Source organism: Pelecanus crispus, chromosome 13 (genome assembly GCF_030463565.1).
Source record: "Pelecanus crispus isolate bPelCri1 chromosome 13, bPelCri1.pri, whole genome shotgun sequence".
Lineage (NCBI taxonomy): Eukaryota > Metazoa > Chordata > Aves > Pelecaniformes > Pelecanidae > Pelecanus > Pelecanus crispus.
The window spans coordinates 12,442,649-12,586,380 of record NC_134655.1 but is presented as its reverse complement, the minus strand read 5'-3'; the positions used below and the strand labels follow the sequence as shown (position 1 = coordinate 12,586,380).

General features: G+C 48.7%; 1 protein-coding gene across 2 annotated transcripts; it reads right to left on the bottom strand.

Annotated features, from left to right (window-relative positions):
- Window positions 1-35,994: 35,994 nt before the first annotated feature.
- Window positions 35,995-107,994, bottom strand: LOC104038998 (gamma-aminobutyric acid receptor subunit alpha-3-like). Of its 2 annotated transcripts, XM_075720348.1 has the most exons (11): window positions 107,917-107,994; window positions 107,836-107,885; window positions 98,203-98,331; window positions 92,878-92,999; window positions 67,251-67,318; window positions 63,181-63,401; window positions 53,321-53,403; window positions 49,083-49,226; window positions 46,922-47,074; window positions 44,099-44,310; window positions 35,995-36,324 (listed from the first exon to the last, which is right to left on the bottom strand). In XM_075720348.1, the coding sequence occupies exons 3-11, from the start codon at window positions 98,289-98,291 to the stop codon at window positions 35,995-35,997; spliced, it is 1,422 nt and encodes a 473-aa protein (XP_075576463.1). In that variant the 5' UTR covers window positions 98,292-98,331; window positions 107,836-107,885; window positions 107,917-107,994. The 2 variants fall into 2 exon arrangements, with proteins under 2 accessions (XP_075576463.1, XP_075576462.1); XM_075720347.1 differs by lacking the exons at window positions 107,836-107,885; window positions 107,917-107,994 and having other exon boundaries at window positions 98,203-98,291.
- Window positions 107,995-143,732: the final 35,738 nt, after the last annotated feature.

The following is a 143,732-nucleotide window of genomic DNA, read 5'->3' as shown; positions in this document are numbered from 1 at the left end:
CTTTTTCAGGCTCACCAGGCAGGCTGGGCACAGCAGCCGATGCTGTATCTGGGCCCACACGACATCAGTAACAACTCCAGCTGGGCTCTGGCTTCCCACCAATATGGACAGCGATGATATATGAAGCAGACAGGACACAGTTTGGTTTTTAGGTGCTGGAGTGAACTTGCAGTGCTGACAGATAAAAAAATGTGTTTGGAGCCTGAACAAATGTGACATGAACGTTTTCCAAGGAGAACGAAGGGTGTGGGAAGACAGCCCAGTCCATAGCAAGAGCTAGTGCAAACTGTCCCAGAGGGTGACAAGAGCGTTGATGGGAGCGAGAACTTTACTTTCATCCTCTGCTGCTACGTCAGGCCAGGCCTGAAGGAGTCTCCGCATCCTTTCCACTGTGGACAGTTCCTCTTCAAAATTAGTTGCTTAGTGGGAAGAGATCAACAAACTGATAGGTGATCTGATCCTGGATGTCAGAACAGTTCTCGCTGTCATCCTGGGCATGGGAAAGATGCCATTTCCCGCACTTTTATGGTAATGCTTTTCTGGTGCTCTCCCCAGCTCAGGGCTTAACATGCTACATTCCTCCTAGGGATCAATACATGAAAAGAGAAAACGTACATGGGAAAGGGTGGGGAGAGGAAGAGAATTGGCAGCATTTGACAAAAAAGGGAAAAATCTCAGCAAACTGAGCACCAGGTGTTTCAATACTTTTTCAAATGGAATTCACAGCTATGCCATCCGTACATCTGATGTTGTACATCCAGTACAGGACCATGAGCTGGTAGTTTGGTGTGTCACCCCCACAATAACTCCCAGGCATTACATCTGTATTTTAAATACTGTGCAACTGCTCACACAAACATTGGGGACATGCAGCTGCAGGAACAGGAGCAGCTGCTTCTCTTCACTGTAGAAATGTGGCTGCCTCTGGATAGAGACACACTAGCTCCTTGTCAACCCATGCCACAGTAGTTCAGGGTAGGGGAAAAGGAGATAGGAAGGCCATGGAGGCAACAAAAACTGTCATTGGGATGCAAACTGTATTTCACACAGTGATTCCTCCCAGGATTGCTCAGTAGCTGGGAAAAACCTGGGCTTGGGGTTCTCCAGAGGACACACCGGGATTCAGAGCAGAGCCTACACATGCAGAAGATGGTGCTCACGACCAAAACCCCATGGATGGACCTGGCCAGCAGTAACCCTGCCTGACCCTTTCTGTACTGCAGTTCTGAACGCACAGCTGAGGGCACATCATCGATCCACGTACATCCCTGGCAGGATTTAAGAGTGAGAGAGGGAGACACAGTTGCCTTTTATTGTTAATACCCTTAGGCGTTCCTGTCCAGAGATGTGGGGTTTTCAGTGACTTCTCCCTACGCTGGCTTGGGAATGTTTATACACCAGTAAATAATGTTAACTGCTTATCTGTGGCTGAGTTCAGCTGTTGCAATTACAGTTGTTTCCAGCAGCTGGTCTGGGTCCTCACTCTGCTTTGTCTCTTGCCCCAGCCTGTGGTTTCCCTGGCAGTTTGACATTTTGTCAGCCTGAGGATAATGCAGGGCAGTTGGCAAGTGGGGAAACCAGTGAAAGAAGCTTTCCTTCCGGAGCTGAGGTAGAATGCAGTGTACCCTGTGGCAGGTATCAGGTGATCTGGGATCACACGAGCTGTGTTGCTTTGCTGTCTGTTATGGGACTAATTCTGGGGCCCTGGAGCAGATGCCTGCAGCAAACCCATATTATCACACCTCTTTCCTTCTTGGGAGCTACTTTCAGGACTTCTTTATTTTCCTCCCCTGTTAAGCTCTGGTGTGTCCCCCAGCAAGAGGGTAATTCCCTTCCCACTGAAGTGCCTGAACTCAAGGGATGCATTTTGCAGCGGCCGTTTTTTGTTGTGTCTCAGGGAGGCAGTGCTTGGGACTGTGGTCCATGGTACCACCCCAACAGGACTGCATTATCAAAAGCTCACCAGGGAGGTGACCAACTGGGAATGGGCTTGGCACACCTCGATGCACTTTGCCCCTCTGGCATGTGGGCTCCCCAGCACACGCCTGCTCAGGGCAGGGGCAGCGGCAGTACCTGCTCCTCGCCTGGAGCAGCTTGGCAGCCCCTCTTCCACCCCTGGCCCAAAGCATCATTCATTCAGGGGGAAGAGAGCATCCTTTGTGCTGCTATTACCCACTCCCAGATGCAGGGTAGCAATGGGACTTCCTCTCCTTCTATCTCCTCTTGGTCCAGGTGGGACATAGCAGGACAATTGGCCCCCATGGCAGCCCTGACAGTCCCCCATGGTCATGCCACCAGGGTTCCCCCCAAGTCCATGGCAGAGCAGGGCCGCTCTCCCAGTCCAGACTCCATCCAGTGGCCAGCTGGTCTCCACTGCCAGCACTGCCATTTGCACCCTTTCCACCTCCACACCCTTGTGAGCATCTGTGATGCTGTCAGCCTGTGCCCGCAAGAGTACATGGGGAAATGCCTGCACTGCTCTCTTCCTCAGCTCCAGGATCTCCTGTGAAACACGACCTAGATGAACTCTGTTCTGTGCATGAGCTTGGGCTATGCTGCCATGGCTGTCAGGCACAGTGAGCTCCACTCACGTACCCCCCTTCTTTGCAATTTTACTTTCCAACCAGATAGTCCCTACACCTCATCAGGTGGAAATCCAGACCCCATCCGGCCATTGCAGCCAGTGCCACAGTACCCAGCATCCATAGTACCCCTCACCCTTGGTTTTCTCCCCCTCTACCCAGCCCCTCTGGTTGCTGAAAGCAATCAAGTGCAAAGAAGTCAACACTGTGAGCCGCAGCTTTCGCACTCAGTGCCCTCCAGCTTCTGTGCTCCCAAATTCATTGGAGCAGAAATGCCTGCACGCACAACACCTCTCCAAAAGAGAGATGCTGGCACTAGGATCTGGTAATTGCCAGCACGTCAGAAATGAGAGATCTCCTAATATTCACTAAGCTCCAATCTTAATCTTGTTCATCGCTGTTTAAGTCTCAGAGAAATCGGGCCAATGCGTTGGAAGGAGGTAAAATAAAAAGATTCAAGAGGAGGCTGAAGTCTCTTCAGAAAACCGAAGAGAAATAATCTTCAAAGGTTCCCATGAGCCTGCTCGCCCCGGTCTGGAAAAGCAGAACAGGTAAACACTGAGAACAGCAGTGGGAGCCTTGCTGGAGTTGTTTTTCAGTCTGGCATTTTGTGGGAGAAGACAGAAGAGTTAAGGCTGGCACATCAGAAAGCAGTTACAGGATCTCAGCACCCAGGGCTTGACCCCTTCTCCTGGGACCCCATCCCTGGGGTCACTGCTGCCTGGCAGGCTCAGGTCCCCGAGGCAAAGCGCAGTTCCCATTTCCCCACCAGGCTGGGCACCAGCCAGAGCAGCGGCACATTAGGGGCTGGATGATTTTCCCTGGGTGAGACACCCCAGGCTGCTCTGCGGTCCCTTCCCGCTGCCCCACCTGCGAGCAGGATCCAGCCAGGTGGAAAGAGGGGCAAAGAAACAACCTATTCTGGGGGGGTGGAGGAAGTCACCTTGGGCAGAGGCCTGGGCGGGCACAGGAGTAATGGTGGCCACCCCCGCTCCCACAAAAGGCAGCCCCGGGGAGGCTGCGGCCAGGACCACTGCAAGCAGGGCATGGCACGGCAGCCAGGGCATGGTGTGGCATGGCGTGGCATGGCGTGGCGTGGCACGGCAGTTTGTGTGGGAGGGCACGCAGGGAGGGCACCGCTTTGAAGGAGGGGCATTCCACTGGCTGAGTGGGAGACTTGAAGTACACATAACCCAGCAACTGGGCACCGTTCTGTGACCATCTGCACAGGTCAAGGGCACTCATCCTACCTGACCCTCAAGGCAGAACGGTGGCCACTTCTCTGAGAGCAAAGGCCGCAGCTTCGGCTGGGGCACCTGCACCATTTACCCCAGTTTTGGCCGATACCCCCACTCAGACGGAGCTGCTGAAGGAAAAGGCTGCAGTGCTGATGTCAGACTGAAGGAAATGCCTAGACCTTTCTCCTGGGGCAGGGACAGGCTGTAGACCTACCTTCAAAAGGTGTGCCCAGGTGGAGGACCTCCTGCAGCAAGTGGCTGAGCTGTAGGAGGCAGTGAAAAGGCTGGGTAACATCAGGGAGGCTGAGAAGGAGTTAGATAGCTGGTTCCAAGCGCAGTCTGCAGTGGACCCACAGCCCACAGCCAAACAGCCGAAAACTCCCCCACCAGCACACGCAGAAGGGAGAGGGTGCAACAATGCAGAAGAATGGATGGTTGCAACGGCAAGGACCAGCAGGAGGAAGAGACTTCCCCTGAAGCCTGAGGTGCCCTTGCAGAACCGCTTCACCGCTCTGCAGGCTGAAGAGGAAAGACCCATCACACCAGGAGAGACACTGGAGCTGGTAAGGCAGCCCAATCTGCTCCCTCTATAACAACCAGTGCAACTAAGAAAAGGCAAAGGGTGATAGCAGTAGGCAACTCCCTTCTGAGAGGTACGGAGGCACCCATTTGCTGACCTGACGCACTGTCTAGAGAGGTGTGCTGCTTACTGGGGGCTCATATCAGGGATGTCACTGTTGTTTCACGTGGTGACCAGTGATACAGCCAGGAGCAATCTGAGGAGTACCAAGAAGGACTACAGAGCCCTGGGAGTGCTGGTAAGGGACTCTGGAGCACAAGTAGATTTTTCATCAATCCTCCTGGTCAAAGGGAAAGGGTTTGAAAGGGCCAGTTGAATCTGGCGAATCAACAAATTCAGGTTACAGGACTGGTGCCACAGCCAGGGGTTCAGCTACTTAGACCATGGGACTTGCTTTGAGAAACCTGGTCTGCTACGAGCTGATGGGGTCCATCTGTCAGAGAAGGGGAAAAGCATCTTCGGTCATAGGCTTGCTAAGCTGCTGAAGGGGGCTTTAAACTAAAGTGGCCAGGGAACCTCAATCCATCCCACTCCTACCAGTTTGATGCCAGTGCCAGCAATAGATGCCCAGAGCCTGGGGAAGGATCACAGGTCAGCAGGAGAGCACCTGAAAAGCAGCACAAAGGAATTGCAGCCACTCCAGCCAGTAAGTCAGCTTCATCAGGGGCCCAACTTAAATGCCTCTATGCAAATGCATGTAGCATGGGGAATAAACAAGAGGAGTTAGAGACGTGCGCACGCCTGCAGGGCTATGATCTTATTGGCATCACGGAGACGTGGTGGGGTGGCTCCTATGACTGGAGTGTTGGAATGGAAGGATACAGGCTCTTTAGGAAGGACAGGCAGGGGAGACGAGGAGGGGATGTCATCCTCTATATCAATGGCCAGCTGGAGTGCATGGAGCTTCACCTGGGGATGGATGAGGAGCTGAGAGTTTATGGGTCAGGAGATTAAAAGGAGGGCAGGGATGGGTGACATTATAGTGGGGATCTGCTACAGGCCACCCAACCAGGAAGACCAAGCCGATGAGGCCCTCTGTAGACAGATAGGAGCAGCCTCACATTCACAAGCCCTGGTCCTCAGGGGGGACTTCAACTACTCTGGGGGGACTTCAACCCTCTGTTGGAGGGACAACACAGCAGGGCATAAGCAATCTGTGAGGTTCCTGGAATGCACTGATGATAAATTCCTTCTCCAAGTGATAGAGGACCCAATGAGGAAAGGCGCTATGCTGGACCTTGTTCTCACCAACAAGGAGGAGCTGGTGGGGATTGTGAAGCTCAAGGGCAGCCTTGGCTGCAGCGACCATGAAATGGTGGAGTTCAAGATCCTTAAGGTGCTGAGGAGGGCGCACAGCAAGCTCACTGCCCTGGACTTCAGGAGAGCAGACTTTGGCCTCTTCAGGGATCTGCTTGGTAGAGCGCCATGGGATAAAGCCCTGGAGGGAAGAGGGTCCCAAGAAAGCTGGTTAATATTCAAGGATCACCTCCTCCAAGCTCAGGAATGAATCAGCACAACAAAGACGAAGTCAGGCAAAAACACCAGGAGGCCTGCATGGATGAACAAGGAGGTCCTGGACAAATGCAAACACAAAAAGGAAGCCTACAGAGGGTGGAAGCATGGACAGGTAGCCTGGTAGGAATACAGAGAAATTGTCCAAGCAGCTAGGGATCAGGTTAGGAAATGTAAAGCCCTGACAGAACTAAATCTGGCCAGGGATGTCAAGGGCAACAAGAAAAGCTTCTATAGGTACGTCAGTGATAAAAGGAAGACTAGGGAAAATGTGGGCCCTCTCCAGAAGGAAACGGGAGACCTTGTTACCCAGGATATGGAGAAGACTGAGGTACTCAATGACTTTTTTGCCTCAGTCTTCACCAGCAAGTGCCCAAGCCACACTACCCAAGTTGCAGAAGGTAAAGGCAGGGACTGGGAGAATGAAGAGCTGCGCACTGTAGAGATCAGGTTCGAGACCATCTAAGGAAGCTGAAGGTGCACAAGTCCATGGGACCTGATGAGGTGCATCCACAGTTCCTGAGAGAACTGGCAGATGAAGTTACTAAGCCACTATCCATAATTTTTGAGAAGCCATGGCAGTCCAGTGAAGTTTCCTGACTTCACTGACTGGAAAAGGGGAAACATAACCCCCATTATTAAAAAGGGAAAAAGGAAAACCCAGGCCAGTCAGTCTCACCTCTGTGCCCAGCAAGATCATGGAGAAGATCATCCTGGAAACTATGCTAAGGCACATGGAAAATAAGGAGGTGATTGGTGATAACCAACATGGCTTCACTAAGGGCAAATTGTGCCTGACAAATTTGGTGGCCTTCTATGATGGAGTTACAGCGTTGGTGGATAAGGGAAGAGCAATTGATGTCATCTACCTGGACTTGTGCAAAGCATTTGACACTGTCCTGCACAACACCCTTGTCTCTAAATTGGAGAGACATGGATTTGACAGACGGACCACTCAGTGGATAAGGAATTGGCTGGATGATCGCACTCAAAAGAGTTGCGGTCAATGGCTCGATGTCCCAGGTGGAGACCGGTGATGAGTGGCGTTCCTTGGGGGTCTGTATTGGGACTGGCACTGTTTAACATCTTTGCTGGTGACAGGGACAGTGGGATTGAGTGCACCCTCAGCAAGTTTGCTGATGACACCAAGCTATTTGGTGCGGTCGATATGCTGGAGGGAAAGGATGCCATCCAGAACGACGTTGACAGGCTTGAGAGGCGGGCCTGTGAGAACCTCATGAAGTACAACAAGGACAAGTGCAGGGTCCTACACATGGGTCAGGGCAATCCCAAGCAAAAATACAGGCTGGGCAGAGAATGGATCAAGAGCAGCCCTGAGGAGAAGGACTTGGGGGTGTTGGTTGAGGAGAAGCTCAACATGACCTGGCAATGTACACTTGCAGCCCAGAAAGCCAACTGTATCCTGGGCTGCATCAAAAGAAGCGTGGTCAGCAGGTCAAGGAAGGTGATTCTGCCCCTCTACTCCGCTCTGGTGAGACCTCACCTGGAGCACTGTGTTTAGCTCTAGGGCCCCCAGCATAAGAAGGACATGGACCACTTCGGTCACAACAACCCCATGCAACGCTACAGGCTTGGGGAAGAGTGACTGGAAAGCTGCCTGGCTGAAAAGGACCTGGGGGTGCTGGTTGACAGCCGGCTGAACATGAGCCAGCAGTGTGCCCAGGTGGCCAAGAAGGCCAACAGCATCCTGGCTTGTGTCAGGAATAGCATGGCCAGCAGGAGCAGGGAAGTGATCGTCCCCCTGTACTTGGCACTGGTGAGGCTCCACCTGGAATACTGTGTCCAGTTTTGGGCCCCTCACTACAAGAAAGACATTGAGGTGCTGGAGCATGTTCAGAGAAGGGCAACAAAGCTGGTGAAGGGTCTGGAGCACAGGCCTTATGAGGAGCGGCTGAGGGAACTGGGATTGTTTAGTCTGGAGAAGAGGAGGCTGAGGGGAGACCTTATCGCTCTCTACAGCTACCTGAAAGGAGGTTGTGGCGAGGTGGGTGTTGGTCTCTTCTCCCAAGTAGATAACAATAGGACGAGAGGAAATGGGCTCAAGCTGCACCAGGGGAGGTTTAGATTGGATATTAGGAGAAATTTCTTCACAGAAGGAGTGGTCAAGCATTAGAACAGGCTGCCCAGAGAGGTGGTGGAGTCACCATCCCTGGAAGTGTTCAAAAAATGGGTAGACGTGGCACTTTGGGACATAGTTTAGTGAGCATGGTGGTGTTGGGTTGATGATTGGAATGGTGATCTTAGAGGTCCTTTCCAATCTTAATGATTCCTAGTTCTAACTTTCATTATAAATGATCCAGCCACCAAGCCAGGAGGCATGGGGTTGCTACTCTACCCTTAAATGGTTTAGTGGTGGACTTGGTAGTGTTAGGTTACTAGTTGGACTGGATGATCTTAAAGGTCTTTTCCAACCTAAACGATTCTATGATTCTATGATTCTATGACCTCCAGAGGAGGGCCACGAAGATGACCAGAGGGCTGGAGCACCTCTCCTATGAAGATAGGCTGAGAGAGTTGGGATTGTTCAGCCTGCAGAAGAGAAGGCTCTGGGGAGACCTTGTAGCAGCCTTCCAGTACCTGAAGGGGGCCTACAAGAAACCCAGAGAGGGACTTTTACAAGGGCATGTAGTGATGGGACAAGGGGTAATGGCTTTAAACTGAAAGAGGGTAGATTTATATCAGATATTAGGAAGAAATTCTTTACTGTGAGGGTGGTGGAACAGGAACTGGAACAGGTTGCCCAGAGAAGCTGTGGATGTCCCATCCCTGGAAGTGTTCAAGGTCAGGTTGGATGGGGCCTTAAGTAATGTGGTCTAGTGGAAGGTGTCCCTAACCATGGCAGGGGGGTTGGAACTAGACCTAAAAATGTCCCTTCCAGCATAAACGATTCTATGAATCTATGACTTGTCACTGCATACCAAGCTGCTGCTGAATCCCTTCCTCAGCTCACAGGGAGTTTTAGCCTCCCTGACAGCCCCAGGCAACATGTGTTGCCATTAAATAAGGCCCTGCTATGAAAGGTGCTGCCCTTTCCCCTTGCAAAAAGTGCATGTGTGTGTGGAAGAGACCAGGGATCATCCTTGGCGTACTTCAAATGCACCCCAATGCAGCATGCTGAGCACGCACACCTTTGTCCCATACACTGCAGAGGGACGTGCCCAGCCCTTGGGTGTTCACAGAGGGGGTGCAGAGATGTAGATAAGCTGAACCAGATCATGTCTGTGCAAGCAGGGTGGGGTCTAATGAGGGTGCCAAAAAGTGGGGGCAGCCTGTCTGCTGGCTCTTGGCCTGTGGTGGGGAGGGAAAGCACTGACCCTCCAGGCAGCTCTGCCAGCTTCAGGCTTTGCAGCAAATTTTCAAATTTTGTCTTTGTCATTGCCCATGTGTTTGGTGGACAGGGGAATCCTGTCTTATAGGAGGCTGTTAGAAAATGCCTTTCAACAGCAGTCAAATCCATCCACTCCCCCCCTCCCCAAAAAAAAAGAGCAAGCCATAATTACACCCACACAGCTCTCCACACTGTGCTAAGCTTCACCCCCCTGTCAGAAATGTACCCGCACCAATAGAGTGGATATGTTGATTAAAAGTCCCCCAAAATGAATAGATCAAGAGAAATCTGCCATACCCCTGCAGCAAGGGTGAAGTGCTTTTTAATTAAGGACAAAGAGATGCAAATGTCCTGAATCATCACAAGCAAATAGCAAAATAGCACCTGTCAGAATATTAAAAAACAAGCACTCAGCGTTCCCTTGTGATCAGCTCAAAGAAGGCCTTGAGTTTTAAAAAAAAATTCCACTGAGAGTTGAAAAATGTGATAGACTGAGAGCAAGTGAAGAAAATGGCTTGATAGAAACAAGCGGGTATTACTTGCTGGTGATTTTGGTGCAGGAACGTGTCACCGCCGCTGACAGAAGTGTCTGGAGCATCCCTGGCCCCAGCACAGCCAGCACTGGACCTGCTCCGAGGCTGGCACGAACGCCTGCCCTTGGGGATGGCACCAGGCACTGTTGACCTGCCCAGCCTGCCTGCAGGCTCCTTCCCATCAGCGGTAAAGCGACGCTCCTCCCAGGTGCGAGATCCCTGCCGCGACCCTACAAAGCCTGTAATCACGAGCACTCAAATAACCCCAGTCAGCTGGGAAAAAACAACTTAATGCACACTGAAGTGCTTTGCTGGAGGATCAGCCTCGGGGTCTGCTCCATGCCGATCCCCTCACCCATGTCAGACCTACCCATGCCGAAGGAGAGGGGATTTAAATCTTTCTGGGTAATGAGGGCGACAGGGTTGCATTTCAGAGCCATGTGACAAAACCCTGTAAACCATTCTCCTCCTTGCTGTGCATTTGTTTGTGAGGCAGCCTGGGAATGTGCAGGAAGGGTCCTGCACATGTCCAGAGCTTTTATTATTAGGATTGATTACAGGGGAAACTGGCTGGAAAAGGAAGCCTGGATGCTCATGCTGCTGGGGAGAACAGGCAGGCAGTCTCAGGCTGATTAGGGCAGACAATTATTTTCCCAAGGGTTAAATGGGGAGGTTTGGGGAATTCTTTTGTATTTTGGATGTTTTCATTGCTATCATTGCTTGCTTTGCCCTAAACCCATTTGTGTTCAGGTTAAAAACCCAGACATGGGAGGACATGGAAGAGGAGTGTGCCATGCATGCAGCCTCTCCTCTGGCCTCCAGCTGCTGGGCTGCACCCCAAAACAGTAGCCTTGATCACCCCCCAGCTTAATGACATGGCTGAGGCCACTGCTGTCCCCACCGCTGTACCAGAGCCAGGGGTGGGTGAGAACTACGAAAGGCAATGAAAGGAGCAAGTGTTGGGAAGCATGGCAAGAGCCAGTGCAGCCCAGAAGCAGCAACAAAGGGCCAGGACTGTGAAAGGAAGGCAGAGCGAAAGAGAAATGCCTGGAATAATAAGTGATGGACGGATGCCTTTGAAGGGGACTCGGATATCTTGGGTCTCCTGCCTGACCTACTTAAAACTGGCGTAATCTGATGAAGGAGCATCCTCCGGCTCTAAATATAAACTTCGCTCCTCTTTATTTAAATTCCTTCCCTCAGCCACCCAGAGGTAGGACTGTGGTTGACAGCTGGGTGCAAGGCACTGTATGTATTCCATAGGTCCCAGAGGCCTGCAGAAGGGCCCCCCCGCCGCCCCCCTCCCCGCCCCCCCGGGAGGCTGCTGGGCTTTTTCCCATGAGAATGGGCTGTGCAGCAGCAGAGGCACTAGCACAGAGCCTAGAGGGACAGCACTGGCATCGCACCGTTTTCTAGCAGCCTATTTAAGAAAAGGAGCAAAACTGCACTCCACAGGGCATTGCCTATAGGGGAATTACAGGATGCACTGCTGTCAGGTAGCCGTTCCCAGGCAAGCTGTAGAAAACGGCACAGCAGGACCCAAAAGTCAGGGGTCTCCCATTAGCTCCTTGTATATGTGTGATTTGCAGTCCAAGATTTTTCATTTTAAATGAACCACAAATCTGGTGCACAAGAGAGTCCTGAGGCATCTAAACAACTGGCAAATTTAGGCAGAATTTGGCAATTAGTTTAAGCAAGAACAAAACCAAACAAAACTACAATCCAAGAAAAACCAGCTGCAATCCAAGCACTTTTTTCAAGCTGTTTTGAAATAAAATGTTTTGCTTGAGAATGCCAAAATGTTTCATCGATCCATTTTCTAAATTAAATGCTTCAAGTTTTTCCACTTCAGCACACCATTGTTCATTTAAAACTCAACTTTCTTTAAATAAAAAGGATAGAAAAAGAACCACTGCTTTGGTTTGAACAACATACTGAGATGACAAGATGAATTTTTTTCATTTTTCCCGATTCACCGGAAAGCCATATTAAAAAAAAAAAAAAAAAAAAAAAGCGCTTTGATTCAATCTGAACCAAATTTAATCCATTCCTCACTCGGCTCCAGAGCAATTTCCATATCCGCAACGTGTATTCCCTGGAGAGCTGCTCTCGCTGCAGCCCCAGCCCCATGCGCACTCTCAGCGTGCACAGCTGGAGCTGGCACAGCTGCAGCTGGCACAAAGGGGATGTTCAAGCAACATTGGGCCAGTTTTGTTCAAGCAACTCAGCAGCGATCAGGTATCTGGCATGGGGCCAGCTTTGTGAGTGAAATAGTGACCACCAGTGGTAAAACTCCAGCAGAAATTAAGAGCCCTAAGCAGTGAGATGATGGAGGGCAGAACTGGGGGGGGGGGGGGGAGGGGCAGAAAGCCTGGCCCCGCTCCCGTGGGAAGCCCAAAAGCAGCGCGTCCCTGGCTGAGATGGGGACACTGTGCTGTCCCCAATGTCCCCAAGCAAGAACGTCTGCCACCTCGCTGGACTATTGGGCTATATCCAGGGATGCTGCATCTCTGGTCTGGTATTTCCTGCAAGAACTACAAAGCCAGGATGTGCCAGGGGCTTCTGGAGCTCCAGGTCTTCCCATTGCCACGTAGGGAGCAAGATGGGTTTGGTGAGTATTCCCAGCAGATCAGAGTAAGACTCATAATACTATTTTATCATGGGCTTTTGTCAAGCCATGACAGCTCCTTAAGGATATAAAATTTCCAGCTCATAGACTCTGGGACTGTATGAGCTATTTAGGAACCTTCATATGCTTTATTCAACTTCCTTGCTTTGGTGGTAAAAATGTATGTGGGATTAGAAAAGAAAAACAATTAAATTAAAAACCCAAGTCATTACAGAAAGCTAGCAAGCTGCACGTCTCTTAGTACCACCATCAGAATTAGATGAGTTTCCTCCCTTTGTGGAGATAGGCCCCGTTAATTTTCTTGGCAGGATCTCCCATGTTAAAGCAACAAAGCAATGTTTGCTTTGACTTTTCGACAGTGTTTGTGAACCCTTGGAATCTTGGGGGGGAAAAAAAAAAAAAGATAAATTATTTTAATCTGAAATGCTATAGATGTTAATTGTTGCAAAGCTCCAATTTAGGGTCAAATTCGAACTGACAGAGTCTCCTTGAAGGAGGATGAGGGGCAGAAGGTAATATTTGGTAAAGAGAAGAGAAAGATCAGGCAGGCAAAGTGTTTTTTTTTTAAGCTTGCAGGGAGATACTAAGCTCAATAATCAGACAAGAAAGGCAATGAGCAGCTATCAAAGTAGCAGCCGTTTTAAGAGCTGTGCTCATCTGAAAGCGACTTTTAGTTCTTGTGAAAACTGCCGCCTTAACAGCTGTCCCAATTAGAGCCAGCCGGAAATTTCCCAATAAACCAACATTTTTGTCAGAAAATAATTCGCTGAGTCTGAAATGCTCCAAGTTGGCTGAACTTTTGTTGAATCGAAAAGCAGGGCTCCAACTGGGTCCGGCGCTCAGCTGCCAGGTTTGCGCTACGAGTGGCAGCGCTGACGAAAAAGTCAATTTTGCTGAGCAGCTGCAGGCGCCAGGAAGCGCCTGGTTCCCATAATTTATGTTTGGGATTTGGTTTGAGTTGAAAAAAAAGATAAAAAGGCAACTGACTTCCTTATAAACTTGAACTTCAGCCAGGCGAATTTGCTCATGCCATGATCCCATATGCCTGACCCGTTTTAGGATCTGGCGGCTGGATCTGTGAGAAAAAAAAACAACCCTAAAGTGCTGTGGAGAGACCAATGCTGGAAGTGGCTCCTGCCAGGAGAGACAGCTCATGGCTGTGCCCATGTCTGCATGACCCCGAGGCCAGCAGGTCTCCTGGGATCTCTCCTTCCCTGGGGTGGTTCTAGCAGAAACATCCTGATGCCATCTTCCTTCTCTTTTCTTTTTTTTTTTTTTTTTTTTTAAGTATAGAGAAAGCAATTACTACAGTAGTTAGTTTTTTTCAGCTACATCTTTGAATACTCATGTGTTACCACTGGACGTATCCCTGGATTTGTTCCAGCTGCCTCAATGCATCAGAAACTTATTAAAAGAAGGAAAAAGTCAACAAGACTTAGTCTAGGAGACCCTTCACATAAGCATGGAGGGATTTTAGCTAGCTGTATTAAAATTATATTTTTTTACCAAAAAAGTCATGAGGCAGGACAACCCAGACTCCCCCAACCACCTTCCAAGGGTCTGCCAGGCTCCAAGGCAGCTGCTGGGGAACGGAGGAGTTGCTGGGCCAAACTGGAGCTGTGTTTGCAGGGAAAAAAAGGTGCTAATGCTCCGTGCAACTCCTGACCAGCAGGGAAAAGCCTTTCTGTGAGTGGTGATGACTAATTACTAACGATAATTAACCTACAACAACAGTGGCACTCAGAAACTAAAGCAGAGGCACATATCCCATCATGTGCAGCTCTGAATGGAAACAGAGCCCCTGCCCCAAAGGGATTTCTTTTTAAAAATGCCTAGAGATGATGACTGACAGAACTGGAGCTTTTCCCCATGTGAGCGCTTCCCAGAAGTGGTTCACAGGGTGCAGAGCCTGCTTGCATGTAGCAGTCTCCCTTCCCACATTGCCGGCTGTTGCTCGTGGAGGGGCTCTGCTGCTTCGCCAGGTGGTTCCGAGGGCATCCGTGCAGGTCTCTGGTGCACCAAGCCTCCCTGTGCTCCAGGGAGAGGTGCTTCATCAGAGCCTGCTGCCTCCCCATCACCAGTCCCATCTGGTGTCCATCACTCGCTGGCCCCATCGCTGTGCAGGTACGGTACCAATGCTGTCCAAAGTGCTGCCACTTACACCAACAGAAATGTAGGGCTATGGGGCTGGGGCTTGAGATCATCCCCCTTTGGTCCATTAAAGCAATGCTAAGGGCTTCTTGCTAAGGGTCCTCTGAAGCTAGGGAAAAAAAAGCATCTGCCACATTCTCCGTTTCACCTTGCAAGCTGCGAGATCCCACCCCTCTCACTGCCTATCCCTGCTGACAGCCATGCTTCCTACAGAGCAAATGGGCTTGAAACTCTGTCATCAAAGTAATTTACATTGATTTCCATGGCCTGATTTCTGTGCCTGGATTCTTCCCGTCCCTGTAGCCACCCTGACCCTTCAGAGAGGAAGCACCAGTGTCTTGCCTATATGGGATTTTGCTGTATCCCTAATTCCTTTCCAGAGGAAGAATACAAAATATCGGTGCCGGATGCCAGCGTTTACCTGCAGGTTTAGCAGTACATGCACCGACTTGCTTTTGTTTGACCCAGTCTCAAGGTGGAGGTGGATGTTTCCTCACACACCGTTTCCCAGCCAGCTTTCCCATCTCTGCCCCCTTGCAGGTCACATCAGCAGCTCGCCTGTCCCTGGGCTCTGTTTCCTACCAGACCGGCCCGCTCGGCAGCCCCCGTTCATGGCCCCTAACCAGCCTGCTTCCTCAAAACCTCTCAGACAAAGAGCTCAGCCCCCAATGGGCTTTGCTGTAGGGCCAGTTGGCCGGTTGGGTGCAGTCAGTGTCCCCAGCCCAGTCACTGCTGAAGGGGCTGCTTCTGCTTTCTGTCCTGCTCAGAAAAGGACCATAACAGCATCTCTCACTCTGGGAGAAAAGAGGGTCTCCATGGCAGCTAGGAACAGCACTAGTATGACAGTAAGACTGTGCAAGAAACTTGATATTTCTTTTCTTAGAGAAAATGCTTCTATTTTTGACAAAAGGCCTTTTTGAGGTATGAAACCTCTTATGAAACTTCTCCCATATCAGTGCTTTACATAAACTATTTTGCTGTAGTTGTGTTATTCATTGCACACATTTTACACCAGCATGAACTAGTTTATCTCCGGAGAATGGAAACCAGAGCCTGGCTGTGGGGCAGGGCATCCTGCAAGGCCCATCCTCTGCAGGTCATCTTGTCCAAGCCATGCCTATCACAAACAACAATTCAGCCTGGTGTGACTCCTCTGAACAGGGCAGAGCTGCACTACAGAGCGAGAAAATGTCTCACCAGCACGAACACCTTTAGCCGTGCAGGAGGAGAGTGTAAATGGGCCAGGAAACATCACACAGGTGCACCCTGAGTCACAGCCTCTACCTGTGGGAGCTGCAAAGGTAAACAGCATTACACTGACATGCTCCTGGAAAGCCTGTGGCCATAGAACACATGGGGAAGATGGCCAGCTACATCCTCATAAGGATTAACAGGGTGAAGAGTCCATTCATTGCATTAGGATCACACACAGCCTTATTTTTTTTTCTCTGAGCCTGAGATGTCAGGGCTGATAGCAGATAGTTTGTTTCACTTTCGTATAGTGATAGGTCAGGGCAACAAGCGAAAACGCCACCTTTGAAGGGAATTAGATCATTAATATGTCACAGTAGTACCTTGGGAAGCCAACCAGAGATTGCAGCTGCAGTTTCTTGCTCCCTCTGCTAGGAAAAATAAATAACAGCTACCAAGCAAGACCAGGCCTTTCTTTTCTAAAGAGATCACTATTTTTTAATAACACCATTGTTTCACACCACTCTGCCAGCAAGAGAGTCATGATCTCATTTTCCGTTGCCATGAAGTCTGATTTTGGGGGAATACAGGCTTTCCTCCAAGCCTGGACTGAAGGGTAAAGGGAGTCCTCTGGGGACAGTAGCCCAGAAGGGAAATCTATACAGCACCCCACCTCCCATCACATCTGATGAACATTAAATTAATGGTAGTGCTATGCTAAGGTTATTCCCTTTTCTAGCTTTTCACCCTCAGTGCCTTTTTTTCCAGCAGCGGTTTGACTCTGTGGGTCTTTGTTTCTGCTCCCCCACCCACAATGCTATTGCTCTCTATCTAAGTGCCCTAGAGATTGCCAGACCCTCCTCCCATCATGTGAAGAAGCATCATCCATTGAAAAATATCATGGTCTAGGGCTGTTTGCAGCTCTGAAGCTGTCTTGGTTGGAGCCTGCAGGGGATTTCTTGGTGCTCAGCTCCCCAGCTGTGTAATGGAAGAAATAATCCTTATCTTTAGCATGTGCCCTTAGCACTGATGAACACTGCACTACTATCATCAACCACTGTCCTTGTTAGGAATTTTCTTTCCAAGTACATATGGAAGGAGATCTGAAGAGTAGTAGCACATTTTAGAAGAGGCCACAGTAGGTAAAGCCAAGTCCTCACTGTGCCTCTTGTCCCATCTCCCAGTGGCTGCCCAGAGGAGATGGGGAAAGAGACAGGTATACAGACTGTTCCTCCCTTTCCAGAAGGATCCTCCATGTTTCAGCAAGTCATCTCTCACAAGCTGCCATTGTCCTGCTCTCTCCTTGCTTTCCCAGGCTCTCGCTCCCCCCTCTCCCTTGGCAGGGCTGGGAATTTCTTCCCACACTAGCTCAGGATGGAGAAGCAGAGACAAAAAAGACTTTGACTGCTGTCAGGCTACCTTATCTAGGTAGCCAGTCACAGGACAGGCGATGGCAGCAGTTGCCACCACTCCTGGCTTTTCTCTGCATTTCTTTCCTTGTGCTTTCCCTCCAGAGGACCAGCTCCACAGCCAGCCCAAACCTTCCTTTGGTCAGAGCACTCAAGCCCTCAAAGTGGTGACCCCTTTGCTCTACCCCCCTGCACCATGTCTCAGTGCCTAATTGTTCTAATAGTTTTTCAAAGACTTCATTCATCTTCTGCCATAATTCAAGCCTTCGTTCCATGCCACGGTGCAGAAGGAATAAAGCAGGATGAGGACAACGAAACACCAGACACCAAGGGACGGATGACTCTTTCCCTTTGACTGTGCACACAAGGAAAATCAAAGCTACCTGGGTTTTTGTTTGTCAACACCAATCTGGTCCAGGCGAGATAATAACCACAAATGCACAGGGCTGGGGTGCAAAGAATGGGAAGGGAGCACACTATTGTGGCTGGCTGAGTGGTTCAACTGCTGGCAAAGCAAAGCCTTTTGTCCACTGATTTTTTTTTTTCCTTGCAGATTACTTTATTGGTTATCTTTTGTGTTTCCCCTCTCTCTTCACAAGCATCTTATTATTCCACTTGGAGAACATTTCCAGAAGTTTAGGCGTTGCCAGAAAAGCGTAATTCAAAGCAAGGGCTTCACTGATCTGAACCCACACTTCTAAAGGGGACATGAACTCTGCACTGGAGTCTGGCTGCATCAGTTGAATTCACCCTGGCAAATTTTTAACTCTTTGCCTGGTACTTTTGACAAGCCATTTTTAGCCATCAGGCGCAGATTAACCATTGGGTTCATCTGTCTGCAAGGTGATGTCTGTGCTGCAGCGTCAGCCAGCGAAGCCCCAGTTAGTCTTTTCCTGGTTTTGATTGGATGATGGCATGATTTTTTAATCAGAAGAATCACAGATGGCAAATAAATGAAAAGTTTTGAAAAAAACAAATTAATATTTATATATGCTAAAATTTACTGTCCATTTTGTTTGCCAGATATCCATGCATCAGGGGGATTGTGATTGTTTTAAACTTCTCTGACCAGCTCTAGCCTTGAGCACAGGCTGGGAAGATTTGGAGTCATGCCGCACAAACAGGTTCAAGGCAGGGAGACACCTAAGAACCAGAATATATTCACAACTGAGGCTTTGATTCTCCATCCTCCTGGTGTTTACAAGGAGGGGGAGAGAGTGTTTGTTTAACTTTGAAACTCCAGAATGGCCTTGGTGTCCACAAAGGTTTTAGAGAGTGCTTGCAACACAGCAGGAGCCAGGGATTAAGCTCTAAATCCATGTTTTGTCCCTGAAAAGCTGTCCTGAGCACTAATAAAGTGAACTCCGTGCTCTCAAGAAATATTTATCTACATCATTAAAACTCCCTGCTATTGTTGGGCATGACTGGCAGTCAGCAGCTGGGAGCAAAACCGTAGAAGCCCTTCAGCATGAGCTTGAAGTGCCCCTGCTGAGCAGAGCAAGGGCAAAGAGAGGGTCAGAATAGCTAGTGGGTGCCAATGGGGATGGAGGTGCCTCGTCAGAGCTGTGACAGCATCATTAGCAGCCCGAGCCAGAATAGTGGGCAAGCTGGGGTCAAGGCAGAAGGCCACCACCAGCACTGCATAGGGAGGCTCAGAGACAGCACCTCCATGCACAGCCACTGCCCCCACATAGCTCTCATCTGTCCCCCATTTACGTAAACTTCATTTACCTCAAATGCTGCAGAGGAAAGAGCTGCAGTGTGACAATACTCATTCAATCAGCTCCTGCAAAACAAGTTCTGCTCTTCTGTAGATCCTTCCAGGAGGTGGGGAGCCCTCACGTGCAACAGGTTGTGACTCTGCAGCCTGTTAGACCAAGGGGAGAGGTGACCACTCCCCAGAGCAGAGGGCTGCAGTCAAGTCCAGCTACTGAAATTTTGGCTGGGAAGCCACTTTGCATAACCAGTGTGAATACCACAACCTGAGCAAGACTGTTGGAGAGCTGCAGTCCTTTGAGGCAGTGGGGAAGCAATGGAGTAAGGGACTGAGCCTGTATGCCACATGAGAAGTTCTAGCATGCTCCGGGGTTTGCCAGGCTGATGTGAACCCATTTTTTTGAAATGCTGTCCCAGAAACCATCCTCTGGTGTGCTGCTGCCGGAGCACTGCACATCCCACTGGCCACAGGGAGATCCTGGCACATAAGTGCAGGAACCTGGGGGCTCTGCTTGGAGGAAACATCACCAAAGGCACGCCCAAAACCCCTGAATCAGACACTGAGCAGCAATCACACAGATGAATACCACTGGACCAGTATCACGTTAACCCTGCCTCTTTGGGCGCTGGCCACACATACACCATGCTGCAGCTCCCCAGCACTCAGCTGTTGCTCAGGAGCTGCTGTACTCAGAGGCACAGGCAGAAGGAAACACACTGTGCTTTCATCCACCACAGTCAGCACAGCTTATCCCAGTCAGATCACTGGCTATGCACACCGCTTGGCTCTCTCAACCCCCAGAGCCATGACTGAGATACTTAAGATGGGATATAGTGCATAAAGTTCAAGTGTATAATTGTGTGAGGCAGGCAGAGGATGGATGGGGATGATCAAGGGTTTGCCTTCTTCTCTAATGCAAGCACACAAGGAGACATCAAATGGAAGGGGAAAGTCATAGCCCCCAAACCTAAATGAAGTGGTTCTTTTTACCACAATGAAAACAGGAAACTCCTTTCTGCAGGATGTTGTGGACACAGTTGATATGAGTTCAAGGAGCAGCTGGACAAACTCACAGAACAACAACAACAATCCATCAAGAGTTATCAGAATAGAATATTTTTCAGTTGGAAGGGACCTACAATGATCTTCTAGCCCAACTGCCTGACCAGTTCGGGGCTGACCAAAAGGTAAAGCATATTGTTAAGGGTGTTGTCCAAATGCCTCTTAAACACTGACAGGCATGGGGCATTGACCACCTCTCTAGGAAGCCCATTCCAGTGTTTGACCTCCCTTTCAGTAAAGAAATGCTTCCCAATGTCCACTGTAAACCTCCCCAGCACAGCTTTGAACCAAAATGCTTCTATTTCAGGCATTTTCATATACACCAGGGATAGGCTCCTTGTGAGCCCAAGAAGCACAGACCCAATTTGCTGCTATCCCCTGCGGTTACATCCCCCCAGAGCTCCCTCCTCACCACCATGCTCCATCCTGCTGCGGGACCCTGCTCTCACCCTGCCAGGGCTGGTGCAATTCACAGGAGCTGCTTTGAACATCTGTTGGGCTGGAGCAGGACCCTGAACAGGCACAAGACAATTCCAGCTCTGCCACAGTCCCTGCACTGGCTGCAGTCTGCTCCAGCTTGTGCTCCAGGCCCTAGAGACCCCTTTGCTTAAGCCATGTTCTAAATAGTCTCCACATGGTGCCTCTGCTTCCTGCAGCAGTTGTGGGGCTCAACAAACTGGCACCTGGGTAGCTGATTGCTACAGGTCCACCTGGGTTTCATCTCATTATCCCCCTCCCTCCCCAAACCACCAGTTGCAGCTGAGCTGAAACAGCTTCATTCCTCACATGCCTTGAAGAAAATGACATTTTCTGTGCAAGAGTTAAAGTGCCAAGGGATTCTTTTAGCTTTGGAGGAAAGTTCCCCCTAAATTGCCACCCTATTCCAGGCAAAGGAAGAGACACAGCATTTCAGGGGGTTACAAGTTATGCCAAAGAGGGTTTGGATAAATGCTGCAACCCAGATGCTGGTAACAGCAATGCACCAGGGTCTCCTTTCACACTATGGTCTGGCTAAACAACTTCACTTGCAGATCCTTGGATGTCCCCTTGGAGAATACTTAGGGGGCTACAGAATCAAAGACTCCGGACCAAAGCGTTGGCTGGATCCAGATGCCAAATGTTGACTATTGCCTTTTGTGGCATGCCTTTGCATTCAGACTGATTTTCACTTTGAAAGGAAGCCAGCACTATGGAGCTTTTGCTGACTTTACACAGCATCTCCAAACTGGGAATCTCTCTTCAGAAGCCCAGGGCTTTCCAGCTGGAAATGTCTCCCTACAATCCCAGTTCAGACTTAACTCATATCCAGAGGGGCTAAAATCATCCCAGTTTGATTTTCAGAGAAGCCACAAGTATTCATAATCAGATCTCCAAATAAGTGTGTAGATATCTAGTTCTGAGTGAATATCTTGGCTTCCAGAGTATTTTGACTAATGTAGTATACATTGACCCAAATTTTGGGAACAGAGACACTCATTGATTCAGACTGGGTAAAACACAGCACACTTGTGGAGGATGCATTTGAAACTAATTAAAGATTGCTCCCATCAGACCTGCTTCTGTCCCTCTTCATACCCCCCCCCCCCAGCACATAGGTCTCCTTACTGGGCCAGACCTGAGGGCCATTGGACTATCTCCCCTCACAGGGAAAGGATCTCTTCTCTGCAGGGCTGAGTTTTGGGAAACAAAGCAGCACATCCTGATTGTGTTTAACTCCTGTTATTTTGTGGAGGCCTTCATGAAACCTTAGTTTTTCTAAAAGTGTTTTTGTCAGCTAGATTCCACCCCATTTTCTTCAGGCAATAAATGAATTTTGTTTACAAAGTACTTCAGCAAGACTTGAAATTTCATTTATGGAAAATGGGCCTCAGACTTCTGAGGCATTTGAAACCATGCTGAAATATGGCAATTTCAAGCACTTGCCTGTCTCCTTCCCGCAAGTCTCCGAATCAAAGGTTACCATGACAACGAAGCCCACTCTCAGTCCAGTAGAATGAATTGTTTTTACGTGACGTCATTATTAGCCAGGACCCAACAAAATTACGCAAATGAGATCCCCAGACAGCAGGACTGCAAAAAGCCCAAACAAGTAGCATAACAATTACACTCTAAACTTAGAAAAGGAAGGAAAATGTCACCCTACTCCCCAGCAATAATTCTTTAAAAAATACCAAATAGGTATTTTTTTAGATTAAAAAAATAAAATTACCAAAAGGATTGACCTCCTCCCAGCACCTCTACAGGGCTACAGAAGCAGACCAGCTCTGTCCTGTTACAAGCTGGACTTGATTTCCACCCTGGTAGGTGGCACAGTTGCCTGCACATCCCAGCAGAGAGCCACTAGTGCTCTCAATGGGGATGCTGACTCCCAGCAGGCTCCCAGGAAGCTGGTTTGCATTATGCTGTCTACATGGAAAACCAAAGAGGGAGAGGAGTTGCTGCCTTGGGTGAAATGCAGCTTCAGGAATAGCGTGGCCAGCAGAAGCAGGGAAGTGATCGTCCACCTGTACTCAGCACTGATGAGGCCACACCTCAAATAATGTGTTCAGTTTTGGGCCCCTCACTACAAGAAGGACATTGAGTTGCTGGAGCATGTCCAGAGAAGCACAATGAAGCTGGTGAAGGGCCTGGAGAACAAGTCTTATGAGGAACGGCTGAGGGAACTGGGATTGTTTAGTCTGGAGAAGAGGAGGCTGAGGGGAGACCTTATCGCTCTCTACAACTGCCTGAAAGGAGGTTGTAGTGAGGTGGCTGTTGGTCTCTTCTCCCAAGTAACTAGTGATAGGATGAGAGGAAATGGGCTCAAGCTGCACCAGGGGAGGTTTAGATCGGATATTAGGAGAAATTTCTTTACTGAAGGAGTGGTCAAGCATTAGAACAGGCTGCCCAGAGAGGTGGTGGAGTCACCATCCCTGGAAGCGTTCAAAAAACAGGTAGATGTGGTACTTTGGGACATGGTTTAGTGGGCATGGTGGTGTTGGGTTGACAGTTGGACTGATGATCTTAGTGGTCCTTTCCAACTTTAAAGATTCCTAGTTTTACTTTCGTTAAAAAATAATCCAGCCACCAAACCGGGAAACATGAAATTAATTATTACTGTACCATTGACTGGTTTAGTGGTGGGCTTGGTAGTGTTAGGCTAATGGTTGGACTGGATGATCTTAAAGATCTTTTCCAACCTAAATGATTCTATGATTCTCAGCACCTTCAGCTCCCCATGGCCATCACATGATGCATCCAGGGCTCCTTCCCCACAGCACCTGGAACATCCTTACCTCAAGATAAGGAACTCTGCACATCTCTGCTCCTTACCTAAGAGATCACAAGACCACCCTCTGATGACAGACCTGACCTCAGGGCTTCCCCTGCCCAGGACCACCTGCAGATCAACTTCCACATCTCCTCTGGGCCAGGGACCTCACAAACTGGTTGCTTGGAGATGCTTCCTTTTATAACCATTGTCAGGTGAAACAATCCTCTCCTACCAATGAGGATGTGAATGAGGCCTTCTGACCCTAGTTGATTGAGGGTTCTCACTTGAAAATGAGTGTAATCTAGCAGTAGCTGTTCTCCAGAGGAGGAAGAGGGAGTCACTCAGCAATGAGTTGCTATAGATGGTCATTGAAGCATAATAAATCCTCCTTATCAACCCTGTCTCTCTACCCCTCATAATTTAAGCTGGGTGTAATAAGGCAGTATGAAGGCAAAGGCTAGCTTTACAGTCAAACTGGGGATTACTGTCTGGCACAGATATTTAAAGATTCACAACAGCAAAGAGAAATTGTAAGAGGAGCCTAAACAGCTTCCCTCAAATGCCGGGAGATGGGCTGATAAGTTATGGTCATTTCCAGCACAGGTCTGGGCTGATGTATAGCTGAGCTGGGGTCAGTCCGGAGACTTACTGCTCCCAGGCTTCTTGAGCAAGTCTAAAATCTGCGTGTGCTGAAAAAAATTGTGCATTGACTTTAGAGAAGGTTTCTGTCTGTATTATACGCAATTTTATCTCTCTTTTTTTTTAAAAAATCCAGATCACTGTATGGTTTTCTTTCTTTCTCTGAATAAAGTCAGCAATACTATTTTGTCTCCTATTCTCCCCCATTCTTCACAAAGCCCAAGAAGTACCTTTCCTCTTATAAACAACTTGCCACTCTGTATAGGAGCCAGGAGCCTTTGCTTTCTGATTGCCTCATTAATGAAGCTAGTCCAGACCAGTCCTTCCCAGGCCTAAGCCTGAAGTTTATGGCACCACATCTGAAGGAGAGTTTGTAGGTCTGAAAGCTTGGCTTCTTTTCCCCAGCTGTGCTATTTGTGTAATAAAAAAGTACTGCTTTTTCCTACCAGCCTTGCCTCGCTTATGTGCTTAGACTATCACAGCTGCAATACTACCTCTGCTGAAACCACTGCTGTCAGTTCCTCGATTGCTATTTATCAGGGATCCCAAAGTGCTTTTATAAAATGCCTAATGCTCAGCTAGCTCCTACACCTCTCCCCTTCTGAAGAAAATCACCAGGTGCTGTTTTTCAGAGACATTTTGTCTCTGCTAGCCAAAAGGTTGGCTGTGGGGATGGGGGTGGCACAGCCCTGTTCAGCCCAGGGTCCCTGCTGTCCCCAGGCTGGCTGACTCCCCTGTCCCACCTGAGTGCCCTACAGCTGTGTCTTACACACACACCCCACTGCAAAATACCCATCGTAGCCATGGGGTGGGGTGTAGGGGGAGACCTGAATCCCACCTGTGGTACTCCTCCCCTGGAGCAGGGACCATGGCAGTACACAGGGTAGACACCTGCTTTGTTGGTAATGCTGCAGGGTTGTCCAAAAATGAGACCCAAGGAGCCCTGCAGTTCCCACACCAGAGATGTATCCCCTGCCCTGGGGTCAGAGCAGGGCTGGAGCAGGCTCCTTCTCCTGCTTCCCCTGACCGGGAGACTCAGGGAGGCATTCCCTGCTGCTGTGGGGTAAAGGAACTTTGCTGTGGTTGACACCCACACCCACCGCTCCAGGCACATTGCCCGGTCCCCTCTACAGCTCATTGCTTGCTGCCTGCTTAGGGGTGGAGGAGAAGAGGACATCTTCATCCCCATGAAGGACACTGAGGATCCACAAAAGGAGCTGAGTGCATATGTGCTGGGAAACAGCCCCCCTTGCTGCTCTGGCTGCTGTTAACATCACCCATCCGCCAAGTGTGAAAAGGGAAGGTTTTGGGGGCAGGACGAAACGCACAGCCACTTTTTCCCACCTCTGATCGCAGTGAGCACGTGCTTGTGGTGGCGAAGCCTGGGATCCCCCACCAGACCCCTGCAGCCCGCAGCCTGCCAACGCATGAAAGTGTAAGGGAGAATGAATCCCAGCAAGCCACAAATCTGCCAAACGAGGGTGTTCTCTGTGGAGTGGAGTGACTGCAAAGTCTCAAACTATGTCCCTGCTGACAAGCTGCTGATGGATGAGTTCAGTCAGGAGGAATCACACTTTGCAGAAGAAAGCACTGTTTGCTTACAAGGCAGCCAGCACGGTGATGGTCCTGGGAAGAGCCCTGTAAATGGGAGTCGTACAGCGTTGGACCTACTTGTCTTACAGGGTGAAGGAACCAGAGAAGAGAGTTTCTTCTGCAGAGGGAACCCTACTTGGATGCTGGGGTTTCTGATCATACCACCCAAATGCATGAAGGCTAGTTTAGGGCTGGCTTTGGGGCACTCATCCCACCTCATGAGGAGGTGGTTCACAGAAGACGTTTCTGGAACAGCCACCCTTCAAAGGCAGAAGATGACCACTGCGCCCCAGGGGACTCCTTCCTTCATGGGGCTGTGGGGCTGAGCCATCCCTGCTGGCCACGTTACAGCCACCAGAGACACATTTATCTGCTCCCCAACATCTAGCACCTCAGGACCCACACATTAATGGTGTCCCCCGCCTCAAGCACTGCTGTAGTACAAGCATCTAATAATAAAACCCAGTTATTGTGTTCCTAAGACATCTGTCAGCCTGAGCACTAGGTGCCAGGGTAATAAATACTTGCTCAGCTATGCCTCTTCTCAACCAGTTCTCCTGGCTCTGCCTGTTTTCATCTCTTTTCTGTGGACACTGCAATTACACCCTGTTCCTCTTCAGGGCCCTTGTTCCAGGTTCAAACAGAGAAGTGAAGGGAAGCTTTTCACATCACTGTTTATTTTTGTCTTCTGAGTCAGGAAGATCTTTTCAGGCTGGGATCAACCCTGTGCGGTTCTGACTGAGGAAGGACTCAGGCAGGGGGGTGGCAGGGAAAGGGGTGAAAACTTTAGGTGCCAGCTTTTATGGTTTAAAACAGTGGTGGGCTCCTTCCTTGCCTGCTCTTGCCGAGGTCACAAGCTATGCTCCTTCCTTGGGAAGACATAAGTATGCAGTCTGTACTGCTAACACCCATGGTAACTATCCATCTGCCACAGCAGCTGCGAGCCCCGGCGTGCCTCTTCTGTCATCCGAATCTCTGAGCAAGACGGAGGATTCAGCTGAATGCAGCAAATTCAAATGCGTAACTTTTTTGTTCAAGGTTGCAATATGTTTGGAGATATTGTCCCGCAAGCAAGTCCCTGGTGCAGCATCCAGATGGTGCTCAGGGAATCCGGGGAAGCGGGGAGGGTGTTTCGTTCCTTCTTCAGGCATGGAAAACAACTGATGATGTCACTGGAGTTATTTGCTTCTCCTGTTATTTCCCAGTGGTAATTGAGGGGGGAAAAAAGTCCTCATTGAATATGTGGGATTTAGGTAAATCTTCAATATTTTTAGGTAAAAAGTAGCCAAAAATGCAGAAAAAAATCACAGGGGAACATAGGATGTTTCAAACTTAGTGCAATAGGAAGAACTTCAGCATTTCTTGCAGCTGATTTTTCTTCTGCTTTTGCATTTGAAGAGATTTGCTTCATTTCAGATATTCCTACCCAGTGAGAAAAATCCTTCTTTCTATTAGTTGCTAAATATAACTTCTTGTGCATCCATGGAGATGCAATGAAGTGTCCAAATGAAGCCCCTACACCTTGAACTTCCTTGCCAGCAGAGCACATGGTCACCAGGACACGTCACACTGCCCAAGTGACATGGCATGGCCAGCTATGTGCTATTAAATCTCCAAAAACAGGGCAGCCACAATCAAAACTCCCTGCAGCAAAGGTCTCTGGACCATGGCAAATCCCAGGTCATGCCTGGAAGCTGTTTGGGTGGACCAAAGTGACAGTGGAGGTCATTGTAACAGCTGAACAGCACAGCAGGATGGGTTGAACTGCCCACATTTCTTTGGCACACATTCGATTTACCACACGGCCAAAGACATTTTGACTAAGGGCCTCCATGTCCTTCTCCCCAACAGGGTCTCTTTAAGGTATGATTCAGCTGGAGAAGTGTATGTGGTGGGTTGGATAAACCAGCATCTTGGCCAAGGCCTCTTCTGGTTGCCCCTAGAGCAGCAGAAAGCTTGATTCATGTTGTACATAGAGAAATGCCAAAGACCTCTACTGGAAAAGCAAAGTCTAACCATGGGCCACACACTGTGGGGAAAGAGCACACCTCAAGGTCTCTTTCTTGCCCACTCATCACACCACCACCATCCAGTCTTTGAGTTGGTTCCCAAACTCCCCAGCCAATCTGTCTTGAACATATCTTGTGCCCTCCATTCCCCTGCCATTGGAATGGAAAGTATTTTAAACATGACAAGATGGGACGCATGGAATATTTTCAAGCTCTATTATTTTCCTCCAGTATATTTATTTTTTCATGGGTAGCTTGTCTGCTTGTTACTGGGGCAAACTCGCCAGATGTGCAGGTAGCCTGAAGCCCAGAGGACTGGCTGCCTGGGATCCCCATCCCTTTGTATGTCAACATCATCTGGCTTTGAGAAACAGACCATGGAAAAAAAGAATGACACAGATTTTTTAAAACATGAGTTTTTATTTGTTTTGATCGGAGTTCGAGAGAGTGGGTAGAGTGGAAAAGCAGAGTGATTTAATTCAGTGAAGAGGTCTAGTCCCACCTTGTGTGTTAGATCAGGAGGTTAGTACATGGTCAGAAGAGTCCTCCTCTCCACTCAGCTTGCTGATCTTATTTGTGTAGTTCTTGTTTTGGATGTTTTCTATTCTCTCTTCAGAACTTCACTGTAATTTTTGAGACATTTTTCTGTTGCTTTAACATACTGAAAAAGCTAAAAGCTGAAAAAAATTGCAGGACTCAAAATCCTGCCAATTAGAATGGGCTTTTTTTTTTTCCCCGGCAAAGGTTGAAAAATACGATTCAAAAATACAAACAGGCATTGAACATTGCACCAAAAGCATTTGAAACACAAATCTCAGAGAGAGAGAAATAGAGAGAAGAAAGGTCACAGTTTCCATGAGAAATCCCTTAAGAAAGTGGCTACCAGCTAGTCAACAGAGAAAATAAAGTCAACAAAAACTTTTAAAAATGCATTTTTTCTAGTTGTTAATTATTTACAGCTGTAATAACAGGATTGTCATGCGTTAAACTGCTGCCAGCTAGATTCTTTCTCATAGTGGAGTAAAGAGAGTCTCACAAGATGGAAAACAAAGCAGAAGACATACTGGGGCACAGATTGAACCTGAGGCAGTGAAAATGAGCATATTCTCTGGCAATTTGTTGTAGTGTGCTCTTTCCCATGATGGGCTGCCCTAGCGTGATGCAACTTTGCCTACCCTGGGCACCAGGGCTGCAGCTAAAGAAGTAGCAGGTGCCCTCACCTTCAGATAGGACACTTGCTTGTGGTTATCCCCAAGTCAGTCGACAGTGAAAATCTAGTTGATGAAAGAATACTTGTGGCCACCTGACTAGATTTGGTGGGCTGAGAAACTCCCTTGTGACAATCGAGAGGACCCTTCAACTCTAAATACAGCCTGGCAAAGGCAATGTGGTTATGACTCAGGTTTCCCAACTCTGCCCCTACTTTTTTGTGGTTGCAAAAATCCAATTGTTCAATGTATGATTGCCGTTAAGTTTGCTGTGTGCCCTGCAAAAACACAGGAGAAATTGTCAGACTTTTCAGGGGAATCAGTGCTGCTAGCAGTGCAACATGAGCCCATGGACTTGTCAAGTTGACAGAACCTTCAAGCAACAGTGAAGAGCAAAGAGCCTTTGAAGACTGTGGGAGCATCCTGGCTCACATAGGGACCAGGCTGGGACCAGGCTTTCTCTCTAGGCAGATGGGATCATTAAAGCTGTGTACAGAAGAGATCTGCACTGGTGAGGACTGGGACAGTGGGGAATAGGAAAGAGTAGCTAGAACATCGTATTTTGTCCTAGAGCTTCATGAGCAAAAACCGGCATAACCCTTGTTATGGTTGTGGTGTTAACACTTGTGGTGAAGGATGACAGGTCAAATGTTAGGACTAATCCAAGCCTAAGGCTCTCTGCTATTTAAAACAGCACATATTCCTGTGGTGGGAGGCAGGAATAGACCCAGAAAGAGAACCGGCTTTGTTTGCTTATGGGTGGTGACATCTTTCATTCTCATGGCTGGGACACCACAAGGCACATGCGGCGATTGCCGCTGACCACGAGAGCCTTTCTCCAGCAGCAGAGAAGGGAATATAGGAGCTACAAGTGCAGCTGCAGGATCACTGCCTAAACATTTCTCCTAAGACAGGAGGAGACAAAGGGGTGACATTAAGGGAGCTGACACGGGGTACCATTGCTAGGGGCTGCACACCACTCACTCACTGCGGCCCCACCGCTCACGGGCTGCCCAGCATTTGTCTTTGGTCCTGCTTGTGCTGAGGTGAGATCAGGTGCGGGTCCAGGACATAGCAGCAGCAAAGGCCTAAGCTTTTGCTGACCCTTCCCACAATTAGCACATAGTCATGCATCAGCAAGTCCCACCTGGATGAGCAGCAAGCAGTGGCCAAGTGCCAGCACTTCCCTTTGCTTTGCAGAAGAGTCCAAGCTGAAGCGCAGCCCCTACCTGCGGTGTTCCTCTGGCCAGGGACAGGTGGAATGGATCCCACCAGGCTTCGTGCTCCCTCCTGAAGCAGGCTCAGGATGGACACCTCACACCCCTTTGCAATGCTCAGCTACACATTCCCTGGTTGTGCTATGGGGTGAGGATTAATTGCTTATGGCATTCAGCTGTTGAAAAGCCATGCTGCCTTCTTGGGAACATCCTAGAGTCTGGGGTAGGACAAGGGCTGTGTTGGAGAAGTTGTGACATCCGGGACTAAGTTTTCCTGAAAGGTGCTGGGCAGAGCTGCCAGCAGTGACCTTGGTCTGGACAGCAAGCCTGCACCAAGACCCCAGCATGGAGAGAGGCTCTTCTCCCTTGCTCCCTTTGTTCCCTGTGCCTCCCAAAGCCATCTGAGGACCAACGGAGAGGGATGCATCTCCTTCCAGAAGACTTAGCAAACAGAATGAGAAGGAAGTAAAATAATTGAAAGTGGCCATTTTCTCTTTTGAAGAGAAAGAGGTTTGACTTTTAGATATAAAGAGTTTGTGAGCATAAATATACACACGCACACACGCATATATATATATGTGTAAAAACCTTTGGCTGACTGAATAATAACAAGGTCAAACAGTAAATATTTATACCTGGAAGACATCAATCTCATCTGTGCTGTGGCCTCTTGCCAAAAATGCCTTCAGGAGTAGTTTAGCTTGACATGGAGAGAGGACTGGTGAATTGTTTGTTTTTTCTTCTCCCTACTTTGACATTAATAGAGCATTTATGTTTTCGTGAATGTGCTCCTTGTCCTGGCTAAGCCCTCCTCACTCCCAAGAGCCATGAAGAAGGCAGGGGAATGTTTCTCTCCAGTCTGCAAAATCCACAGATATTTGACCAGGTGGGTTAAAATATGGCCCCAGAGAGGCATAAAATTTGGGGAAGAGGGCCTGGAGCCAAGGGCTGCGTGCTGCAACAGTTCAGTCCCACAGCCCCACACCGGCTCTCCACCACCCCCAGGACCAAGCACATGGAAGGGGGGCACTAGCACATCCCTGCCAAACCATTCCCCAAGTGAGCCCATTGGGAGCTGCCTGGTCCTCTCCTGCTCATGGCATGCCCTGGCAAGCTGGGAGAGCGCAGTACCTGTCCTCAATAGCCACTTGCCTTTGACTGTGATCCCTCCTTTAATAGCAGTGTGTATTCATCTGCTCTGTTCCTCCAGCAGCTGCAAAGAGCACTGCAAAGGGCACTGCAAAGAGGCCATTTCTACAGCACCCTCCAGGAGAGGCAACAGCTCCAGGTTTCTGAAGGTCTTAGAGAGTTTCTTAGCAGAACAGAGGGTCTTCCCATGTGAGGTGATCTAGAGCAAGACAAGCCCCTTCCTGGTATGTGATGCAGCCCTATAATCCTCCCCAAGGGATGGCTGAAAGGAATTCAAGATATGGAGAGAAGAAATCAAAGCCGCAGATGAGAAATGAATGCACCTTGTGTCCATAGGATAGGCTTGCAGAAACAGTCTGGTTGTGACCTTGTTTGCATGCATGGCTCGTGTCTGGGAACAACATGCATGGGGTCTGCTTGCACAGGGGATGTCCTACAGCAAACAAACTAGGACCCTGCCAGTGCCATCAGGCTGGTGGGCATCAGGATGGGTGTGAGCTGTGTTGGCTGCAGCACTTGTCTGTAAAACCTAGGGAGTCGCAAAGCCAGCTTTGCTTGTGTTGAGCTCGGTGCACGGAGAACTGGGAAGCTCTGTCTCGGGTGTCACAGTCCTGCTTGGTGATGTTGAAGAAGCTTTCGAGGTGTTGTATGGGGGTAATTCCATCAGCCCTTTAGAAGAACGGGTGGCACTAAGGGACCACTTCTCCCCCATCCCTCTCATGTCAACCCGCAGAAATGTCACAGCACTAACACAGTGCTTGCAGCCACCACGCACTGCCTCCCCTGCCTGCTTGGAGGACCTCAGCCAAACTGTACCCCACCTCCCCGGGGTGTGGAGCTCCCAAAAGCCGCACTGCTTTTGCCCACGTGCAGTCTCAGAGGAGAGAAGAGGCAAGCTGCCAGTGCCTAAATATCCCTCTGACATTTTCAGGAGGAATGCTCGGACTGCAGGCTTGGACTGCTCTGTGTGTGTCCCAGGTGGTGCAAGCTACAAAACAGGAGCGCAGACTGAACAGATCATTTTTATCACCCTCAAAGACTTCTAATTCCTGCCTGGGAGACTCTCATCAAGTCAGGGAGGCTTTGGGCCTTGCCAGAAGAAAAGAAATATTGGAGTATTGAGGTTTACAGCTTATTGAAGTGCCCACTCTGTGCACAACTGTGGATTAGACTATCAATGGCCATATACAGATCTATTCCTATACAAGACCAATTATAAAAATGGACCCCTTAGATACTATCACGGCAAGCAGTAAACCCCAGTAACTGATGCTAGGCTAGCTCTGGCCCAGTGTGCCCCCAGATGGGGGCTCAGAAGAAGCCCCCATCAGCCCCCTTGTGTTAGCTGGGAAGGAAACGTCCCAATTTGAGCTGCTGACAGATTAAAAAAAAAAAAGAACATTATCTTCTCTGTGATGTCTGCTGGCAGGAGATGTTAAACCACTTATTTATAACTATCTTCCCAAAATGCTTCCCTGCTTGGAAGCCAAACTGCAAATCCTGTTTGGTTTGTTTTCTTTAACCAAAGGATGCCGGTATTTCTGCTTCCAGCTGGCAAAAAGACTCGGAGCCAGTGCCAGGCTTTGGTGGGAATAGACTTGGCTTTCAAGGCATGCTAACGCAGATCCAGGAAGGCAGCCTTTTATAAGGCAGAGAACAAAGTTTTTGGAGTAAGGAAGAGCAAAGATGAGCCAGCAGACGGGTGTCACTGGCAAGCCAGATCAGTGGGCTGTGTCCTGGGGAGGGACAAGAGTCTTGGCATTGCAGGGAGGGAAGGACTGAGGGAAGAGACAGGCAGGAGATTCACCCCAACAGTTTGCCGAGACAGATCAGATAACCCGCACGAAGGGAGAAGGCTCAGATGCTGCCCCAGTGCTGTGCCTGGCACTGCAGAGAGGTCCAGCCCCGGCACCTTGAGCATCACCCTGCTGCACTGAGCTTGTGTGGCCCCAGGTGGGCAGCAAAGGCAGTGCCTGTGGGTGCTCGGGCTGCTGAGAAGCTGACAGTAAGACCTGACAGTTTACGGAGAGCTATACGAAGCGGGCACCAACAGACACAGGAACATGCAGTGAGGTGATGCACAGTAGGACGTGGCCCTCAGGGTAGAGGGGATTTTGGGGAATGCCCAGGCTAGCAGAGGAGACCACCTCTGTGCCAGGGCCAACTCAAGTCAGCTAAGTCACTGGATCCCATATTTAAACTTGCCTTTGATGTAATTCTGTTAGTAAACACAATATACTTTGTTACCATTTTATTGTGTTTGTTTTGCTTTTTATAGGGTTTCTATTCCATTCACTTAGGCCTGAGTATTACAGTGACATGAATGTTTTATGAGATACACTTCATCTAGCTTATTTAAGAAAATGACATCCAAGTAGTTTCCAAAACAAACAGCCTCATGGCTGGTTAGCATAGCACTTCCTGCTCAAAAGCCTGGGGAGCAGAAGGCCAGCAGCAATGGCACTCACTGCTGGAGGGGATGGTGCTGGCGTGGAAGGAGAACAGGGGGTCTTGGTGGTGAGGGGTACAGGGCGGCAGCACTGGGGTGGCCGGGCTGGTGGGTGCAAAGGGGGACAGCTCCTGGGCTTTCCCCTCCTCACCACCCAGCGGGGAGCCCTCAGTGATGAAAGACACCGTGGAAATGTCATGGGCGGTTTGGGTATGGATGCTGGGGGAGAGGATGGGGAGAGAGCTGGTTTCCTTAGCATCGGCTTGGGTGGGGGGGGTTGCCACCTCTTGCCCGATGCTGCCTGCTGGTGTGGATGCACTCATGGACTGAATGCACTGGGGGCAAAGCTAAATGCCTCCGAGCTTCTCTCCTCACCACAGCTGTAGGCATGGCGAGCGACTGCACTGCTGCTGAGCCAGCAAGATTGGTGATGGACAGGCAGGACATGCACCAATGCCACCACGCGGCAGGACAAAGTGCCGTGGCCCTCCCTGCTCTGTCCTGCCGTCCCCATGGATATTCCAGGTGGGGCAAATCCTGTGCCTTGTGCTCAGCCCCACTCCTGTGTGGGCAGGGGGGAAACTGAGCTTGGCACAGCAGCTCAAAGCAATGCTGAAGATACCACCTTGGGGATGCTGGGGCCTTGGCCTGGCTGCATGCAGCTGAAACATGCTGGGGGCAGCTCAGGCGAAACAGCTGGAGGGTCAGAGGGAGACCCAGAAAAGAGGGGGTGCATCCCACCCAAGGAGCAGGGCTGCTGGCAGGATCAGTGCCGCCCATGGGCTGGGGACGAGAACTCACCAGGCACAGAATGTCCTTCCTTGTAACAGGACGGTGTGTCCATGGATCTGGGTACCAGCGAGGTGGGACAGATGGCTTGGATGCCACCATCTTGTGCTGCTGCTCAGAGGAAGACAACCGTTGGTTTGTGTCTTTGACTGTGGTGGCCAGGAAGGGAGAAAAAGCCTCTCTCCAAGGCACTGGAGGGCTTTCCTTGGAAGAGTGTGTTAGAGCTGGGTCTTATCTCAATGGCTTTGTGGGATGGCATCTGGCTCACATGGCTTTCTGGGACCGCAGTATCACCCTGCTGTTTCAAAGAGCCCCTTCTGCTGTTCCTCTGTGGTGCTGAGGATGCTCAGTTGCATCTGTTCACCAGGGGCAGGGAGGTACTTGGGGACCAACTGTCCCCTGACTCACCCCCACAGGTGGCAGAGTAGCTCCCGGTGTGTCCCATAGGAAACACCTTGTACCTGAGCTGGCCTGAACCAACATCGCTGCTGCTCTGGTGCACTGGAGCAGGGATGTGCCATAAGCTGGACTTCCCTGGGCTGTGCTCTTCCCTGTCAGTGTGGCTTACCTGAGAGGTAGGGACTTCTCTGCCTAAATCCACCCACGAGCAGTGAGATACTACTGAGGGCTGCTGAGTAGCCAAAGGAAGATGAATGGGAAGCTGGAAGAAGAAGGGACTGGGACAGAGAGGAGATGCCAAGAAGGATAAGTGGATGCAGCCAAGAGAAAGTGATAAACCATCCATCTGAACACAAATTCTATGGCTTCCAGTCCTGATCCTGAATGCATGTGGCCTCACAGCTACTATCTCCTCCAAGGCATTATAAAACTCCTGTCTTGACTTCCTGACTGACCCTGAGAAAAATTATTTCTCTGGTAGGAACCACCCCACCCTCTAACATGAATTGCCCCAAGAGCGCAAGATGGCAGACAGACAAGACCTTTCTCATCTGTTCTTGTCTGGGGAGAGACATGGAGGAAACCAGCAGCTGGGTTTGGGGAAGACAGAGAGGAAGAAGCCCTGTAGATACCTACAAGGGGCTGCCACCCTGTTCCACTCCTGGAATGGCTCCACTGACCACAGCAGTGGTGGGTTTGCCCCCAGCAGGCATTGGGCTACAAGCTGGCCCATGACACACTGCTCTCTCCACTGACCAGCTCATTTCCATCCACAGCGTGGGGAGTACCACCTAGCACAAAGTGCCAGGCACTGAAGAGCAGCCTGGCTGAGTGACTGACTGTGGAGGCCTCCACATCCTTGAGTCCAGGCCACCAGCAGCATCCACCATGCTAGGGCAGTCCATCGCAGAAGAGGGGAAGGGGGATGGACTGCAGCAGCAGACCTCAGCAGAGCGGAGCGTGGAATGGCAGTCGCATGCAGACCATGGGAACAGCAGGAGACGGAGGAGTAGAGATGGAAGCACAGGGTGACTTGCACAGATGGGGGATATCAGACTCACGATGTTAGAGGCACAACTTGTTATGATCCTTTTTTTTCCTTTCATCAGAGACAAAGTAAAACAAAACTAAAGTATACGGAATTAAATTAAAACCACAGTTTTGTTTACATTATAAAAGAATGATCTAATAGTAGTAGTAGTAATAATAATAATAATAATAATAATAATAATAATATCAAATGAACAATAATAATTAAACAAAACAGGAAAGAAGAAAGCCCTGGAGAATTCCTGCCTGGATGGTGCTCACTGATGGAAGGTTTGTGTGACCGGTTTTATTGTTTGGGGATCATTCCCTTGATAGCTGACTCCCGGTTTACGTATGTAGCCCAGTAGACTAAGTTGAAAATGGCAAAGAGGACTGGAAAGACGATGCGGGACATCTTGTCTACCTTGCTGACGCTGTTGTATGTCTTCTTACTCTCTGGGAGCTTCTCCTCTATACGGGGCATCTTGGGGGGTACGTTCGTGGCAGTAGCAGTGGCAGCAGCACTCTTGGAGATGGTGGGCAGGCCGGGGTCCTTGGCAATGTTGAGGGCATATGTGGTGCCAACAATGTTGTAGGTGTTGTTGGTTTTCTTCGCTAGTGCCACTGGCTCTTTTTTCTAGGGAAGGTGGAAGAAAAAAACATAATAGAGATGAAGTGACTGTAGAATTGCATGGAGAACATTTTGTCCTCTGAGTTTACCTGCTTGCCTGGATGAGAAGATGGAAAAGGGTGTGAAGAACAAGAGACCAAGAAGGCGGCATTGTGGAAGGGAAGGAAGATGTGTTGAGAAGATGGCCAGAACCCACGACATCTGCCACTTGAGGGCTGGACTAGGGTGGATCAGCCACTTCATGTAAGCCTGGTATGCAGCATGTAGAACAAAGAGGTCCTGGCCTGGCACCTAGGTTCTGCTGCAAGTCAAACTGAAGCCACATAGCTGGGTTTCTAGCCTCCTTGCAGCCCCTTAGATCAAATGTGTGGTATAAAAAGGTGTGTGCAGCTGCACTCACTCAGTAGCTGCCCCAGATGGATGACTCCTTGATTGGTCCAGTGCAGCCAGGTCTATGTTGTGTATTGCCAGGCCAGTATAAGTGAATGCAGGCTCAAACTATATAGACTCCTTGTTTTCTCTCTCAACTGGGCAGTGTTATCTGTTGCATGTAAGGTTCAGCCGTGGAGGCATGATGCAGAAATGTTGTCTTTAGAAAAGAATGACACCTTGTGTGGTCATCCTGGGAGAAGAACTTGATTTTCTGCTTTGCTGGCCTGCTTCCTGGGTCAGGTGAGACAAGAAGACATCACAGACAGTTATAGTTCTATTTTTTTTTTTTTTTGTAGCAGAAAGCCAGTGACTTTAAGAATGTGGGTGACAGCATCACAATATTTTTCCACCATATTACAAGGCCAGATCATACACTGCTTCAGTTCCCCGAATACCTCACAGGAATACCTCACAATCATGATGTCCAAAATGCCTCTGGGATCCTTTAGAGCACCTCATGACCTACCTAGGCAAGATACAGAACAGATGGAAGGCATTTGCACTAGCCCTGAATTTCAGGATTGCTCAGCATGGCACTATAGGGCAGAGGGAAGCCTTTCATCTTGCCTTCGTAGCTATGTGTTGCTGCAAATCAAGGGAGATAAGTGCACCCTCCCCCCCCCCAAGACTCAAAGGACAGCCTTGCTGTCCAGGCTGAAGGGAGGAGCTTACATAGCAAATGGAAGAAGAGGCACTTATGTGTCAGACATGATGTACTGAAGGATGATAGAAGATGCTGAAGACAGACAGTTCAGATATTAATGAAGATGAGTGGGCAGGAAGATGGAGCTAGGAAGTCATGATAGGTGTTGCCCCCACTCTGGGGTTCTTCCTGTTGCTGTCAGGGGCCTGACACCAGCTGCACCGTAGACCATATTGTATAAAGCAATCCAGGTCTACCAGGAGAAACCCACTGAATGAAATCTATTCATATGCAGACATCAGGCACCCTACACATCCTAGCACTCGTACTTCACGCAATGTCCACTGTAATTACACCAAGAGCCAGCATTAGACACAGCAATGACTCATGGTGGGAAACTAATATCTAAACTCAGAACAAGGTGTGACTTTGGATCTCATTTTCTCTTCAAAAGCTACTAAAACACAAGGTAAGGCTCATCCAGGCATTTTCCAGGGGTGCTTGGCATGGTCTTGCATGTACATGCGAAGGAACCACGTACAAAGTGACCATCAGGAGAAGGGGAGAGTGTGCAGCCAGCAGGACCTGTTCATCTCCCCACCCTACCCTGGAAACTGGTAGCAGGCAGCATTGCTGGGTAGCACTGGGAACTGGAAAAGGCCAGATTCGCCCACTCTGCTCTGCAGAGATACTCCAAGGGCTTTAGCTTTCATGCTGTACTTCCATTTTAAATGTGTCCACAATCACCATGGATATTTCTGGTTACCTTAGGAAATGAATTTTCCACAGTGATTTTCAGAGGGACACTAAAAGCAGGCTTCTATGCAATCTTTAAACCCCTCTCCAATAACATCACAGCCAGGCCTGCAGCCTTGTAATAATGCCAGCAATTACAGAAATTAACTTGCTGTTAGAAGGAGGTCTAAATGTCTTCAGACTCCAGATCAGACTAAACCACTGATCAGACCATATTCATAGACTTTTATGGGAGAGACTGTTATGATCTTTAATGATTAACTGAGCGACTGATTTCTGCAATCATTAGAGCCATGTTAACTTGTACCCCCTGCATAGGAGGTGAACCTTTCCTGCTAAAGAGCTGACAAGAAGCAAATAAAGGACTAAAGATGTTTCACCTTCTAAAACATTTAAATATGCTTAAGTATGATTACTTATTAGCACAGCTACAGGAGGTAATAAAATAACTAATAATCAGTAATGAATGAAAAACAGATTGTTGTTTGCAGAATGTAATTTGAAGTGCACTGTGATTATTTTAGTATTAATCAGCCATGTTATTTGTTACAGAAATAAGATGACTACAAGTGACATGACACTTTCAACCTGGCTAGCTTTTCTGCCCCAGAACTTGGAAAGTGGATCCATCTTGCCTGGCCGAAGGCATGTGAAAACAGCAGGCTGAAACCAAGGATAATCAGGCAAATATGAAGGCTGTGGGTGGTGATAGCAAGCTACTGCTCCTATTAGTGTTATCCAGAGCCCCCAGGCATCAACCTGGGCTTCTCGGGACCTCAGATCAGGCTGTTCAGGTAGTGCAGACGCTTGGGAGCCTACAGCCAGGGTCTTTTTCCAGTTGCCTATGGACTCTTCTGCCCTGGTCAGAGCTGGGACCCTGGGTAGCCTTTGGGAAGCATCCAGAGCACACACTGCCTACACCGAGGCACATGTGTGTGCTCTGTATGTGCTCTGCTCCTGAGATGTCAGAAAAATGGTTCAGCCTGAAGTTTACCAGGCTGTGCTTTATAAATAAGTGTTTCAGGCAAGATTTTGACAATCAAACAAAGCAAAATGTGCTTATTGCTGTCAGCTGCAAAGTAGCCCCCAGCCCTCCCCCTGCACCTTTACCTATGAGGAGTTCCACATCCTACTGAAACAGGAGGAAAGAGTGGAAAAACAGGATGAAGCCCCACATTTGCTTTGAAAACTTGTCCTATTTAAAACATCTATGTTGCAAAGCAATTCCTGTGTTTACGGCCCAGTTTGGGCACAGGGAGACTGAACCACTGCACAAAGTTGTCCCTGCACTGCTCTCCTGAGGGAAAAGCTGTGAAAGTTGGCCTAGAGATAAATGTGTTCCCTGGATATTGTAGCGTGACAAGTTCTTCCACAACACACATACTGGAAAATAATAGCATTTTTGTTAAATATTCTTGTCTTCAAGCCTCCCTGTTGAGGAGCTAACAGTTGAACCTCTAAATTAGAGGAACTACTGTTTCTGCCTGTGATCTGCTGGAGATTTAGTTCTCTGCACCTGCTCCTTGGCTAGAAATTTGGGTTGGAAGCACTATCCCTCTGACAGGCCTCTCTGAAGGTCACCATCAGTAATATCTACACTACTTGAGAAATGCAAGGTGTCTGCCACTTGCCATTCTTGAGAAAAGTCACTTTAATGACCTCCAAGCAGGTCTAGTCTCTGCCATATTCGTATCCTATAATTCCAAGCACAGCAACTGCAATTGCTGTTCCAGCAAACATGCCATTCCTTCCTCATGCCAGCCAAAGTTCCCCTCTGCAGTGTGCCAGAGACTTGATCCTATCAGAACAGCAGCAAAGTGTTTTACACTGAGACACCTGTACTCCGAGCAGAGCCAAAGGCTCTGAACAATGCATTCCTGCATTTACAAGCAGGCTACTTCAATGCCAGGTTACTGTCAGGTGCTGGTGTGACCTTTGGCATCACTCATCCTTCCCATCTCTTCATTCAGATTATGTGAGACTGAATCCAATGATCTTATGCTCCCTGGATCACCAGACAAAGACTCAGAGGTTGGATGGAGTCAATAATCAGCCCAACACACCACACAGACAATGTTGAGAGAAAGAGGGTGAAATGTTGTCGAAGAATGATACATGGGACTCTAGTGAAGATGCTGAGAACATAAATCACTTGCAGTGCTATGGAGAGCTACAGGTGATTGCAAGTGCAGCAGGACAAAGGACAAATGAGCTGCAGAGCATGGTCAACAAGGGAAAGTCCCAACAAAAACATATTTCCCATAGTGAGGCAGAAAAAAAAGAGATGGGTCTGAACCATCCCATGAGGCTGTAAGACTTTGAACTGGTTGAAAATGGTGGCCTGTCAAGGTTGGTTCTAGTTCCTCTCTGTTGGTAAGGCAGGGATTGAAACAAAGATGTCACAAATGGAAAGAAACAAAGGAGAAAAAAGAATGAGTGACCTGGATCAAGGGGCAAACTTCAGAATTGCTGAAGAGTAGGCTGGACAAGTCAGTGGAAAAGGCACCTAGTGCAAATATTGAGCATGACCGTCTCTTCCAGAATACAAGAAAGAAAACCATAATGATCATATCAACAGAGAGGTTTGAAGGATGCTGTTTGGTGACTTTCTCAGTGAAAAGACATGTGAAAAGTACATAGAAAGCCTGGACCTAACCTTCTCACCATGCACTACAGGATTATTGTCTTAAGGATGAGAAAAGATAAAGATTCAGGACTATTCCTCCATCCAAAGTGTGTTCTTCCTTGTTCTCATGTGTCTGACTGCAGCTACTTGTATTATTTTTGTTGCTTCTTGCCACCCAGGATTTCAGGGCAATGTCATACAAGCACAGACACAGAGCTAAATCAGATTTTATGCATAGACATTGTATTGCAGGTGGAAGTGGGTTTAAGTAAGCATCTTCCAAAGATCCAAAGCATCTTCCATAGATCCAAAGCATCTTCCATCCTGAGGAACAGACAACACTTTTTTGCAGGGAACTCCCTGGTATATGTCATCCTTGCAGACTTCATCAGTTTCCCAGTGGCGAAGTCACCATTAATGGTTGTCTCTCTGGATCCTTACTGTAACAGCTGCTCAGGAATGGGCTCCAGAGATGGCCATCCCTATAGCTGGGGTGGATGGGATGCAATGGATCTCACTGTTCAGACACAGCCCTTCTGTCCTGAAGTGGATCCTTTTAACAAGATATTTTGAGAACACTGGAGATAGGGAGCTTTGCTGGCTATTGAAACCACTCATCGCTCAATCTCTTTGGCCTCTCACTCCTCCCTAACTACTCCATCTCCTACCTTCCTCCTGATAATGTGTTTTTAAAAATCATCTTTACTAACAAGTTTTCCACATTGGATCCAGATACCTCTCTCCAGTTCTATCTGCACCTCTAGGCTGGTTACAGCCACTCTGCCATACAAAAAGAGAGGAAATCCTTCATCCACAATTAGCAATTACTGGTGGCAGGCAGGAAAGGTTTGGAAAATCTTTGGGTCCAAGAAGCATTAGTCAAATCTTATCAGAGTGCGCAGTAAAGGGAGTTTTTGGTGACATCTGTGGTGATACCTGCCTGCCTTTCATTAGAGGAGAACTGCAGAGTGTGTGCAGAGTAATGCCCAGCTAGAACCAGAACCCAACTGTGGCTGTAGCCAGAACATCATCATAATCATTTATGATGCAGAGATCACCAATTCATCAAGATCAGCCCATCATGTTAGATTCTACCTGAAAAAATGTTCTGTTCCCATCTGGACTGATGGGCTAGCTGAAGGGAAGAAAGAATGGAACCAGCACAGAGAATGAACACACTGGGAGTGCCTGTCAGCAACCAGCAGCTTTTGCAAGGTAGTGATTTCTTTCAAACGAGATGGGAAGCATTGCTCCTGCCTACATTTGAAGTGAGGGAAGGGCTGACGCTTATTGATTTTTTTTTTCATGTTCATGCAAGGAAACAATCAAACCTTGAGTAAGGATCCTTGCCATCACATCAGTAAAGAGCGTTCCTTTTGGCTGGGGGGAAGGCTCTCCAGAGACCAGGGCTCAGCCTGGGCTTGTCACCTGTAGTTTTACTCCTGGTACAAACACTTTAAAATACCAATAGTTATTCTTCTGCCTCTTCTTTTTTTTGTGGTTTCAACCACCTGGCTTGTCAATTGTTTCAAGAAGAGCTAATTAAAGGCTGAAACTGAGCCAATAAGGTACCTTCATTGCATAGCAAATTCACTGCTTGGAAATATTCAATAGAATAAAGATGAAAAGCAAGTATGGTGACACATCGTATTCCCAAGCTCCCTGAAAGCTCACCACTCTTCAGGAAGCTCTCTGAGCCGCAGAGACTGGGAGTGGGTTAGCCTTCTAAGATAAAGATCAGGGTTGGCTTCAAAAAGCATCCACAAATTTGGAGTCCTTCCTGATTCTCCAGCCTGATAACAATTGCAGCAAACTCACAAAGAGCACTCCCTCTGAAACGTTCCTGCTCCTGCTTTGTTTTCTTGTTTGATTACCATAGACGCAAACATTCTGCATGATCTTACCCTACTGTTTCAGCAGTGTTAGTCTTGCAGTGCTGGGACAACGAATAAATTAAGGACCATGCCTCTTCTATGACAAACTGAAGCTTTTGAGCCTTTGCTGCTTTTTTGGCTGTGCCCAGTTCACATAATTGCCCAAGGCTGTGTGAATCCCAGCTTTGTGCTGATTTGCCCATCCCTGAAAGGGACATGGTTGCTTTGAGGACCTGTTCTGATCCTTCGCTCATGCCAATGACCTGGGAAAGGCTTCTGTCATTTCTAGAGGCCAGATTAGCACTATTGTTCATGATGGAAATGGAAGACCATCAACTGGCCTCCTCTGGAGCCTTTCTGACATGAGTCTGTTGCTCCGACCACAGCTGCAAAAGCAAACAGATAGAGAGAGTCCAAGAAACACAAGAGCGAGCCGTTCAACACCCAGTGGTGGCTGTGGTTCTCCATAAGGCCTCTGTTCTGCTTTGAACTCCATACCAGAGAGATGACTGGCTGTTTTCTTCCCAAAAGTTACTGCAATTCCGCCAGGTATTTCCATACAGCCCCACAGCAACTTTAAGCAACACATTAAAATGCAAAGGAGTAAAATATAAAGGCTCCAGAACCAAGAACAAGGACGAAGCTGATTTTAAAATTGGTTCAACAAATACAAACAGTAAGCGATTTCTCTGCGCAGCTGAGATTAGATCAGTTAGGAGGGAGGGGCATAAGCAGGGGTAGCGGTGGCTGTCAGGAAGGAAGCTGCCAGAGAGGCTGATCCCGAGCGAGAAGGGAAAACGTGGGTGATGACAGGCACTAATTTACTGCCAGTTGCCATTTCTGATTGCTTGCTTCCTACCACCCTCTTGGCCCAAGCTCACAAAACAGCACCTGCTGGCAGCTGTGGGCAACAGCACGAGTGTTAGACCTCCCCATCACTGCACCATGCTTGCCCATGCCAGGGGAGACCTACAGCTGGGGATACCAGCCACAGGGGACACAGCAGAGTGGGACTGTTTCTGCTGGCGAGGCTGGCATCCCATGGCATATTTGGATTTGTGTGGCATGCTAGCAACATGGAGCAGGGCATTTATGGGTTGGAGGGAGAAAAAAGGAGAGAGGAGACCACCGGCAGAGCAAGACCAAAAAATGCATGCATTCATGTTTCTACCAGCAAATGGTCATGCAGAAGGACAGAGGGAAAACTGAGCAGTCATGCCTGGGTGTTTTTCTCCAGCTAAGCACAGCGACCAGCCCTCCAAGCCTTTCCTCCCCCAACCCTCAAGAACCGCTCCAGTCAAGACCTGAGCTGGGGACCCCAGTAAGTAGCATCCAGCCTCCCGGAGTGCTGCGGGGCTGCATGTTACCCACTCCTGGCCCCGGCGCAGCTCTCTCATGCAGCGTTTCTTCACCACTCCCTTCTCCCCTGGCCTTGGCCACAGGGCTGACCTTCATCTCTTGGGCCTCCAGCACCTTCTTGCCATCCCAAGCCCAGCTGCGCTTGGTGAAGTAGTTGACGGTGGCAAATTCGATCAGCGCAGAAAACACAAAGGCGTAACAGACGGCTATGAACCAGTCCATGGCCGTCGCGTACGCCACTTTAGGTAACGAGTTTCTTGCGCTGATACTTAGTGTGGTCATGGTGAGGACGGTGGTGACACCTGTGGAAATACAGCAGGAGACAAGGATGGTGTGAGACCATACACTCGTACACACCCAGTTTCTCCTCAAACCACACAGTTGGCATTTCCATCATGTAAATTTAGGAGCCACCCTCTAAGTCATGTGGCCCACATCCTTGCTGTAATTAAGGGAGTCTTACCCAGCACAAGTCCGTGGTGCAATTCATAGAATAACAAAACAGTCCATGTTGGAAAGGAAGTCAGCTTGTCCAACCCCTGCTCGAATCAGGGCAAACTTCAGGTTGCTCAGCGCCTTTTCTGGTTCAGTTTTGAATATCTCCAATTCATATAACCAATGGCAAACATCTGCATTAGGATGAGATTAATCTTCCCCAAACTCCATCAACTAGATCTCCGCTCACTATAAAAGAATCCTAGCTCATAGGTAGGCACCCACATTCAATTCCTTGTCTGCAAGTAGGGTAAGTTGCATGATGCTAGACCCGGCTCCCTCATGTAGAATATGCCATGGAGAAGCTTCTGGTTGCTTTTGCAATAAAATAAAAATACTAAAATAACAGTAAAAAGGACAGCTAGATGGTTGGGAACTTCACGGAGGACCAGAAGTTGGATGGCCATTCATCCAATGTGGTTCTTTCAACATTTTGGAAATAGTGTCTTGTGACCTGCATGGATGGACACCGGGGATCCTGGGTCCTGCTGGCACAGCCAGGCACCACCAGTGGCCCAAGCTGCCAGAATGAGTGTCACTATAAAAAAATGGTCTGTTGCAAAATGCCTTCTAAAGCTTTTTTCATTAAAGCAAGCAACCACTGCTATCCATTTTCCCCAATAATGTGTTTTTCAATTAAAAATGCATCAAACACATTATTAAAATATTGACTAATTTTCACTTCCCTTAAGTCATACTCCTGGTAATTGAAGAGGTTCAATAATATTGTTGACAATACTTTCTGAGAGGCAAAGAAAAGGAAGAAACAATTGGAGTTCTCATTATTTTCTTAATAGGAAAGCAAGGCAATTTGGGAGCAAAGACATTTTTCACAAAGGTAGGCTTTAATTTTTCAGTCAGCTCTTTCCTGCTCAATCTGAGCTGCTACTCAAGGAAACCTGTCTAACTGCAAATCTCAGGATAACATAGGGGGGAATAAAATATCCTCAGAGAAGGGCTCACCCCCAGTGTTGGGAGTGCAGACACTCCAGAACCGATGCAGATGTAAAAGTCCACCTGGGGCATGGACAGACATGGGATCCGGGTGTGCACTCTGTGGGGTTTAGTTGCAAATGATTCACAGACACATGAGTGAGGAAAGTTCATCGATGACTCTCTATGTGCCTGAGCTGGTCCTATTTTCCATGTATTTCTGTCTAAGCCCCCCCTTTTCCATTCTGCTGGATGAAAACACCAAAAAGTGGGTGCTAAGTGGCTGAATCCCCTCTTCTTCACTGTTATCACTGTTCAATGCAGCTCTTTCTGTCTGGATTGCACAAACCAGTTTGGTCATACTAACCACCCAGGTCCCTGCAGCTGCACGCAACCCTGGGGATTGCTGCAGGATTTGTGTCACTGGGGAAGGGAAGGCAACCTGGTGCTAACAGGGAGAAGCTGGGGTCAACTGTAAATTTTAAAGCTTGCTCATGACCTACATTTCACAAGCCGCAGTGAACATAAAACCCATAATGATTCCCTGCTAGTTCATTTAGGAGGGTGCAGAATCACCTGTGACCCTCCCTGCATCCCGTTCCAGTCCACAGACCCAACAGGGTCCAGGCCTGCGGAGAAGGTCCGGAAAGGAGGACATTAGCCTTGTTGGGTTTGTGGGAATATTTCTATCACGACTTTTGCTACAGAGAAAATGCTTCATGATCTTTGAAACCACACCACTTTTTGTCTTATTCAAAAACACGAGCAGGTGGTACCATATATCCCCTCTCTGCTTGGTGACTTTTGTCCAATATACTCTCTGTTAAGCGGTATCTGCTGGGCACTGTTATTTCCAGGAAATACAGTCCTGCAGCATCACACCTGGTCTTTGAGCGTGTGTGTGTAGATCCCGAACTAAAGGTCTTGGCAGGAAAGCACAAAGCAATTCTGTTATTATATGTTTGTAAAAGCTATTAATACATGTGCAATGCCAGCCTGATGCTTTGCCTCGGAGAGAGGATCTGAAACCAGCTGAAGAAAATAATAACAATATATTTACCATGCAGTTATACTGCCTCAGCACAGGAACTTGTTATGTGGAGCTCTGACCAGGGGCACATTAGCAATTTCAAAGGTAGAGCTTTAAATGCCTCCCCATGTACCTATCCTCTCCTCAACTCAAAAGCCAATACAGATAAATAGACACAGCCAAATGCATATAATTAGATGATCAATACCTTGATTACTGTCAATATTTATGGCTTGGCTTGTAGCAGAAACATGGACAGGAGTATTTTTGCAGTGATCCAGTGGAAGCAGGGGTACTGGGAAAACACTGAGAGCTATTCTGGGAAATGGCCAGCAGTTTCAGTGATGCCAGTCAAGGCCTGGAGAAGACCAGATCTGATGCTCAGTCTGTTTCCTATCATTTGTGGTGCCTTTCTCCCCTGACCTGAGAGGATGCCCTTGTGCTCCCAGACTCACCAAAAACTGTTCGGGCAGGAACGGACTCCCTGTTAAGCCAGAAGGAGACCTGGGACAAGATGACCGTCATAATGCAGGGTAGGTAGGTCTGGATCACAAAGTACCCGATCTTCCTCTTGAGGTGGAAGTGTGTGGTCATGACGACATACTCCCCTGCAGAGACAGCCAATTAGAGATGCTGAGCCACCGGTGCTTTCCAGGATCATAGAATCATAGAATCATAGAATCATCTAGGTTGGAAAAGACCTTTAAGATCATCCAGTCCAACCATTAACCTACACTACCAAGCCCACTCTAGACTAATCAAGGGTAGACCAGACTAAACCATATCCCGAAGTGCCACATCTACCCGTTTTTTAAACGCCTCCAGGGATGGTGACTCCACCACCCCTCTGGGCAGCCTGTTCCAATGCCTGACCACCCTTTCCGTAAAGAAATTTTTCCTAATTTCCAGTCTAAACCTCCCCTGGCGCAGCTTAAGCCCATTTCCTCTTGTCCTATCGCTAGCTACTTGGGAGAAGAGACCAACACCCACCTCACTACAACCTCCTTTCAGGATGGGGCCAGCTGACCACCAATTCATCTCTAAACCACTAAAGATCTGTCCTGAACAAACTTTCAAGTTCTAAATGAAACTGCAGTGTGTGTGTGTCATATTATTACTGGCTGGCATGCTGTGGTATCTTACAGTACTGCAGGCCACCCTAATGGCTGTGCAAAGGAGGGATGCGTGCTGCAGCACACCGTCGGCACTGACTTTGCACGTCCCGCACATGCACATGCAACCGCTGTGTTATGCCAGGTGTGTGCCCCAGTGTCGCCTGGGTGACTTCCACATAGTGTTTGCCCTTTCAAAACACTTCTCTGGAGACTAATTTACTACAAAACGGTTGTGGGACAAAGGCAAATCAATGCCAATAAACAACTGGGCAATAGGCTTTCCCTGTTTCACCCCAGGCACAAGACGCCTCTAGGGGTCTCTCCGGAACCAACTCCCATCCCTTTTCTGCTCCAGCCCAGGGACCTACATTGTGGGTAAGACCCCTTAAGCCTAGAGAGACCCTAACAGTGCTTCCATAGGATTTCAGGACAAAGGATTTTATTCTCTCTGACAATCCTGAAAATATTCCACTTTTCCTCAGTGTAACCATCTCAAAAGCCAGGGCAAGTTCTGTCGTTAAAAGTCTGGGCTGTAAATCAAAGAAGCAGCTGTCCCTGTTTTCCCTCAACGCCCTATTCCCCCACTCAAAGCTTTGGATATTTTGTTGGATTATTGTGCCTTTTTGTTGTGAGCGTGGCTCCGCTAAATCATTACACACAGGAGCCTTTAGCAGCTTCCTTGCCACTTCAGGTTATTCATCTGCACATTTTACCACAACTTAAGTAGAGAGATGGGCCAGATATTATGACATTTAGCTCCCTGGACTCCCCACATTTCCCCAAGGGAGGTGATATGAGTTGTTACAGACAGACACTATTAAAATCAAGTGCACCAGAGAGGAAATATCCTCAAATGAGAGAACTACTGGTGCATACTGAAGGGAAAAAAAAAAAAAGAAAAGAAAGAAGAGAGACACACATGAGATAACAGAAGCTATCAGTACCTGGATTCAGAAGGGAAGGGAGGAGCAGCAGATGGGAGAGAAAGATGATTAATATTGGTCATTAATCAGAGGAAACATTTGTTTGGGATAATCTTCTATTAGCTATGATAATATTTGTGTAAGCAGATGCAGTGATAATCACACTGAACATTATGTTGTATCCACCTCCCCTGCCCACAATGCTCTCCTGAGGGGCTGCAAAGGGATCCAAGACAAATGAACCCACAGTACCAAGAACCAGGTGGGCAAGGTGGGGCAAATTTTACACACAACGGATCATTTTTAGATGCTTGAAATCAGTTTTCTAGAGGGTGTGGGCAATAAGGCTCTTTCAGTGGAAACCACTAAAAGCTAAACCCTTTACTGCCTCTTGGTGACTGCTCCAGATGTCCCCAGCCATATTCTCCAACAGCATGTGGCTTGGGAAGCGCTGTGCTGCTCACTGCCCACAGACACTGCCTCTGTAATTATGCCAAATCGTGGCATTGAAAGCCCATGGGTCCATCTTGTCTGACAATGTGCTCAGCCTATGCATCACACCGTAGTCCCACAAGTACCTGTGCTGGATCGAACCATCTCTGTCCCAACAACATGGCCCAGCAGGTCATACTGGTTCAGGCGAGATCCACCCTTCGCTACCTCGACTGATTTATCCTTCCCCAGTGTCCAGGTGTAGATCACCTCTGTCTTTGTGTAGGCATCTGCAGAGGAGAAAGAAGAATGAAGTTTGTGCTTCTGCCTGACCTAAAATATACCAAAATTAGCCTCTAGCCAAATTAATCTCTGTTGTGCATTCCTCAGAGCCACATGGCTGAGCACAGCCAAGCATGGCCAGAGACCAAGGCAGTTCAGCAACTGTTAAATCAAATGAGCAAAAGGGAGCTGGGGTTTTCGGAAGGGAACTGGAAGAGGGGGCAGAGCACTGTTGTTGAGAGACACGTTGTCCCCTTGACATGCTGACTCTGCAAGGGCTGGCTCCAAGCAGAGACAAGACAGGCAAGTGTCCAGATCAGCAGGCTGCTGGGGCAGCAGGATGGTCACAGCCCTGCCATGCCAGGGACTGGGAGAGTCACGCTGGCAGCAGCTGGCGAGAAAGGCTAAACATAAATAGGGTTGAATTTTAGGTTAATGAAAAAAAGTTAAAAAACTTTGCCCTCACTCAGAAGCAACCCTCTCCACGCCTCTCAGCTTTGGAAGTGGTGTGCCCTCTCACCAAGACGCTTTTTCCCCTGCATGACCCTGCATTTGCCAGCCTCCAGGCCAATCCGCCAGGCAGTGAGGGAGGCAGTGCTGAGAAAGGTCTGCCCACACGTCGCAAGAGAACCAGCAGGCAAGCGCTGCTGGACTGCTGCGTGGGGTAGCACTGGGCTCAGGGCCAGGGCATCCTTCCAGGGGATTGCAAGTTTGCTTCTCTACCCCACCTGCCCAACTCCCCATACGCGAACACCTCTCTCTAACACACACAGTCACCATCACCTTCACAAGCCTTTGTGACAAAACCCCTGCCTGTCCTCATAACCAACTGCTTTCCTAACAGTGCCCGCAAGCTCTTGGTTTTGTCAGTCCTATGGTATCCAGATATTGAGTCTCTCCAGACCCTACTAGGAGCTACTTCTCCCCATAATGCCCAAGCTTCCTGTCCATACCCACTCTGCAACAGTTTTTTAGGCAAGAACAAAGTTCACTAAAACAAGTCTTTAATTCACTTTTATGACCAGCTTCTCCTATTGAAATATTAAGGAATTCTTTGGCTGGGGTCAGGTCAAGCAATGGGTCAGGTCTACTACAGAAATGTCTCAGCTCCTGCCTTGTGGAAGATTGTGTCCTGAGACAACCATATTTCTCTATCTTTTTAAGACAACCAGTGTCATCCCTGCACTGTAGGTTTTGGCAAACCTGTTAAATACTAAGCAGGCATTGTGCAAAGTGGGGGGAGTGGTTTTGACAAACAGCCAATGTTTCTCAGCATGCCAGCGTGCTGCCTAAGCACTTCGGATGCAGGCTCGCACCTCTCATCCAATGTGCAACACTTTGCTTTTCCAACCCCTCCTCCCAGCTCTCAGCATGCTTCTGGAGACCTCCATCCTCCTTCAGGCTTAGCTTTGTACAGCTCTGCCAACACTCTTCCGTCTTGATGGGCAGCACCTTCTGCTCTAGCAGTCATGGTTCACTCACTGTCACTCTCAGTCTACAAAGGAGAGGTGCCCACAGTTTCGTTGCCTGAAAATGCAGTTGTCTACATATCCGGTCATGTGGGACAGAAGTGTATCTGCCATCACATAGGCATTGCATGGATGCTTGGAACATATTTAATGACATGATGAACAAGAATGGTGACCTACTATCAACAGACAAGAAGGCTGAGGTACTCAACAACTTCTTTGCCTCAGTCTTCACCGGCAACCTCTGTTCTCATCCCTCCCGAGTCGATGGACCGCAAGGTGGGGACTGGGGGGGTAAAGCCCCTCTCACTGTAAGGGAAGATCAGGTTCGAGACCACCTGAGGAACCTGAATGTACACAAGTCTATGGGACCTGATGAGATGCAGGTCAGGTTGGACAGGGCTCTGAGCAACCTGATCTAGTTAAAGATGTCCCTGCTCACTGCAGGGGGGTTGGGCTAGATGATCTCTAAAGGTCCCTTCCAACCCAAACCATTCTATGATTCTATGATTCTATGACATGAAGCTGTTCTGCTCAATGCCTCACTTGCAATGCAGTCTAGTCCGATCCAAACAAGGAGACATTTCACATTTGACACTTTGACATTTAGTGGAGCTGGTAACTTCAGCAACATCTTCTGCTAGCCTAGTCTCAGACAGCTGCTGTACACATGTCCTATGATTGGCTTAGAAACAGTTGTTCTCTGCTGCATACATCCAATTTCAAGGGAGCACGGTGATAAGTAAAGCCATCATCTTCACTGCACTTGGTCCAAGGACTTATGCAGGTGGGCAGCTGAAGCAATCTGAAATGTCTGATGCCCTTACTTCTCCTGCAAGCTCTCTGCCTTCCCTCTTTGGGTGGCTGCCATGGTGACACAGGGACAGGAGGCCACTGATGAGCCTTTCAGGTTGTGGGGATCACTGGAAGGTGGTCACTGAGGCAAATTCAGCTATCCCTTGAAGCCCCAGCATTGTCCTTCTACTTACAAATCTGACCCACTCTAAGCTTTTTGCAAATGAGGAGCTTCCAGCTGTCAATGGCTTTTTGGTGCAAACACTAGTTTAATCCTACTCTTAACACAGGAGAGGTGGGCTCAGATGCTATATGGATGGGTGCTTTAGAAAGAGCCATACTAATGTTAATCAGGGGCAGCTCTCTGAGCTGCTTGTGTCAAAACTCTCATCATTCAGAGGCCAAATCAGTAAAAACACCCAGAAAAACCCCAAAGGGTGTTCCAGCAGAAATATGCACATTAATCTCTTTTCCTCACCAAGAAACATTATAAGCAATTAGATGTGGAGTAATCTGCCTTCCTGCAAGTCTTGTAATAAACCCAGAGTTTAGGCCTGAGGTATGAGATTTTGTATCCCTCCTCACAAGGTCAATTGACATTAATAATTCATCCTTCTCTAAGGCTTGCTATTTTGCTGGCCTTAGTTATGTCTTGTGGCAATGAGTTCTACATTTAATTAGGTGCTGCCTAAGAAATAACTTTATTTTAGTAGTTTTGAATAATCCAGTTTCATGAATGCCTTTTGTCATGAGGCAGAGGAGCAGATGCACATGATAAACACGATTTCTTCTGATGTCAATCAAACTTTTCAACTTTCTCCGTAGTTAACTCCCAAATGGCTACAGGAAGGAAGTATCAGTTTAGAAAAGTTGTGATTTCTCTGTTTTCTTAGAGTCCAAAAGGGAGATTACTGGTGGGGGCTCATTCTTTGTTTGGAGCTGGGTAACTCTTCCATCTAATGCAAACATAGGCTGAGAGTGGTGCTCAGTTCATTGGACCTGGAGGAGACTCCAGGCAGAGCAGGACTAGGAAATTTATTTCCACATTATGGTGAACCAGTGGCTTGGAATTTGGTTCCCACTCACTTTAGGAACAAAACCAAAAGAAATTTAACTTGCACATGGGAGAAAAGAGGGAACTTGTTCCTAGGCAGGGTATGGGAAGCCCAGGCAGATGAGCAGCTGCAAGCCTGGGAGGCTGGGAACAGCTTTCAACTCACCAGCAGCCTGTAAATCTTCCCTAAATCAGGACCCTTAGGTGTTGGGACTGAGATTCCCAGAGTTTCCAAGAGCAGCCTGCCTGACAGACTGAAGAGGAGCAAGGATTTTGTAAACTCCATTGGAGCATGGAGCCAGAGCAACCAGAGACTTCAGGCAGGAGTGATGTAGGGAAATTGGACAGGACACCTAGCAACAGACACCACCGCTATCTTCCCAAATCTGTCCCCCCAGGATCACCTTGTGATGAAGGAAAAGCATCTCTGAGTTTTCTACCAATGCCGATCCTGCTGAGGCAGTGCTGAAGAGGCAGCAGTGCCCACCAAAAGCAGGGAGGGCAATGCGAAACTGTTCTTCCCACTTCCTTAATAAACTTACAGCAAAATCATAGGTGTCTAACCCATCCTGTAAGCCTGAATTGACCACAGATTTGCTTGCTGCCCATATCTGATGATGGTAGGAATCGCATGTATAAGATACCAGAAACAAAGTTTTGGTCACATTATCATTATCAATAATTAACAACACTGTTACTAAAATACTGGAAAACACTAGCCACACAAAGGTCTGTTCTTTAGCTCTGTATCCACCTCCTTGCAGAGGCTGATCAGTGTACTTACAGCTCCCAAATTTCAGTGGGCAAGCATGCACATCCATTGGGAAGTCCTCCAGGTGCATGGGGCACTCTGCATGAATCGTTAGCCTACAAGACAAAACACAGGGCATGATCAGAAACACACGGCTGTGGAGGCTCCCACCTGGCCCTTCTGCCACAGTGTCTCTGCCCTGCATCCATCAAAGGCGACAAAGGCCTCAACGTGGTTGCTAACCTCTGGGTCTCCGGGCAGAAGGCCATCAGCTGTGGAGAGAACAGCAGGCACACAGATCTGGCCACCTTTTGCATTGTATAAACTCAACCCTATTGACTGAGTTCATCTTTATCCACTCAGTGTAATCAGAAAATCTGCCAAAGCCCAGGATTTTGGTTTGCTTATGCATTGTGCACAAAGAGCTTATCAATGCCTGGGGCCAGGGGATATCTCATGGACCAATGCTGGAAAGCAGAGGGAAGGGGCTTCCAGGGAACATGGCCTGTTCTTCCTGGTGGCCTGGAAGGAGCCGAGGGCTGGCAGATTGTTCAGTCAGAAAGCCACAGCACTACTGGGCTTGCTGAACAGAGTCAGTCAGAGCCATGAAGTTGCAGGCATTGCACCAGGGTACAACACACCCCTGTGCATGTGGGGCACCTCATCCCACCTACCCCAGCTCTTCCCTTGCTGGTGGCACTGCAGAGGATGCTGCGGGCAGATGCAGAACGGCATGTTCTGGGGCTGTTTGGGGGGTACAGGACAAATCGTGCACTTTACGCATCCACCAAATCCCAGTAGGATACCTTGTCAGGAAGTGGTTTTGTGAAGGATGCACAACCATAAAAGCAGTATACTGCAGAACATGGGGCCAGGCATAAAAGGTTCCACTATAAAAGGCTCTAAAAAAGGTAGCTCTAAGCTTGTGTTCCTTCCTGAAGTAATGCAAAGCCTGCAGAGTGCAGGGGGTGGGGGTGGGGGGGGGCAGCCAGGACAGACAGCTTCCCAGGAGATGTATAATATAATCTTGTCTGAAGGAACCATTTATAGAAAAAAGGACCCAATTCTGATGGCTTGGCAAAGTAACAAATAAACTGTGACAGGAGCAACAGGTGGATGCAAAGGGCAAGTGCACAGAACTAAGGCTGAAGGTGGCTTGTGGAAAACTCAGGTTGAGAAGTACAGTGGAAAGCTTCTACTGAGATATTATCTTTCAGCTGGAAAAACATTCAGGTAAGTTATTCTTCACCGAAAATATGGAGGCTTAAAAATACAGGGTTTGGATTTTGTTTGCTAAAAGCAAAGAATCAAAAAAAAAGGGAAAGAAAAGAAAAATAAAAATTATTTCTTTCAGGTGGACAAACCTTAAATGATTCTCCAAAAAAAAAAAAAAAAAAAAAAAAAAGAGGGCTGTTTTTTTAAACTTGGCATAAAAAATTTGGTGGACTTCACAAATCATTCTAAAATACCCTGTGGGGAAACAAAGCAGAATCACCCTGGCTTGGAGGTGGCAGGGGATCTCCAAAGCTGCAGCGATGGTGGCTGCAGGCGGCAGATGGTGCTGATGGGCGGACACCAGTGCAAGCAAGGGACAGAGCAGCAGCAAATTCCTGCACAGCTGCTCAGTGTTGGCTGTGAGAGGAGCCCAGGCTGTGCTGGAAACTCTTCACTGGCTGTGAATTTTGCTCTGCCAGGTGAGGAAACAAACCTTCTGATTTCAGACCCACCTCCAGTCTCATCTGCTTTTTTCAGAGAGTCTAGGAAAGCTAGCATCCCCGCAAAAGACAGGCAGAAGTATTAAATCAAGAAGTGGAGGAGCAGAGCCGTAAGCTGCTGTAACTTCAGTGGGGTGGGGCTGGGTGGCCAAAACCTTCCTGCGTGACCTGGAGACCCTGCAGCACCCACAGCAGGGGTTTAAATCCCAGGAAACCCAGCCTTTGGGAATGTCTGGGAGGTGAGGCACATGACCCCTTTGCAGTGGTCTCTGGAGTCACAGTGTCACAGAGCAGACAGCACCGTCGGAAATCTACACGTTATTCTTGGATGAGCTGGCAAAGGAAAGCGGTGAGTTTCCTGCAGACCTTCTGAACCCAGACCCACAGTGTTTCAGTGGTACCTTCCTCCTCCTTAATGCAACAGCTGCACATATCCATTTCTGCTGTTTTTCAGTGCCAGGTACCACTGTCCTGTCTCCACTGGGCACATCCACACCACTGTGCCCCAAGAGCTACCCCACAGGGGGGAAAAAAACCTATAAAAGCAACTCCCGCTATCAGGATGGGTTCGGTCCTGATAAACAGCTCTTAGCTATTCAGCATCACCACGACATGGTCCCCATATGCCCCATGGGGACTACTCACACTGAAGCCCTGAGGGGCTGGCTGTTGAGTCACAATTCAGTGTTGTGTCCCAAGGGCTCACAACCCAACCATGGCTGATATAATGCTCCATACTCTGGCCAGGTTAATCACAGCGGGTTTATTTGGTCTATGCAGGCTGACTCCACCTCCAGTAGAGGAGGCCAGTGGATACTTAGAGATAAGTATGAAACCTGGGTGAGTTCAGAGCAAACCACACCTTTCTGTCACCTCCCACCAGCCAGTGGCTTATGGCTTCCATGACGCAGAGGCTGTATCCAGGTGATTGAGTGCACTGACCAAGGACCTTTTCTACTCTGAGTCTGCCAATCCTTTCTGAATCCACGTACATGGATAGTGACCACTATGTCCTGTAGTAATCACTGGCAAAGAGGTGATGATGACTGTCCTGCTTGCATTATGTCTGGCCCCAGTTTGGCTTCCTCAGCCAATCCAAGAACCACTGTGCGGCCAATGTAACTTCCTTGGAAACAAATCACTCTTTCTGATCTGCTGATCTCTTCTTCACCTTTGGACTGAATGTACCTGTTTTACATGAGAGAGAAGACAACCTGATCTTTAGGACTTCAACCAAGACTCACTGAAGTCAATGAAAAGACTGAGAGTGATTTTGACAAGCCTACAAGCACATCGTTGGAATAATTTTCTTCCGGACACTCAAAGGCCACCATGAACAAATTGCTCATTTGCTCTGATGCCTCTCTGCCATAATCTGGATGAAGATTAGGATTTCAAGAAGCAGGTATGAAAACCTGGCAGCAAGGTGTGGACTCGACAGCCTTGCTTCTCCTGTTCTGTTTCTTTTGTGATGTCTTCTTCTGTTCAGCTTGAAATTCACTTGGGAAGCTTCATGGCTGGCAAGCTTGTCAAACATGTCCTCAAGGATCTTACCATTCAATTCTTTCTGTGTCCTTTCCAACAGCAATGGACTTTTTGCTTCTAATATCTGTCACTGCCACTTGTGTGAAAGAAATGTTGATGCATTTCCCCTGTCTCCCTCAGCAGGCCACGCAAGACTTTTCGTTTTTACCTTCCTAGTCCTTTGCTGGCTTTGATAATTACTTTATTTCAAAAAGCTCTTAGCTGGGTGTTCCCAAAGTCAGCTTTTCTAAAGAACCTCTCCTCTGATCAGTGCTTTCCTTCTGATTTATCCTGAACTCCCCACAAAAAACAGAAAGGCCTTTTTCATACACTGTACTGTTTGCAAGTCTTGGCTGCGATCAACAGCCACTATGAATAAGACTGAATGACTCCAAGGACCACAGATTGTGGGTCTGGTGGTTAAGTGCCATTTAGAGCAGCCAGAAAGAGCCTCAGAGGGTGCCAGAATGGCAACAGAGACCAACTGGGCACAAGCTGGCCTTGGCCATACCCTCCTGCCCTCTCCGGACCATGGCCAACAAGAGCAAGTGTTGTCAAGGGAAGAAGACAACTTTATATGGATGCTGGATGACTTCATAGTTGTGTGGGAATGCAGCAGTCACATTTTAAATCTAAAGTGTGTTTTATTAGCTGAGCCAGTAAACACCACCACAATAAATCCATCAACAAACCACTGAAAAAGCAACTTAATCTGCCACTTCTTCACCTACAACTGAAGGAGCTTTTAAGTCTCCTGAAATTAAATAAAAGAGAAAATGCCATATCATTCCAGTGAGATGAGTCTGGTTCAGCAACTTCAGCCAGCCAGAAGCCAGCGTGTTCACAGATAACACACGAAGGGAGTCAGCTTCACTGCTGAAGGGGGAAGCAATACAGGCATTCCCCCTCCCAGGTGTTCTCCCTTGCCTGAAACTGCTTTGCTTTGCCTCTGCACATGCCGGGGTGTGTGGGGTCGCCAAGATGCTCTCCCCACGAGCAGAGGGCATGCACTGCTGCTCACTCCTGCTCACCCCTCTGCCCCCCGTGTCCCTTGGCCATCTTTCACCCCCTCCTGCAGCCTCTCTTGCACACACTCATCTTTCAGAGCGCTAATTAGCAGAGGTATTTAGGTGAGCTGTGGAATCAATCACTGCTCAGGAGAGTGCCCATATTTCCCTTCCGCTCCCCCTGGTGCTGGCCTTCCCCGACACCTCCTGTTGCTGGCAAAGGACTCCTCAGCACCATATGCTTTGCCTAATGAAACGTCAAAATGTCAAACTAAGAGGAATGTATCTCACTTCCCAGACAATTACCACTGCCTCTGCAGGATTTGGGTAAAAAAGCCTGTTGCAGAAATTTGCACCTTTGCCCCTTACCCTGTGGCAAGGGAGCTTATGGCCAGCTAGCCACAGAGGTTTGCTTCATTGCTCTGATGCCCTGTTCAGGTCCAGACATGTGAGTCCTGAAATGTCATTATAAAGCCTAAACACCATGTGAAATATAGCCAAGCTGCCAGCAATCACATAACCCAGCTGTTGTATGCTTTGGCTCATCTGTCCCAGGCGCAAGCAATAACTTATGCAGAACTGTCTTGAAGTCAAACCCCGAACTCCTCATGTTTTCTCTTCATTTTTCTGGCACAATGGCACCAAAAGTGGAACATCCAGGAAAGAAACCATGTTTTTCTCTTTAAAGTCATGGCAAGTCCTTTGAACTGCTCAACACAATGGCAAGAAGCATGAATCAGGCTAAACATACCTCTCCCAGGGCTGACGATACAACAAACCACTTCAGCTTCGTTCTCATGGTTACCAGGAGCTTAGCGAAGCCTTTGATGTGTCATTAGAGCCCCTGTTGTTACCTGCATCGTGCTGCAGGATGAGTGAGAGTCTCAGTCCAATTTCTGGGGCACAAATGTAATAATCCCTTGGTGTATGTGTGGTACAAAAACATGACAGCACCCTGCCCAGCAAAACTGACTTTGTTTATGCCACGGATATTGCTTGAGTTTTGTCCTGATTTCTCCTCTAGGAGATTCATTAATAACCACAGTCAGGCCAAACTGTTTATGGTTTAGGCTGTGTGAGAATCTAGGTTAGGTTTAATTGCTGGGGTTTGAGATTGAAAGCCAAATTGCTTCTAGGTTCCTTGTGCTGGATCTGAAAGCACTAAATTCACTTTTCCCAGGCCCCTCGAGATTTCAGCCCATGATGGCAGAAATGCAGAGAGATAAGGTGATCTCTGAAGATTTCTCCCTCCTAGGACAGCTTCCTTAAAAAGTCTGCCTGCACAAAACCAAGCCTGGAAAACAGATCATTTCTGCCTTTGGATCCACTCTGGAATCTGTAAGGCAGGGAAAAGCAGACTGTGCAAATCTCATCTCGTCTGTTCATCTGCTTGCATGTTCAGCAGTCTAGCTTTGGTGTGCTTGGGTCCGTTTATGCTGTTGTCTAGGATCAGGCCTGATGTGGGATGCAGCCAAATAGCTGCCAGTCTGTACTACACAGAGAGCTGGTGCTGGGATGTCCCAGCTGCTGCTCTTGCAGAAAGGAGAATGATGGTTACACCTCCATTGTGTGGAAGGGTTCTGCAAGCTCCAGCCTACAGCTCTCACAAGTTGCCTAGGGGTTAAAAAAAGCAGTCAGTAAAGACAACCCAAAGACTTTGCTGTGAGAGACACTGAGAAGCTCTGTGATTTCAAAAAGTAGCCTGGGAAGCTCAAACGCCTAAGCATGCTGCAGTAGGTACACGACTTGTTATCTAGGGTTCAACAGCTCTGGTAGGACTGCACGTGCTCTGTGTGCCTTCGTACTCAGCTTTCCCTCCTGTTCTGTCTCTGCCTCACCCAGGGGTTCACCAATCCTCCTTCCCAAGTGCTTGTGCACTGCCACTGAGGACTTCATGTTGTCTTTAGCAATACAGGTTCTTGAGGCAAAGTCTTTGGGCATGCAGCTGAATGCATCAGCCTGGCAGTTAAAGAAAACATCCATTAAGTGCATAACTTGAGCACATATTGTCTGGGAACCACTCTGACAATAACCACAAAGCCTCAACATGACACTCTGACAGCCCCTGTGAAGAGCAGGAGAGCTTTTTAAAGCCTGGATTCACAAAGTTGAATCCCAACAGCACAGCATTAAGCTTTCACTATTTTCATATGCTTCAAGGCCAGGAAGAACCAGAACATTACCTATGTGCCCCACAAAATTCGAGCCAGAGAGTACATCCAGAGATTGCTGCAGCAGCTGAGTTTTTGTCTATACCTTATGTAAATCCACACACAATTCCCAGTTTGTTGTACTCAGGTCTGACACCAGAGCTTTGTGGCCCCAGCTGGGCTTTTGTGAACTACTTGGATCTTGTAGGAGCTCCACAAACAGGACTGCAGAGGCAGGGCTACATAATAAAACTGTGTTCCTCATGCCCTCTAAGGCAGCTGGAGTAGCAGAGAAGAGGCAGAGGGGTCAGTAATCCTGTCCCTTCCTCACCAGCCAGAAGGAGAGGAATAGAGAAATGCAATTTTGTGCTGCTGGTCACAAAGGCCATCTTGTCACCCAGGTGCCAAGGCCTCAGTCAGTGATCAGATGTTTGCACCATGACGTTGCACTGATCTGTGAGGAGGTTGTACCGTGACTAAAGGAAATCTCTGGATGCTCAGCTACAGCTGGTGCACGACTCCTTGAAGCTCAGGTCAGTGATAAAGAGGCTCTCTCCAGGAGCTATAAATATTGTCACACAGGTGTAATTTTGCTGGATGCATGTGTCAGAGTCGCTGTTCCACCAGAGCAACTTCATCTATAAATGTAAGCCTTGACTAAGAGAAGTTGGCTTTCACAGCAGGATAAATAGCAAGAGACATGCCTCTAATTGCACATCAGCAGAGCTGATCCCTCGAGGATATTGGCTGATACAAGGTAAAGGAGTAGGATATGTCTCAGGAGTCAAACTGCACGGCAATGTACCACTCTAGACTGAGCCTGCAAGGGATCACCTGGGCAGTCCTGCCTGCGGAAATGTGGTGGAGGTCCAAACTTGCTCCCTAGTCAGCAGGACAAAGAGTGCCTCTTTGGGATTTGCACTTTGCTGGATGCCAGCTTTGTAGGGCTGAGACTGGCTTTGTGGCCCCGCTCCTTACTTTGAGAAGGACACATGGGCATGCCCCTGGGCACGGGGGAGAACAGTGAATGTGCCAATTGGACATAAAACATGAGTCTTTGTCCAGCCCTTTCCTGGGAGGAGGTTTCAAAGCATTTAACAAGGGAGGGTGATACTATCATCAATTTTACAAGGGAATTGAGGTGTGAGTGCCTACGAGTGGCAGAGCCAGCTAGGACTTGGTCTCTGAGCCTCAGCCTGATGCACAGTCCTGGACCATGCAGTCTGTACCCTTGCATCTTCCTTTCTGAGCCACCACTCAAAAGACCCTGTGCGTCCATGAGCAGGCATTTCCTTCAGCAGCAGGGAGAAGGACGACCATCAGATGCACCAGGACAGACATCCCATCCTAGATGTGTTGAACTGCAAACCCAGAGGAGCCCTGCTTTGCCCCTGACATACTGTCCTGTGCAGTGGGCAGTGCCTTCCAGATGGCAGTCTGGCCAGCTCTAACCACATCTCCAGCTTCAGGCTGGTCCAATACTGCCCAGAGCCCCACCAGGACAGCTTCACACCCATTTGCACAGCAGCAGTCTGTGCTGGGTAAGAGAAAGATCTCCATGCACTACAGCTCCTGGTACTGTGCAATAAAACACATGACAAAAGGCCTGATATTCAACACTCAACCTTTGGGTATCTCTGAGTGGGCTCTTCACCTCTTACAAAGCCTTAAAGGTACATTTAAGGGGGGAAGGAGCAGAGAGAGGTTCAGAATCTCCTTCATTCCCCCGCTTCTTTGGGAGACAGCTAAACTGAAGGATGTTTTGAATTTATTTTAAAAATCCCATGACTCTATTTTCTTCAAGAAGCTCATTCCCAAGAGCATTGTGATGCTGCCATCCTGGCACCTGCTCAGCCCTAAACAGAAAAGTAAATCTAATACTTTCTCAGTCACACAGAACTTCTGAAGCTAATGGCTGTTTGCTGAATAAAGAAGAAAGCAAATGATATAAAAGCCCTGAAATTGAGTCCTTTTTTGCTGTCTTATGCCAGTAGCTCCTATAATACTTTACAGTCAGACAATGACACAAATGGGGGAGTGTTAGTCATCCACATGCAGGTCAGAGAGCCGGGAGCAGAACTGAGCCCTTAAGTCAAGTTGGGCTTCTCCCTTCATTTACCCCATCTGCCTCAGTAACGTGAGATCACTGATGTGTGGAGACCTAAACCCCCAGGGCACTGGCAGGATTAGTTCATATTTGAGAACTGCTGCACAAAAGCAGAGCACTGTTTATCAACGTAGGCTATAAAACTTGCTGACACTATGTAGATTCACAGCCAGCTTAACTATGAAGAGATGAAATTCTGTCTGGTCCTCAAAAAACAGAGGTGAAAGTGCAGCATCTCAGCACACAGAATCCACAATGAAGCCTGCTATTAGTTAGGATCAGCTTGAAGATGGAGGCAGAGAAAATAATTTTTGAAAACAAAGATTTACACCTTTCCAAAACCAACTCAATACCTTTCTTGTGCATCTATGAGTAGCCTGTGGTTTCATTTATAAGCCCATTTACCTCGGAAGGCAAATTAGTATATCAACCCCAGTGGCAAACATTATTTATGTGGGTGAAGAGCTTACAAGCGTACAGAAATATCTGAATAGTTCTGGAACAAACATACAACTAACCCAAAGGCATTTCTCTTCATGCTTTCCACCTGTTGCAGCTTAGTGATAAATGTATGTACCAGGGCTGTTCTTGAGAAATCCAGAGAAGATGACTGCCCAAACATGGTTCCCCAACAGCAACTCGTGTTTTAGAAGGCAGGCCCCAGTTGCTGGAGCTCACAGTGGGGTTGCACAGGCTGTATCACTGCCTGGGGTCTCATGCTGCAGGGCTCCCTCTGAGAGCTCAGCTGCGAACAACATGGGCTGGGTTAAACTGAGAACTTCCAATGGCCTCTCCAAACCTGGCACCTCCAAAGCAGTTTTTGATAAGCTGGTGATTTTTCTTCCTAATGATGTGCATTGATTACACAGATTTGGATTTTTCATTCCGTGAAGCAGGAGAAAAAACCCCATTGTTCTGACAAGCAAGCTTGGGCTCATTAGATGTTTCAAACAGCTCCAGTGTAACGCGATGAACAATTTTAGATCTGTTCTTAAGCTGCTGGAGAATAACAAATTCTCCCATCCTAACGTTCCCCTACCAATACTGGAAACCTGACTTCATATCCCATCAGAGGTCAAGAACAAAAATAAGTTGGATGGCGCACCAACTGTAGATCCCAACACTTCCACCTCACCACATAAAAGAAAAAAAAATCAACATGAATGATGAGAAAAAAGCTACCTGTAAAAATGTGCTTAAGTTGAGGATCAGTGATGCTACATAGGTAGGAAACAAGGATAGCAGGGAAAGCAGTAGGGTAAGACTCAAGTGTGCTAACAGAGTCAGTGGATGTCTGCACAAGCCCTGCTGTAACGTACCCTGAGGTCCCATCCTCGTCTGCATGTGTATAGGGACCAGAAAGACCCTGACCCAAGAGACACAAACTTACCTCATAGTGTACAGTAGGGTGCCATTGTCCACCAGGCGCAGCAGCTTGTTGGGTGTTGTCATATTATGGGCAACAGATTTCTTCCCGTTGTGGAAGAAGGTATCAGGAGTCCAGATCTTACTGGCCAGCAGGTTATTCAGGGGAAGTATTTTCATGGGACCATCAAACTTCAGCCTTTCATCTCTCCAGGACTGCCGGAAAAAGACATCAATAGTGTATTCCTTTGTGGACAAAGAAGAGAAAAATAAGTGTTTTACTCAGCTCTTCATTACAAACAAGCCGCTTCAAGAAATGGTAAATATCTTCGGTCATTGAGCATACTGTGTTTTGGCACACCTTGGTTGGCATGAAGTGTGATGCGGCGAGAAGTAGGGATTAACGGCAGTGGAGAAATCTGTGGAGGACAGAGGGCATTTACCACATTTTGTATAATCACTTACATATGACACCAAAATTTGCATTTCAGTGTTTCTGACCACTGCAGACAAGATGCAATACAGCCTGCAGTGGTCAGTGGCCAGCCCTGCGGTAGCCCTGCCACACCACCACCTTTATCCAGATGTTTCAGGGAAGGGAACCATTGTGTGCAGCTACATGGGAATTTAAAAAGGCAAAAATAAAGCTCCTGGAGACAGAATTTGGCCAGGATACTGGTAAATATAACCCCTGCTCATAAAAAAAAGAAAGTTTCATGACATTGTCTTAATGTTATTTTGTTCCCCAGGCCACCTCTAGAAAAGCATTGAATCAAGGACCCCACAAACTTGCATTATAAGATCCTGTGACTTTCTTGTCTTTTTCTTCTTTTTCCTTTTTCCCCTGTTTTTCCTTTTTTTTCTTTTCTTTTTTTTTTTCTTCTTTCAGCTAGTGTAGAAACCCATTTCCTAGGCCAAATTCCAGTTGGGGCAATTAGAAGTCATCTCTCCGAAACCCTGCAGCCAGGGCCAGCTCCTCACTCGGATACGTGCAGCCTCAGAAACTTCACCAAGCAGCAAAGGCGCTATGGCTCCCGTGGCCACCCCGAGGCAAAATAAATCCATCTGCCCAGTGCCTGGCATAAGGGACTGCTGTTTCCTGTGACCTGAGCCACCCCGTGTCCCTCTGAGGGTCCATGTCACTTGAGGGAAGGTCTTCAGCTGTCAGCATGAGCTGCACCACTGCTCACCTCTACAACACACACCTCCTCTTGCTAATGAAGGACCTCATTAGCTCACAAAACTTTCTGAGAGAGGTGGGGGCTTTGGAAAATCTGTCTGTCCCAGCTGTTCTTCCCCTGCATTGCAGATTCATAGTCTTATTTACAGGTTCCTGGAGGCTGCAGGACCAACTAAACTTATCATTGTGAGTGATTTCTTTCCTGCAGCTCTTCTCAGCAGCATTTAAAAGCTGCTGCGTATCAGTTTCCTATAGGTCATAGAAATTCCTACAGGTTTTGCAGCAGATGGCAGCTGAATGAAAGCATCTCAGTAAAGAAATTCATCCCTGCTCCTGGCCACAGAGCCACTCCTGCTCAAATGTGAAATTTCTGGAGCCTGGCTGGGGGAAGGAAAGAGAAGACCCTACATTCCCACAGGCTCTGCCCTGTACAAGGATATTCTGCCCCTTCATGGAAGTGATCTTCACTTTGTGGTTTTAAGCTCAGTAAAGGGATAAAACCAAAGGAATGGGCCTGTGTGCAGTCCCAGGAGGTAGGTTTGGGAAAAGTCCTTATCAGGAGAAGAGCTATCTTATTCAGAACTCCCTGTTCGTATTAAAAACAACCAAACAAAGCAGCAAAACTTTTATAACAACTTTCCAGGCCCTGTTTTTCTTCTCTATGCTAAGGAATCATTCCCGAAGAAAGAGAATTCATGTTCAGATTCTTCCCCTCTTTTCTATATTTCTTTCCATGAAAGCATCATTCCCAAGTCACCCCTTCCAAGGAGCACACAGTTCTATGTTACGCTCTTCACCGCCTTATAGAAGTGATTGAAAACATCAAGACTGAGACTGTCTCCATCCACCAAAGCATAAAACTCCCTTGAACTTTTTTTTCTTTTTTTAGTTTCCTGGGGACTGAGGCAAAGCTGCAAGACCTCACCGCCAAAGATTCAGGCATATGTCAGGCCCTATCAGGCTCTACTTTCCAAACTAAACTGAAAAAGAGATTAGAAGTCCCTTGGAGCATCTTAGGGAAAAGGTCTACACATCCTCCTCCACGCTTCGTAACCAGCTGCTCTCCTCCACTCTCCACAGCAGCTTTACCTGCCTCTCCTCCATCATCATAATTACAGTCTCTGTCTGCATCAAGATGCACAGAAGCAGCTTTCCATCGCAATGAGTAATGGCTGTGGGAGGGATGAGAGCAAGACCACCAGGCAGATGTGAGCGGGGAAGGAAGGACTTCCCCACTCCTGAGATGAAAGGAACCACTGCAGAAGAGAAGGCTCTCCCTGTGCTTCCTGAGGAGATGGGGTTTCTCTCTCACACATTTCCGAGTGCATTTAGTACCAGAACGGCATGCTAAAACACATTCGCTATGCATTTGTAAAATACATTGAACTAAAGCATGTGAAGGGGAAATAATTTATTATTCTTTAACTGTCTTCCTAATTTTAAATTCATTTTGTCAAATCACATTGCAGAGAATACCTTCCTCTTTCCAATACCTCATATTTCTTCTTCACAGTTCATTATACACGCTCCCTTAATCAAATATGCTCCACCTTGGAAGTAATTATCAGATACTCCCCAAGGGCTAAGAATGCTGAATATATTATGGGACTCCACTGCGGCAGGAAAGCAAGCGAGATAGAGAGAGAACTCAGATGAGATTAATACTCTTGGCTACGCTGACATCAAGTTAACTTCTAACCCTGGAGGGAGTGGTCTTTCCAAAGCAACATGGGGTTGCATGATGGGGCTAGCACCTCAATGAAACAGAGAGATTTTATTCTCCCCCAACTCCTCCACTTGCCAGCACAGGACTGTTGGTGGGGCAGCTGAAGAGATGTTCATGGCCATGTGAGCACAGAAAATGAAACCCTCCCAGCTCTGGAGGGGCCGTGAGAGACACAGGACATTGCTCCTGCCTGACCCAGCTGGTGAGAGCAACGCCTGCTCCCTCTCCCCAAAGTGGACTCCCTCCAAGGCCAGGACTGCCCACCGCTGGCCTGGGCTATGCCAGCACCAGGTCACCTCTGTGACTGGATGTGCAGGAGGGTCTCAGTCCTGAATGCACGCCTGTCCTCATGTGGCACCCTTGAAATGTTGAGCAACCATCAACAGCCAACTCTTCTCTGTGTGCCTAGGCGCGTGTGCAATATGAGCTGCAAGAAACGCTGTTGAGAAAGCTCACTATTAATTATGCTCCACAGTACTGTTTTAATTAGAAGACAAACTGTTGTGGGAATACAAGCCTAAATTCAGACCTCAGGCCTTTTCATTAATAATTTTCCCTGAACATGTCAAAATATTGCAATCAGCTCACTCTTTTTCTCTTTTCTCTTTTGCCTCCCTTCTGGTTCAAGCACTAAAGACAGTTTGATGGTGAACTATCCTCTTCTGGCACTGCCACCAAAACGGGCCAGATTCTGGCATCCTCCCATCTTCCCAAGGAGCGCCCTCCTTCCTCCACACACAGCCAGGTCAAGGAAAGCCGGCTGCAGTGAAGGTGTGCAATAGGTGTAGCATGCTACGTACAGGCCTTGGTCCCATGGGCAGACCTCCCCATTTCATTAGGTTGCAGTTGAAGGAAAGAAAAAGACCCTAAAGCCTGCAGTGTGCTTGAGCGGTGCAAAGGCGTCAATCCTTCAAGGTTGCCTTTACCATTATCAATCGGTTTCTAAAAGCCCAAACACACCTGAGAAACAATCCCTGTCTACCACCCGCACTGAGCTCTCCCTGGCCTTCGAGAAGTTGATGAGGCACATTTGTGCCCAGGCAGGCAGCTGGGATGCTTGCTCACGTTCTCATCCTTTAGGAAAATCCTGCTTTTGCCCAGATTGTCCAGGGATGAGGGTGGCACATGTCCACTGTGGCTGCAGAAGAAGCCATCCCTCTCCGTAAGACGACCAGACAGTGGCACCTACCATATCTGTGTCCGAGACGGGGCCGAAACTCGTCACGTAAATGTCTGTCTTGACTTCAGTTACGCTGTCTGGGACACAAAAAAAGGGAAAAAAGCAATTAGAGAACTGAATTTGCTTGTACAGGGAAGGGTTTGGGTTTTGTTACATGGTGTTTTTTCCTGCCAGGCGCCTCCCTGGTGAGCCCTCAGCAAGCTGGCATCATGCTCTCTGCTGTGCCCTGAACAATGGCTGATTTTATCACTCGTAACTGGGCAAATTCATCTCTGATGTAGCTCTGCTGCTTTCCATGCTTACACCGAGGATGAATATGTCCCATACAGCCAGACAATGCGTATTTATAAAATGTAGGTGGCTACACGATACATAATGTGGTACAGACCCACATGTTTTCAATACAGAGGTAAGCCCTGATGCTTTGAAACTCCTTTTAATCTGAAATCCCTTTGTGTCTCCCAGCCTGACAAACAGCCCAGCAACGTTCCACCAGTTTTAGGAAACCCTGGGTTTGTTACAGCTTCAGGCTTATCTGTATGTAAAAAGAATCAATATTCCGATTACCTTTTACTGCCATCATGTTTGCTGTTCTCCTAAGTGCCTTGCTCCTGGTGAGTGGCTGCTCTTGCAAAGCTGCTGCTTGCCTGCATCACACGCTCCCCTGCATCCCAGGCTGCGCCACCCTCGTGGATGCTGAACAGCAGCCTCACTGCCCCAGCAAAACAACAGAGCCCCAGTTCCTGTCCTGCACTAAAACCCAGGGGCAATCTTAATCGCTTGCCTTCAGATAAACTGAAGTGCTTTGCAGAACACAGCCACCAGCAGGTTTTATTCATGCCGAACAGTACATACAGCTCTCCTTCTTGACTTCATTATGATTTTGGCATGTTTCCTAAATGAAATCTCTGCTGCTGTCCTATTTTGCAGGGAAATCAAGGCACAGTGATTTGCCAGATTCATGGTCCTATGCTCTGCCCACAGGGTGGTACTGAAAAAATGATGGATGAGGTGCCTTGAGCTTAACACTATGTTGCCATAAATCCTCACCACTTTAGGGATAGATCATGCCATTGTGCTCCTTTTGTATGGCATTAGCTGGCTCAAAGCCGCTTTCCCAATGAAAGAAGCAATTTAGATCCCCAAAGCAGTTAATGGTTTATGCTTAGTACCCCATTTTGGCCACCACAGCAGCTTTGCAAGTAGCCTGGATGGCCCATTGCTCAATTCAGTTATGGAAATCCTTCTGTGCCCTGACAGTTATTTTGCAGTACTATGAAGCTTAGTTTTGTGCTTCAAAGTTTTGTATCCAAAAATAAGATAATGCATTCTGGCAGGGTTTTCTCCTTAATGGCTAAAATATACGTATACATGTCTTTAGTTATTACGGCTGGAAAGCTTCTGACGCAGCCTGTGGCTGATATTATTGTGCTATATAAGCAACCCTTGATCTCATCTTGATGCAATAAAAAGAAGGTTAAAGAGAAATATGTATGCGGTACACTTTCTGAAACACCCAGAAGCCAAAAAAACAGCATCCTGAACAAAATGAGTTACTTCTGTAAGACTTAAACACTCGGGGTATTTTCTCTGTCTCCATCTAAACAAGTCCCCAAATGAGATCCAGAGCAGAGAAGAACATTTAGTGAAGCGAGGCTCTTTCCGCTAACAAATGCGGCAAGAGAAAGCTAATTACGTTTTAGCGAAAACACAAACACTCTCTCCTCTCCTCCTCTCTTCTTGGCATTCAGTTTGCCCAAGATAAATAATTTACAGCCATAGTTACCAGATTGAGAGCCATGGCTGTCCATGGCCAGTGAAGCCAGTCCTTGTGAGGTGCAGAATGAATCGCCCCCTGCACCTGAGGGGACAGAGGGACAGTGGTCCATGAAAGGACCCAGGCTTTACAATGTGATCCTCGGGGTCAAAGCATGAGGGAATAGATTCAGAAAGTGATGAGGAGGTAGAAAGGCAGAGCTAGTTTTGAACACCTTTTGATACAATCCTGCTATCTTTACATGAGCCTTTGTGTCCTTATCATGCTGTAACCTGGCTGTGACAGAGCTCCAGAGACCCCTTCCCGCCCCTTCAATCTACTGGAAAATCCAATCAAACATAATGGCATAAATAAATGCCATTAATTTATTAATATTAATAATTAATTACAGCCTGGGTCTGAAGAGGATCCTCCATTCCAGACTGCAGACGAACCCCCTGGGCCAGGCCATGCGAACCTGCTGAACTTGGCGGGAGTCCTTTGTGCCTGCAAGGCAGCACCCACTGCAGGGATGAGCTGGGGGGCCTGGCTCGGTCGCTGGCTTATTGATGTCTGCCAGCACTTGCTAAAATGGGCTCCCTGCACCTTTCACGGCAACAGCCAGACTGAACTTTCTCTGTTAATATGTGCTCCTAAGGGCAGGATTTGGCTGGGATCCGGAGGGATTTCTGAAATTAAATCATTGCTATGCAAGCAGGGATTTCAGCAGAGCTGGGAAATCCAGAGATAAATAAAACACCAGCAGAACAGAGCAAGCTCCAGCCTCAGATTTGCTTCCTTCACGATCCTACAACCCAAGAGCATCTGCACTGCTTGCAGCCCTGTCTGAGTTCATCGGTTCCGCGATGGTGAGACCTTTTCCTCCAGAGAAACCAGGAGCTACTCAGCCAGCCTCCTCCCTCCTTACCCTCACACCTACCCACCCTGAGCTTGAACAAGAAGAAACTGCATCTACTTTTGCAGCAAGAGAAAGATGAGAGAGGCACATCTCCTGCCTCCGCTCAGAGACATGGCAGGGAAATCCTTATCTCCTTCTCAATCCGCAGACACGCTCACACTGCAGCTTGGCTGTCTTGCCCAGTTCTCTCCAAAGATTTAACAATTAAGGACTGTACTGTAGAGGGTTAGGCACTTCTCCTAGACCTGTTGGAGAACATTAAATGGCATTTTTCCTTTCCTAGAATCATCCTTCCCTGTGACTCACAGGTTTTTTACATGCACAAGTAAGTTGAGCCTTCAAGCCTGCTGGGGTGGCAGGTGGATGCTGCCAGTCCTGTTTTATAGTTGGGGAAACAGAAAAGGAGAGACTTGGTTCAGGTAGGAAGCCAGAGCAGAGCAAGGACCAGAGCCCAGCTCCGGCTGCCCTAGGGAACGGTGCAGGCTGGTGCACTGGTGCCCAGCGGAGGGCTTGGTATTGCTCTTGGCATGCTGCGCAAGCACTCTCTGGCCACGTTGCTGAGCCTCACGGTGCCCCAATCTGCTGCCACCTGGGGACTGGGAAAGCAAAAAAAGACCCTGAAGCAGTCACGAAACTAGAGCAGCAAGAGATTTTCAGGTTTGAACACGGGCAGAATTTAGAGACCCAAGTGGCTCGCCATGTTTCCAAGCCATTTGTTTGAGGCCGATTCCCTTGACTGGGGGCTTTTCCCATTTATAGGCTCAGCTTATTCCCAAGCTTTAGCACAACTGCGTTTCTAAAACCACCTGGAGCAAGTGCGTGAGCAGGAACAAGGTGCTGCAGGTCGATCAGAGCTGCCCCTTCTCCCACATGGTACAAAGCCCTGTCCCTGTCTGCCAGGCAATGCTGCCTTGCTCCTGCCTGCAGAAATCCCCCACAGCTGGGCAGATCTGCAATGCAAATGTAAAACAAAAGCTCTAACATCCCTTCCCACAGTTACCATGGCACTCCCTACACCTGCCTGCTCTTTAAAATCTACCCCTCTCCTTCTCTAAGAATTTGCTACACCAGATCTAGCTGCTTGTGCAGGCTATAAACATCCCTATCAGCTCTCTGTGGAGGGCCAGATCCTGCCACCCTGAGCCCCACAACAGCAGGGTCGGTTGCTTCCCTAGCGAGCGCAGAAGGTGTAAAGCATCAGCAGGGGCTGCTGAGGTGCTTCAGGGTTTCCATTTCATCCACCCTCCCCTGACCCCCACTCCAAGTCCCCATGTCCCATCTTCCTGGCCCTGGGTCAAGGCAGACATCCCCCGCTTCCCGCAATCTCCCTTTTAAGTGCTCGTGACTCCCTGAGCCTGTGAGGAGATAGCTATTATTTACAAAATGACGGAGTGCTATTTTTACTTGCTTCTTGGAAGCACTAGGAGCAGTAGCAGAACTGGAATACAAATTACGCTGCCTTGCTGCCTCTCCCCTCACCAGCTGTAGATTGTAGGGCTGCCTCTACAAGTGATTACAGGAGGCGGGGGGCATAAGGGGCTGAGGAGGCTCTTATTAAACATCCCACTGCACTCATCAAGTGCTGTTTATTTAAGAATCTCAGCCGTAATATAATCGACTCGGCCGGTTGTGTTTCAGCTCTTGAGGTTTGTGGATGTGCTGAACACAGTCACGTTTCCCAGGCGGGGGTTCCCAGAGGCTATGCCGCAACCTAGCAGAAATGATGTGCCTGCATCTGAGCGCTGGAGGCTCCCAAACGATGTGCACTATTAAAACAGAGGCAAAGCCACTGCGGCTTCATGCAGGGGATTCCTGGCTGCTGCACTGACGTCAGGGAGGCTGCACAGCCTTACCTCGGAGATAAGCTGGATGAGCGAGGGCGTGGGGACCTCCTTGAGGCTGTGCTCCACATGGCAGTGCTCCAGCTCTGCCCCAGGGCTGTGCCGGGACCTAAGGGAGCTCGGAGGTGACAAGCCTGTCTATACTGGTGTTTCCGTGTGTGATGGCATGGCTGAGACTACAAAGTAGGACAGTGCTGTTCAGGCTCTTCTACACCCAGGGGTACAAACCCTCAATCTGCTCCAGGCCAGCTCCTGGAGGCAGATGTTTCTGCACAGGGTTCCCTGTGAACTGCTCTGGACTCCAGCCAGCCCAATATCCCATCTCCAACTATGGTCACAACATAAAAAGTGCAGTAACAAGCTGATAATGGCCCTTACCTGCAGCTTAGGAGGTCTTAGTCTTAGTCTACTAAGATTGCAACTCAGTCTGCTAAGACTGCAACTGCAGTCTTAGGAGGTCTTAGTCTTAGCCTCAGCTCAAGACTCTCTCAGCTTGATGAGCTCCCCTTATTCAGTGATCCTCTTCCAAGGACCTGTCCAGTGTTCCCTCAAGTACACAAAATCCTTTGGGAAGGACTCCCACCAGCCTGCGGTGAGGGCAGTGTCACCATGAAAAGAGAGGGGATGCTGCGTGTGCTCTTTCCCACATCATGTAACCCAAAGTGAGCACACTGGACAGGATGGTGCTTTAGAGCTAACCCAGCATCCCCAGGAATGGAAACACAAGAAGTTGGTTTGTATTACCAACTTCCACCTCATCTCTTCTCCCAAATCCTTGCCATGCTAATTAATAAGCAGCAGAAAGTAATTTTTGCAGCTGCACACAGAAGCTTTTTGGTGTGTTTCATTCTTTGTTTTCTCAGCCTCTCACTGGGGGGATTTAATTTTCCTTCCAATTTTAGCCTCTGGAACAAAAGAGGCTTCCATGACCTTTGCTACAAGCCCCATGAGCCCAATGGAGCCGAGCTGCACCACAACCCAGGGCAAAAATGCTTGCCTTCAGAGGTGGCACACTGCAGCCCCCAGCCAGAAACTCCACCCTCAGCTCCCTCCTCTCACTCCGACAGCTTCAGTCCCATTGCACCAGGGCTGCTGCCTTTGCCAGTTCCTTCCTGGGTTTTTCAGATGGCCTTTTAACCTGTGGTGCTGCCTTGTTTTGGGAAGTAGGAGCTGAGTTGTGTCTCCTTTTAGTAAGAGAGGCATTGAAGAAGGAAGGGCACATTTCTGGATGGCATGGCACGGGGTACCCTCTTGTCCTGGTTTTGGCTGGGATAGAGTTAATTTTCTTCCTAGTAGCTGACATAGTGCTGCATTTTGTGTTTAGTTTGAGAATAATGTTGATAACACACTGACATTTTAATTGTTGTGACTTCACCCTTGGGACTGCCATGCCAGTACTCGGAGAGGACAGGGAGGCACAAGCAGAAGGGTAGGTGCCCGAGGAGAGAGGGTAACCTTGCCTCTCCCCACAACCTCCCTGGCAAGAGCTGAGAAATGGAGACGTGACACCTCTACATCACCAACCACACACAAGAAACCCCTGATGTAGCCTTCATTGCTGCTCTCCTGCTGCAGGGCCAACAAGACTCTCCCACGTACATTAGAGATACTTTTCTTGCATTTTTTGCTAGGGAGCCCAGGAATAGCAGCACAGAAGAGAAACATTTCAGTGCACATCACTGCAGTACTGTTAATGCCTCCTAGGCTTGTCTGGCCCAGCTAGGGGATAAAGCTGACTCCAAGAATGTAGACTGATGGAGCTCCTGCCACCCAAAGGCCACAAAGCAGCATGAGCTATTGCTAATGTCAGGACCACAAACATCCTTACTGCACCTGGGATGTTTTCACATCAAGTATCCTGGGAGCAGAGGCTGTGCATGGATCAGGAGGGGAACGCTGGGGAACAGAGATGGCAAAAAACCAAGAAGGTACTGGCATTTCCCCCAGCATTTGCAAAAGGGAGAGCAGACCTGGAGTGCAGAGAGATCTTGGCAGCTCTCAGCGCTGCCCCTTCTCTCTCCTCAGTTGGTTTTGACTTGGGGATCTTAGACAACACATAGAGAGGACACAGTCAACCTCTTCAAACTCCAAGTCCCAAAGTCAAAATACATATTTTTCAGAGTTTGCTTGGCTGTTTTAGTGCCTCAGCATCCCTGAATACAAAATTATTTGTTCAGAAGCAAAAGCCAAGTCTCATATAGCAGACATTCACCCAGGTTTGACCAGTTCAGCTTGGGCATCTTTCCCAAAAGTGGACAGCAGCATGCACATGTTCTTCTTAGAAGAACAATAAACCAGAACATACATAGGATGTCTCGGTCCTGTCAGCAGCCTTCCTTATATAGGAATAAATTTTAACTGCCTCCATATATAGAATTATATAGAATTGAAACAGTTGAAATCAGTAAGAAGCAAAGGCTTTTGGTAGCACACCACACAGCTTACAGAAGTCAATGCCGAATGGCAGCAATCATGGCCGTGTCACCAGGAGGGCTGGCAACTGGCCCAATCCTTTGCAGGCCAGACAGAGGTAACAGCAGTGTCAGGTTTAATTCCCTGAACTACCTAAAACACCAACATGTCTCTGGGAAAACTCACTTGGGCAGAAGCATCAAAACACAACAGAGACCCTGTTAGCCCCATTTTGTCTAGGTGGGGGAGGGTAATCCCAGAGATAGGTCAGCCCACCCAGACCTGACAACCTCTGATGGCATCTCCCTCTCTCTAGTGAATGTAGACATGAGGATGACCAGGGTCCCATGCATGAAGGCTGGCCTTAGCCTGAGACAACATGGTTAAAGATGACAGGACACTCATTCACTGCAAAGTGGGGTCAGCCAAGGACTGAGCACTGGGAAATTTGTACTCTGCAGCATGAGCCACACAACAATATAAATGTCTGAAACAAATGTCTTATCTCAACAAAAGCAGGGGTGAGTAAAAGCCTGCAGGGGATTGCCAATGAGACCTTTGGATCAGATCCGTATCTAGCTCTGCCTGTGTGTCATGAACTATTTGTCTAATTGCAGTTTTGCTCAGCTATTTGCTTGCTTACAGAAGTGGTCGCCCTGTCTCACTCGTAAAGCTGAAATAACTCAGTCTGTGTAACAGATCTGACCCCCTCAGTTACACTCCCAGTAACTTCTGCAGAGTTATGATCCAAAAGGCATCACATTTATACAGGAAACAAGGCTATCTGCTGCTCTCCATGAAAGCATCAAGCCTGTCCCTCCCATCCTGGGGTGCCAAGGCATCTTTTCACAGGAGTTGGCTTATCACCGATGGCTGCTGCTCGAATCCCCTGGGACTGCCAGCATTTACTGTACAGCCAGTTCCCAAGGAGCTGCTCTGTGAGCTGCAGTCATGTATCACGACCTTCCCTCTGGTGTGATAGCACATCAGCGTCTACAATTGCAGGTCCTCCAGCCAGACTAGAGAGAAGTCATCAAATCTGTAAACACAGATATGCATGTGGCATCACTTCCAGATGTGCTCTCCCTCCTTTCCCCCCCAACTTGGACATTTCAGCACAGGGGGAGCAAGAAGTTCAAATAAATTTCAGGGATTCTCTCAAGAGACAGACGACAATGAAACCACTCACACCTGATGAGAGGGATTAGCATGGTCTACAATTACACGTGCTTAATTTTTCAGCCCAGATGAAGTAATAGGATGCCTATCAAATCCCTCAAAGAGACAGCTTGCTGCCCTGGCCCTCTTTCTTAGCAGGGCTAGGGGAGAGCTGATGCAATGAAGACATTTATTCCATCTCACAGCATGCCACATACGCAACTTTCTAACACGGCTGCATCCAGTGTCATCTGCAGGAAAAAGATGCAGGACCAAGATGTGACCCACTTACCACTTGAGCATGGCTTGTCTAGGATTGATGGCACACCGCAATGCCTAGATGGATGTCTAATTCCCAGGTGATCCCTGGGGCGCAAGCCACCTGGGGCACAAACTCCTTGGGTTACATAGGGAAGATCAGCTTAGTTCTTGGAAGAGAAATCCCTAAGCAGTCTCCAAATGTGCTATACATGGGCTCGTGGCTCTGACCCAGGTCTGAGCTCTCTCCACACCTACGTAATATATTGGCTACGGAGTTTGGATCAAGGCATAACTACTGCTGAAAGCAGAGGAGCCAGGCACACCTTGTTCCTCATTGCTTCCAAGTGAGCAGGGAGCCAGTGTCCCAGCACAGCGTGGAGAGGCACGCGAGGCATCTGCTTGTCCCTTTTGGGTGAGAAACTGCACTCCCTCCCTAGCAATTCCACACAAATAATAGCACAGGGTAGCCCAGTTTTCTGGTCTGAACTCCCTGCACAGAGCATGCTACACTGCCCCTTTGTCTCAATATGCGATGGATAAGGGGGCTCTAGGCATACCTGGTGCAGTGGGTAAGTCCACGTGTTGCTGTAGAAGGTGCTATAGGGATTTCACACCCTCCCATGCTGGAGAAAGGCGTTTTATCACATTTACCAAGAGTGGGGGATGCAGGTTAGAGCTCTATCCAGCAGAACAGCCTAGGACAGATGTTGCTCTACCAGTAGCAAAGCCAACAAACCCTACTTTCCCGCAGATCAGCTTTTTCTGCCTGTTCTTCTGATGCCTAACACCAATTGATCCCATCCAGTAACCTCTCTCTACTTGGGGTCTTTTTCCACTCAGCGGCATAATTCCACAAATCTTGCAGGGACTTAAAATCTCTGAGATATCTACCTTTCTGTCAGTTTTTGTTCAGATCAGCCAACAGGCTCAAAAGCTTTTAGAAGACAAAAACCAGAAAGAAAGGTGTGATAAGCCTTACTCCATTAGGAGCCCAGGCAAAAAACTACTGCAAGACTCAACAGAACTATGCATTTGGCTCACGTAGTTTAATTCAGTTTTGCCTCATTGCCCTGTGTAGGCTTGCACATGCATGTATTTTTGTTATTGCATTAAGTGACATAAAATACACATCCAGAGGTTAGAATCAGGATATGGTGCAAGTTATTGATAAACATAAAGTCCAGGCAGAATAGAAAAGAGAGTCAGATAGAAGAGAGAGTCAGAAGCAGTAACTGCTAGAGGATGTGCAGTCATGAAGGATTTACACATACCCCTCATTCTCACACATACAGACTACAAACAGAGACTACAAATTAGTTGAGCTATTTTTGCTACAGACAGAAAAGACGGAATGAACAAAGCTACTGTAGTTACTATTTTAAGGACTTAGGACACCCTCAGATGCTATGAAGACAGAGGAGGAATATGTATGTATGAGCATGCTTTTAGAGGTTCTACAGTGCTTTGAGACCCTGTGGTAACAGAAGAGAGATGCTACATAAACATGCTTGTTATATATTGTATATACAATGAGAAAATGTGTGAATACAAATTAGCATGCATAATTTGACATATTCAGTATTAAAATCTGTCCTTGATGGCTAAGCCAGAGGCACTCAGGGAAGGGAATCCCTGCCGGTCCCAGTGGACAGGGCAAGAGCATTCAGACAATGCTGTGTTGCCAGCCGGTACATGTGGCTGTGGCCCTAAGGAAACCAAAGCCAGGAGAATTTTGCTGACCACAGTCTTGCAGGGTGCTTGCATGGCTGTACGCACTAGAGGGAGCAATGAGATGAGGGCAAAAATGCCAGACTGGTACTTCAGCATTAGGCAAACCTCTCCATGTTACCTGCAAAATGCCTGTGTTTCATTTTGGGCCTGCCTTCCTGACCTCATCTTCAGTTAATTTCCCTCTTTAGGGGTCAGTGATGATGTTCTTGTTGACCACATCAAGGGATCTTGGTGAACAGCACCCTCAGGGAAAGACTGCAGCAGGTCCCATGCCCCAGTACTGTGGCTGAAGTTGCACATACACGGGAGAGATAGGGCACCAGACAAAACAGCCACCAGGCTGCTGCCTTTGCTGTATCCCTTCACACGTGTATAACTCAGCTGGGACAGTCAGTCGTTAGACCCTTATCCAGGACCTGCATAGACACAGTGCACCTCTGAAGCTTCTCCATCAGGAAGCTTGCAGGCTTGCCCTGGGAGCTTACTTCCTTTCCTAAAAAGACTGAACTTTTTGTTAACTCATCCTCAGCAAGTCTTTCTTTAACAGAAAATATCACCTCCCAACAGGCCACTCACATGCTTGAAGAGGAGCTGCAAAAACTTCAGATCAGTGCCAGTAAAATCCTTAGCATTTGTAAAGCAATTACTGAGCTCTGTAATTCATCAGAGCTCAAGGCAGATCCCCGGGAAAAAGATAAGCACGAGGGCACAATACAAAACTGCTATTTCTAACCTGATAATCACTGATACATAGGAAACAACTGGAAAGATTGGAAAGAAGGAAAGCAAGCAGGGAAATGCAAGAAAAATCAAATGAGACACACACTGTACTGTATTAATTTTATGTCATTGCAGAGGGAGAAAGTATAAACAAGATATCTCAATGAAGTGCGTGGGGTTTGTAGGCTGAGCTCTGAGCTCCAACCCCACCATTGGTGCCAATCTGCACTATGGCACCGAGCATGCAATGCAGTTCTGCTGTGCCTCTGTTTCCCCATCTGCCTTCTAGCCTCAGCACTGCCTTCCCATGCCTTTGGCCATATCTTGTTCCAGGTTGCTCCACAAGCTGAGGATTGCCAGACGGCATGATGGGCTGTAGTGTGCAAAAAAGAAAAAAAAGAAAAAGAAAGTGGCTCCTGGGGCTTGCTGTATAGCTGAGAGGAAGAGTCCATTTAATTCTCAAGCCTGTCCCCTGAGGCCAACGCCAGGTACTGAGACGAAGATACAAGAAAACCATAGCAGGGAGCAACACAGTAATTTGCACTCTGGTTCCCTTATCTCCTCCATTAGCTCCTGGCTGGCATTTCCTTCAGGGGAAGAACTTAATCAGCTCCCATGATGGTGTGCCTCCAGTGACGCTTCCAGCATCCTTCACCATCACCCCCAGGGAACCGCAGACAAATGCTTTCCCTTATGCACCCCAGCGTTGTCTTTGCCTGTGTGACTGCTGAGCTGTGTGCAGAGCCAAGGTCTCCACTGAGCTGTCTCTCCCCCGTCATGCACGGGTCACTGGGCTGTACGGTCACTGCCCATTTAGTTTGCAGCAATGCCAATACATTGTACAAATAAATTTATTTAATTCACATTGCCTTGCACTGGTCAATTTAGCATTTCCTCTGATGCTGGAGTCCTGTCACACAGCACAGCAAGCTCTCCTCGCCACCTGGGCTCACCTAGCTCCCTGTGTTACCGCTGTGCATGCTGTTGCCAATGCACCAAGAAATGCATTAGACAGCCCGGGCTGCGAGTCCACCTCTGCCATGCGGAAATAACTCCCCCTGTGTTTGCTGTCCCAGACTGGCAAGGGTAAACAGAGAGTCTTTGAAGCACAAGATAAATCCCCGGACACGCACTGTGCCCCTCCATCATGTCTCCTCTTGCCTGGCTTCCCTGTGCCTCTCAGGAAAGTCCTTGGCTGGCAAATGGGGCTGGCAAATGGGGCTGGCAAATGGGGCTGGCAAACCCCAGGAGCAGCGGGGTGATCCGCACACAGTGAGACAGGCTTGCTTGTGTGCTTGGGCTGTTGTTTTACCCCCAAGTGAGCAAAACCCTTTTAGAGGAAATTCCATTACGGTGCTAAATCTTCCCCTCCCGAGCACTGTTCAGACACCAGCATTGTCTCTCCTGCAGACACGAAGGCTTTTTATCACACTTACTCACAAAAATTTGGCCACAAATACCAAATTTTCAGTTCTGCCCACTACATCAATTATGATATGCTGCATAATACTTCGATACTCCCATCAGAGACAAGCAGAGGGTAGATGCCTCCAGATGTAATTTTTAATTTCCTTTGCTGGGGATAATGTTTTCTTGTTTTAGCGACGTGCATTCAAAGCGTTCCAGTTCCCATGGTAACTCCCTGCTTCCACTGGAGATGCCATTTTTCATGCCATCTCTTCAGAATTAGACACCTCCTAGCAGAAGTTTTGAAGAAATGTCTCTCTCAAATATATATTTATTAGAGACAATGCCTGCGAGTGTGCTTTATTGACATGTTTCTTAGGCGACTCACAGCCTACAGAGGAGAAAGCTGTCTACAGAAATATGCTGGCTGCCAATCTGCCTTTTCTCAGCTTCTGTTTTCAACCAGAACTCTCCCCTCTTTTTCTGCCACATACATATTACCCAGCACCTGCTCCCTTTTTTTGATTCCTTTCTGTTCCCATCACTCACCCCCATGCCCAGTCTTGGCCCAGCTCCCTGCTAATGCAATTGCAGCAGGGGAGCGCCGAACCAATTCAGCACACGTTGAAAGTATCTGCACCCATTCACTGCCTGCTGGTACAGGTGCTGCCCAGGGACCCCCTCTTCTGCAGGCAGAGACCCATCACGGGCCTCATTATACATTTGCATGCAGAGAAAAACCCAAAGTACTGCAAAACAGAGAGCACTATAAGAGCCTCTCGGCCTCCGAGGGCAGCATCAGGAATATCTGCACAGTCTCTGTCTCCGGCTGCTCTCCTTGCGCTATGTGGCCGTAGCTCGCTGGGCACCACATGCCCCCTGGGAAGGGGTGAGCCCAGCAAAGCACTGATCCTGCTCCCCAGCGCAAGAGCCTGTGCACGGGGCTCCCACACCAGCTGGGGGAAGGATTCGTGCCCCAGGTCTTCGTTATCTGGTGCCACTTGGGCACCCCTGTTGCAGCAGTTCACAGCATTGCGGTACCTCTCTGGGCTCCATGGGTGTGGAGCCCAGGGATGCTGAGACGGACCCGCCTCCCTGCCTAACACGCTGCCTTCCCCGTTGCACAGAGGCATGTCACCTGCCTCCGCTCCTGTGCAGTCCTCACCTAACCATCACACTCAAAAAACCTACTACGCCTCTGGCTCAGAAACCCCCTGCAGAGAAAGTGAGATGCAACATCCCACCCATAGCAGCTTCCGCAGATTTTTTGCAAGACCCCTGGGGAGCGTTTCTATTTCAGGCTGCGCAGGCAGCTCCCAGCCCCACTGCCCTCCAGGGACAGGGAGGCCCCCTCACCCTGCAGGGATTTCCAGGCTCCCTGGCTCAGCGGGGACCGCTGAGGCACCACAGCGCCTGCAACACTCACTTGCACCACGGTCAGCATCTCCCACCCGAGCTCCCAACAGCTCATCCGGAAGAGGCAGCACCAGCCCTAGCGGGGGTCCCGGTGGGAAACCACGCTAGTGGTCTCTAATAGAGCTGTCACATTACAGCTTCAAATTGCCTTCCTTCAGGAGACAAATCCAAGCAGGTAAATTGGTAGGAAGCGAGTGGATTTGGAGGCTGATGGAGCTAATCCCAGGCATGTTTAAATGCAAAGGCTCAGGGAGTCTCACTCAAACCCAACGTGATCGCTGAAGCTCGCTGCTGTGCTTATTTCTCAGGTGCAGCCTGCTCAGAGGGGTGTGAAAAGCAGAGGAAAAGGCAGAGCGCTGAGAGCAAAAGCCACACACCAGCTTCAAAGTCAGGACATTGGCCCTCAGCAAAATCATGCACTAGCCAAACAGCAGCTCCTGTTCACCCCATTGTGGAAATCACGTGGATAAACATCACTGTTCTCCCTCAGACAAGTTTAGAAACATTTTCTTAGCCCAGCCTCCAGCAGGGACACATGGGCTCAGGGGACACTTCTTGCTGACTCCAGACCACGTTAATTGTACCATCCCACCAGCCATTAATCAAACGTCTTCCACTGGCATTTTTATTGAAAATCAATTTAATAAAGTAGGTGGGAGTCCACATGCTTCCATAACATCAGATAAATATTCATGGGGGCTTGTGCTGCTTTAGCTAAATGAGTTTTTTAAATTTAACTGGTGCAATTTCCTTGTTCCTTAATATATAGCCTGGCTTGTCCTTGTTCGGGAATAGAGACAAGGTGAGACTCAGCCTTGTGCTGGCTCGCTCTCAGGCGCACCAAGGAACAGTCCTGTGGTATCAAGCCAACACCTTTTGGCAAGGATGTTGTCATCCGTAACTGGTAATACAGGTCTGCTGGGGCCAGCGTCACCTGGTGCGAATCCCCAGAGCCAAGGCTGAATTCAGAAGGGCCATTTGGAGTTGAAAACTCATTTCCAACAACTAAGACCATGGCCACCATTTCTACCTCTGCAGGTGTGCCATTTGTTTTCCGCTTTTCCCTCCCTGTTTAAGCAGCTATTGTACTCCCACAGCAAAAGCTAATGAAAGCCATCGGAAAATGCATTCCCCTGATGCTTATTGAAGGGGGTTAAGTCTTCCGGCTACCAAAATATACAACGCACCAGTGAAAGAACTGAAACACACCCACACAATGCTTCAAAATTTGTGGGGCGCATGAGTCCTAGGAGAAGGGATGAGCACCAAGCTCACCCTGAGACAAGCTCCATCTGCAGCCCTGGCTGCATCTGCCCTGGGGAGGGCAGGTTAACCCCTTGCTCCCCAAGGAGGCTGCAGAGTAGCCATGGCCAAGGCTCCTTAACACAGTCCTCCTTCTCAAAGGCAGTTATTAGAGTCCAGATGGAAGAAAGGAAGAATCTGACACATTGATCAAATTTAGTAGAAAGGCAGGATTCAGACAGTCCTTATCAGTGAGAGATTTTACAGCGTCTAACAGCTTCTTTTGTTAAGTGGAGCAGTGAGGAGCTGCAGCTTCCAAAAAGCGGCAATGCAGGGCAATTCAAACACTGCCAGGACTTTTGTCATGTTATCCTAGTGATACCCTCTCAAAAGGCAGTGCTTTAGAAATCAAGCGCATCATCATTTTGCTTTTGTTATTAACGCAAACTGACTTGTTTTCATCATTACAGCCTCGACCTAATTCCCTGCGCACACGCTCCCTACAGCAGCTCAGATCTCTGGACAGGATTTGCTTTCCCTGTGCTTTAATGACATGAAGGTTGTGACTAGCCCTGCAGACATGCACAGATAGCCCAAGCCCAGGAATAGGGTGCAAACAGCCTTCCCTGCCCTGTGCGCCTCTGCACATGAGCTACTGAGGGTTGCGTCGCTCGTGCCCTAGCTCCAGGATGGAGGTGCTATGAAGACGAATGGAGTCCATGAAGTGCCACCATAATAATTTTCCCCTCATCCCCAGCAGCTCCTGATGCGGCAGAGGTGGGCAATGCCCACTTTCTGATGCCATGAGATAGTCTAGTCGCCCAGTTCCTCCCAAAACACAACAGCTGCAGGGACAGTTCTCCTGCAAGACTCTGAGCCTACTGATTTCCCCCCTATTAAGACAGCAGTCCTGCTTCTGAGGGATCACCCTTGCTGGAGACAAACTGCCTGTCAGCAAACAGCATTAAATACAGTGTATCATATTTGACAGATAATAGCATGCTTTTAGCTTTTTCTCTCTTGGATGCAGGTCACACAACTAATGTCATCTCCAAACGCTGAAATCCCAGATGTGAAAAGGTAAAGCTTAATTGCCTTGAACAGCAACTCCTGTATTGACTCCAACATAAGGCCCATAAATATTAATACAGCTATATTTAGCCCCTTTCAATTATACATACAAAATTAAACATCTTTCTGGGAACAAATCAGTCTGGATAGGGTTTGGGGTCTTTTTCTTTTCCCTTTTTAATGCATTCTGCATCAAAATAGTCAAAACAGTAATAATTCTAATAGAGCTAAGGCTTAAAAAAAAAAAAAAAAAAACAACAGTGGATGGAGGCAGAGGCTTAAAGATACTTTTACCTGGCTCAACCAGCTTGCTCTGCAGGTATTCAGAGGCACTTGCATACTCCTAATCTCACCCCTGCCCCACCTGGTTCCTCTCTTATTTGTTCGATTCAGTCCCTGTTCTGGCTGGCAGCAAACTGGGACTGACTGAAGGTGTGCGCAGAGGGGGGCACATGGGGGAACCAGCCCAGCCTGGGACCTCGGGGTCCCAACACCACTGCTGGGAGAGGGATGCTTGAGGAGGGACTCCTGCCCGGCAGGAGAGGAAAGGTCCCATCTGTAGCATGGCCATGCCCACACAATGCCTTCTGCAGTTAAACACCTTCTCTTTTGTATAAAAACCACATCCACTTTCCTGATTTGCAAATTAATCACCCGTCACTTTCCTTGCCAAAGTGGACTTAATGGTATTACTGTTACATGACAAAGAGAAGCTATCAGAAAACTTCTCTCATAATGATGGCTAGGTTGATCACGAAAGAAGAAAGGAGATTTCATGCTTTTGTTCTTTAACCCTTCCTCATGTAAGCAGACAGGGCCCTTTTCTAGGAAAAGACTTTTTCAAATTCTCAGGCGAGGCCAGGTGCATCTCTCCAAAGGGAACAGCTCTAACCTTTCAAGCACAAAAGCCTGTAGTTCAATTCCCACACATGCATAGACCCTTTACAGAAAACACAACTCGTAGAAAGAAGAGTTTGCCCTTTTATTTTTTGCAGGACAGTGGCCTTATCTGGCCAAAGTGACATTCACATCTCTCCAGGAGACATGTCTTCAGGTGAGTAAGTAGGAATGCAGGACTGCAAAAATCTGATCTGGCCTGTATGGATACAAACAACTTCCTGGACAAGAATTCAGATGGGCGCAGTAAGCTTTGTACAGCACCTCTGCCACCTTCCCCTTTGCAAATTGCTGTGGCGTTGTTGGTTGGTTTGTTTTTTTTTTTAAGGTCATCAGATCCTTTCCTTGACAAAGTTTCTTGTATCAGAACTGATCCTTCCAAAAAAAGAGGCATCTGAAATCACTTTTGCAAGGTTGAAATAGTATCTTAAATTTTCAGATACAATTTATTTCGCTCCAGTCATGAATCATTCCATCCACTGATTCAGTCTGAACCTTGTCATCAATAGGATTTTCCAGCAGGTTTGGGGGAAAAATATAAATCATATGCTTTTTCTATGCCTGTTGTTCTCATCACTTTGGTTTGAATTATGTTCTTCCAGAAGGTAAAGTGAATGGGGTGTCCTTTTCTCACAATGCAAATTGCAGATTAAAAACTCTCTCTAGACTACACTCTACGCTTACAATTGCCAGTACTCCACAAAGACTTTTTTTAAAATAAACATTAGCTGTATGTCCTTCAGAGGCAGATTTTTAAAGTACGCTACAGGTTAGTACGCATAGACAAATAAATAATTACACAAAATTCCTGCCCCACCAGACTCAGTGAGAGTTTTGCCATTTACTGCAACAGGGTGAGAATTTCACTCTGACTTTTAACAGTATTTGGTTAAGGGACCTGCACAGTTCAGCCTCATAGTCATGCAACAGCTCACTCCCCAAAGCCCCATGCATCTTCCAGAGCCTCGCGAACACTCCAATATTTTTATTTAATCAAACAATAACCTTTAAATAAATGAAACAGCATTAACAAACTAGCAGGTCTGAATCAGCAACATCAATCCCCCCACCACGGGGGCCCCAGGTAGACGTGATTTGATTGCTTCTTCCAGATGGAACTGGGCTGAAATTCACCACCAACACAATCAATGACTTTGCCTCATCAGACATAATCAGTGCCTCTGTATAGGTACACGAACTGCTGCAAACATTTTATCCTCTAGCTCAATGAATAAAATAACTGCTGCTTCCTCAATATTTGACCAGTTGTTTCACCACCAGCTTCCCAGAATAAACCAATTAAAGTTGTTTTTAAACTCTATAATACCTAATAAAAAAAAAAATCTGATTTCACAATCCATATCAAAGACACATTATAAATCCTTTACATGGGACTAAACGAATGGAAATTCTAATAAATGAGTAGCTGCCACAGTCCAACAGATCAATAAAGACATCCTTGCAAGCAGTTTATAGCCATCTATAACATCATCTACTAATGTTCTTAAAACCATCTAACACATGTTCAACATGATTAAACATCAGCTCCCCCCTTCCAAAGTCATTATAAAGAAATAACGTCATCCCATCTCCAACACGCACCCAGCTTCCCCTCGGGCAGGGATCAGCTGCCTAACATTCACACTGGTTCACTGCAGGTGTCTGATCCAGCATTGAGGCTCTGAGATGTTACTCCAGTACAAATTACTGGGGTAAAAATTCCTCCAAACGGATTCCTTTCCTAGAAAAATTTCTCACCCTTTGGGAAAATCTTACTTCTTGCCTACATGCATGGATATATGGAGGGGTTAGCAGCTTGGGGCAGACTCCTCATCCGAACCACACACAGCAAATGAAGGCACCATCTAAAAAAAGGCATCCAAAGTATCATGAGAAACACCATCCCTTCCACAACACCAGCAGCCTGGGGGCTTGGTTGCAGCCCCTCTGGAGAGCCCAGAAGCCTGCAGCCCAAGGACAGCCTCGTTGCTGGTGATCGATTTTGGCCATATGGCTGCCCCATGGAGAGGGTGGCTGGGCAGGGACCTGCTGTGGTGGCTCAATCCCTCCCACGGCACTGCAGGGGCACAGGCAGCTGTGACTTGCCCCCAAAGGACCCAGTGCTGACCTGAAGCCCAGGTGCTATTTCACACCAAAAGCTATGAATCTCTTTTCACAATGGGTTTCTGACCCCCACCCCCCGGAGTGTTTGTGATATCCTTGAAGCTTTGATACAGGCTTGTTGCCCTAAGCAAATTCATGACTTATTTAAGAGAAGACTTCCACCCTTAGGCATAGCTGTCAAGCCCGTATTCCTCACTTGCCTTCTGATGTGTGCATGCCTTTTCACACAGAGCTCCCTCTCCCTGTACACCATGGGTTTAAACAGCAGCACAACTGGGATTTCTGCATGAGAGAGGAGAGCATCAGGGCTGTGCAAATCCATGGCAAAGCTGCCTTTGGAGAGCTGCACCCAAGGGGAAGACAACCTTTTTTTAATTTGTTCATAGATCTTAACTTCAGAAGTTTGAAGAGACAGAGCAGGGTCCCCGTTGCCCAGAAAGGTAAATAGAAGAAAATGCTGTTCAGGCAATGCCTCAGCTTCAAATTAAAACTCATCAAGGAATCTCAGACAAAGACAAAAACCTGAGATAAGACATGGATTTTTTTCTAAGAAAGGATCAAATTCCTCCCTTGAGTAATCAATACAAGGCATGAACTCAGATCAGAGAGAAGAGATGAGAGGTGGAACATTAAGACAGAAAAACAGATTAAACACAGTCCTGAAACCCTGGAAATCATAACAAATCACAAAGGACCACTGGGTTTGTCATCTAATGTTTCTCTTGCACCAACAGTAAATCTAGATAATGTTTATGGCAAACTACAGGCAGCTTCATCATGCACAGGTGAAAAAACTGCAGAAGAGCTCAAGGCCAGACTGAGTGTGGCCTCCCTGGACACCTGGGGACCAGCTCTGCTGCAATGAGGAGTGGGATACACTGCAGCAGGACTCTGCCACCACTGCTCCGGTGTCCCCACAGAGACAGGCAGTGCCGAATGCTTCTGACAAGGGACCAAGAACAGCCCTGCCTCCACCCCTCTGCCCACCGCCAAGCAACTGAAAGCTGGGCTGCTGCACGCTGAGACTTTATATGCACCCAAAGAGCTTGCGAGGGTCCCTTCCCCAGGGAAGCGGCAGCAGAAAAGGACAATTTCAACATCTCATCCAGATTGTAGGAAATAAAAGTTCTCTAAACTTCAATCTGGACAATTTAACAATTTCTAATACTATTACAGGTTACTCTCACTGCAAATGGATTTCTTCTTGGATCTTGCCAGGCAGATAAGACCTTGCTGTTTCAGCTTGAAGAGCACTGTACTTTCGAGAGAAGGCAGTTCTACAATTTAATTATTCTGACTATTTCAGCCCCTCAGCATTAATGCTCACATAATAACAGACAAGCCCTTACCTGCAGGAGGTCAGGACAAAATGACAGATGCACTGAGGTGCAACACAGCAAGCATCTCACGGGAATGCCTCAACCTAAAGGGAGCCACTCTGAACCTAAGTCCAAAAACTCTTGGCCATCAGCACTTGAATCAGTGAAATACAGGTGGCAAGACAGGGATACAGATGTTTCTTGCTTGCTCAGGAGCCATCCTGCCAAACTACACCGTCATTAAAAAGGCAGGAAGAAACACTGCACTGCAGAAAGAAGAGACAATTAAAACTCCAGCTGCGGTGTGCTTCAGTTACAAAAGAATAAAGGGAATACATCAGCAAGATAAATATTAACAGGTGGCTACAGATCAAAACCATTAGCAGGGCAGAGCTGACATAGTAAGGCCAGATAAAAGGCACCGTAGGCCCGTGTCGGGCATCCCTGATTTGAGTCCTATTGCAAGCAGCAGAGCCTGACTGCACCAAAACTTTCTTGAGCCCAAGGGCATCTGCACCGAACCCAACATGGGCAGGGAGATGCTGACACCAAGCCACAAAGAGCAGTCCAGTGGAGATGAGGAAGAAGCGGCAGCCACGAGCCTGGGTTGCTTTCACTCTCCGGATATACCCAGTTGTGAAGATACAAATTGGGACTTCCCCTCTGCCTAGATGGGACCCGCTTGCTGCCAGCCCTGAGGACAAGGAATGGGCGCCATGCCCTGTCCCCAAGGAAGAAGAAACCAAAGGAGCCAAGTGCCTTGTTCTGCCTAGGGAATGGCACTGCTTTAATCCAGTTGCCTGTGTTTGCTGGTCCCAGTAAACGCCATGCTCTGAAAACATCAGTAGGCTCCGAACCCTCAACTGTCCACAAGGACGTTGTGCAGACACAAGCCGTCAGGATGCTCACCAGCCACCGGTCCCTCAGCAGGGCCTAGTCAGCTATTTAGGGACTCCAGAGACACGTAGTAGAAGCTTCAAGGAAATACCGTGAGTTACCTTGTAAGTGATGCTGCCTCCAGGAGGGATAACACCGATCGATCCTAGCCTAGCTGCTTAACATGGTACAAATTACTTATTAATTACAATTGGAGAAACTGGCTTATCTAGAAAGTTTACAGCCCATCTTTTAGAAAACTGAACAGCCTACTCTCTCCTTCTCTTCCTTGGGGCAATATCTTTTCCTCCTTGGCATCTCCTGGAAAAGGCCACCAGTCTTCTGGAGCACAGGCTTCCCCCAACCACCTGTTACAGAGACTTTGTCCACCACTGCTCCAGGTACCCTCTGGGTTCCTCATCCTTACTCCAAATAGCACCTCGGACATACCCCCGGCCCCCATGAAGCAGACAGTCTCTGGCTGAGCTGGAAGAAACCTCTACCCTGTTCTGCAAACAGCTATGGAAAGGCCCCGCGTGCTTCCTCCCTAAGCAGTAAGGTGCTCTCCGACAGCTTTGTATTGCCAAAGCATGTTAAAAGGATTCTCAAGGCTGTAAGGAAGGAAAAGGCTGGGGCAAGTCTGGAAACCTCCCCTCCTGCCCCTCCCCAGCCATTCACAAGGTGGTTGTGTGTCAGTTGCAGCACAATGGACCCAAACTTTATCAGTTAGGAAATAAGGCTGCAGGACGTACAGCTGCTCAGGGACCAACACTGAGCCTCAGACAACCCAACCACCACATCCCCTCTCAGGGTAACTGTGCTGGGCATCACACTGGCTGTGTAAGGACTGCAGAACTTCAATCATTCTTCACAGTAAGCAGCACAAGGACATACAGGGTATTTTTGTGCATCAGTCATTCTTGGAGGATCACTTGTGATCCCATCAGTCACATCCCATTCCTTGAGCATTTCTTCTTTTTGGGTATACGATGTCTCTTCCTTTGTCAGCCAGTTCTACCGCCTTCTCCTGGCTGCATCTCCTCTCTCCTACTCTTGCAAGCAAGACAAACTCCAGGTGCAAAACCGAGGCCTGTCTGCATGCCAGCTCTCCAGGGAGCCCCAGCAAAGACAATTTGAGGGCTATAAATAGATGCCCCTCACTGCAGCCCCCACGGGGCTGGGCAGAGGATCTGTGTGATTTCACAGCTCCAGACCAGGAGTGGAGGCCAGCATTGACCATAGAAACTCTATCAGTTGGAGATTCTCTTATCCTGCAAGGTTAGCCATGACAACAGATGTCTCTATCCCCTCGGGGTCCATTTCTGTTCTTCTTCTGACTTAATAACCAATCTGCCCTCTGTTTTCCCAGGGGAAACAGGGGTTATCTGCTGACAGTTCCTTCCTCTCCTCCCCTACTGAGTTCTATAACATGATCTATTTGTGCAGCTACCTCTTCCCCAAGCCCAGACTGTATTTCAGTGCTCATGGGGCCAAACAAAAGATTCGGCTCAGTCCCTAAGAGCAAGCCAGCCCCAGCTCACCTGACAGAGACAGGGAGAAACCTCCTACCAGCCACAGAAGACTCCTCTGTGACACAAATGGTCGTATGCCCCGGGGTGCTCCTGCAGAAGGAGGGGTCTGACAGCCACCTTCCCCCCCCAACACTTTTCCTATTCTAAGCTAGTCTGGAGTATGCTCACAAACGTGCAGTCAAGACTGCAAGGACTCCTCACTGGAGAGGATGTCCTGAGCCACCTCCTGGGGGCAGGAGCAGCAGCAAGGCACAGGACAACCCTCACCTGGAGCCTGGCTCTGCAGCACTGGGCACTCCCGAGCAGCCTCAGCACTGGTTTGCTTCATTTGGTGTCTGCATCATCCTGGTAGGAAGAGGAGCTCTGGCATGGGAGCTATTAGAGTGGGTGGCAGCAGATGGTGAAAACAGAGGGGATAAGAAAATAAATACAAAGAGGCTATCTTGAGGGGAGAAGTCGCCACATCAACACTCTGTTGCTTACACAGTCTCTTTTCCCAAAGTCTAAACAAACATTGCTCCATTCCCAGTGCACAAGGAAACAGCTCTGCTGAATGCAGGGGACAGGAGCCCGGGCACACGCAGCACTGCGGAGCCCCGAGAGGTGCTGCAGCCCTGTACCCCACTCAGCCCTTTGCATCCCAACCCAGTGTTTTCAGGGGGATCTATCTCACACAGAGCAGGGAAACCAAGGACAAGAAGGGAGCCTGCATGTCCTGCTTCACAGTTACCCACAATTTAGGCCAGTCCGTCTTTCCATTAGCCTATGAGTGGGCACAATACCACCATGTCTGCCCTTTCCACGGACACCAAAACAGAACTGCATGGTGCTAATGGATGGTCTCGCCCGACATCTTCAGAAAAGCAAGTGGGAGTTATTCCCGAGAGAAATGGGGAGAGCCAGTGCTGTGTCTACAGGGACTGCCCAGTGCTGTCTCACAGGAAAACCAGTGTACCTTGTAAGTCACTGCATCACCCAGCAGCACAGCTGCTAATTTGAAGCAAAGCAATCCCTTTCACAGATCTCACATAACTTTGGACATCAGGAGCCCATCTTTTGCTGACTATCACCCCAGGCTATTTGATTAACCCCTAAGTCTGGAGTCTACAGCAGGACCATTTCTGCTTCTCTGGCCACTAGCAGCAGTGGGAAAGGACTTTCCCTCTAATGCTCTTCCTGATAGCAGCCCCAACAGGCCTCCAAGGAATAAAAGCCTAGACTTGGGGAAAACAGGTCCAGCTAAAAGTGGCGAGAGCCTGGCTCACCAGGCTGCCCCATACACACACACGCTGAGGTCAACTCATTGCCAGCCATGTAGTGCTTGTCAAAAACCTCCCACCTGGGCCCGTGGGAGCGCTCCATGAGGTGATATCAGAGGTGAAAGCAGTCTTTAAACATGCAATGTCTGGTTCAGGCAAAGGCAATTTATTATGTTAAGTACATTATTAAAGGATCTAAAGCAACAGAGCAGAGATGTTCCAAGAAAGGTTTTAACTTCCCCAGCAAGGGGCTCCTGGGAGTCCTCTTGTTAATACTTTGCACGGGGTTGTCTGCAACCAAGCCTACGGTGAACATAAATGCCCCCTCAGTCCCCTTTCAGAACTCATTTCAGTTAAATCAATACAGCCATTGGGGAGACTTGAGGAAGCAAAGCTATTAGTGGGACTGCAGCTAATTCTAGGGGAAAGAAACAAGCAACAAAAGCAATAAAACTGATGGATGGCTTATGCAGACACAGTAACCCTTTCCTGTCTGGGTCCTGCAGCACAGCAGCCCATCAGAGGTGAGGATTCTCACTGGAGAAACACTTCTTCCCCAGATTTTGTACAGTCTCTGCTTGGGATCAAAGTACGCCTGGACAGGTGCAGGGCAGAGGGCCATAGCACAGAGGTAGACATGGGGCTGTGAATAGACAATGAGGCTGCTCTGAGGAACGGACAGTGCAATTCCAGGCTAGCGCTATATCATCGGAGCCCCCATCAGCATGCAAGAGCTCAGAAAAGCTCGTTCCCAACCTCCCTTGGCAGCGGGACCTTCAGGGAACAGGGGACCACAGGTGACTCCAGCTTTGGGTGGGAATCGTGGTCCAGCAGCACGCTTTTGCAGCCGAGCAGGAGAGCTCAGAGCAGTGCAGGGACATCACTTCAGCAGCCCCCATGGCACACAGTCACCAGCACCTGAGAGGGGTCATCTTCTAGGCCACAGCAATGCCCCTTGGCAACAATGCACCGAGAAACCACACAGGCACACGTCTCCCTCATCTCACCAAGAAAGCTCATGTCTCTCTTCCCCACACACCTCCCCATTGCTTCTACCTCCTTACATCATGCTAAATGTACACCATAAGCATTGGGAGGGAAGGCAACTACCATGGTTTTGCTTTCTAAAGCATCTTAAACATCTGTGGGTGCTTGGAGAGAAACTCAGCAACAGTAGCTATAACAGCAGTGGTATTAAAAAGCAGTTCAGGAGGCAGCAGAGGCCAGCTGACTGCCCAATGCCCAGACTGGCACACAGAGAAGAGCTTGCCAGCTAACAGCTACATAGGAATTAACTGAGAAGATGTCGAGATAGAGGCTCTGTAGCAAAGCCCACTGACTAAAAAGCAACACGAGTTGAAGATCCTGCAAACTGGTAGTACATCATTTCTGAAAAGGCAATGCCTATAAAGTAGCAGAAATAACTTTAATCATATTTGCTCCATCTACAGGCCTATCAATGTAACATCATAGAAGACCACAGCAGTCAGAGACTTGCACCTCTCATCTCACAAAATATCAAACAAGAAGACATTTGTGAACAGGAACTCAAAATGGGGAAACCAGGAACAGACTGATTCTGGCACTGAACCAGCCTCTCCTCTCAACAGCACCAGACTTATAAAGTCATCTGTGCAGCCTCTCACTTCTAAAGCTACACAGCTGTGGAAAACATCATCTCTCCACCCAACTGACCTCCAAGTCCAGGTCTCAGGCGGTTGTCGTATCCATCCAACAGCCTGTCCAGGATGCGAGTGAAAATGGTGATGTTATCTTTGCTGTCATCGACAACATCTGAAACATGCTTCTGAGAAAGCCTGGCACATGGGGGGAAAAAGAGATAAAAAACATCATCAGAAGAGAAACCTACTCTTTACAAGCTCTGAGCAGTTACTGGAAATGAAGGGAAGTTGGTTCATGCTGGCTGAACATGAGCCAGCAGTGTGCCCAGGTGGCCAAGAAGGCCAACAGCATCCTGGCTTGTATCAGGAATAGTGTGGCCAGCAGGACTAGGGAAGTGATTGTCCCCCTGTACTCAGCACTGGTGAGGCCACACCTCGAATACTGTGTTCAGTTTTGGGCCCCTCACTACAAGAAAGACATTGAGTTGCTGGAGAGTGTTCAGAGAAGGGCAATGAAGCTGGTGAAGGGTTTGGAGCACAAGTCTTATGAGGAGCGGCTGAGGGAACTGGGATTGTTTAGCCTGGAGAAGAGGAGGCTGAGGGGAGACATTATGGCTCTCTACAACTACCTGAAAGGAGGTTGTAGTGAGGTGGGTGTTGTCTCTTCTCCCAAGTAACTAGTGATAGGACAAGAAGAAATGGCCTCAAGTTGCGTCAGGGGAGGTTTAGATTGAATATTAGAAAAAAATGTCTTCACGGAAAGAGTGGTCAAGCGTTGGAACAGGCTGCCCAGAGAGGTGGTGGAGTCCCCATCCCTGGAGGTGTTCAAAAAATGGGTAGATGTGGCACTTTGGGACATGGTTTAGTAGGCATGGTGGTGTTGGGTTGATGGTTGGACTGATGATCTTAGTGGTCCTTTCCAACCTTAATGATTCCTAGTTTTTACTTTCATTAAAAAATAATCCAGCTGCCAAGCCAGGAAACATGAAATTAATTATTAATCTACCCTTAATTGGTTTAGTGGTGGACATCCTAATGTTAAGTTAATGGTTGGACTGGATGATCTTAAAGATCTTTTCCAACCTAAGGGATTCTATGATTCCATGCTCCAGCCTGTGCTGCAGTGGGCCCTGAACTGCAGGATGGAGCACACCTGTTGATAAGGCAATGTGCTTGCAGGACTCCCCACATGGCATCTCAAATCAACTGCCCTCTGGCCTCTGCCACTGCAGCCCTCACTGTGGAAGCTGAGGCATCCCCACTGCCTCTTCCCCACCTTTCCACGCTCAGGGCCATCGGCACCATGGGTAGAGGTTTAGGAGCCCTGTTTTTTCAGGGAGCCTTCCCCTGCCCCACCATCCCTCGCCTGCCCCTAAGAAAGGGCATTTTATGAACAGAGGCTGTGGGAACCTCAGTTACTCAAGTGCCAGTACCTCCTTATAGGCAGCATGGAAGAAGTGATGCCAGTTATTTGCCATGTCGAGCCATTTCCAAGTTCTCTGCCTCCTGGGAAGAGGGAAGGGAGGCAGAGAAGTAGGAAGTTAATAAAGCAGGCTTGAAGCCTGAGTCCATCATTAAAACTCTTTGTGAACCATTTCTGTGGTTTGTTGAACTTTCCCTGTTTATAAAACCAAATGAATTTTCACGTTCCTGTCTCTGCTCAACGCAAGAAGCCTGGAAACCCCCAAATAAGATGATTCCCTCAGGGCATTTTCTGCCCCAGGTGGAATAAAATAAGTAGTAAATTCCTCAAACAAAGCTCATCTCACCAAACAAAATCTTCAATGCAGTTTTGCAAGCCCAAGGGGCTCAAATAATACATTTGCATTTTGCGTCTCCCTTTCAATCAACAGAAAAGGAGCCTGCGAATCCTTCTGAAACTGGCTGTCTCTAAAAGAGATTTCAGACAACACAGAGTACCGGTGCTGTGGCTCCAAGCACAGCTTTTCCCAGCAGAAATAGCTGTTAGGACCAAAACAAATGGAAAGGCAGAAGATTAAGTAACAGAAAACCCAAAGAAAAATCCATAGTGATGCAGAGATTGCAAGGAAGATGGAAGAAGAAATAAAAGAGACACCAGTGAGGCCAAAAAAAGATTAAGAGGCACAGACAGGCAGCAGGATGGCTGAGGAAGCCCAACCAGACAGGGGGAGAAAAGGCTACTGAAGTGGAGGGATCATCATCAGAGGCACCGGGAGCCCCCTGGAAGCGGGGCAGCCCCAACTGGCAAATCAGCCCCGTGCCACTAACTGGAGTGACAAGTGACTGGGGAGCACTGCCCAGATGAAGACCACAAATGCAGCAAACTAGAGAGACACTGGTGGTGCAAAACACGGGTGCAATTACCAGGGAGTGCACCCATGACCCTGTGAACAAGGTCCCACTCCCCATAGCTGGGGAAAGAGAAGCCCCTAAATTGTTGCTTTCTAACACTTCTGCCCCTTTCCTCCTCCTCCCCAGCCTCATTTTCTCTTAGTCCAGTTGATGTGTGCAGCTACTGGTTTAAGCATGCATCAGGAAGTAATTGGGGAAAAGAAAACCAGAAAGAGGAATATCGTTTAAAGAGTTCAAAGCTTAATCCTGCTGCATCCCATCTGGTTAGACTAGTTACCCCTGACAATACTGGTCCATTTGTAAATACACTGTGAAGGGTCAGTAGGATGACAAGTAGCAGAGCTGGCTTGGAGTTTTCTATCAAAATGTTCTCCTAACAGAAAACCCAGCTTCTGTAAGATAAAAGAGCAAAAAGTATTTTCTAGCCAAAGTGGAAAAATTGAGAGCAGGGTATGGGTATTTTTAGAGTCAGGCTGAATCAATACTATTCAGCATGCTGCAGCTAATTGAAATATTCCATTTTGGGCAATTTTGACATTAATTTGCGTCGGCATCAATGACCAAACACTCCGGGAAATTTCATTTCAAGTGCTTGAGGTTTGCTTCTCCAGGGATCAGATCCCACTTCTCACAAGACCGCCTGGCCTCTGGTTTTTAGCAAACCAATACCTGCTCTCATGGGAGAAGTGGTCAAGCCAGGAAGCTCAGCCTACAAGCACCCGACAACGTTAATAAAGTGCTTGAACTGCAGTTCCCATAGGGTATGGGGGGTGAGGCATGGTCAGGAAAACACCCATCCCAGCCCTAAGGCAACCTGTCGGATCTGAAACATCAAAACATCGCTGATATTACAAACTGCATCACAGCCTTCAAGACTTCCCATGTGAATCAAAACACTGGTTTTGGCTTTTCATCTGGGCTTGAAATTTTTGAAACAGCTGAACTCCCTGCATGTAAGTAGAATTTTGAGGAATTTAACAAATGCCTACTTGTAATTAGTGAGGTTTCAATTGTACCAGCTTTCAACAGATGTCATGGTTAAAAGCAATCTGTACCAGTGTCTGCTGATGGGTATATAACCATCTATAACTTATGAATAGATAGCATGCTCATGAAAGCTCATTCATTAATGTTTTATAAGCTATCTTTAAAAATTACCCGTAATATAAAGAGCTAGAGGACAGATTTTTGTGAAGGAACTCCTGGCGGAGGCTCAGCAGTGATGGGAAAAATGAGTTTACAAATTTCAAAGCTGTTTTACTTAGCCTGACATTTGAGGTTTCAACTTCAAGGTGAGCAGCGTGGGATTCACTCAGTAGGTGCCGGGAAAGAGCGGCGCAGGCAGGGCGAGGGAAAGGTGCAGGCAGGGGAGAGCCAGCAGCACCTCTGCCTGGCATCTGATTTGGGCTAATTCTCCAGTCCAGCCAAGGTCTGGGCTGGCTCACCTAACCTTAACATAAAGCTAAAGCTGCCCTTTGGCAAGGTGTAAAAACAGGTCTCATTTATCCCTCTCAAAGCCCCAGTGAAAAACTCTAAGGAACTGCAAAGAGGTATGGGGATCATGGTTTTAAAATAATTAAAAGCCTTTAGGCAGGGAAGACAGAGGTTTACAGCAAATTTAATTAGCATAGGCTTGAGGAAAAGTCATTACCTTGCTACCCGTCCCTGTGCACATGCTCTCTGGAGAGCTGGTGCCACATCAGCATGCTAACCTCTGAACAAAGGTCCCCTCGTACGCGATTTAGGAAACAAATCCTCGCACAGACCAAAGCGATAACCTGCATGGCAGGCGGCAAGGGCGCAGCAGCAGCAGCAACAGCGAGTATGTGATGGGAAGCGAAAGGGCAGCAGCGGGGAAGGTAGCGCAGGGCTGCAGGCACGAGGGCTGCTGACACTCCCCCGCAGCTGGCAGAGCTGGGGCGCAGAGGGTGAGAGGCTGCTGCCCAGGGCTGCCTGTGCCTCTGCAGGCGGGCAGGGGCAGGCAGCCACACATCAACGTGAGGGTGAGCGTCTACGTGTCAAGGCATGCTCAGGATGCATTTGCTTATGCAGTGTTAGATCTAAGCAAGTGAAGCACTGTGGGCAGGACAGGGTAGGAGCGCGCAGCTGGGCAAACGGCTGCATGCAGAGGGGTGCGTGGGTGTAGCAGGAGTGGCAGCACTGACATTTTTTCATGCATGAAAATCCTTGATTGCTGCTGGACCTGTAACTCAGCAGACAGCATTTCAGTGTCCATACCTGGCACTCTAACAGCTTTTCTAAATTTTTTATAGAAGTCATGTATTATTTGCATTTCTCTCCCTCCACACGGAGTTCCTTCCTCCCCCCCAGATGGCAGGCGGTGCTGGGGGTGTCTCTGCCTCCCTTCCTCGAAGGGCTCTCCGAGCTCACCCAGCCTCAACAGAGGCTCCAGCAGGATGCAGAGGAGGGCTGCAGAGCCCGTCATGAACTAACAGGCTTTTATCTTCTCCTGACAGCTCCCAGAGGCTGGGAAGGCAAGGCTGGTGGCAGTGCTCTCTGTGCTGGGACAGCTGGAGCCTGCACGCCCAGGAACACAAACCCAGGCAGAGGGCAAGCAGCACGGCCAGCCAGGGCTGGCCAGAGCTCCCCTGTGCTACAGCAGACCAGCTGTGCTGCTCGTGGGTCGTTATACCATAAACAGCCAAACAGCTGAAGCATTTTCTTTTCTTTAAAAGAGTATTAAAAAATCGAAGGGGGAAGGTCTCTTGTCCAGGTTAAAACTCATACAAGCCAAGTCCTTGCCCAGAGTGAATTGTGCAGAGGCCAAATCTGAAAATTGGTTTTGTTGCAAAAAATGCTGACAACTGTCCTTAGTGAGAGCACCTCAAATAATGCTAATGTAATCAGTCAGCTCAGCCACAAGGGACTGAACAGTCCCCGGGTGAAAGGCATGGGGATGGGGACAAGTGGAGTGTCAAACACAGCAAAGACACTTTTTAGTGCTTTTCCCTGGACTACTTCACGCAGGTACCGGCCCCGGGATATTTAAGCACAGCAAGAGGACTGCAGCCTTTGCCAACAGCCTCAGCGCTCACCACCTTACCCAGCATCAGCAGGGAGAGCCAAAACCAGGACTAGGACTCCAAGGCTAACGAGAGAGAGCGACCCCGTTCCCAGGAGCCTCAGTGCCATGGCGTCAGCACGCGGTGACCAGCAAGCAAGCCTCCAAAACCTGCCAGGGTGGGCACAGAGGGGAAGGAGAGAAGGGAAAAGAGATTTTATTTCCTAGAAGGAAAGGCTTAGTTCAGTTTTTCCCAGCAGTTCATCCATGTTAGCCAGCAGTCAGTATTTCTGGGGTCCTGTATTTGAAGTCCCTGAGACCGCCCCCCCCCCAGGGACCAAAGGCAGCAGCATCCCCTGCAGCACTGCTGGCCCTGGGGAAGTCACAGCATGGGGTCAGAGCCAGGTGTGTACATACACATACAAACCCTCACCCCATCTTCACAGCACATCCAGCAGCTCCCCAGGTGCTTCAGCACCTGGCAGCAAGTGCATAGCTCCATTTCCAAAATGACCCCACTGGTTCTTCTTCCACCCACTGCTTCCTCCTCCTCCTCACACTGTACTCTCTCAGTCACCGCCCTCCCCTTGCAGCAGTTCCCAGCTGCCCCCACTACCTGTGCTGCCTTGGGGACACCCACACAGCAGAACCACTTGCAATGTCTCAAGATCCATTTTTTCCAGACATCTTTTTCTGGACAGTTAGGCCTTCATTTCATTCTGGTAACGACACTGCCAGAAATTATTATTAAGTTTGGACACTGAGGCCCAAGGTAGTGGGAGTGTTTGACTGTACTGCACTTAGCGTGCTCAGATTTTTCATTAATGCTCAGTTTTACTTTTATTGTGATGTTATTGCACATTTAACTGCCTTCCCCTTTTATGTATCTCATTATGTTGATGCACCTTGGAACAGCACTGCCAAGCAACAGCCTGTATAAATACAGCTTGTCGTGATGTCTCCCCAGCACACCACCTCATATGTCTGGTACACACGGGATTCAGCCCAGCAGAGGCTCAGCACTGCGGCAGCCAGGGACAACCGGCCAGTGTGAGCCCCGGAAGCCACAAATGAAGGTTCACTTCAGTAACAGCCCACAGAAGCCAGGGCAAGATGTTGTTGGCCAGCCAAATCTGACCTCTGGATTTCCCCGCTCAATAGGCACCAACATTGCAGAGCCTCAGGCAGCTCCTTCCAGCAATGAAAGAGATGCTGGGCTGAAAGTCAAACCCCAGCACCTGAACGGCATTTCTCAGCTAGCGGAGGGTGCCCCAGGATGAAGGGGGCAGGTGAGCTACGCAAGTGCTACCAAGGAGCAGGGGTTTCTGCACACAGACACGGGAGACAAGAACCCCCCGCAGAAATCCCATGCAGAGAGAGCAGGGAGCTCAGCTCAGCAGGATGGAAACACCTGGAGATCATGTAGATCACGTATGTGCAGCGATGTGTATCTGGCTACCCTTGCCAGATGACTGGAAGAGGACAAGGGGCACAAGGCCAGGCTGGGTCATGTGTTATGCCACAATTGTGCATTTAGCTACCCCGGTTGCCCCACAACACTTTGGCCCTACAGTCTTTGTGGATGCTGTGCCTGATCCTTACTTTTTAGCTCAGTACAGCTCTAGGATGACATGAGCTGCCATGCAGGCAGAAAAGCCAGACACTACAAGTCCTTATCCACCCACATCAGCTTTTGTCCTGGCAAGATATTCACTAATGGCAGGCACAGGAAAAAAAAAAGAGCGTTGGGCCCTAGCATTGCCTCGCATAGAGGATAATTCAGACCTGTGTTACCTTTATCCTCCTCCCCATCCCTCACTGAAAATCCTTGCAAATATCAGTGCATGGATTAATTTTGTGCATGTGAGCACTCGCCCGTGTCCTCGAGCCTTATTTAATCAGGATACTACCTAGGGAAGCACAACCTTCACACCAAAGGAGCACAGGCTTACCAGAGGCTGCAGGAGTGTTCTGGCATGGGCATACCTACACCTCTGGTGAGACAAGCCCTGATTCGGGATGGCTCCTCTGGCTCCTGCCACCCTCCAGCTGAGAAGGGACACACAGTCTTGGAAATTCAAGTATTTGCTGATGAAGCACAAATGAAGAGGCTGAACATCTGTTCTGTGGGAAATTCCAACAGTTAGGGGAGATTCGTTCCAAATCACAAGGACAACTAAAATGTTGATGTTTCTTACAAGGCAGATTCAAAACTCCTTCAATTAGCAGCTCCTCAACAGATTTCCTTTCAACTTTTCCTTTCATTTCACTTAAACTTGCATACTATATGATAGGATTTAATTGATTTTTTTTTCCTAAGGCAATTTCAAACACTAGCCAAAAGCAAAAAAAAAAAAAAAACATTGCTGGCTTCCCTCTCCCCTCCCACACGACCATTGAAAAATTTCATTGAAATCAACACTTTCCCATTCAACTGCTGATTTCAATAAATGGTTTGTTTTTGCAGAATTTGCACTGCCAGCAGTTTTTGACCAGGGATATCCACACAAACAGGGACCCTTTGGTTTTGCAGCAGGTGCCTCCTGGCTCTGCAGGAACTGTTCTGACTCCTCCAGAATATTTTGAACCACCTTTATTAATTTGGTGAGACCATGGGCTGGGGAGATTACACACCAAAGATGGGACAGAGCAGCTAAAGAGGACCAGAAAGGTAATTCAGAAAGAGATAGGGTCAGGAACAGTGACAAAAGCCAGAAGCACTTACACCTTCCATGTAGGTGTGTATAAGACATGCTTGTCTGTACCAAGAAGCTCTAAACAACTGCATTTCCAGCAAAGCTTGTTCATACAGTTTTCCTTCAATATTATATGGAGATGAAAGGCTAATTTTCTACTTTGGATAGTTCTGTTGAGGAAGGTGCTAGCCAAGGATAACATGGCTGCTTGAATAAAGTTAAATATGTGCTTATGTCTCATTTTAAGCATCAGAACCAGTTCTATATACCCGCAACCAGGAGAAAAGTCTGTTTTCACTACTTGCTCAAGTGATTACTTTGCCAGCCACAGCTCAGTTTGCTGGCGCAGAGAATGCCCCCAAAATGGGGTGTGAGAGTACGTGGATGGCTGGTTTGCTATGGCTGCACTTACAGACTCACGAAGGACAACACAAGCTAAATGCATGAAAAATAGCTTGGCACTATTTTCTACCACTTTTCTTTGGTTCTTGTATTGTATTTTTCCTGCGGAGCTGGATAGAAGAGGCTGTGTGGCATCTTCCTTGCTCTTTGGCTCCTTTACACTTAGAGATGGATTGAGAAGCAGACCAGGTCCTGAGGATTGTGGCTGACATTCCCGATTAACACAGGTACTTTAACTGTTGGTGATGAACCCTGGTAGCCTTGTGACATTGAGCCAGGGCTGGCCAGGCAGTGCAGGGGGAGCAGCAGAAAGAACCCCTTCCACTGCTGGTACTCATCACCCTATTGCCGGGCAGGAAACCTGACTCTGGAGGATGCAAGAAGGCTTTTGCCGAGGAGGAGGTTTCGCTTCATACAGTTTAAGGGATCTTCCAAAGCTCCCCGTAGACAGAACCTAGTGTGGTCCCCACGGCACAACAGCTCCCAGCATTACCTCTCCCCTTTCCTGGGGCTCTTGCTAGCCCAGGCCCAGCACCAACCAAAGGGACACACAAAATCTCAGCTGGTGCAAGTCCTTTATAAGCCAAATATCTACTGGCCACACAACCTCTCTAGTAACAAGGTTTCTGGCCTGGCAGGTTCGTAAAACCAGTCCTGGTTTCAACAGCCCAGTAACTGAGCTCCTCAGATTTTAGCACAAAAGAGTTGCTCTTGGAGAGGACTGCCTGCCCCACAGCAGTTACTGCTCGCAGCAGAGCAGGCAGGAAGGGGTCCCTCAGTGCACAGCACCATCTCGAGCAAAGGAAAGGAATGGAAACATCCATCCACAAATGTGCCTCAGGAAAAGTAACACTGGGGCGCCTCCAGCCCGAACTGGTGCTGTTCTTGAAGAAGGTGCTTAAACAAAATGCTATTCAGCTGTCACTTCCCACTCAGAAAGGCTCTGAAACAGTCAACGTCTTGATCTGAATACCTGCAGGGATCCCTGGAGGGAGAATGCAGACAACTTGCATTTAACTGCATGTAACCGAGTGAGGGTTTAATGTTAATTGGATGGTAATAGTCTCAAAAAGAAAAAAAACCCAAATCTCTTACCAGGTCTCACTGAAAGGAAACTGCATAGTATCCATGAAGAAAAAAGCAGAATGCAAAGATTTCTAAGCTCAGAAAAGAGTGGTACAACTCCTTAGACTGACCCCTCTTTCACATAAGTTAAAAGAACACCACTCTATCATTTCTGGTTCTTGTCTATGCGTATGCAAGATGGAGCCTATAGGGATGGTACATGTTCAAAGCAGCTCTGCACTTCCTTCCTCCACCTGTCCATTGCTCATTTCTTAATGGCACAGTTAGCAAATGCATTCATCACTAATTCTGCAGTTGCTGGTAACCTCCACAGCTGAATTAAATGCAGATTTTCTAAGGAGCCCTGCTAACACTTTGCAGCTGGAATCCAGCAATACTTGAAGTTTACAATTCTGTGCACTCTAGATTTTGGCAGGTCTTTCTATAACCACATACCTAAGGGCATCATAAACATACCCACTCCTCTCCAGCACACACAGTCTGTCCAATCTCCAGAGCACCATAGCATAACACTCCTGAGAAATACAGCCTTCCTGTTGGATATACAGTTTTGGAAAGAGGAATTGGAAGAGCTCCCTTCTCCCCAAGACGGCAATGTGCTCCAGCCCCTGCTTGTACTGAGGTGGGTTTGGGAACCAAAAAAGTGCTGGTATCTTCCAGATCAGCAAGGTACCCTAGTAACTGTGTTAACACTGGGTATCTCCTGACTTGGCATACTGAGCCTGATCTTTTCAGAAATCCTTATTCTAGAAACCATTATATATTCTGAAATGCCTTCCTAGGAAAGAGTGATTAGCACAGGCTTACTGCTGACAAGGGGAAGACAGAGCTCCGGAGGTGGAGACTGAAAGGTAAAGCTTGCAAAAAAACCTGGGAGAACAGCCCAGACAGGGGAAGACTGCAAGCATCAGAAAGGGAACGAAGACAGAAGAGGCCCACAAACCTACCGGGGTACATTTGTGAGAGTCACATCAGTATCTCTCTCAAATTACTGCCTCCTTGGAACATGCACAGCCAAGGGAACAATTTGATTCACTTAACAATAGTCTTACCATGCAGGCAGCATTCATGAAGCAGCCCAAAGGACATACTTGCCCCATCACTGCACCCAGAGATGCTGTGTACCTGCAGTGTACTTAGGTCAGCACGCCCACGTGCCATGCACCTACACCAGGGGCATCAGCTGAAGGAGTGCTGAGCACTTACAGCCCTCACTCAGCCCACAGCCCCCAGGACCTGCAGCTGCTCCACATCTTTGCCAAGTCAGGTATCTCAGAGAGGGGTGTGCAGTGAGGAGCTGATGCTGGGAAGCCAGCTGGAAAACAGACTGGGAAGTAGAAGCAGCCTCAGTCCAAAAGCCCAGATACAAGCACTTCCATGCAGGGAGAAAAGGGTGACCTAGACCCAGTGGGTGCCAAGCACATCCACCCACCTGCACAGTAGCACAGCACTATAGGTGACCTCACACCACCTGCATATTTACCCCCAAAGTCAGGTGCACCTGCACACCACAAGAAGCTCCTTAAAGCCCTTCCTCGTTGCACTGGAACCTCTGCAAAACAGGTCCCAGGCATCAGGGGAGGTCCTTCGACACCTCTCAAGGATTCCAAAATTGTCCAAACTGCATGGGCTGTGCTCTGCCAAACCATTCTCGATCCTCTGTGAGCACACCAGCCTTGTGGTGCTCACTGCTCTGCCTCTTCTAGCGTTTCTTTGGGTAAAGCTCCAAGCTCTCTCTGCAGAGACAGGCAGCCAGCAAGCACTCAGTGCAGCAGCAGCAGTGGTAAATGCAGGCGATGCACATGCTGCCCTGTGTCCCTGTTGGGGAGGTTTTGCTTCAGTTCTCAATCACTTCAGCTAAAAAGGTCCCTTGGAATAAAACTATCTTTTTATTTGAGGGCAGAGGCAGCAATGAGTAGACGTGGTTCATCTGGAAGCCTGGAAATGATGGAATAAGACACAGTGGTGTTTCACAAGACCCTTTGTCCTACTGGTTGTTTGCATCCCTTTGTTCTGAAATGAGCTAACTGGGATGTGCGCATACACTGCACAACGCGGGCAGAGACACCCAAACCAGTGCGTACTGGAAGCAGTCCAGCCCTGCCAGCATCGCGCTCTACCTGCACCAGCCAGCGCAGAGGGAAGGCTTGGTTTGTTAGCCTGGACTGAGGGGAGTGCTCTGCTTCCACCATCTGAGATAGCCTGGATTTCTCCGACCTGCCTCTCAGTTTAGTGCTGTTTTGTGCCATATAGATGCTGCTGAAGGCCAGAAGCTACTACAGCATTTTATAGAAATCGGAGAACAAGAAACAGGCAGCACTACCTCCGCCTACCTGAATCAAACTTGCTGTTTACCATCTACTTAGAGAAACAGCACTGGCTCACAGCAAGAGGCACATGGCAGAGGAATCACACAGTCTTTGACTCACAGGCATGAAAATGTTGGTGCTTACCTACCCGAGAGGCACACATTGGCTTGTCCCCACAACCACACACACCGCACAAGCCATAAACAACCTTCCCATGAATCTGCCACACACATAACGTACAAGGCACTTGTGATGGTTACTAAATGTGCTGTCTGCAGCTGTGCAAGAGATGCCAGCAGAAGAGGACACTCGGAACCAGAGGCACAAGGCAAATAAATTAAAGGTTCAGATCAACAGGGAAATCTTGGGAGCAAGCCCTAAAGTGGATCTCTTCTGTAGAAAGCCGGTAACAGAGAAACAAGCTCTGTGCGCAACTCCCAACCCAGCTTTAATTTTTCAAAACGAGAAGCCACTTGACAGTTTTTCCTCATCAAAACAAAATTAATCCCAGTATTACATCTCTCTAACTCAAAAACACATCCAGAGGGACTGTAGAGTGATTCACACCCACAACCGCTACAGGAAACCGTTTGCACTCCAAGTGTAACAAGCCAACACTGATTCACCCACATAATTACAGGCAGACACTGATTCACAGCTACTGCAACTGCAGACAGACTGACTCACAATCAAAGCAACTGCAGACAGACTCAGGCTCAGAAGCACAACTGGAAATACAACCATGCTGACAATACCCACAGTCTGCAATCATATGTACACACAAATCCTTGGAAAACTAACTAGCACCCTAACCAATGCAAACATGGCTAGCCAACCACTGCGCTTTTTGCTGGTGCTCTTGACCTTCACCCCACAGCCATCTTTCCTTCACCAATGGTACAATATCCACACCTCAGCAATTGTCGCTTCCCTGAGAGGCCTTGCACCTGCTAAGCACGACTGTCAAAGCCTGAAGCCAGGAGCAGAGCCTATGGTGCATATTCAGACACAAGATGCATACGGGCACAGTAAGTGTATATGGTGCAAGACATCAATGTACATCCACTTTGATACCGTGTGTCTGTGCACTGACTGCACTGACTTAATGTTTCAAGAATATAAGTAAATGCAAGCAAGTATAATACATTTAGCCCACGGGCAAACATGGCAAAAGACTCACCACTGGGCAAAAGCTTGAAAGGCAGGATTATTTACTACACTCTCTGGCTGGGTATGTAATTATGTCAGCTTTCAGCCTGGGTATTGTGCTACTTTTTGTAAACAGTTGGCAGGAATACTCCTACTGAGATAAGGGGCTGGGCTGCTTCTTCAGTGTTGAGAAGAGCAGGCTGAAGAGGACAAGGTCTATGTAGAGAAAAAGAAACTGAGGTGAAAGAATGGATTAAGCAGGAAAAGACGGAGTAGCTGAGAGTGAAGGGGTACAGGCGGGAGCCTACAGACAAAGAAGAAAGGGGAAAGGAGAAAGAACAGAAAGAGGAAAGCTGCATGATGCAGACCTTTGATGAGAAGCTCCAGAAGCGAGGAAAAGCAGCAGCCTCCCAGTGCTGAGCGTGTCTCACAGTGGTGCAGAGAATGCAACTATGCATACCCACGCGCTGAGCTCTGCTGCATGCTTCGAACCAGGAGGATATTCCAGGGGAAAGGATGCAGCCTCCAGCCAAGCATGTACCATGGGGCCCAGATGCAGCCACAACCCCTCCAGCTGCTCAGGGGTCTCTCGGAAAAGAGCAGGAGAGTTGGGCTCACGCGCTCCTGCCTCTGTGCCTGTGTGTGCACGCGCTGCGGGGCACCCAGCCACCACAGGCGCAGGCTGACGGGCAGGCCGGCAAACTCCACTGAAACAGCATCACCTCAAAACAGCCTGAAATCCTGTATCGTCCAGGGTAAAGAGAAAGTTAAGAGACAGACTACAGAAAGGAGAGGACTTGCCTGAACCACACGTAGCATCTTCGAGTTGCAGGCTGGACCTGCCTCACCACCTGTTATTTTTCTTCTTCACACTTCCCACAAGGAAGCGAAGAGGACCAAGAGGTAAGGGAGCAAACCTGCTCTGCTGCTGCCATCAGAACAACTCAGGTGAGCAGCCATTCAGAGCTGCTCTTCCTGGCCAGCCCACCACAGCAGGAGTCTCACCAGAGGGTCCCGGTACTCCGTTTCTGTCTGAGGACGCTGCTGCATTTGCAGCCAGCCAGCAGCAAATTCAGGGGAGAGACTACGGATGCAATTGGCCAGGGAAATGAACTATTTGTTCAATTATACTTCTCTTGTCCAGACGAGAATCGTTCTGGCAGAAGGCAGAGTGAGGAACAATGGATAAGTGTTGCAGTGGGAACTGTCTAATGCTTAATTGCATTATGCTACTCCTTTTTAATGATCCATATCTCAGTCCTAGTAACTCTGGGGGGAGGAGGAAAGATCTGGAGCTCTTTTCCCTCTCCTCCCATACCAGCTTCAGAGACTGCAGCCCCCAAAAGTCCTTTCCCTCCCCCCTTTCCTCCCCACCCCGACACGGCATCAGTGTCCATTAGGCCTGGCTTGCAGGATTCAGGGGGAAATTTGACTTTGCTTTACTACACCGTTCTCCCCGCTCAGCCCTTCCCCTGCATTCACCGTCTAGCTCTCGGAGCGGGGCTCAGTATTGTCCTCGCCCAGACGTTTTCCATCGCAGCCGCTTACAGCTCTCCCCGCTCTCCAGCCGGCAGTGCCGGGCAGGCTGGAGCCCCGGGGGTCCCCAGCGGGGGGGGGGGGGGGGGGGGGGTGTCCCCAGCGTGGGGGGGTCCCCGGCACGGCTCGGGCGGCCGCTCCGCTCCGCAGCCACACGCTCCGGAGTTGCTCCGACCCCGCGGCCGCCCTCCCAAGCCCCCCTGCCCGGGGGATGCGAGCAGGGCAGAGCCCCCTTCCCCCGCGGGGCCGCTGCTCCCCCTGTTGTTCACCGGCCCGTAAACAATAGCCGGGGGGCGGCGCGGCACCCGAGAGCCCCATCCGCGGCCGGGGCCTCGCACTGCCCCCCGCACTGCCCCCGCACTGCCCCGCGCCCCCCAGCCCCAGCCCCCGGCCGGGCGGCTCTCCGCCACTCGGAGCAGCCGCCGGGAGGCGCGGAGCGGAGAGAGGAGACCCGGGGGGAGCAGGGACGCGCCCCGCCGCCCCCCGCCCGCACTCACCGCCGCGCCGCCCGCCCCAGCGGGGGGCAGCCGGAGCCCGCTCCGCTCCGCTCCGCTCCGCCGGGCTGCGCGCCCCCGAGCCCGCTGTGCCGCCCGGCCGGGGCTGCCAGCCGCCGCCTGCGCGCTCCTCCGGCCGCGGCGAGGGAGGCAGGGAGGGAGGGAGGGAGAGAGGGAGGGAAGCAGCATCCCCCCGCCTTCCTCCTCCTCCTCCCCGCGCCCCGGAGGAGGGTTTACCCACCCGCTTTGTGCGGAGCTGCCCTCCCCGCAGCGCGGGCGGCGGGGACGGGGCGCTGCCGCCCTCCCTGCCCCGGGCTGGGGCCACCACCTCAAGCGATGCCCCGGGGCCCTCCGCCAAACCCCGGCCTCGCAGCACCGCGGCAGCCCCCGCCATCCTTTCCGCGCAGGAGGATGAGCAGAGCAAGGCTGGCTGCTCCCAACGTCTACCTGTTGAAGGGGGGAGCTCCCCAAGGCGGTGGTGCTCCTCAAGGAGGTGGCCAGCACCCCAAGGGGTGCGCTGCGCCCCAGCTCCTGCCAACCTGCCTCCTCGCTGCAAGGCCTGGCCGAATCCCGGGTCTGCCGGCAGGGCAGGGAAGTTTGGCTCGTAACTTGGAATTGCCGAGGTTTATATCGCAATAAAATGGCACAGAGAGGAAAACAAATGTGGAGAAGGGGGCGGGAGGAAGAGAGGTTAAAACGCAGCAAGGATTAGGCAGTGAAAACACGGACCGATTCAGCGTGGCAGCGCGGGGACCCCAGAAGACGGGCGATGCGTGATGTGCTGGACAGACCTGGCTGGGCTTTGGAGGTTTTGCGGAGCCGCGACAGTGAAGCTGGGAAGGCAAAAGCTGACAGTAAGGCGCACTCAAAATATATTGTCCCTGCAGAGCTCTCCTTGTTAAACACGCGCTGCAAGACTCAGCCGCAGCTGTGACTCCAAGGTACATAACCATTCCTCCATCACTGGGGATGCGGGAAGAGATAAAGGATCATAACTGCAGGCATTACTGACCACCCCAAAATTCCATCAAAATACTCTTGGTTTTGAATACTTAAAATAACATGCCAACATACTTCAGGACAAGGGCCCTCAAGGAATGACTGATTAAATCCAGTTTAACTGTCAGTTCTCTGCATTTTGATATCAGAAAATGACCCTGTTCTTGCTTCCAGGAGAAAGTTAGGGGCAATCACTCACCCCTCCAGACTACAGCCTTCCTGACTTTGGTGAGATGGAGCATTTATCATGACCTGTTTCTGGACAGTAGGAAGAGAACATAGGCTCTCTTTCAAAGCAAAATTTCAGCTCCCTGTGATCTGAGCATGGTCTTTACTAATCCAGGTATCCAGACTTGTATCTGTTAGCAGCAGTTCAAATGCCAGTAGAGTTCTGCTTTCCTCTGCTGGATAGGGGCCATAGGCAAGTCTTGATAAGTCCCACAAGTTCTGAAGACCAACATCTTGAGCAAAAACTGAGCTTGCTGCAACACAGTGCCCCCACAATCAAATCTGACACCTCCTAGACCAGAGGAGGAAGAGTCCTTAGTGTTACTGCAACACTTGGCTCTCTTACAGGAACTTTGTGGCTACCACAAACCATATGTAATCAAGATAGGTTTCTCCAACCCTCAACACCCCATCCAACCCACGCCGATGGAGATTAAATACTCACAGGACAATTCTGAAGCATCGGCAACCAGGCATTCGAGTTACTGTTTTCTGATCTCTGAAAGATATTTTGCCTGAGCTGCAGGGAGCTTACTTTTGAGTAAGTGGAGAGCTAACATTTTAATTGACTGCTCATACATGAATGACAGCAACCAGTACATGGTGTGGGGCTGTTCCCATTTTAAAAAGTCTGTTTCTCCATTGAATTCCTCCTGCCATAATCTACAGCATCACTCAAGAGCTGTATGTGCATGCTAGCAGAGGAGCTTTTTTGCTGGTCTCCACAACTGGGGCAAATCATAGGATCATAGGAAAATTCAGCATTGGAAGAGATTTCAGGACATCATCTAGTCCAACCTCCTACTCAAAGCATGGTCAGCTAAGGAAGAGCCCCATGAGCAACACAAGTTGGCTATACTTATTCACACTGAATTTCTGCTTACAACTAAGTTTCCTCTAAGGCACATCTTCTGTTCCTGATTTATATGTTTGTGAACACAAGAGTGTTGGTGAGGGAACAGGGAAGAGCTCAGAGCGGAGTCCCAAGGCACAGCCATTTACTTGGCTAAAAGCCCCAAGGATCTGGTCCACCATCTTCCCACTGGAACATGACACTCCATTGGAGAATATCACTGAGATGACCGTGCCCAGAGGTGGGACCAGACACAGGACCTGGCTAACTCAAGAACATTGGTTGCCTGGAGGCTGAGAGCAGAAGAGGCCCTAATACTTGCTCTTCCTCCTTTCCAAACTGACTCAGCTGCTGGCATGAACTGCCTTGGATATGATAACAGGCATGAAACAGAATCAGCGAGACAAGCATATCCGGAGACAGAAATGACTCAGGATTTTAAATGGCTCATATTGAAGAACATTCCAAGATTTACAGATTTAAGTAGTGCTAACAATAGCCACAGACAACAGAAACCATGCTTCTCTTGAGGCCTGTTCATCCATGAGCAACAGCCGTAGACTTCCCCAGGAGCAACATATCTCACTCCGCTCTGAGATGCCTTCTCCGAAGACTGCCTCCTCTGCTCAGAGGTCTCCTCTGACACTGCCAGCAGCCTGAAATAGTCTTGGGCACAATGTGCTTTACAGCAAAAGTTTTTCCAAGAATCTAAAATTCAGATGAAATCCCTCCCCTTGTAGCCACACCAAGTTCTCCTTACAAAGGTGGGGGAAGTGGCCATAATTGGGTCAGACAGGAAAGAAAGCACAAGGTAAGAAATTACAAGGGTGTAACCACATGAACAGTGAGTTGCTAAGAGCACAGCAAGAGATACAGCACCTAAAAAGCACCCTAAATGAAGAAGTCAGTGGACATGTACATTGCAACCCTTTCCGCCCCTCCAGATGTGCTGCTCCACACCATATCAGCTCATGCAGAGCCAGCACCTGTGCACCACAGCAAGACCTGCTTCTAGCTGCCAAACAGCAATAATCAAAACCTCCACCAGTCAAATCCTTCCTGAATTCAGAGGCCACACCAGACAGACTCCAAAGCTTTGCATGATCTGTCCCCGTTATGGTTTGGCTGCAACAATAAGGGCTGGCTGGCTCCCCCCACCAGCTAGCCCTGCAGAGACATCAAGGGAGGCCCTGTTAATGATGGAGGCAGTGGAACTCCTCTTTCACACCTGCCAGTGCCGAAAGCCAACTGGCCCGTAAGGGAGGGGAGTACACCTACCATCTGGCTAGTGCACAATGACAGCGTTGAAACACAAGGGCTATTCAGCAGTAGCACAGGGTGGCTTTGAACAACAGGGGATGCTGTTGGGGGGGAGAGACTTTGGCTGGGGAAGAAGGCATTAGCTAGCTCAAGAAGTCCAGCTTTAGACAACCTTTTCTTTGGGGGGGCAGAGGTAGTGTTATCAATAGCTGCCATTAGCTAGCTGGAATTGTCTTGATCTCTGCTCTGTTCAGAAGGAAAAGTAACCCTCCACTAAGAGCATCAGTCTCTGTGGATACATCCATCAATTTAGGAGACATAAAACCATCTTGTGAAACCTGTAAGCAATTGTCTTTTAATGCATCACTCCATCATAAGGCTTTTTATTTCCTTCTTGAAATATATAACACCCCCACCACCACCACCCTGCTCTCTTTTACCTGCTGGAACACCTGCCTGAACTCTGGCACACTCCAGGAGGAGACGGCTTTGAGGCAAAACCCTTCTTACGGTAATCAAGGTTAAAATACGGCTGCCACCATATTACTTCTCAAGATGGAAGTACAGCAGCCTGGGAATATCTTGCTAATAATTAGCTAAGCCTTTGCCTCCCATCACCCTGCTCAACTAGTCAGAATAAAAGTACGCTTAGTTTTAGGTCCATGCTACAGTGCCCTTGAACTGAATGGGACTGCAGTCTTAACCCTTACTATAGCAAAGCAAGGAGGGTGCTTCCTGAAAATGCAGACTGGAGCAAGAGCTCAGGGATGTGTAGCACAGCTCCAGTACACCCACCTCTTTGGAGGCAAGTCCATTCCATCCCCATTCATCCTACCCAATACCCATACTCAGTATCCAAGGGAGCTGGCTGCAGTTATGTTGCGATGGCTGGGATGGAGGACCGAGTCAGGCAACAAATGACCTTCCCCAGTGTTGAAAGGCAGAAGGGCAGCACGCCAAGGGAGACATGCCCTGGTAACGCACAGCTCCCCAGGGGCACTGGGTGGTGCAGACCTGCTCTGAGGCTGAAGGCTTATCAGCACAGGGAAGACACGGCAGTTTGAAAGGTCCTGACCACTCTGTGTGCAGGCACCCACCCTGGTATGGAACAGGGCATATTTTCTACACACATAAGCTAACTCTGAACACAGCAGAGTCCTTCACACCAGTCCTGTGTGAGGTGGCCTCTGCAAGCTGACACGCACATCCACTTTGAGGCCCTCCCATGCCGCTGGGGGAAGCAGCCAGCCTACAGCCACTAAGCAGACAGGTGGTTGATGCAGGCAGGAGACCAGAGCAAAAGATACACTGGCTGCACAGGGATCCAACCCCTTCCCTGAAAGCTGCTGGTCCCCCTCACTGCCAAGGAGCACCATGCTGACACCCCCCTCCCAAAGAGCTGGGCGAAGGGGGATCTTTTCTCCCATCACCCGTTCCTTTCTCAAAGCACCCAGGGCCATCTCAACAGCCCTACAGACCCTACTCCTGCCCCACTCTCCTGGTGCTACCCTGTTCTCACTCTCCATCCCCACCGGGCCAGCTGCCCCTTCTCCCCACCCACCTGCTCCTTGTAACCGTAGCAGCGTCAGAGCTGGCTGCTGCTTGGTGCTTTATTAGCCCATCTCCATGGCAACTCGCCTACAGCTTAACTCAGAGAGACCCCTACCTCACCTCGGCCATAAATAAGCCACCTGCCTGCGTCCTCGGTCAGAGATGGAGGTCACCGCGCATCCTGCACGGTACTGGGAGCTTTGCTGCCACCTTCCCAGCTTCCCTGCTGCGGCTGTGCCATGCAGGCAGCAGGCACGGCAAAACTGCTCTTTGCCCTCTGTGGCACCATGTTTGCACCTCTCAAGCAAAGTCTAACAGTCATCCAAAGAAACAGTGTCAAAAAGCTGGTGGTTTTCCCAGTTTGCAGGCAAACTGGAGGCACCCCTACAAACCAGTGATGAGCTGGTACTCTTCTTCTTTTGGGCAGGAGCAGAGTCCTGGGCCAGCCCGCAGCAGACAGACATAGCACTGGGCTGAGGCAGAAAAGCAGCATCTCCTTCCCCCATGGTAAGGCAGCTCCCTCCCCTCCTTGTCCACGGTGAAGCCCTCAAAGCCTACCAGGAAGGAACAAAGAGCCACCTAAAATGCTGTGCTGTCGCTGGTATCAAGAAAGAGCTCAAGAGCAACCTTTCCCCGAGTACGGTTCAAAGGCAATGCTCCCCTTCAAAGTGCACTCTCATCAGGACTGTCCTTTGGGCACCACCTTACCAGTAAACCCACTGGCTGCTACCTCACGTACTGGCAAGTGAAAAGTAGGTGACTGCTAAGAATCTGCTGGTCCCCACAAAAGCAGACTTTCCCACACACCTTTTCGCTGTGGCACTGGGAAGGGGCTGCAGGACGTGCTGCTCTTTTCACACTCTCAAACACACAGCAAAAATGTGTTCTTGCTGCTGAAATTCTCCACCTCTAAACCTTAGAGTTAGGAAATGGAGAGAGATTTTTCTCTGCATCCCACATGTTCTGCAGTTTGTCAATTCATCCATACATCTCAAGCACCTGATAATGTTGGCACTGGAAAGGAAGCACCATCTTTAGAAGCTGTTGGGGCATTGCAGGGCTGGGCTGGTGGGAAGAAGAAGGTGATGGGCTAAGCCAGTGTCATGAAATGGCTCACTTGAGGTCACAGACACAATCCATGACAAAACAAACAGGTCTAACATGCACTGGTGGAAAAGATTGTAATTTTTCCTCATCTTTCCACATTCCCTGAGAGGTACTGAGCTACATATATAATCCCTAGGGATGCTTGAGGCACAATGCAGCATTTCTATACAAGATCACATAATACTTGCTGCTTTAGATAAGGGTTCCAGTATATCTGGCGTTTTACTCATAGCTTAGACATGCCAAAGGAAATCCAGAATTAGGCATTGGGATAGCTATGCATCTTCATTTTACATAGATGCTCAACATGTATACCCACACAACAACTCAAAGAGCTAAAAACCCCTTCTTGCAGGACACTGCAGAGCTCGAGGTCTGTGTCTCAGGACATCCTGGCAAAGCAAAGAGCTGGAGCCTTGTTTCTATGACAAAACACGTCCATCCAAATCTCCAGAAGCCAGGTCCAGCTACATGGAGAAGTACCAGAGCTCTGTTAGCAGGGATAGCTGTCTCGAATTTCAAAAACTATATACTGGCAGCGGAACAAATTCATAAAAGCTAATGGGCCTGAAAGAGACTTTATTTGTCCTGCAGTCCCTTGGCAAGGGCAAAAATAAACCTGGAGAGAAAGACCTGTTCATGTACTCTTTCTTTTCTCTTCTGCAGTTAGAATAGCAGCATCAGTTCAAAAATCCCCCTGTGGAGTCATAAGGTTTTAGATGCCTCAGCATTTCTATTTCTAACATTGCGCATGCCTGTCAAGTCCGAATATGCTTAAGCCATTTAGGTACCTAACCCTCATCTAAATCAAGTGCTTAGGAAGGCTGGCTTTAAGAGTCCTGCTTGTTTGCTTTTCTGATCCAGGGTCCTTCTGGGTTTGTCTCTGCATCCACAAAGCTGTGAACACATTTTTTGTTTCAAAAGGAAGTGGAGAGTGGTATGAAGCCGAAACCTGGAACTTGAAACAGGGCCAAATATGAGGGGGTTCACACTAAAAACTGCAGGAGCTGAGAAGACTAGCTGAAGCGTTTGGAAAATGCCCTATGTTCATATTACATGGAATATGTTAATCCAGTTCTTCCCTCCCTCCAAATACCTTCCTCAGCTTGCTTTGTCAACTCAAAGGAGACCCTGGTCTCATCATAGCTTGATAAATTGAGCTCAGTTTACAGCTGCACACCAAACAGCAGTGAGCCTCCTGGCACAAAGATGTTGCTGAGCTTCAGGTGCAAAGGCCATTAGGAGAAGAAATCCCAAGGGAAGTATGAACTCTGATGCACTCAGGAACGTACCACATCTGGAGACTGACTGTACTTCCATGAAAACAGCAACTTTAGCATCCTCTCCATCAAGTTTTGGGGCCAGACTTGTTTAATATCTTTATCAAAGATCTGGATGAGGGGATTGAGTGCACCCTCAGTAAGTTTGCAGATGACACCAAACTGGGTGGGAGTGTCGATCTGCTCAAGGGTAGGAAGGCCCTGCAGAGAGACCTGGACAGGCTGGATCCATGGGCTGAGGCCAACTGTATGAGGTTTAACAAGGCCAAGTGCTGGGTCCTGCACTTCAGTCACAACAACCCCATGCAACACTACAGGCTTGGGGAAGAGTGGCTGGAAAGCTGCCTGTCAGAAAAGGACCTGGGGGTGCTGGTCGACAGCCGGCTGAACATGAGCCAGCAGTGTGCCCAGGTGGCCAAGAAGGCCAACAGCATCCTGGCTTGTATCAGGAATAGTGTGGTCAGCAGGAGCAGGGAGGTGATTGTGTCCCTGTACTTGGTGCTGGTGAGGCTGCACCTGGAATACTGTGTCCAGTTTTGGGCCCCTCACTACAAGAAAGACATTGAGGTGCTGGAGCGTGTCCAGAGAAGGGCAACGAAGCTGGTGAAGGGTGTGGAGCACAGGTCTTATGAGGAGCGGCTGAGGGAACTGGGGTTGTTTAGCCTAGAGAAGAGGAGGCTGAGGGGAGACCTTATTGCTCTCTACAACTGCCTGAAAGGAGGTTGTAGTGAGGTGGGTGTTGGTCTCTTCTCCAATGTAGTTAGCGATAGAACGAGAGGAAATGGGCTCAAGCTGCGCCAGGGGAGGTTTAGGTTGGAAATTAGGAAAAATGTCTTCACGGAAAGGGTAGTCAAGCATTGGAACAGGCTGCCCAGAGAGGTGGTGGAGTCACCATTCCTGGAAGTGTTCAAAAAACGGGTAGATGTGGCACTTCGGGACATGGTTTAGTCTAGTCTACCCTTGATTGGTTTAGTGTGGACTTGGTAGTGTAGGTTAATGGTTGGACTGGATGATCTTAAAGTTCTTTTCTAACCTAAACGATTCTATGATTCTAATCAGGATAGTTAGCCCTGCAATACGGTTGTAGCTAGAGCCTGTCAGCAGGAGAGCAGAAGTTTCCTTAAGACTTCAGCTGAACCTGCTACTTCAACAAGAGCTCTAAATGTCACCACATTGCCTGTGCTATGGTCCCTGAAAGGATTCATATCCTGTCATGTTTGGTAAACTTTACAGGGACCACAGGAAGCTAAGGGACAGGCAACTGCCTAACACTGAGTGGATCTCATCAGCTCTAATTAGCTGAAACAAAACAGCAGAGACCCAGGTAATGAGAGCTCTTCATAATATTACAGTGAGTGGTGGCCACGGGAGGCAGGACACTCCAGCTGCTGGCTCCTGGAGGCACCTGTGTGGGAAGCTGAGGCTGAGCCAGAAGCTCAGTAGTTAATGAAAGGAGGAACTGCTCAGAAATAGTTTATGTATTAGCCTTGTCCTTGCCTGTGGTGAAGCACAAAAAAAGGGGCAATTCAAAACCCAAGGGTTGTCTCCCTGTCACTCACACAGCTTCTCATGCATACACCAACTGCACAGCTGGTGCTGGGGAGGAAGCATGCTGGAGGACTGGCTTATCCATCAGTCCAGGCCCTCTTTATCCCTAATTTCATTAGGATTGGTGGTGACCCCCACTCTTAGAAACACCTTCAGACACATGCATTGGAAACCACTATGCCAGCTGCCTGCCAGAATTGGGCCAACAGTGAGGCAGACAGACATTAGGCTATGGGTCCCAGGGCAGGCAGCTGGGACTCCTTCCTGGCACAGTGCTTTGGAGAATCCAGCTGTAGTTGTGCCTATAAATGTACCACCAATAGTCAATGCTCTCCAAGGGCATGCCTGCTTCAGGAGGGTTTTTTAGTGTAAACAGATCAGAGACAAGCAGCAAGAGAAGTTGTGCATTTGATGATAGGAAGGCACACAGCAGACCAAAGCAGCTATGCATGGGAGGAAGAGCCACAGGGCACAGAGACAGGCAGATGTTCTGCCGCTGCTATCAGGTGTCTGGTAATGGGACGTGGAGCCTCTGGAAATGCAGTCAGCCTCAGCCAAATAGGAAGACACAGGCCCAGGGAAACAAAGGACACTCAAGATGAGAAAAGAGTTGCTGTAACTGCCCCCAAACCAGCAATACTCGTAGCAGGCCAAGTTGCATGACCCAGAACAGCCCTACACAGAGGGAAGACCTGAGTCTGGTTGGGCTGTGATGAGCATCACTGCTTCCACTCAGCCCCATATCCCAAAGCACACCAGCCTTCAATACTGGGAAATCTGAAATGGCAACTTTTCCTAGGTCTTCTCCCTCCTACACCAGCTGAAAACAGTCAGAACAAGACAGGCCTACAATGGCTTGGTCAAACACCTGCCAAAGATTCAGGTTAGTTATTTCCTTCATATGCCTCCCTTGTCCCAGGTCCTGGGCTATTCAGGTGACTTGAAAGCAGCAGCCAGTCTGAGCCAGGGTCCTGGCTCTGAGTTACCCCCTGTGCTGATACACTTTACCTGCAGGGCTGGACTTGGGCCCCAGCTGTTAGAGGGCACCAGCTGCAGCATCTGAGCATCAAACTTCGCAGGATTTACCAGAGCAACCTTTATTTTGTTCCAACTGATAGGAAGGGAGATGATAACAATTAGCAGGATCCATTCTGCTTTTCCCAGTCCAGCCAGCCCCACCATTAGGGAGGAGAGTTCCTCCTGCCTAGGAGCCACTGCACATGCCACCCTCTTGATTTGTAATTAGTGGAATAAGAATGCTCAGTCAGCTGGGAAATCTGCCTGAGTAAATGACATCCTCAAGTGCTTTCTAATCCGAGGAAGATAGCCTCTCACTTCACTGCTAATGGGCTGCAGTGGGGAGGCACCAAAATTTCTTCTGTGGACCCACATGCATCCAGGAACACTTCTTTAGCTAATTCTCCCCAGGATCCATGCCAGCAGCCCCAGCCAGTCACCTGGGAGAACCTGCTAGGTCCTGCCAAAAGTTTGTGTCAGTAATTAAAGTGCCTCAGTCTCACAGCATTTGCTCCCTCCTCAAGGCATCAAGAGCATATACTGTTTAGGGAATGGTCCAGGAAGAAAGGACTCTTGGGTCAAGGAATATAGGAGCTACAGAAAGCCTAGAGGCAGGTTCAAGGACAGCTTCAGTGCTATTTCCATGGTCAGGACTTTAGAAGTGAAAGAACAGAGGTTACAAGTCGAGACAGAAGCTGCACAGCACCTGGCAAATCACACACTGGAATATTAACTAAAATAACCCTCTGCCTCATCTCTTTTAAATTCAGATGCACAGGGGAATCCATCAAGGTAATTTATGGTGTGTAGCTGCTGATATGCCAATCAAAGGAAGCCCAGTGTAACAAGTGTGTTAAAAGAGACCTCATTGATCATTATCTCCACAAACACAGGCTTAATTCCTTCAATCCCAGTTAATCAGGCTACTTTGTTACATTTCTTATACAAAAGGGTAAGCGATCAGTGGGAAGCATTATGCATTAGATATGCAACCCCCAGATAGCTTCCCTTGTCTGGAGGGAGGCTGTGGAGGTGGTGTTTAGTAGGGCACATGTTCTGGAGCAAATCTGAAAGGTCCCCAGCCAGAGGTTTTCAATAGGACATTTTTTTCTTTCATAAGTGGAAATTTCTCCCCATACAAACCCACCAGATTTTGATGAAAACCTGACAATTTGCAGATGCAGAGATGATAATTAGGAAGGCAGAAAGAAAAGAAAGAGCTTTGCTAAATTCCAGGAGCCCACAATCAGCTTTCACAGAGGGAGCAGGCTCACACATTTTGCCAGGAGCAGCAGAGCAGACCTTGCTCTGTGGATTGCAGATCTGGAGCCATCCAAGGTGCCAGGAGCTGCAGCAGGAAAAGTACCACTACAGCAGCTTCTCTTTCCACCTTCTGTTTAACAGCACAAGTAGAGGTCTCTTTTCCCAAGTCTGATATATTTTTGTTCTTGAAAAGAAAGCCATTCTGACCAGATTGGGAGGGACCTTTTCACGTGGACTGATGTGCTATTGCATTACTGTAAGCTGTAACATCATGGCAAGCTGAAAAGTGTTGAGAGAGCAGGCGGGAATGCATGGATCAGGACTAGATCTGGTCTTATTCAATATAATAATTACTGATCTGGAGGAGGGAATAAGCAGCACAGTAAGTTTGAAGAGGATCTGAAACAGAGGAACTGCCAATAACAAAACTGAAAAAAAGCATATAAAGAGGAGGGGAAAAAAAAATCAGGTGAGAAGAAAGCAGAACCCATCAGCAAAGGAAAAGACACTAAAGAGAGGCTGGGGCGGGGGGGGGAGGAGGTTCAACCCTACCTCACCCCAGAAGTCCCTTGCTTATCTCTACCTTTCTCCACAAAGCCACAGCAGCCCTCAGGTAGAAAGGGCTTTGGCACACTGTTGTAGGAAGACAAGTCCTCCCAAGTCTTTTACTTCAGCACTATTAGGAAGGAATGATGGAAGGTTTGTCCCCAGATAAGATGGGAAACTTTTGCCCACTTTTAGCAGAGGCCCATTTTGGGAACCTGCAAAGATTCATCTAAATTCAAGTCTCTTGCTGCAGGGCACGACAATAAAGCACAGCATCACAGACTTGCACAGACCAGCACAAGATACTTGCAAAACTTCACCCCTTCCTAAGAATGAAAATGTGGGGCTTTGGGTTTTTTTGTGGGGGTTTCTCTGAGAAGTTTAAAAGCTACAAAAAGCTTTTAGTGAAGCAGTGTTCAGATGCCAAGGAAGCCAGGGATTGGCATGCTGCAGAAAAGCTTTTACTAGCAGCAGGATAACTGGATGAAGCTGCAACCTCTCCAGGACAGACATATACTCAGAGAGCCCAATGACTACCCTCAGAGAGGCACAGACACAGACCCGTCTATCAAGTTGCAAAACAAAAGGGCAAACTCCCTTTCCCTGCCCTAACAGTGGCTGCATTTCCAGCTTTGCTATGGCTGCTTTAAGGTTGCTACACATCATAAACTTCTTTAATGGAGGTTACTTTGTTGAACATTATATCTCCATCCAAAGGTGATGTTTCAGCTGGCCTGTCCTGGAATAACTAAGAGAATGACATCACCACTAATTAATCAGCCTCTGTCCTGGGCATTTCTAAAATCCCCTGAATTCAAAGCACAGCAGTTAATCGCGTATTCCAGCAGGAATTGCCACCTTCCTTTTCTCTTGCATTCCTCTCCCATTTCTTGCTCACACACATGCTCTGTAGCTGTGTTGCTGAGCCAACTCAAGCATTTATCCACATGGAAAATGATCACATGGTATTGCTTAAAGTCCATATTTGCCTTGCTCATCATCATCCCTGACAGAGTGTTGACCAACATCAGTATTAACAGAAGCAGAAATGCAAAGGACAAAGAAACAAAGGTTTCCCATACTGCTACAGAGAGCTGGACTCCACTCATCCCCCAAGAAACCTTTGTGAATGCCCTTCAGAAAGCAAGGGCATAAGCACATACTGAACATGCATAGTAGGAATTCCAGATTAAAAGGGACAAAAGGGAGTTCAGCGGCTGGCAGCTCTACCTGTCAAGTCAGGGATGTTGGGACTGGCTGGGGAGGTAGGAACAACTGAGACAAGGCCACATTGGCCAAATGCTGGGCTGAAGACATAGGAACCTGGACCATAAACAGCAACCAAAGCATGTGGGGAGGGGACCAAAGTCCATAAATACTGCTATGGCCACAAGTGTCTGCTGCCAAAGTGTCTGTGAAGCCTCTCCAGAAGAAATACCCCCAAGGCTGTAGAGTCAAGCACTCAAATCAGGAGTGCCAGAATTCAGAGCAGCCCTGATGCCCTTATATACAGATATAAGAGCAGCAAATTATGATACTGTTTAATTATATAATCCTATTACTTCACTACAGGACCTCCAGCTCTTTCAGCCAGCCAGATGCATCTATCCCAGACTGAATTAGCACAACGAAGTAGCAGTAGTTCCTGTTTACAGGGAACTGCTATTTGTTGCAGATAATGAGGGACAAATAGCAGATAGCCATAAAGCTGCGGAAAGACAGAGGGTGCTCATTGTGCAAAGGGCACCCTGTGGGAGCAGGTGCTGCCTCTGGCTCTTACAGAGTACCAACAGAACCACTGAAACCCAAGTTTCCACAGGGAGCCACTTACTTTGGTTCCCAGAGGTATATGAGATCTCCCAGGCCTGCCTTACAGATGGGCCCAGCACCCACTACTGTCACTCAGGAGAAGCCGCACTGCAGAGAGCCCTCTGGGGTTAAGTATTCCAAAATCATGACCCTAGATATCTTCAGCTTGACAGCCAAAAGCATTCACTGCTTTTCTGCTTTAAGCTCTGCATGTCAATTCTCACAAATTTAAAGAGAGGATAAAAATAACCTGTCTTCCAGTAGTGGTGGTGTGAAATTAAATTCATTACCATGTGTGAAGCAGTCTGATATAATAGTGATGAGTACTACCATGCAGCAAAGAAGCAGATCCTACAATAGGCAAAAGAAAAAACCTACGAGCCACATTGAATGCAACCACTGGGTATCCTGCGCACTCAATGAGGCAGAGGTGCTTCAGAGAAGATCCATGGGTGTCAGGTAATTGGGCTGTATTGATGCATACGCACAGCATGGGGTGGGATAAGGTAAAAGAGCCAGATGCAATTTTCATCTCCCAACTCCTGAACGTCAGGCTTCACTGCCTGACCATTTCAGAAACATCAGCATACATAGTACAGAGAAGCTTGGTAAAGAGCGGAAGGTTAAAAGGAAGCTAGGGGAAAAAGAAAAAACAAAAACCAAAGGGAAAAGTTGGGCCAAAAAGACTAATGAAATCAAGGTAGAGAATACCAGGTTTGCAAAAAAAGCTTAGCTGCTTACAAGGAAGCACAGCTTCTTGAAAAGGCTCATCTAAGAGCCAGTACTTCATTTACTCTAAAAACTGTAGCTATAAAAGAAAAGATATATAGAGTGTAGATGTCAGCGGAAAGGGAAGGCAGGCAAGTAGAAAGGTTTGCATGTCTTCATGGGAAGGCACACATGTGAAAGCAGGGCTACCAGAGTGACTCCACGCATCCTAAAAGCCATGGAAAGCACACTCAGCAAGCACTGCTAACGCCTCCTACAATTGCAACACCCATGAGGTCTCACCACAGACTCTGGGGAGTAATTTTCAGCTGTCTGATGCATTTGCCTGGCTTGCATTTTGCTGCTGTGTCTTGAGCCTCACAGAGCAGCAGCCAGCTGTCCTTGGCCTCCAGCCCACAGCAAACGCATCTGGAACAGCTGCAGATGGCAAACTGCTGTTGTCCAAGAAAGGATTCATCATATGGATTTACTTTATTGCCTTCCATGTGATGTTTTTAATTGGAACTATAAGACAGCCACACTTGTGGTCACCTGTGCAGGCAGCTGGTTGGGCTCTGCTCTGGACAAGGCATTTCTGTGCCTGGGAGCGCCTGAACCACTGCAGCAGGCTAGGCTGGTGTCTTTGGGAGCTGATGGGCTACAGGGGTGGCTTCTGGGAGAAGCTGCTAGAAGCTTCCCCTACATCCAATAGAGCCAATGCCAGCCAGCTTCACTGCTGGCCAAGGCTGAGCCAATCAGTGACAGTGGTAGCACCTCTGTGATAACATATTTAAGAAGGGGGAAAAAAACACCAAAACCCAAAAAAACCCCTACACCTGGGACACAAACTGCAGCTGGAGGGAGGAGTGAGAATATGTGACAGGAACAACTATGCAGGCATCAAGGCCAGTGAAGAAGGAGGGGGAGGAGGTCCTGCAGGCGCCAGAGCAGAGATTCCCCTGCAGCCCATGGTGCAGCCCATGGTGAGGCAGGCTGTCCCTCTGCAGCCCATGGAGGTCCATGGTGGAGCAGATATCCACCTGTAGCCCATGGAGGACCCCATGCTGAAGCAGGTGGATGTGCCCGAAGGAGGCTGTGACCCTGCGGGAAGCCCATGCTGAAGCAGGCTCCTGGCAGGAGCTGTGGACCCGTGGAGAGAAAAGAGCCCACACTGGAGCAGGTTTGCTGGCAGCACTTGTGACCCCATGGGGCACCCACGCTGGAGCAGTCTGCTCCTGAAGGACTGCACCCCATGGAAGAGACCCACATTGGAGCAGTTTGTGAAGAGCTGTAGCCCATGGGAAGGATCCATGTCAGAGAAGTTTGTGGAGGACTGTGTCCCATGGGTGGGAGCCCATGCTGGAGCAGGGGAAGACTGTGAGGAGTCCTCCCCTAAGAAGGAAGGAGCAGCAGAGACAACGCGTGATGAACTGACCACAACCCCCATTCCCTGTCCCACTGTGGTGGAGGAGGTAGAGACACCACCTGCCGACCGATACCCAGACAGTCCCTGAGCAGGGATCACTCCCCCCGGCCAACCCCCCCCCCCACTTTCTATACTGAGCATGATGCCATATGGTATGGAATAGCCCTTTGGTCAGTTTGGATCAACTCTTCTGGCTGTGCCCCCTCCCAGTTTCTTGTGCACCTGGCAGAGCATGGGAAGCTGAAAAGTCCTTGACTAGCATAAGCAGTACTCAGCAACAACTAAAACATCAGTGTGTTGTCAGCATTCTTCTCATCCTATATCCAAACCATAGCACTATGCCTGCTACTAGGAAGAAATTAACTCTATCCCAGCTGAAACCAGGACAGTCTTACATTTTCACTTTAAGCTGTCTACCAGCCAGAACACCAGTAAGAAAGATGAAATTTTCAGAGGAAACATAACAATCTCTTTCAGTTCTTTCCTCCTTTTTATCCTATCTTCACCTGAGCGACAAAAGTCAGAATATTTGAGCAAGCAGCTACTGCCTTAGTCCCTTTCTTCACTCCCATTTTACCAACTAGAAAAGCGATGAGGGGTTTCCATCACTTTGAGGAAGGTGGATAGGCCCAATAAGTCGTCTTCTTAGAAAATAAAAAAAAAACCCCTAGAACAAAAAAGCTTTGTCAGGTGAAAATGGATGAGAAAATTCAAAGAAAGAGCAGGCTATTTCTCACCAAGAAACCACCCATTTGAACCAGCTTGAACTCTTGTGCTAAGACATTCCTCAAAAAAAAAAAAAAAAAAGGTTTAGTACTTACTGCTAAAGGTACTTCTTTTAACCTGGGCTGATAATATCAACTAGTTTGCAAAAAAAATTGCATAGTGATCAAACTGTGATGAGACAGTAAATAGAAACAGTAAAGCTGCCTTCACCCCTTCACAGATAAGCCTTGGAGCCTCCAGAGCCAGGCAGTGCTGTGCACTGATTGCTACACTGCAAGGTGTAGACCCAGACCTGGTGCTGGCCATGAGGACAGGGCTAAGGAACACCACCACAATCCACAGGAGGTGCTTTCCAGTGGGATTAAAGACCTGTGAAAGTTACTCAGATATTGGGAGATTATAGCCTGCATGAGAATAGCCGCACATTTTCCTAAAACTCTGAGGGAAGGAAAGCCACATCTGGGGTGGCACTGAGCTGTGCTGATCGGGATCTTTCCAAAAGGGACTATGGTCTTTTGGCAATGACTAGCACCAGAATACCCTGTTGCAGGAGACCTAGAAAGAGGCATCCATAAAAAGGAGGTTACTGAGGGATTCCCTCAGCTATTGACACACCGAGATACTTGGCAAGACACTAGCTCTGGAAACTGCAGAGATACAGATGCTGTGCAAGCTCCCTCTGGGGCTTTTAAAAAGTGCCTGACTCAAATGGAAATCAATGCGAGGCTGGAGTCAACTACTCTGGAGAGAAAAAGCTCCATCCAGAGCCAAGCCCAGGCCAGCCTCTTTGTACCACCCTGGGGCCAAGAGGCAGTGTCCCAGGGCCCTGCCTAGCTTGTGGTGAGGGAGCAGCACATTAAGGGGAGCCCAGGAGTTCCCACCATGTTTCCAAGAGCTTCCCTTCACCACAGCACTGAGTTTTTCCCCCCTGCTTCCCTCCCTCCTGCACTTCCTCTTTATTCTCTCAGGCTTTACCCACAGCCCTTGCTGGTCACACTCCCATCCCTATGCCTGGGGCAGAGCTGTGCCTTGGTCCCTGGACAGCCTGTGGCCAGCACGCTACAGTGCTGCCTGCAAGGGTGCAGATGACCTCCTCCTGGGCATCACTGCACAGACTGACCAGGGTCTGGGAAGTTTGTTTTGCCAAAACCAGATGCTTCCCTCCCAGTTCCCAGACAAGGCTGGAAGGGGGAATTACTTGTAGTGCAAGGAAAGCTCCCTTAATCGCAGCTGTATCAGGAGCCGTGGCAGCAACAGATGTGCTTGAAGGACCAGCCAGGCCACAGTCCTGCTGGGGAATGACACTGCTATGAGGCCGATTCCTACCATGGGACAGAAATTCATTTGCTCCAGCTGAGATCCTGCGCTTTCTGTGCCTACATATCAGCAGAAGGCCCACTGCAGATAGCACAGACCCTCTCACCAGACACAGAGATCACAGCAAGAAGTATCGCTGGTGTCATGGTTTAGCCCCAGCCAGCAGCTAAGCACCACGCAGCCGCTCGCTCACTCCCCCTACCCCGATGGGATGGGGGAGAGAATCGTAGGAGTAAGAGTGAGAAACACTCCTGGGTTGAGATAAGAACAGTTTAATAATTGAAATAAAATAAAGTAAAATAATAACAATATAATAATAATAGTAATAATAATATACAAAGCAAGTGATGCACAATGCAATTGCTCACCACCCGCCAACCGATACCCAGACAGTTTCCCGAGCAGCGATCGCTCCTCCCCAGCCAACCCCCCCCCCCAGTTTCTATACTGAGCATGATGTCATATGGTATGGAATAGCCCTTTGGTCAGTTTGGATCAACTATTCTGGCTGTGCCCCCTCCCAGTTTCTTGTCTACCTGGCAGAGCATGGGAAGCTGAAAAGTCCTTGACTAGCGTAAGCAGTACTTAGCAACAACTAAAAACATCAGTGTGTTATCAACATTCTTCTCCTACTAAATCCAAACCACAGCACTATGCCTGCTGCTAGGAAGAAAATTATGCCAGCCGAAACCAGGACAGGTGGCAGCAACAGCACCTGCCTGCAGGCTTGCCTAGGGAAGGAGCCTGGAGGAAGGCTGGATGAATCCAGCGGAGGGGCTCCCCAAACAGGCCGGGCTAACCGCAACAGACGCTGCCCATCTCCACGGCTCGGATGAGCCCCCACCCCCTTGCAGAAAGAAGTGTCTCGGCCCGGCCCCGGGCTGGCAGCGGGGCAGTGCCCGGCCGGCGCCGCTCCGCCGCCCGCCCCGGCCCGTTCCGGGCTCCGCCGCCGGTTCCGCGGCTTCTGCTGCCCTCTGCCAGCCACGGGAGGGAAGCGCCGCTGCTGCGGGGCAGGGCCAGGAGCGGGGCCCCGGGGACACCTGCGGTGGCTCCGCACGGGCAGGCGTAAGCGTTCCCCCGTTAACAAGAACGGACGCTCACGGCAGCATCCGGCGGGGAGGCCTCCGCCCGCCCCAGCCGTGCTGCAAGCGCCAGAGCCGTGCTGCAAGCACCTCAGCCGGGCCACGAAACGCTCATCCAGTTTTCAGACCAAAGCACCTGCTAGACAGAGACCTTTGCAACTCCACTGGCTATAGCAGATTGCCAGATGAGCATTGCAGAGCAGAAGCAGCAGCGATCTGGGCGTACAAAGATACAGCTTGTTTTATCGATGCATATTTATTCCTGCAGAGAAGTCATCAAACAGCAGGCAGGGAGCTCCCTGGGAATTTCTGTGCAACATCAGCACCTAGTTCCTAAGGAAGGAGACCTCTTGAATTAGAGCCACTCTCTGGACTCCAGCAAAATCCAAGCTGTCTAGTTAGATGGACACAGTTCTGTCTTCTCAGAGAGCTTCCCTGCCCTCCCCTACACCCCTTTTCACACTGCACTTCTAGCAGCCCTGAACACAGGGTTCCCAGAATGTCTTTGCTAGCCTCACTTGCTTACATGCTAAGAAAATCTGTAAAGCAATAATAGTGTCACCTGCAGGCATGTGCCACAGCCACTCAGGTCAACCAGTGCATTTCTAGTACGTGGACATGTCCACAGGAGACCTCTGCTTTTGCAGATGAACTTCCATTTTAAACTGAAGCTTATTCAAGCATTTGCATCCCAGTGATGCATGAAAGTGTCCCTCTGCAGGTAAAGTGACTATAAGATGGCATTTTTGTGTATCTGGACTTTTTTTTTTTTTTAAACAAGCTGAGCTATGGATAGTTCCTTATTCAAGTTATCATTTTTCAGTAGAGTTAGGGTTTGAGCTATAAGCTCTACTGCCCCAGACAGGGCAGACCCCAGCCTGTAAACCTACCCAGCAAGGTAAGGGGCCAAGCCAGGGGGCTAAACCCCTACCCAGCAGCTGCAGATCTGCAGAGGTTCCCTGCTTAGACAACTGTCCCAGTTGGACATCTGGGAAATCATTGGCTTTGTTTTTGAGGGATAGGTAAATTCAGTCTCCCTGCACATGTGTTAACACCCTACAGACAGCTGGCAGCACCTCTAGCCCTGGCTCTGCTGGAAGAAAGAGCTTCAGCACAAACAAGCTTCATCCCTGCAGCTTTCAGCCATGCCCAGACAGCAACTTAGCACTAAGCATTTGCCAGCTTATGCTACTGCAGTCATACCACAGGCTCAGCGCAACACACTCATGCCTCTCCTTCAAACTCTCCCTGCCAAGCAGGCAGCAGGGCCCACTGGAAGACAGGTCAGTTCACTGCCCTCAGGGTAGTCCCCCCATCAACCCAGAGTGGTCCTGACCCTGTGTCTGCACCCACCATAAGCCATAGAGGCACAGGCCTTTTCTGAAAGCCTGCACCTGCCATGCACTGCTGCAAGCTCTGGAAAGGCCCCATAAAACCATGGGTTTTGTTTTTCTTCCCCATTAGAATTCCTTGGCTACTCACAACTTGTGTGGAAGCAGGTTGAAAAACCTTGGTTTGATCTCCAAGAGGAAGATCAGCTTTTAAGAACTGTTCAGAAAAAGTGTGACATAAAAGGGTATCTGTTTCTTCAACAGATCTGCTTCCCTGCATTTGTTTGAAGTCTGACCTGATTATTCTTGCAATTGTATTTTTAATGCTTATCAGGTATCCTTAGAGAAATGGATAGTCACTTTTTTTAGATCATGCATATGCAATCAGACAAACAAAATATAGCTCACCTACCCTGTTCTTCCTCTCTACAGCAAAAAGCACACCCTTAACAGTTGCTCCAGAGAAAGCAGTAGCTATTCAGATGGGACAGAGCACCAGTTTCTGATCTGCCTTGGGCACATGCACCAGAAGTGCCATCTGTCTTCATTGTAGGGACAAATGCTAACCTCATCTTGGAATAAACTGAAGAGAGTTGTTTCCCTGTCACCCATGCAGTTGCCCCGCTCACATGAGGAGTTCATGCATACAGTGCCTCCCTCTAGTATTGTTCCCACATATTTGTACAAGTTTACCTAGATTTTTAAATTGGCAAGTTCAGCTCCATGGGTACTTTTATTCCTGTCTTATACAGTCTATTAACCATTACATGGTCAGGACAGAGGCAGGGAGGATCACTCTTGGTACTTTGCAGTAGTGACCTTGCCACAAATGTGCCACCAAAAGGAGAGGGGCACTAATTCAGCAAATGTTGCTGCATCAGTTCAGCACTTTGTGGCTGGCGAGATGCCACCCACATGTGCTGGGTCACAGCCCCCTCAGGCAGTATAACCTTAGCACTGGGGGAATGAGGAAGAGAGACTGGAAGACCTGCTGAGGAGGCAATCACTTACAAAAGCTCAGCCAGCCCACAGTGTGAACCTTGGGACATCAGCTCCAACCTGTGAGCACACCCCAAGCCTCTCTGATCTCTGAGTTTTTGGGGCTTGGCATGTGTTACAGTTCTGGGGCACACAGTAAGATCCATAGGCAGCCCCTGACATCAGGAAATCCCATCTCACCCAGGTGCTTGATCAGCACAGCCCCCAGCCCTCTTTGAGCTGCAGTCAAGGCTGCATCCTCTCAGCCTTGCTGTTCAGCAGCTACTCCGTCACAGGTCAACATTCCCTCTCAATTCCCACCTCAGCACTCCCTTCCCTGCCATTAAACTTCCCAGCCAGGGAGGGCTGGGTTGAGGGTCAGCAAGCCTGGGGTGCAGGGGAGCTCCATACACCAGTCTCAGCAGCAAGAGCCACAGAAACCCCCCTCCAGGCCTGAGTTAGAGGCAGAAGTTTGAGATGCTGCAGAGTGCTGCCGTAAGCAGAAACCATGGACACAGGCAGTCTCTGCACCTCATAAATCATCAGGAGGGGGCAGAGAACTAGCCACCATTTCATCAGTTAATTACAACTGTTAATCATATTTTCATTAACCTGAAATGAAACTGCCAGCATTCCCCCTTTTTCCACCCCATGCCCCAAATCCCATTTCTCAGATAGCTACTCTATCAGCCAGGACACATGCTGTCCTTTGCAACATGCATCTGGCCAGCCTCCCATTTACAGCAATTTCCAAACCCTGCTATCTTGCTTCTCCACATCTGCATACGCACCCCTTCCTAGGCCTCAGCAGGCACAGATACTGCTGTTGCTATAAATGTGACAAGCCTAACCCCTATGTACTCTCCCAACCCTGCTCTAAAAACACTCTGCTCATAAAGATACTGCCACTCTAACCCTGCTTAGGATGCGGAAAGCCTGCAAGGTCTATACTCTTGACTGTCAGACTTGCTAACATATTGAACATGTTGCTAAAATAGCATTCCTCCGTTTCCCCTACTTTTATTAAAAGGGTCTGGTGCTATAAGCCTGCTCCTGTAAAGCATTTTGACCTCTCTATGCACACCTGTAAACAGAGTTATTCATGCAAGATATCCCATGGGAGTGAGACATGCAGGAGGGACAGGGAAGTCTTGACGCACCACAGGGCAGGAGGTAACTGCAAGGGCTATTCTGCACTCTGCCAGGGATGGAAAGCGGAGTTAATAGCTCAGTAGATACCTTGCAACAGTCAGGACTTCCTCACCACCTGCCCCAGGGATGAGGGAGTTGGCTGCGAAACCCCTGCCCCACGCTGCTCAGTGCCCTCATGTGTCCACAGCAGCAGCCACTCTACAGCCTCCAGCTCTGCTCCTGCTCCCCTGTCAGCTTCCAGTCGTGGCTCTTTCCATGAGAAGGGGTGTTGATTAATGTTAATTGAAGACTTCAGATGCTACACCTTCCCCCAGGGCACAGAGAAATAATGAGCAGTGTGACATTTGAGGTCCCCTTTGCCTATGCTGTTACAGCAGTGCACCTAAGCCCTGTCTGGGGGCTCAACTCACCTCTGGGGTGAGAAGGGAGTTCAGCATCTCCATGCCTTAACTGCTCTCCCTTCCCTGCTCCAGCACTTAGCCCCAGGCCTGGGAAACCCCCTCTTCCAGGCTTTGGCATCACATCCCTCATGTCTTACTGCTCTTGGGAAAGCAGCCCCTGAGCAGAGCCCAAACGCTCACCAGAGGAGCGGTGCTATCCCCAACCCTGCTAAGCACAGGGCACCACATCAGTGGAACAGCACTTACCAGAGGGTGGGGGAGAGGGAGCACATGAGAGCAACCACAGAGCTTAGAGCTTCCTGCTCAGCTTGCTCTGGTTCCGTCTTGGTCTACCAAGGTCACTCCCAGTCTGAACTAGGTGGCTTGAAAGTGGTGACCACCCTGGTCAAAGCCAAGCCCTACAAGGGGCAGGACAGCACTCAGCCACCAGAGCTGTCCCAGACTTCTTAGATGGAGATGTTGCACTTCTTCCTCCATTGGCTTAGTCTCTTCACCTGCTCCTAACATCCACGAGTGAACTCAACTCTTTGCTTGCTTCATTCACTATCTTCAGGGCTGAAAGGAGGTCAGAAAGCCAGCCAGGGAAGGGAGGAGGGATTGGTTATAAGCTAGGACCAGAGGCTCCAAGCCCTGCAGTTCCTTTTGCCTCCCTCTTCTCTCCCCCACCCTCCAGGAGCCTCAGATGTGCTAAGCAGCCTGTAAAGGTGTTAATGGGGAACGTATCACCTCTGTCACAATTGCAGTGCAACATGGCACCCAGCACAGAAATGAGATATAAAGAGTGTACTTACTCTCCCAGTGTGAAAACTGCTGGGTTAAGTATAACAGAGGCTTGCTGGCTCCAGGAAGCATAGCTGATCTCTTCATTTGATGGCAGAGTGCTTACTTTGCCAAACAGCCCTCAATCCCCATGGAGCAGGCAATTTCTCCCATGTTAAATGTGTATATACATTACCAGGTACAATAGAGGTGCATAAATTGCCTTCATTATATATATTTCCATGGAAAGTGTCACAACACAATGTCTCACCAGCCAAGCCCTGCTTTTTTTTTCTGGTTCAGTCAGTTTTTGATTGGGTCCAAGTAACACTGGTTTCTGCAGATGCAGAACTTAATGAAAGAGGTGTGTTGCAAAGAGGGGCCAAGAAACCTTCAACACCTCCCTGGCAGCCTCAAGCTGAAACACAGCAAACAGGACACAGGATTGCTTCCAGTAAAGACCTGATTCTGTGGCAGCCTTGAGAGTTAGCATCTGCCTTCCAGTTAGAGCTTTAGCCACAAACTTCCTCAGCCCCTTTGTACTTACCTGACCCATAAGGCCCACAGAGAATCTTGGAGTGAGGATAAGGTGCATTTGTAATATCCCATCACACTGACAGCACAGACTACTTGGCATTCACCCTAGGTCTTCCACAGGATCATTTGTAATCCCTTGGACTTGTGTCCAACACAGGACATCCTTATCAGCTACCGGTGAGAGCTTAAATGCCAAATAAACACTCACATGAGTTACAGACCTGCTCTCCCAGCTAAGCAACTCCCATACCTTGCACCCATGTTAGGAGACTACAGGTGCTCACTATCATTAAAAATAAAGCACTCTAAATTCATCAGAAAGCTGACTTAGTTTAGCCATGGGCAAGGGGAAACAGGGTAAGAAACAAGACTTGGTTGCCTCAGTTCTATCAGAAATAAAAGTGACCTTCAGGGTTTGAAATTAGCAAAGAAAAAGTCAAACTCAACATTTTTAATGGCAAGGGTAATTAAGTATCACATTCCCTGCAACTGCATTCCTTGTCTGTCTAGTTGTATAGGAGCTTCTGTTTGCAAGAAGTCTGTAAATCAAAATACAACCCTTCTAACAAGCTGGCCTAGCCAAACACCTACTCTGTCTTCATCCAGCTAAAGTTATTGGGTTCATCAACTGAGGAGTGTTAACCAGCTGAAACTTCAGGACACCCTAGATAGACAACTTATCAAATTACCCCTTCTGGCCTCAAACTCCAAGAGCTCAATCCTTCTTGAACCCTTATCAAAAGTTGAGGCACTATAAGCCATTTCTTATACCAGACTAGCTAACTGCCAACACATAGGAACACGGCACTCACCTTAAAAAAAAGTCAGCATTAATATTTACTAACTGAATGCAAACTGCGTAACAGCTCTTATCTGTGCTGCTCATCTGTGTCAGGTTTAAGAGCAGCCCAATAAAGACACATCAGCAAGGCTTCTTTTTTAAAAAGGGTGCCAAGGGATCTGGTTGTAAGTGAAGATCTTTGAGAAAAGTGAGGAGATATAATGCATTAAGTGCATGGTATAAAGCTGGGTTAGACAGAGCTGGGACTGCTCTCCCCAGGGAGCTGACCTTGCCAGTCACCTGCAGGGAAGTATCTTTTAGAGAAAAGCCAAATAATCCTCTGTATTACCCAATACATTTGGGTAATTTCATGGCCCTTTGCCAACCCAGTTTTCCTCCTCAGCTGGGAGCACCAGCTGGGTGGATGGCACCCTCAGCCTCCTCTGTGCATTATCCTAGCTGGGTGAGGGCATACCACAACAAAAGGCATAAAGCTACCACCCTCCTAATTCCCCTGCCACAGCCCACGTCTTTATGGCAGCTACAGCTTTAGCACCACCTTCCTTTGCAATATGTTAAACTAATCCAGGTCATTCTCCATAGAAACCCTGAAGAGTAGCTGCTATACATCCCAGCCCATTTTCAAGGAACAATCACATACAGGCTTTGCCAGCTTTCTTATATCCATGATAATTTTACATCACTTCATTTTATTACCTAGCACCATGACACAGAGCAACACAGGCTGTAGCTGGAACACCATGCCCAAATTTGCAGCAGCATCTGAGAGACTGTAGACTCACTGCCAGGAGAACCGAAAAGCAAGAGAGGCTTATTAGCCTTGTTTCTTCAGACTGAAAGAAGTGCTTTGAAGACATAGGCAAAGGGGGAAGTTTCAAGTCACCTGAAGCATTTCGCTAAAAATAGCTACTCTACCCCCTTCACAAGCTTGTGTTAGACTACTATAGTATTTTAAAAGAAAGGTTATACATACAGCTTCCTTCTCTTACCACATCAAATTCCTGATCATCAGCTGCAGCACATACACAGACACTTTACAGCATGCACAGCACCCTGGCAACCATTCTGCCTTTAGGGCTCATCTAGTATTAGGTCCAGCTCAATAGGCAAAACCTAACACATTTACTATGGGGCAGTAGTTGCTCAGGTCCCCTCAACACTTTGCAGAGGAATCACAAAACTCAGCAACTCACTACAGAAGGAAGAAGGCTAAAATAAAAGGCAGAAGCAAGAAACATTACCTAATTAGAGCAGGGACTAAAACAACCAGGCTCCGCAGTGCCTTAGATCCCTGCCTCTGAGGGCATCTGGTTGCACTTCTGACATTAGGTCCTTCACCAAGGTCCAGAGCACTCTGTTCCACAGGTCTACTGCAAGGATGAACCAAGCCCAACCTGTGAGACCTTCCACAGAAACACAGCACCTACCAATCAGTAAACATGCTGATTGTGATCTGCAGGCAATTAATTGCAGATGATTTTACCGCAGTCTGTGGGGTGGATATAGGGGCTCCCTACAGTGTCACAGGTGGGCTTGGTTTGCTGCTGGAGGCTGGCACCTCCCTATGGCTGGAGAGGAGATGGATGCTGGCAGCAGTGCCAAGGCTGCTCCTCCCAGGCTCAGATTTTGTTCCTACTCAGGCTGGGAGTGCCCTGGGTGAACACAGCAGTTTGCTAAGATAATCAGTGCTTAGAATGATTCCTCAGCAAACAACCCACCTGGAGAGCAAAGCCTTCCTCTCTAATGCCCTGGTTTTGAAACAAGATGTTTTCACAGGAGGGCTTTAAAGTCATCTAGTCTGCAACAAATCACCAGTGAGAGATGATGTTTGGGCTAATGCTCAACTACATCTGGTAGGGCAAAGGCCAGGGAGAAATACTGCAGAAGAGCAGAGAGGGAGGGAGAGGAATTCCCTGAGCAGAAATTATTTTGAGCAGAGAAAGCTGCAGAGCAGTGTAGAGTGAGGCAGAAGAAATGCAGGAGAGGGAGGCAGCTGTGCTGGGGGAGACAAAAGAACAGAGGACAGTGGAAACTCAGAAGGCTCCTCTGGGAAGGATGTGGGGAGGAAGGTAGGATACTGCTCACTGGGGCTCTGTAGAGGATCCCTGTCAGGAGCTGGCTGGGCTCGGCAGTGCTTCCCCCTGCAAAGGGATTCCCTCTGCCACCCGCTATTGGTCCTGGCGCAGTGACGAGCTGCTGGAGTAGATTTCTCTTCCCTGCATACGTGCTAGAGGTATAGGAAAACAGCAGCCCCATCCCCCTCCAGAGAAGCGGGATTCCTTCCTCTACCATTGCTGGATGCTCTGCACCAGGGCTGAGCACTCACACAAAACCACATGACCTGTCTTCAAGGAAATCCACTGGGGTTTGCACTCAGCCTGCCTGCAAGATGCGGGGGGAAAGGCTGATGTGCCAGCAGAGCACCGGGGAAGGGATTCAAAAGCTCAGTCCCTGGTGAGAGCCAACACATCTTCATCTGCTGCTGGCACCGAGACACGCCCCCAACCACACAGCCATGCTACGGTCCTGTCTGTCCACACAGAAGCAGATACCCAGACACCAACTAGTCTTGCAAAGCTGTTGCGCTCCTGCATGTGCAGAAGGTGCAAGCAAGGCGGCCCAGGAGGTGTGGGACATGGAGTGCATGCTTCCTACTGACCAGTCCTTCTGCCTTTTCCCACTTGTGAAAAAGTGACATGACCGTCTACCCACCTATTCAGGATCATGCCCAAACATGTCTGAGTGTGAAATATTACAGCCTAAAACCCTACCTTAAGTTCAAGTTGTATTTTAGTGACAAAACAGTAATCTCTGACATAAACCTCCTGGGTGACCTTGGGACACTCCTCTTTTCTTGTTCCACTTGCCAAGGGAAAGTTCTTCACTTACTGCCTTGAGGGCTGCTTAGAAGCAAGAACTGACTCCTGCTCTGCCTAGTCCCACAGAAGGCTCTGCCCAGCTAGGAAGTGCCATAAGAGAAATTGCAGTGTAGGGGACTCAACTGGTACCTTCTTTCCAGAAGAACATCTGCTGTCTGCCTTCCTCCTCAGATATGAGCTACAGAAGGGTCCTCAGAAAGCCACTCCCACTGAGTGCTGGGGAAGCAGCAAGAGCAAGGCTGCTCCATGAGGGGGAAGCAAACCAGGAGCCAAAGGTGAGCATGGCGCAGGCAGTGCCCTTACCAACTGGGGTGCAGCCCCACTGTACCTGAACATGGTAGGGCAGTCTCCCACACAAGGCAAGAGATCAGACCCAAGGAGTCCAGCCAGAGACAAGGCTGCCAAACATGCATGAGTCCTCTGCAGAAACAGATCCAGAAGCAGCTACAGCACAGCCCAAAGTAAAAGGCAGTGCTGTGGGCCTGAGCTTAAATGCAGTCATGGCCCAGTGGGTGGGTGGGTGTTGTGGACACCCCAGGTGGGGCTTGTTGGGGCAATTGGGGCCTGGTGGTGTGCTCAGGGCCCCGGCACAGCTGCAGCGTCATAAGGCAAAACTCTCCAGGGGTAGGTGTCCTGATAGTTGGGAGGTTTTAGGTGTCACAGGTGACTTTTCTTCTCATCACATCTTGCTTTATGCTGTTGTCTGTGTTTTGGGAAGGAGCCGCACACAAAGCACTGGCGTAAAGTAAAAGTCTCACAGAACCATTGCAGAGCTGCGTGCTGCTCAGACGCTGGAGGGAAACCGCAGTGAACGCTTGCAAAAGACCTGAAGTGCAACCTGGACCAATATGCAGTCCTGGCCAGGGACCAGACTGTCCCCTTGACATACCCAGACAAAAAGCAGCAGAATATTTAGCCCGGCATTAGCCAGAACTGTGTGAAACTGTGTGAAACTGTGTGGTGTGTCACACTGTCCAAAATTATGTGCATGAGGGTAACACATGCCTGCTTGCTGCGGGTGCATGGACAAACTCCTTTGGGCTGGGAGGTCACCTCCAGGGTGGGAACAGGGATTGCTGCAGTTGCCATTTATGCAGGGAGTCATGGTGTCTTCTCCAGCATCTCAGAGATCCTGTGTGGAAGCAGTGAAGGTTTTGGCCACACAGACAGACCTGCTTTTTTAACCCCTCTACATCTTTACTCCTCTTTGTTCATTAGGGAACGCTCTGTGATTTCTAATAGTGAACAAGAATTACCTAATGCTTGAAAAGCCCAGGATCTTGAATTATTTTTAAAAAAATGTGATTCAGAGTCACCCTCTCCATCCTGTAATGGGAAGGATAAAGCAGTCCAGAGTGGTGATGAGATTTGTGGGATGTCACGGCACAAACAGAGCCTGGGTGTCCTGCTTGCATCCCAGGTCCCTGTCTACCGCCTGGCTTTACCTCCCCAGGGAAAGATGTTGGGAAGAAAATGGGGGGATATCAAGAAGAAAAGTGGTTAAACCCTCTCTCTCCCTTCTCCCTGTCAGCCGGGGTACAGATTATGCTGTTTTTCTCCCACCACAATAACATCGTTATTCAACCTGGCAGCACAAGGTGGAGTGAGTGAGTGAGAGAGGGAGAGTGCATGCGGTTGGTATTTTTAAATCTATCAAACATTTCCCCGTTCTGCCGATTGCAAACTCTTGCCTGGCCATCCCTGCTGCAGCATCCCGCGTTGCCATGTCAACAGAGGCTGTCATCCCCTGTGTTGTGAGGGAACACTCCACTTTCCTGGAGGCCATGGTTGGCAACAGATGGGTGTGCATGTGCACAGCTGATGCTGACCCCTAACCAGGGCATTTTTTGTCATTTTTTCCCCAGAGCTTCCAGTGCTGGGAGATGATCACCTTTGATCTTAGCTCAGTTGGTTAGAGTGTGGTGCTAATAATGCCAAGGTCACGGGTTCAGTCCCTGCTCACTGCAGGGGGGTTGGGCTAGATGATCTCTCAAGGTCCCTTCCAACCCAAAGCATTCTATGATTCTATGATTTACCCCTCATCAGCCCCTTTAAGATGTCATCATCAGTGCTTGACTTAATCAGGACATCTTGGCATGAAAAACAGCCTTCTCCTGACCCCTGCGCTTCCACTGCGAATTAGATATAACAAAGCAAACTGCTCTTCCACTCCCCGCAACACCTCTCCACCTTCCTGCCCTTGCTGCCACTGCAGGGGAGCATGCAGGGCTGGAGGGAGCTCATGGATAGGCCCAGGCTGCAGGGCCTCTGCCTGCTTATTTCTGCTCTCTCCTCTCCTCCTCCGTGGGAGTGGGGAGAGGAGGCACCACAGAGCCAGGCTGCCCAGCAGAAACAAACCAACCTGCCAGCATGGTTTCTTTTAGAGTGTATTTAAAGCACCATCTTCCCAAAGAGATGTCCTGCAGGGCTAGTCAGGAAACAAAGAAGAGAAAGTTTGATGAGCTTTGCTTCCTTCCGCTGGGGTGAAGCTGCTTGTGGAAGAGTTGTGGATGTAAATATGAGTGCCACCACCAGGAGATAAGAGCATCCCTCAGGGTGTTGGTTGACTCCAAGGACTGGGAAGCAGTGGATGTGCTGCCACGTCCCAAGCTCACACCAGGCTGTCCTCGTTTCTGTCCCTGGGGGCAGGGGGAAGTGTCAGCATGGCAATATGGGCAAGGGGTACAAGGCTTGTGCTGGAAGAGAAAGCAACGGCATGCCAAACAGCACTTACCTGAGACTCAGAAAACAATCCGCTTGGATCAGGAGTGTCCCTTAATTTGCCTGCTGGCTACAAGGTGTGGATGGCTTGCAGTGTGAGGGGAAATTGGACTAGATGATCTTCAGAGCTTCCTTGCAACCAGTGTTTCTGTCATTAGATCTCTGGGCATCACCAACCTGTTGGTTTAGTTTTCTCTGCAGAACTGGGCAGAAGAAGCTGTGATGGTGGTCTAGGAAGCTGCTGCTTCTCCTGGGATGTTGCTGGCTGAGGCACCCTAGGTGCAGGTTCCCTGGGGATACAGGCATCCAGCTCTGTCTTTGCTCCTGGGCTTGCCTCTGGAGGCTGTCCCTTATGGCTATGTCTACAAAGTGCTTTGTACTCTCCAACTGTGGAAGGGTGGCCACTGCTCTGGGTAACAAATACTGGAGGAAGCGGGTAGCAGAAATACAGGTCACCTCACTTCAGCGTGGGCAGTGTTGTGCTGTGTCCTCCTTTGAAAAGAACCCAAGAAGATGTGACGGTCTGGATTTAGCTTGAGCTGTGGGTTATTTAGGCTTTCCACTGGGGCCCCCAGGGAAGGCAGCAGTGGGATTTGCTTTTACTCAATTAAAGAAACAAAACAAAATGCATCACTGATATCTGCGAGCCCAGTATGTCTAGCTGCTGCCTTTGGAAAATCACGACTACCCAAATGTGCAACCACACCATGCCTGTTTTTTAGCCTAGCCTCAGGTCACTTCCTATAGCCTTTTGGTTTGCAAATGAGGGCCAGAAACTCCAAAGAAAGCAAAGAGAAAGATGAAGTTTCCAGGAACTGGGAGTTCAGGGTCAAACGGCAGTCTGTGGGAGCGTGGCAGAGGCCAGCAAGACCCCAGTGTTGGCACCCACCACTGACCAAGCTAGGGTTTGTTGGGTCCCAGGACAGCACAGCCCAGAAGTCCTGCTCACCTGGGCTGCAGCTCCTCCCTACAAGACCTTGCCTGCACATCCCACAAGAAGGCTGAGTGCTGTGGCCATTCCTATTTCCCATTCATAAAGGAAACTGCCTTTCCCTCTCAGAGGAGGTTTGTACCAAGCAGCATTGCAGGAAGGCTTTATATTTCCCCTTCCAGTTGCTTTGTTCTCTTGCACCCCTGCAGTTTCCTTGGAAAAGTTAATTTTCCCCATGGACTTTCTTTAGATGGAAACATTTCCCCTCAATGGATTTGGTGAGCACAGAAAACATTAGTTTGGAACCTGAATGGAAATAATTTGAAGCACCTTAGTGAAGAAAAATGGACATACACTGTGAAAGCTTGCACCCCTATATCCATGCCTCAGTTCAGAGTACATATGAGATATGGCCTAAATTTATGTCAATAGCTTTCCAAAAGCTCTTGTGCTAGCTTCAACTCACTTTCTACTACCTTCCACAGCAGCTGGCACCAGCATAAAGCAAACGTAACATGCTACTAAAGTGTTATGTCTTTGCACTCACTTTAGGCTGGTGCTAGCTGCAGCAGAAGGTGTTGGCTGGTGAAAAATCAGATGTTTCAGCTATTGCTTCAATTATAGCTCTTCCTGAGAAAAGACTTCTCTGTCTGAGAAAAAGGCAGTGGGGTGAGAGGGACAGCAGCCTAGCATGAGGGTGGCTGAGAAAGGATTCATGACTCCTCTCCACCCTGCACAGGGAACACGTTGTAACCCACCTCTCTGTCAAGTTTTCTGGGTATCACTCTTAAAAAGTTCTTTTCCTTACAAAGCTCAGGCTATGGCAAGGACACACATGGTTAGCAGCACAGCTGACACAGGCAAACTCAGTGTGACCACTGCACATCCTGGTCCTGCAGCTGCTTCATCTTGCAAGCACCAGCCCAAGGAATGCTGCCTCCCCTTATGTTCTCAGGTGCTGTGCTGAACCTTAATTTTTAAAGAGAAAGTGATAGATTAATTTTCTCAGAAAACACTTATGGTACAAAATGGGAATGTTCTGTGGAGAGAGATTGATTTTTTCCCTCAATACTCATGATAGAAGATTGTAATAGACTTTGTTCTGATAAGTGTTGCAGTCCTTATCAGTTTAAATTTTGTATTGACTCATATTAGAAATGACAAGAAAGGTACAGCTAAAACAAAACTTCATCCCAAACATCTCAGAAGCAGCTGTACTTAGAAAAAGTATTTTTGCTCGTCTTTTCAAAATAGGATAAATCAATTAGCTAGCCCTTGATCTTGTGGGGGACTTCAGCTTGACGGACATCTGCTGGAAATACAACGCAGCAGAGAGGCAACAGTCTAGGAAGTTCCTAGAATGTGTGGAGGATAACTTCCTGACACAGCTGGTAAGTGAGCCTACCAGGGGAGGTGCCTCCCTTGACCTGCTGCTTACAAACAGAGAAGGTCTTGTGGGAGATGTCGTGGTCGGAGGCTGTCTTGGGCTTAGTGACCACGATATGATAGAGTTCTCGATTCTTGGTGACGTAAGGAGGAGGGGCAGCAAAACTGTTACCGTGGTCTTCTGGAGGGCAGACTTTGGCCTGTTCAGGACACTGGTTGGGAAGGTCCCTTGGGAGGCAGTCCTGAAGGGCAAAGGGGTCCAGGAAGGCTGGGCCTTCTTCAAGAAGGAAGTCTTAAGAGCACAGGAGCGGGCTGTCCCCATGTGCCGTAAGACCAACCGGCGGGGAAGACGACCGGCCTAGCTGAACAGGGAGCTTTTGCTGGGACTCAGGGAAAAAAGAAGAGCTTACCACTTTTGGAAGAAGGGGCAGACAACTCAGGAAGAGTACAGGGATCTTGTTAGGCTGTGCAGGGAGGAAATTAGAAAAGCAAAAGCCCAGCTAGAACTCAATCTGGCCACTGTTGTGAAAGATAATAAAAAATGTTTTTATAAGTACGTCAGCAATAAAAGGAGAGCCAAGGAGAATCTCCATCCTTTGCTGGATGTGGGGGGGAACATTGTCACTAAGGACAAGGAAAAGGCTGAGGTACTTAATGCCTTCTTTGCCTCTGTCTTTAATAGCCAGACCAGTCATCCTCAGGGTACTCAGCCCACTGAGCTGGAAGACAGGGATGGGGAGCAGAATGAAGCCCTCATAGTCCAGGAGGAAGCAGTTAATGACCTGCTATGCCACCTGGACGCTCACAAGTCTATGGGGCCAGATGGGATCCACCCGAGAGTAGTGAGGGAGCTGGTGGAGGCGCTTGCCAAGCAACTCTCCATCATCTATCAGCAGTGCTGGTTAACAGGGGAGTTCCCTGATAACTGGAGGCTTGCCAATGTGATGCCCATCTACAAGAAGGGTTGGAAGCAGGACCTGGGGAACTACAGGCCTGTCAGCCTGACCTCACTGCTGGGAAAGATTATGGAGCGGTTCATCTTGAGTGTGCTCAAGAGGCATGTGCAGGTCAACCAGGGGATCGGGCCCAGCCAGCATGGGTTCATGAAAGGCAGGTCCTGCTTGACCAACCTGATCTCCTTCTATGACCTGGTGACCAACACCTGGACCCATGGTGGATGAAGGAAAGGCTGTGGATGTCATCTACCTGGACTTCAGCAAATCCTTTGACACAGTCTCCTATAATACTCTCCTTGGGAAGCTGGCAGCTCATGGCTTGGATGGGTGTCCTCTTCACTGGGGACAAAACTGGCTGGGTGGATGAGCCCAGAGAGTAGTGGTGAACGGAGTTAAGTCCAGTTGGCGGCTGGTCACGAGCAGTGTTCCCCAGGGCTCTGTTTTGGGGCCAGTCTTGTTCAATATCTTTATTAATGATCCGGATGAGGGGATTGAATGCGCCCTCAGTAAGTTTGCAGATGACACCAAACTGGGTGGGAGCGTCAATCTGCTCAAGGGTAGGATGGCCCTGCAGAGGGACCTGGACAGGCTGGACCGATGGGCCGAGGCCAGCTATATGAGGTTTAACAAGGCCAAGTGCCGGGTCCTGCACTTCAGTCACAACAACCCCATGCAACACTACAGGCTTGGGGAAGAGTGGCGGGAAAGCTGCCTGGCTGAAAAGGACCTGGGGGTGCTGGTTGACAGCCGGCTGAACATGAGCCAGCAGTGTGCCCAGGTGGCCAAGCAGGCCAACAGCATCCTGGCTTGTATCAGGAATAGTGTTGGCCGGCAGGAGCAGGGAGGTGATTGTGTCCCTGTACTTGGTGCTGGTGAGGCTTCACGTCGAATACTGTGTCCAGTTCTGGGCCCCTCACTACAAGAAAGACATTGAGGTGCTGGAGCATGTTCAGAGAAGGGTAACAAAGATGGTGAAGGGTCTGGAGCACAGGCCTTATGAGGAGTGGCTGAAGGAACTGGGGTTGTTTAGCCTGGAGAAGAGGAGGCTGAGGGGAGACCTTATCGCTCTCTACAACTACCTGAAAGGAGGTTGTAGTGAGGTGGGTGTTGGTCTCTTCTCCCACGTAGTTAGCAACAGGACGAGAGGAAATGGGCTCAAGCTGCGCCAGGGGAGGTTTAGATTGGATATTAGGAAAGATTTCTTCATGGAAAGGGTAGTCAAGCATTGGAACAGGCTGCCCAGAGAGGTGGTGGAGTCACCATTCCTGGAAGTGTTCAAAAAATGGGTAGACGTGGCACTCTGTGACATGGTTTAGTAGGCATGGTGGTGTTGGGTTGATGATTGGAATGATGATCTTAGAGGTCCTTTCCAATCTTAATGATTCCTAGTTTTTACTTCCATTATAAATGAGTCAGCCACCAAGCCAGGATGCATGGGGTTGCTACTCTACCGTTAATTGGTTTAGTGGTGGACTTGGTAGTGTTAGGTTAATGGTTGGACTGAATGATCTTAAAGGTCTTTTCCAACCTAAATGATTCTATGATTCTATTCTATGATAATTACTGGATTTGGGATTTCCTGCCAGATCAAAGTCCTGTTACAATGCTGTTTTCAGTCAGGCTGGGTGGAAAGGCATCAAGATGGAAAGAACTGAGCTAAAAGGTTTATCTTAATTATTAACACTCTAGAGCTGAGCAGGGGGAAACCACAGTCTACTGCAACCCTACTACACCCTCACTGTATGAGCATGAACAAGATACCTTGTTTTATGTGTCCCAGAGGCAACATGGATGAATGCTTCCTCCTGAGGACACTGTGAGATAGTGTGGTTACTCTAAAAAAGCAAAAGGGAAAGCCAGAGGGTGGCCAAAGGGATGGCTGATGTCCTTTTTGCAATGTGTTCTGTACAGGGACAGTCTTGTGTGACATCAGGGGACTGATGTGGAGGGCTGAGTTTCAGGCTCCTGTCTGATTCAGTGCTGAAAACCAGCTAAAATGCAAGCAGAGAGAGGTGGGGAAACCTCATGCTTGGGACAAAACAGCACTCCAAAAAATTTCTTTGGGGTATCTGGGGTAGAGGTCTGCAGCCAGGACTCATGGTGCCATGCTCCAGGTTAAGGGGGATCCTGGGAAGGGATCAGCCAAGGTGAATGAGTGACCTTCCAACAGGCTGGGATTTCCCAGTGAGAAAGAACCGAGTGTCACTTCAGTTGGCAGAGTGGCTTTCCCCAGGGATCTTCCCTGAGGGCTGGCTGTACCCACTCCATGCCATCCCTCCCTGAGCCACAGCTCAGTTCCAGGCAGGGAGTCCCCTCCAGTCTGCATGTTGATGTGGGGAAAGGGATC

What these genes read in the sequence shown, in the direction of transcription:
- LOC104038998 (XM_075720348.1), bottom strand. Translation starts at nt 98,291, where the DNA reads ATGGCACTGAGGCTCCTGGGAACGGGGTCGCTCTCTCTCGTTAGCCTT. An exon ending in CCGTCTCGGACACAGATATG is followed by an intron (nt 63,402 to 67,250) that starts GTAGGTGCCACT and finishes TTGTCCACAAAG; the next exon opens with GAATACACTATTGATGTCTT. An exon ending in ACCCTACTGTACACTATGAG is followed by an intron (nt 53,404 to 63,180) that starts GTAAGTTTGTGT and finishes TTTGTCTTGTAG; the next exon opens with GCTAACGATTCATGCAGAGT.